General features: G+C 47.8%; 3 protein-coding genes across 3 annotated transcripts; all 3 read right to left on the bottom strand.

Moving 5' to 3' along the window:
- Nucleotides 1-23,828: 23,828 nt before the first annotated feature.
- On the bottom strand, nucleotides 23,829-75,053 carry LOC144717272 (kinesin-like protein KIF2A). The gene is made up of 21 exons (XM_078592688.1): nucleotides 74,803-75,053; nucleotides 64,990-65,087; nucleotides 63,859-64,014; nucleotides 61,383-61,437; nucleotides 57,933-58,097; nucleotides 54,980-55,095; nucleotides 54,374-54,466; nucleotides 54,019-54,073; nucleotides 52,818-52,980; nucleotides 51,278-51,368; nucleotides 50,345-50,408; nucleotides 49,502-49,593; nucleotides 47,937-48,079; nucleotides 47,161-47,365; nucleotides 44,500-44,610; nucleotides 43,663-43,730; nucleotides 42,068-42,245; nucleotides 40,664-40,756; nucleotides 29,289-29,424; nucleotides 27,853-27,896; nucleotides 23,829-26,386 (listed from the first exon to the last, which is right to left on the bottom strand). Exons 1-21 carry the CDS (start codon nucleotides 74,855-74,857, stop codon nucleotides 26,381-26,383), a joined length of 2,187 nt encoding a protein of 728 aa, XP_078448814.1. The 5' UTR covers nucleotides 74,858-75,053; the 3' UTR covers nucleotides 23,829-26,380.
- A 2,234-nt stretch (nucleotides 75,054-77,287) lies between these two features.
- On the bottom strand, nucleotides 77,288-119,595 carry LOC144734587 (uncharacterized). Its single transcript, XM_078616841.1, has 15 exons — nucleotides 119,430-119,595; nucleotides 119,268-119,338; nucleotides 110,864-111,331; nucleotides 109,451-109,510; nucleotides 108,564-108,644; nucleotides 106,687-107,422; nucleotides 93,566-94,095; nucleotides 92,456-92,551; nucleotides 90,746-91,502; nucleotides 90,443-90,521; nucleotides 86,285-86,454; nucleotides 84,892-85,042; nucleotides 81,985-82,522; nucleotides 80,304-80,387; nucleotides 77,288-79,182 (listed from the first exon to the last, which is right to left on the bottom strand). The coding sequence occupies exons 3-15, from the start codon at nucleotides 111,327-111,329 to the stop codon at nucleotides 78,470-78,472; spliced, it is 4,461 nt and encodes a 1,486-aa protein (XP_078472967.1). The 5' UTR covers nucleotides 111,330-111,331; nucleotides 119,268-119,338; nucleotides 119,430-119,595; the 3' UTR covers nucleotides 77,288-78,469.
- Nucleotides 119,596-124,236: 4,641 nt separating this feature from the next.
- LOC144717324 (uncharacterized) lies at nucleotides 124,237-132,478 on the bottom strand. Its single transcript, XM_078592807.1, has 4 exons — nucleotides 132,456-132,478; nucleotides 131,475-131,543; nucleotides 128,795-128,863; nucleotides 124,237-127,397 (listed from the first exon to the last, which is right to left on the bottom strand). The coding sequence occupies exons 2-4, from the start codon at nucleotides 131,482-131,484 to the stop codon at nucleotides 126,523-126,525; spliced, it is 954 nt and encodes a 317-aa protein (XP_078448933.1). The 5' UTR covers nucleotides 131,485-131,543; nucleotides 132,456-132,478; the 3' UTR covers nucleotides 124,237-126,522.
- Nucleotides 132,479-140,417: the final 7,939 nt, after the last annotated feature.

Genomic DNA, 140,417 nt, shown 5'->3' with positions numbered 1-140,417 from the left:
ACGCATTGATACACTTACAGCGGTTTCCATTGTCATAATCAGGGATAATTTTAGATGCGCGATGTGTTGATGATGCACCCAGGCCACACTCGCCATTCTCCCACTCGCACCGTCTGTCTCAGGAAAACAGTTTTATTGCATTCCAACACGACCTGCCCTTTCTAACTTACCCCCTTTCAGTGCTCGTGTATCTGGGTGCACCATCATATGCTACGCGGATTCTCCTGGAGGTGGTCTCGCGTCAAACTCGCCCATGTTTTACCACAGGGTCCGGGAGTCTCCATCTCACACCGAACTTTGCCAATTCTCTCTCACATGGGAAACCCATGGCTAGGTCACTCGCTAGGTTGCCGGGATGGAAACGCAGGTGGAGAGGTTCGGTTTGTGTCTTCTAGTTGACCTAAGCGCTAGTCGGGGTGCGTGCATGGGGTGAATGCATGGTGTGTGTGTGCATGGGCTGTGTGCGTGGTGTGTGCATGGGGTGTTTGTGTGGGATGAGTGCATTGTGTGTGCAGTGTGTGCGTGGGGTGTGTGTGGTGTGTGCATGGGGTGTGTGTGGGGTGTATGTGTGCGTGGGGGGTGTATGTGGTATGTGCATGGTGTGTGTATGTGTGGGGTGTATGTGTGCGTGGGGGGGGGGGGGTGTGTGTGGTATGTGCATGGTGTGTGTGTGTGGGGTGTATGTGCGTGGGGGGTGTGTGTGGGGTGTATGTGTGGTGTGTGCATGGGGGTGTATGTGTGCGTGGGGAGTGGGGGTGTGTGTGTGTTTGTAGGGTGTCTGTGTAGTGTGTGCATGGAGTGTTTGTGTGGGATGTGTGCATGGTGTGTGCAGTGTGAGTATGCGTGGGGTGTATGTGTGCGTGGTGTGTGTGGCGTGTGCGTGGGGTGCAAGCATGGTGTGTGTGTGTGGGGTTTGCTTGTTATGTGAATGGTGTGTATATGCGTGGGGTGTGTGTGTGGTGCAAGCAAGTAAAACAATCTTCATAAACGTTCCAACAAAACCATAAATGCCAAAAAACATTGCTACAAATGAAAAATATATATTTACAAAATACTGAAAAAATTGTATTTACAAAATACTGAACACGAGGCTTGTTTGCAAACTTTCATGAAAGCAAGACGTATTGCACATTTACATCTTCTGCATTAATACTGTCACTGTGACGGTCTTCCTCGAAATTCAATACACGGTGAAACTAAACTAATATATATACAGTTATTATTATATACGAGTTAAAAACATCCTTAGCTATTTCAGTAACAGTGAGTCAAGAGAAAGGAGGGGGGGTATTGGTCGGTGATGGTTGGGTGGTTAGTGTGCATGGGTGGTGGGTGCGTGATGTGTGTAAGTGGGTGGTGTGTGTGTGGTGTGTGTTGTGGGTGGGTGGGGTGGTTTGTGGGGGTGGTTTGTGTGGGTGGGCGGTGGGTGCGTGATGTGTGTAGGTGGGTGGTGTGTGGGTGGGGTGTGTGTATGCGTGGGGTGTATGTGTGTGTGGTGTGTGTGTTGGGTGTGTGGTGGGTGGGTGGCGTGTGTCTGGGTGGGTGGCGTGTGTCTGGGTGGGTGGCGTGTGTGATGTGTGTAGGTGGATGGTGTGTGCATGGCATTGGGTGTGTGTATGCGTGGGGTATATGTGTGTGTGAGGTGTGTGTGTGGTGTGTGTGTGATGTGGGTGGTGGGTGGGTGGTGTGTGGATGGGGTGGTTTGTGTGGGTGGGTGGCGTGTGTCTGGGTGGGTGGCGTGTGCATGGGTGGGTGCGTGATGTGTGTAGATGGATGGGGTGTGTGTGGGTGGGTGATGTGTGTGGGTGGGTGAGTGGGTGTTGTGTGTGTGTGGTGGGTGTGGGTGGGGTGCCTGTGGGTTAGTGGGGTGCGTGTGGGTGGGTGTGTGTGGGTTAGTGGGGTGCGTGTGGGTGGGTGTGTGTGGGTTGGTGGGGTGTGTGTGGGTGTGTGTGTGTGGATGGGGTGGTGTGTGTGGGTTTGTGTGGTGTGAGTGGGTGGTGGGGTGTGTGGTGGGTGTGGGTGGTGTGTGTGTGTGTGGTGGGTGTGGGTGGGGTGTGTGTGTGTGGGTGGGTGGGTGGGTGGGGTGTGTGGGTGGGGTGTGTGTGTGTGGGGTGTGTGCAGGTGGTGTGGTGGGAGGTTGCAGGATGGCCATGTCTTGGGGTCTGGGGTCGGGTCTCCGTCTCTTCCATTCCAGGTGTTGACATCCCCCGGTGGCGTCACCTGTTCCGGGCACAAACCCAGGGGAAGCATGGGTCATCAAGGAACAGAGCACTCAAGACACACAGCAGGTCTCCAAGTCGTGTCTCAAGATGCTGCATGACACAGTGCGACAAGGGAGTGACTCACCGACGAGGGAAGCAGCCAGCTGGATGCAGTGCAATACAAATTTAGATTTATCTTCTCCATGTAAATTTGGTGGAAAAGATGTTTTGGGGTGACGAAATGTTAACATACATTTCTTCAGGATGATCATGTATTTTTAAGTTATGTTAATTAAACAATTCCGATTGTTATGAAATAAATAGCTTACACCAAAACAGAACTCCTAGACAAAATAATCATTTTCCTTTACAATACAGATCTTTGGTCTTTTCTGAAATTGAACATGTATCTTGTCGATTGTACTTTAGCGGAAAGATTTACATGAGAACTGAGCTTTTGTTAACAAGCTGAAAATAAGAGCTGATCTATTTTTGAATGTAATCTCCAAGCGAATTGTTATGTAATATTATTTAATGCTTGCTTTTCAACATTCCAGTTTCCTGAAATCTAAATAGATTGGCATATTTGCCCACGTGACAACATCGTCTGATTGGCTGTCAGCAGAGGGAAAAGCTGAAAATTGGCAAATACCTAGACGATCTAATCCAAAAGTAATGAATTATGAATCTAAGATTGGTCGTGAAAGCTGAGATATAATATTTTATAACCTTTTAACGTGCACAGTACTCGCTCACTCCCACAACGCGAGAAACCACAGAATCACAATTGTCTAAGCTCCGAGGTCCTCGATACGTTAAGGTGTTATCGGCCAAATAATGAGTGGCTTTAAATGTTGGAGGAAACTGGGGATCCGGAAAGAAAAAAATCCACGCATGCGCGGCGAAAAACACTCAATCCCATACAGACGGAACAGGTGGAGTCCACATTTTTAAATCCTTTATATTAAGTTCACTTGCTTGCTTGCTTGCGCGCTTACGACCGTGCAAATTTTTCGGTCGTTTTTTAACCCACTTCCAGTGATCCAATCGAGCTGACATTTTGCACACAGACTCGTTGTGCGTGACAATGTATTTTAGTGAGAAAAAAAAATTCCAAAATTTTCCACTTTTTAGGAATTTTTTTATTTTTAATTACCAATTGCTTAATGGTGGCAGGCAATCATCTGACCCATAGGTGGCAGCCATCTCAAGCCAGAGGACGAGAGGACTCTAGCCGCCCGTTTCAAAGACAAATGTGGGCTGGGTTGTGGCCCATTGAACACGCATGTAATGGATTTATAGTGAAAAACTTTGTTTTTACGGGTTAATTTTGTTGTTGTACTGCCTTCTCCTGGCAAGCCAGGATACGGCGTCCACGGGAAAGGGAGTAATCCACCAACCCTTACCTCCACTGTACTGGAGTGGTGGGGTGCGCCAATGATGGGGGCCTTTATTCTTCCGCATTGCAGCAGCAATGCTTCCGGACGAATCTAAGAAATGTCCGGAGTCCCTGCCGCACTCGTGCAAATCTCCGCCCAGGCCCCCTCGATGCCTTCGTTCCGGTGTTGGTGACAGCTTCACTTGTCGCTTGATGGCTGTGCTGGTGTTCCACCAGGGCAGTGTGGGAACTGCCGTTCGTGCTGCTGTGCTGCTGTTCCAGGGCAGTGTGGAAACTGCCGTTCGATCTGCTGCGCTGGTGTTCCATGACAGTGTGGGAACTGCCGTTCGTGCTGCTGTTCTGCTGTTCCATGACAGTGTGGGAACTGCCGTTCGTGCTGCTGTGCTGGTATTCCAGGGTAGTGTGGGAACTGCCGTTCGTGCTGCTGTGCTGGTATTCCAGGGTAGTGTGGGAACTGGCGTTCGAGCTGAAAGAGAGTTGTAAGTGCCACTGTTATGCCTCTGTCTGTCTTTCATTATTCATGCTGAAACTTTCCTACTGCAATACAATTCCATTATCTATCCTACTGCTACTCCCTGCCCTGCCCCCCCCCAGCCACAACCAGGACTACCCCTGTCAGAATATATTCAGAATCAGAATATTGATTTAGACTGTGGGAATATTATGACCTATAAAGCTCCTTTTCACAGATGTCAAGTACATCACTGCCCCTACCCCTATCACTACCCCAAACGATCAAGCAGAGTGGTGGGAATTCCCCATTCCCATAGCAGGGGCCAATCTCTAAATGAAGACCAATGTTAGAATTATGTCCAGTACTGCTGGACATCATACTGGACATCCGTGAAAAAGAGCTTCAGACCTTATCGAATTCCTCCAGTATAAATACATATTCTGATTATTTTCTAGAGTCATAGGCAGAGGAGAAGTGGAAGATCTGGAGCCTAGAGTTGAACAAGAGCATGAAGTCGACAATAAAGATGGCTGGGGAAGGACGGTTCCAGACGGCAGAGGAGAAAGAGCAACCTCTCAATGAGATCTGCATGCAGAGCGAAATCATTGTTTTCTCTAAGCTCATTGGAGCAGGGAGAAACATCAAAGTCACGTCATAAGAACTTAACCGACACAAATATTCTTCAAGATGCACGTGGAGACTCACAATCGGCTCTTGGCTGACACGAAATCTTCCTCGAGATCTAACCCAGAATCATTCGTCCTTCCCTGTTCGCATTGGCTCACACGATCCACCTCCACGATCTCGTCCATTTTAATCGATGCGTCCACTGCATCCGGTTCATTGTGACTAGCGTGGCTTTCGACCTTGGTGCCATCCTCAATCCACTTGTAGCTCAAAGCCTCTTCAGGCGTGAGCCGGCGAACGGGATCCCACCTGCCAAGATATAAACGGGGAATCGTCAGGGTTCAGTTACCGTCTACATTTCTTCTAACCATGGGGTGGAGGTGTGGCACATGCAATTATTTACATTCATTGTGCTAACGAATGTAAGAAGGCACAAGGCCAGAAATATTGCCCTGTTATGACACAAAGCCACTCCCTGTCAGTAAAACATCACTCTTAGTAGTGTGTACTCTTTATGAAAGTGCTGATGGTGACAATAAAGATGGCTGGGGAAGGACGGTTCCAGACGGCAGAGGAGAAAGAGCAACTTCTCAATGAGATCTGCATGCAGAGCGATATCATTGTTTTCTCTAAGCTCATTGGAGCAGGGAGAAACATCAAAGTCACGTCATAAGAACTTAACCGACACAAATATTCTTCAAGATGACGTGGAGACTCACAATCGGCTCTTGGCTGACACGAAATCTTCCTCGAGACCTAACCCAGAATCATTCGTCCTTCCCTGTTCGCATTGGCTCACACGATCCACCTCCACGATCTCGTCCATTTTAATCGATGCGTCCACTGCATCCGGTTCATTGTGACTAGCGTGGCTTTCGACCTTGGTGCCATCCTCAATCCACTTGTAGCTCAAAGCCTCTTCAGGCGTGAGCCGGCGAACGGGATCCCACCTGCCAAGATATAAACGGGGAATCGTCAGGGTTCAGTTACCGTCTACATTTCTTCTAACCATGGGGTGGAGATGTGGCACATGCAATTATTTACATTTATTGTGCTAACGAATGTAAGAAGGCACAAGGCCAGAAATATTGCCCTGTTATGACACAAAGCCACTCCCTGTCAGTAAAACATCACTCTTAGTAGTGTGTACTCTTTATGAAAGTGCTGATGGTGAACACGAAAATAATTATCAATTAAGATAATATGTAGACAGTGCAGTTATATCTTACTCAAGGCATCCTTCGACGAAATCGATTATATCTTTGTTCATAGTCCAAAGCTTTTTCTCAAGAGAGGAGGTGCTTGGAAAGACCTTCCTGCCGTCCACCCTGTGGCACCCATTCTTGTCTGTGTTGGAGAGAAAATGAGTGAAACGAGTTCCGAGGAATAAGAACAAAGTACATTCAGGCAATGCTTGCCTGAATAATTGTGACAACAGAAGTAGCAACCTGCCCTCCCACTCACCCGTGGAAATGTGCATTCTGGTCGCAGCATCAATCATAGACGTTGGTGGGAGACCAAGAATCTGTGCACAGGTCACAGTGAAATTAATATACATGGGTTAGGTCATTGGACTGTGTGTATCGTAAACATACATGCAGTAGACTTCCTCAAATGTAAAGGTCTATAAAACTGAAACGTTTATTCCCAAGGACTGCACATCCTTTTACACCATTGCCAAATAGATTTAATTTGTATTGGGTACTTAATTAACAAATATTGCCCTTTGAAGGTGACTTCAGGAACCTTCGGGATGAACAATGAACCCAAAGAATGGAAAGGGTAAAAGTCTGTCACTCTGAGTTATTATGACCAAGGCCAAATCACATCATACGTGTCCAACTAGTGTCTGATCACATTAAAGATATGTCTATTCTCTATGTACATACTGGCAGCAGAGCAACATTTGTTCCCATGGAATGAGGCCAAAAGTATGATTGCTCCACAGATTACTTGAACCGTGTATTGCAATCCAGGGCAGTCTCCTATATCGTTGTTAGCGACTAATGGACCATCACTCAGCATTAGCAGTGTGAGCCGGCTCAACTAAAACTAAGCCATAGGCTTCGAAATCATAAATAATAAGATTATATTTTGGCATATTTCAGGTACCGTGATCATTTGGTCAATTAGATATCCTGTGGCCGTGAAAAGTGACTCCCCAGAAGCGAGCTCGGCAATTATGCAGCCCAGGGACCACATGTCCACTGCGCAGGTGAGTTGGAGACCCAGTAATATCTCTGGAGACATGTACTCGAACGTTCCGAAAAATCCGAAAACTGCACACCACACACAGAGGAATAGCACTGATTGAGCGAGATCATACACGTTATTTGCTTAGATTTTTTAGTGCACGCAGATTTTAAAAAACATGTTATAGGATGTTAACCTTTATAATTCTATACAGCAATTGAATGTGTATCTTTCTACAACTGGGTCAAAACTGGAAAAGCGTGAGTGGCACTCCAAGAGATGGTTTGAATTTTGGGTAAAGTTGTTTGCAAGCACCTATTAAGGCCTATATGACCTATTAAGGCCTCTGCGGCTGAGGATTAAACTGAGTCACTGAGATTATAGTGCACTGCAGTGCTGCTCACCATGCCACGTTTCCACACGCACACACATAAGAATAACAGTCGCCATTTGCCACTAAGTGGCGGTGACGTCACCACGGCGCCTGTGCCAGGCCAGGTGCACTTTGAGGCCACTTGAAGTGTCGAAGGTTCACCGAAAGGTCACGGGACCGAAATGAGTGGCAGATGCACCAACTATTCCCCCTGCTGTGCCAACACACATATAAGACAAAGATCCCCCGTGTAGCCTTAGCAGACTGTTGGGGCAAGTGCTGTTCACGAGCACCTATGAAGGCCGGCACGGCACACGAGGGGGTGGGGTGGCCAGCACCACGCCCGGCTGCTTTTGTCTCCCTAGTGGCGATGTTTACTACGCACCGCACTAGGTGCTAAGTTGGGTCTGAGTCGACCTAGGGGGGACCCAGGACCGGTTCAGATAATCGTCACTTGTGTCGGCCATGAGCGGGAATCGAACTCGGGGCGGCCGCGCTAACCGCTGCACTAGCACTCCCCACTCACATATTCACGAAGATTCACAAAGACACACAGAGACACACCCTCGCACGAAAACACAAGTAAAACCACTCACTTGGCTTCGTCATCTTAACACTCACGCCAAAATCAATTATCCTGATGTTGCCGGTTGCATGGTCTTTGACCATGGTGTTTTCCTAGAAAAAAAATAACAAAGGGCAATAGTGGTTAACGTTCAAATGTGTTCATGGCATGCAGCTTCTACCGTTTAGACATCCAGTTAAGACTGCATTTTACATATTCAGTTTAAAGTGGTTCTCTCCTTTACTCGTGTAAGAAATGTGTCTAACTTTGGGCCAATTGTAGCTGTTGTCATTGTGACGAATGTAAATTAGAATCTCTTCAAATAAACTGCAGTGAGCTCTAGAGCAAGAAGAGATAGACAATGTCCAAGATTGAAACGAGTGTCGATTATTTTTATAGATTTATGAAAACAATAACATTCGTGTTGTTCAATGCGGTATAAGGTGCAGTGTGTATGGTTTTAAATTTTTGAGTTACGGTAGAGGCATCTTTCGTCACAGTTGCCTCAAGGCGACACAGATCCATGAATGACGCAGTATGCTATTGTATTTACTTACCAGCTTCAGGTCGCCATAAATGATGGCCTCCTTCTTAAGTTTCGCCAGGGCTATCAACAGGGATCTTGTATAGAGCCTGATTCTTGACGGCGCAAAAATCGTGGAGTTGGTCTGGAATTGATCAAAGAGGTCGGTGCTGCAAGACAAGATACCGTCAATGGTTATTTCCCTGCCACTTCTTGGTCAATGCTTAGACTCGCTTCATGAACTCGGGGACTTGTGTTTTACAATAGTTTAGGATTTTTATCATGTAAAACCAAATTAAAATTTCTCCCAGGGGAATGATGATGAAACGTGACCTGCATATTGGGTTTGAGAAATATAATAATATCAACTTATAACATGCACAGTAATCACTCACTGTAATATAAAGAGAGAATTACTCATAGGTACGAGGAACCACAAACAGGAAATTTCGATTTAAAACTTTCGTGACTGCAGGGATTCATCTTCTTGGTTATTTCGGTAAAGTCACGTAGAAGGGAAATAATAAAATAATAAAAATAAAACATAATAAAATACAATTCACACGACGTTTCGGCCACAACCCAAGCAGCTGTCATCAGGTGAAGAACAGGGCTGTCGGAAAGATTCGGACGCTGTCTTTCCGACAGACCTGTTCTTCACCTGATGACGGCTGCTTGCGTTGTGGCCGAAACGTCGTGAGAATGTTATTTTATTACGTTTAAATTGTATTATTTTATTAATTCCCTTCTACGTGACTTTACCGAAAGAACCAAGAACACAAACAGGAAGTCAACCAAGTGATGAGCAGGCGCCAACAGATGCCTAAGCTCTGCGGTCTTGTATATATTAAGGTATTATCAACAACATTTTGAGCCTATGAGACATCTCCTTTACCAGTGGCAAAATATAGTAATAGGTTTTTATCCTTTCAACTGGTACAAAACTGACACCTTTATACAAGGCATCATGTTTGCAATAACCACAACACAAGCAGTCTGTTTGCATTTTGACTGCTTGTGTTGTGGTTATTGCAAACATGATGCCTTGTATAAAAGTGTCAGTTTTGTACCAGTTGAAAGGGTAAAAACCTATTACTATATTTCGCCACTGGTAAAGATGTCTCAAGGTGTAAATGCTTACCCCGAGCTCTCAATACTCTGATAGTTGCGCTGTTTTTGAGTCGTACGCCTTTTGGCGTCATCTGGTCCAACACCAATGGAGACTAGGCTCTAAGAAAAGCTGTCTCGGGTGTGGACCAATCAACTTCAAGGACAGTGCATATCATTATCAGAGTTGTTTCTTTTTATTTGCATTTTGACTGCTTGTGTTGTGGTTATTGCAAACATGATGCCTTGTATAAAAGTGTCAGTTTTGTACCAGTTGAAAGGGTAAAAACCTATTACAACATTTTGAGCGTTTACATGTTGGAAGGAACCGGAGCCCCCAGACAAAGCCCACACTTGCTAGGGGGACAATACTCTGTCCCATACAGGTGGAACAGGTAGAGTCGACATTTTTGTTCTACTGCCCTCTCCTGACAAGCCACGGTATCACACCTCGACGCCCACGGTAGGGAGTTTCGTTCATAGGGCTCATTATGAGAATTTGCTGTTGCATCTGGTTTCATGATGAAGGTAATGGGTGAGACAGGACATTGCGGTAGGTAGCAATGTTGTTTACAGATAACGAGAAACATTACTCTTGGTTCTTTCGATAAAGTCACGTATAAAGATAAAATAATAAATTAAATAATAGCATACGACGTTTCGATTGCAACACAAGCAATCATCATCAGGTATTATTTAATGTATTATTTTATCTTTATACGTGACTTTACCGAAAGAACCAAGAGTAATTCCTGCAGTCACGAAAGCTCCAAAATTAACGAGAAACATTGTTTACTGTATTTGTAATTATTATGAAGTGCTATGTTTTAATGTGCTGTACAATGTAAAATGGTGGTACCACTCTAATTAAAGTGGGAGAGTATCGTTGTATCATAAACAGTTACGTGCCAGGTTAAGGAGGCACCCATGTCCATTTCATCTTTTAAAAACTACCAATAAAGCCTTATAATAAAACGGCTGGGACATTCCGATGGGTGGTGACATGGCCTAATGGCAGTAGGATCCCCGCCTTTCGTCGAGGTTCATGGTTCGAAACCAGCAGCCTCCCTGATTAATGCAGCTGTAATAATACCACACACCGTGTCTGTCTCATAGCCGATGTTAAATTCGAAAATTACCCAAAAAATTACTTTAATTGCCGTTGTACAACTTAGGAATCATCGCCCCCCCCCTACTGGCAATCTAATACCCCAGGTCACTGTTGCAAATGAGACGCATCCTGGTCTAATCTTAATTTTGGAGATTTCGTGACTGCAGAAATTATTCTTTGGTTCTTTCGGTAAAGTCACGTGACTTTACCGAAAGAACCAAAGAATAATGCATCCTGGTCTCTTGAGTTCTCACCTGATCAAACAAAAAAATTCATCTGAAATTCAGCGAATGTTATCTGCACGTTTTAAAAACTTGCTTGAGATAAACACGATGTTGGCGCACATATGTGATATTTACTTACGTGATGAGCTCCATAACGAAGGCGGGATGATGTCTGAACAGAAGGTGTCCGAGAAATCTAATAATGCAGTTATTTTCTTTGTCCTTGGACTGCAACGCTTTCATGATATGCGCCTCCATTCTGCATTTCTGAATGTTTTTGCTGTGGAGGGAATGCATCGATAAGTCTCACCCCACTCTTTAAGTCTTGCATATTTTTATGCATTATCACACACATGGGATGGCTCAGTCAACAGAGCTCCAGAATCATGGCTATGAGCGCTTAATCCCGGTCAACGTCAACATCGTCCCTGCCCGGTCGACGTAATCAGCGCCAACTGGGGAAGCTGCACCAATTGGTTGGGAAGTTGTCAATGGTCGTTACTCGAAGGAGTTACCGCATCCCATCTCAGTGAGGTGAAAACTGTGCACCACTGGATTATGATCACTGTAGTTTTTGAGCTATGTTAAGCGAGTAAGGTAGAAAGTGTCCTGCTGCTCCAACCCAAACTGTGGACGATATTGTCAACCAATGTAGTCTGTGCTCCTTTAATGTGGAATTGTAAAAGTAAAAAAATCTCTCCTGAAGACCCCTTGTGGCTAGCAGACCTTGGCATTGGTATTTAGTGCCTGAACATGTTGCCATATAGAAGAATAGAATATAATGAGCAAAAGGGCAGCACTCATCCACGCTGTTGGTCAATGGTTTGATCGCCACGTTCACGTGGCAGGCACCATAAAAATTACATATTGCCTCTTCATGACAAATCAAACGTTATTTTGATGGTGTTTGATGACATTTATGAAATTATAAACTCATACAGAAACAACAGCTTCTGATGGAGATGGATACATGACCCGGCAGTAGCACGTTCGCCACTCGTTGCAGAGGTTCAAGGTTCGAATCAAGTGGCCGCTCTTATTAATACTGCGGGTGTATAACCATAATGCATGCTGTCTGCTTCGATGGATGCTAAAGATCACCTGACGTAATTTGCAAGAGTATGCCACTGTGTGCTTGTAACTGGGTACAATGTTTGCCAATATCGAAACCTACGCCACAAATTCCTCAATTTGTATTGTGCAACATAGCAATCATTGTCCCCTACTGGCAGATTAATGCTCCAAGTCACTCTTGCAAATGAGACTCATCCTGGTCTCTTCAGTTCTCACGAGGTTAAACAAAATCAACTTTTAAATGATTACTGTTTAGACTTCCTCTGAAATGTGTAAATTAACACAAATTCTTACAAGCTATGGTTCTCTTCACAAATTCAGATCTTTTTAAAATGTGGTTCATATCGTTGTTCAAACTTACGTAGAAGTGTGCACTAGCATCTTGATAGCCACTTCTTTTTTCGTCTTGTGGTCCAGGCATCGGAGTACCTGCCCAAAGGACCCCTTCCCAATTACATTCAGTACTTGGAAGCGGTACACCAAGTGTTCATCCGTGATCTGGAACAAGATTACACAAGTGTTCAGTACTCAACCAAGGCTGTCTCTGAGTGCTCAGACATTACTCAGCCTAAACACACGGCTCATTCAAGTTCTCATTTATCAGTCACTGGTTTTACATTCCCACCTCTCATGCACATGTCTGAGCTTTCTCTGATGTCTCTGCCAAATACATCTTTGCCTCACACTGGAAACCACTAAATCATTCTATGCAAAGTATGGGTTATAGAATGTCCTTTATCTGTATTTATGAAGCTTTTCTCTCAGAGCTGGATGACAAAGATAGTCACCACATCGCGCGCTTTGAGATGCACTTCTGCGGCCGTCTGGAATGCTCTTCCTTCCGATATTAGGAAGCCACTGGAGCGATGCAGTTAAATCTAGATTTAAAACCCAAGATCACAGATGCCAATTTTCAGGCCCTTTCTCCTTCAGCCCCGTTCACTTTTACATAGCCATGTTCATTCAATTCCCGGATTCCACCCACGCAGTGAGTGGCCTCACTCTGTATGCCCTGCATACTATACTCATAGGCTATGCCAACCCCACCCACTACTCAGGTAGCCCCACCTTTTGGTCATATCAAGAGTTGAGCATTAGGCCAGAACATTTTCATCGATACAAAATCCAATTTTTTTTGTAGTTGCTTTGTGGCACCAGGAGAGCCTTTCTGAAAATGTCCAAAACCAGGACGTTGAGTCGCTTAACATTTAAGTGTTCTTCACATAGAAAATCATTAGCAACTTATTAGGTATACACGTGCGTGTAAGGGATGTTGTGGTTTATAGTGGAATGCATGATTTAGTTGCAATGAGCATGGCTCATATTGGAGAGTCTTACCGGAATGTAGTGGTCGTTGATGTCATCATAGCCATGATTGCAAGGGCCATTTCGTTCCGAACGAATCTTGAAATAATAAACTTTATTGATACTCAATATTTCTCGACGTTCCTGCGCTGTCATTCTGTCTTTGAATTTGTCCAAGACTTCTGCACACACACACATGCCCAAAGACACACATGGTCATTCATGCACATATACACGTGTGCAACAAACGTAATTACATACAATCACAAATGAACCAAGCACATAATGTTACACTTAACAAAGAGACTCGATTTGGGCCTCTTGTATGTGTGCTCGTAACGGATTTGTAAAGCCATTTAGGGATTGGCTCTAGATAGATGTGGATGTGTGTTTGTTATAGAGGAGTGTGGCAGTAATTCATGTGGTGAATGATGCTGAATAAAGTGAGGTAAAACCTTGTGGTGTGCAGCTCATCCCTGCCACTGGGAAGACGACTTCATCTAATGGATTTGCCTGTTTTTGTCACACCGATGCACACAGAGAGGCACACGTGAACATGCAGGCAAGCATACAGACGTGGACATTTCTACAGAAACACAGTGGTACACCCACAAACACCCACTGAGAGACTACTTGTGGAATGGCCTACATCGCAGGGAGCTCTCAGAGGATTACCCTAGAGGGTAATTTTTGGCCTGCACCTCCGCGAGAACATGAAACGGTGCCCGTATTCCCAGAAGCTAATGGCCAATTCCATGAAACATTTGAAACTGCATTTTTCATTGATTTCTAATTTACAAAAATATGACTGAAGGGTCAATTAATGAAGGTATTTTATTAAACTGGTTCCAGGTCACGCACCTGACTGCATTCATGAAGTCCAAGTAGAGCTACGACCAATGTGTGCTGTCTAGTAAGCTTGTGTGTGTTTGTGTCCTGGTAGGTTCACTAGTACTAGAGTCCCTTACTGCGAACTCAGCTGATAAGCATTGCCTTGAATGTGTCACGAGTCTACCGTGTGTATGCGTGTCTGTACCATTAGGTCAAAGCAGCCCGTCATGGTCCTGATTACCGCACCACCATTTCGAGTGCACCACCGTACTAGTTGTAATAGATGTTTACTAACAGCACTTGCCCCAACAGTCTATAGATCTTACACGAGCTGGGGGGGTGGGTGGTGGAACTTTGTTTCTTTGCTGTCAGGTAATAAACACATTTGGTGAAGTGACCTGAAAGTCTGCACTGTGTGTCGGGCTTGTGGTCTGTGTCAATTGTATGTTAGAATGTCAGTTAAATATGTAGTCCACGACTACTACAACCGAAGAAGTGAACTTGTCTCTGCATTGTGCTTATAATAGTTTGCTGTCAAGTGAGTTGCTATCCGTACATTCGGCGAACACTTACCTTGTGCACAGGTGCAGAGTTATCAGCGAGTTGAGCCTTCTTCAAAAGATCGTTCTGTCACACAGCAAAAATATAATATTAAAACCTCAACAATCTCCTTTGACATTCTTCATTCAACCAAGTTTAGAGCAACAAGGGAGACCTGTCCAGCAGATGTGACACTCTCCTGGAACTGTCTTCAAATGGGAGTTAAAATCCACGTTTAGATATTGAGAATACAGCTCGTTCTTCCTTGAAGGGTTCCTGAAAAAATTAAGTGCCACTTTGTGGTAATCAATTAGTTGTCCGTATATTTGAATATGGGCCTCGCCATAGGAATGTGGAATTTACACCACAGGGAAATCACTACCGATGACATGAAGCTTCATAGCTTATTGAGCCCTTCCGCAACCATCAGCAACAACATCTACCTAAACCACAATCGCCATTAGCATCACTAGCACCACCACGAAAATTGTCTCTGCCATCACCACAATCACCACCAAAAAGCAACTAAACTATCACCTCTATCACAACAATTACACTCTTCACGTAACTATCACTTGCAACACTCAACACGAGCAAAGAGGAGCTTCCCTATCACCATCAACACAACCACCAAGACCATGACAAACATCATAGTACCATCCTTAACATCATTACCATCACTTACCTTGGATACATCTCTCGTCGAATAACTCGCACTCACACGATAGGATGACATTTTAAAGGCTCACACGTGGCAAAGCCAGTATCCAGGGGGCGCCGTAGCCCGAGCCGCGTGCCGTCTCCACGAAGTTAAACGCCAGACTAACGCGCCAGGCTAGTGACGTCACGGCATCCGGTTTTATTTCACCCGCGTGGAGTGTCACGTGGGCGTCTGTAACAACCCTTGGCTGGTTGTGACGTAACTCAGTGCCTGGTCCCTCCCCCCGTGGCCTCGCGGGTACCGTGGATTTAAGTAAAACATAACCCACCCACTAGACGATAACATTAAAGTACGTGCGTGTGCCTACACGTACGTTAGTATAATGTAACGTGCACAGTCACTGGCACCATCGCCAAAAGCATCTACCAACACCGCAATTTCTATTGCCATCACTAACACCATCCCGAATAGTATCACTATCATCATCACTACAAACCATTAAACCATCACATCTCTACCACCAACACCACACTCTTATTTACCATCTTCACATTACCATCGCTTGCAACACTCAACAAGAAGCAAAGAGCAGCTTCTATACCACCATCAGCACCATTACGATTACAACCACCAAGACCATGACAAACATCATAGTACCATATTCTTAGGTTTTTTTCGGTAAAGTCACGTAGGTAAAAAAAAAATTTGTACTTTTCTTAATTTATTAATTTAAATAAAAGTAAAATTATTTTATTTGTATTAATTTAAAAAAAAAATTTACCTACGTGACTTTACCGAAAAAACCTAAGAATATGAATCCTTGCAGTCACGAAAGCTTCAAATCTAGAACCATAGTACCATCTTCAACATCACTTACCTTAAATACATCTCTCGTCGAATAACTCGCACTCACGCGATAGGATGACATTTTAAAGGCTCACACGTGGCAAAGCCAGTATCCAGGGAGCGCTGTAGCCCGAGCCGCGTGCCTTCTCCACGAAGTTAAACGCCAGACTAACGCGCCAGGCTAGTGACGTCACGGCATCCGGTTTTATTTCACCCGCGTGGAGAGTCACGTGGGCGTCTGTAACAACCCTTAGTTGGTTGTGACGTCACTCAATGCCTGGTGCCGTCCGCCGTGGACTCGTGCGTCACGTGGATTTAAGTGAAACGTAACCCACCCACTATATGATGACATACCATAATGTATGTGCACCTGCAATCGTTTTCTGTGTTCAGTATAATTTAGCGTGCATGTGTGTCATATACATGATACGTTGTCTACAATACATGCTTGCATGTGTATGGGACTGTGACGTCACGCGATTTTGGACGATTTTTTACCCCCCCCCACACACGGCGTCACAAAAAGTCAAACCCCCCTCAAATATGACGTCATAAAGCTCTGCCCCCCCCCCCCTCACAAAACCATATTTCCATTTTGAAAATAAAACATGCTACAAATCGCTTTAAACTATTGTCATTGTAGTGCGTATTTAATGTGGCGCTGCACTCTGATGTTGGAGGAGAAAACATTTTATTAAAAAGTCTATTTAATTAAGTAGAACGTGTTGTCGATATTTATTTAAAGTTGCGAATTTTGATGTGACGTCACATTTCTCAACCCCCCCTTCGTCATATATCGTCACAAATGTCTGACCCCCCCCCCCCCTAGGTGCGTGACGTCATTTATGGACGGCCCCTATATTATACGTATGCGAGTCCATATTATTATAAATCATATCTTCTTGGTTCTTTCGGTAAAGGTAAATAATAAAATAATAAAAATAAAACATAATACAATAATTCTCACGACGTTTCGGCCACAACACAAGCAGCCGTCCATGTTTTATTTGTATTATTTTATTATTTCCCTTCTACGTGACTTTACCGAAAGAACCAAGAAGATGAATCCCTGCAGTCACGAAAGCTTTAAGTCGAAAAATAAATCATATCCTTATATTTCATGCCATTATAAATCTCAACGTTCATCCTTCAAAGTCCCATCACAAGGGAGAAACACTGACAAAATATATTTGTTTTAATCTTGATTTGAAGCTTTCGTGACTGCAGGAATCCATACTCTTTGATTCTTTCGGTAAAGTCACATAGGTAGAAAAATAAAATAAATCACGACGTTTCGGGCGCAACACAAGCGTCCGTCATCAGGTGGGAAAGCATGGCCTGCTGCTGATGCAAACGACTCTACGCCGTATGGACCTGCACACTCAATTCCCTGTACAAGAATACATGTAAAACGTCTGAGTTGACAGGTATGATATATGGATAAGTACACATAACAATGTACCCCTCTGCCCCCGTGATGTCTGCGTGCCGAGTGAGTATTTGTGACGGTTGTGGCACTTAGAGTGATGCCCACAAAGTTGTAACACCTCGATTAAAAGCTTTCGTGACTCCAGGGATTCATCTTCTTGGTTCTTTCGGTAAAGTCACATAGGTAGAAAAATAAAATAAATCACAACGTTTCGGGCGCAACACAAGCGTCCGTCATCAGGTGGGAAAGCATGGCCTGCTGCTGATGCAAACGACTCTACGCCGTATGGACCTGCACACTCAGTTCCCTGTACAAGAATACATGTAAAACGTCTGAGTTGACAGGTATGATATATGGATAAGTACACATAAAAATGTACCCCTCTGCCCCCGTGATGTCTGCGTGCCGAGTGAGTATTTGTGACGGTTGTGGCACTTAGAGTGATGGCCACAAAGTTGTAACACCTCGATTTAAAGCTTTCGTGACTCCAGGGATTCATCTTCTTGGTTCTTTCGGTAAAGTCACGTAGAATGGAAATAATAAAATACTAAAAATAAAACATCATAAAATACAATTCTCACGACGTTTCGGCCACAACGCAAGCAGCCGTCCTCAGGTGAAACCAGGTCTGTCGAGGCGACAGCGTCTGAATGAAACAGCACACGTGCTTGGAGCATATATGTAAGCTGGGTTGGAAGGGGGGGGGGGACGCCTTGACAAAAAAAATTGCATATCAAGAGGAATTCAGCATATTTATGGAAAATGCAGGTATGTGATTAGTACTACTTATGTCCGTGCATTATGTAGGATTAGCAGCATCCAAGGGAGGGGATATGGGAAATGCAGGTATGTGATTAGTACTACTTATGCCCGTGCATTATGCAGGATTAGCAGCATCAAAGGGAGGGGATATGGGAAATGCAGGTATGTGATCAGCGCTACTTTGCCCGTGCATTATGCAGGATTAGCAGCATCACAGGGAGGGGATAGGGGTAGCATTAATAAAGGGAAGAAGTGTTAATAGTATGTAGCTGCAGTAACTAAAACCACCACGTAAACAACTAAAGCATAAACTACATAGTATCATCATTATACCAAATATACTCTACAATAAGCTGAGCCACTAACAGTAAGTAATACATTACAATTCTACGTCGTAAAAAATATAATATGCTTCCACCTAAACTGTATTCTCTTACATCACACGAGTCTACACCGTACTATATACTGCCATAGACAAACCCAACATTAAATTATATACTGTATTGCCATCCAGACTGCCACTCTACGCCCGACCTTATGGAAGAGGTACATAGATGACACTTTTGTCATCTGGCCACATGGCTGGCCTGCTCTAGACCAATTCCTCGACCACATAAATTCCATACATCCAGCCATCAAATTCACCATGGAAGTCGAAAAAGATGGCAAGCTACCCTTTTTGGATGTCCTAATTAAAAGGAGACCTGATGGTTCAATGAGCCATTCTGTCTACAGGAAAGCCACCCATACGGATGCTTACCTAAAACCGGATTCCCACCACCATCCATCCCAGAAGAATTCCCTCATCAAGACACTATACCATAGAGCCCAATGCATATCCGACCAGGAACACATTGCCAGTGAACTCAAACACGTACGCCAAGCTCTTAAGGCTAATGGTTACTCCGACTACACAATCCGCAAAGCCATCACTCCAACCATCAAGAAGGATCCCGTTGAGGAGCCTTTCAAGACCATCACCTTACCCTACATTGCTGGGGTCACAAAAAAGATCTCCAAAATCCTGATAAAACACAAGATCCAGGTCCGATTCAACACAGTACATAAAATTCGTGATCTGGTCCCGTCTGTAAAAGATGTGGTTCCAGACATACAGTACCCTGGCGTCTACAAATTAAGTTGCCTCTGTGGTAGCAGTTACATTGGAGAAACCAAACGACATGTCTCGGACCGCATCCGTGAACATAAAGCAGACTTGAAACACGGTAGGACAAATATCTCAGCCGTGGCAGATCACTGTTACAATTCAGTGGGCTCACATGATATTGACTTCTCCAAGACAGAGGTTTTCTGCAAGCCATCTGGCTACCATGAGAGATTCGTTCATGAGGCGATCCACATATACAAACACAGAGACAATTTCAACCGAGAAGATGGATTCTGGCTTAGCAATCATTGGAAGGACGTAATAAACCATTTCGGATCTCAACTGATTGTGTTCACGTTTACGGTGACTTTCAGACCGCGTTCCACTCACTGGCATTGTATTCTCCGCAGGGAATGGATTTTTTGCTCCGCTGCATTGACATATTTTGTTTCTTCCTCTTAGTATCTTTCACACGACGGTCAACGGTACAATGTATAATAACAAATAGTATAAAAATGTATATGCTTAATACAATGTACAAAGTAATATATAGTATCGTAATTGTATAGTGAATATACAGCAGTGTGATATACATTAGGGTGGGTAGAATAGTGTAATATAGTGTAATATTGCAATGGATAAGGTATAGGGTAGTTTATAGCAATACAGTATATGATTTAATGTTGGGTTTGTCTATGGCAGTATATAGTACGGTGTAGACTCGTGTGATGTAAGAGAATAAAGTTTAGGTGGCAGCATATTATATTTTTTACGACGTAGAATTGTAATGTATTACTTACTGTTAGTGGCTCAGCTTATTGTAGAGTATATTTGGTATAATGATGATACTATGTAGTTTATGCTTTAGTTGTTTACGTGGTGGTTTTAGTTACTGCAGCTACATATTATTAACACTTCTTCCCTTTATTAATGCTACCCCTATCCCCTCCCTGTGATGCTGCTAATCCTGCATAATGCACGGGCAAAGTAGCGCTGATCACATACCTGCATTTCCCATATCCCCTCCCTTTGATGCTGCTAATCCTTCATAATGCACGGGCATTAGTACTAATCACATACCTGCATTTCCCATATCCCCTCCCTTGGATGCTGCTAATCCTGCATAATGCACGGACATAAGTGGTACCAATCACATACCTGCATTTCCCATAAATATGCTAAATTCCTCTTGATATGCAATTTTTTTTGTCAAGGCGTCCCTTCCCCCCCCCTTCCAACCCAGCTTATATATATGCTCCAAGCACGTGTGTTGTTTCATTCAGACGCTGTCGCCTCGACAGACCTGGTTTCACCTGAGGACGGCTGCTTGCGTTGTGGCCGAAACGTCGTGAGAATTATTTTATTATGTTTTATTTTTATTATTTTATTATACCAAAACAGAACTCCTAGACAAAATAATCATTTTCCTTTACAATACAGATCTTTGGTCTTTTCTGAAATTGAACATGTATCTTGTCGATTGTACTTTAGCGGAAAGATTTACATGAGAACTGAGCTTTTGTTAACAAGCTCAAAATAAGAGCTGAGCTATTTTTGAATGTAATCTCCAAGCGAATTGTTATGTAATATTATTTAATGCTTGCTTTTCAATATTCCAGTTTCCTGAAATCTAAATAAATTTGCATATTTGCCCACGTGACAACATCGTCTGATTGGCTGTCAGTAGAGGGAAAAGCTGAAAATTGGCAAATACCTAGACGATCTAATCCAAAAGTAATGAATTATGAATCTAAGATTGGTCGTGAAAGCTGAGATATAATATTTTATAACCTTTTAACGTGCACAGTACTGGCTCACTCCCACAACGCGAGAAACCACAGAATCACAATTGTCTAAGCTCCGAGGTCCTCGATACGTTAAGGTGTTATCGGCCAAATAATGAGTGGCTTTAAATGTTGGAGGAAACTGGGGATCCGGAAAGAAAAAAATCCACGCATGCGCGGCGAAAAACACTCAATCCCATACAGACGGAACAGGTGGAGTCCACATTTTAAAATCCTTTATATTAAGTTCACTTGCTTGCTTGCTTGCGCGCTTACGACCGTGCAAATCTTTCGGTCGCTTTTTAACCAACTTCCAGTGATCCAATCGAGCTGACATTTTGCACACAGACTCGTTGTGCGTGACAATGTATTTTCGTGAGAAAAAAAAAATTCAAACATTTTCCACTTTTTAGGATTTTTTTTTTATATTTAATTACCAATTGCTTCATGGTGGCAGGCAATCATCTGACCCATAGGTGGCAGCCATCTCAAGCCAGAGGACGAGAGGACTCTAGCCGCCCGTTTCAAAGACAAATGTGGGCTGGGTTGTGGCCCATTGAACACGCATGTAAAGGATTTATAGTGAAAAACTTTGTTTTTACGCGTTAATTTTGTTGTTGTACTGCCTTCTCCTGGCAAGCCAGGATACGGCGTCCACGGGAAAGGGAGTAATCCACCAACCCTTACCTCCACTGTACTGGAGTGGTGGGGTGCGCCAATGATGGGGGCCTTTATTCTTCCGCATTGCAGTAGCAATGCTTCCGGACAAATCTAAGAAATGTCCGGAGTCCCTGCCGCACTCGTGCAAATCTCCGCCCAGGCCCCCTCGATGCCTTCGTTCCGGTGTTGGCGACAGCTTCACTTGTCGGTTGATGGCTGTGCTGCTGTTCCACCAGGGCAGTGTGGGAACTGGTGTTCGTGCTGCTGTGCTGGTGTTCCATGACAGTGTGGGAACTGTCGTTCGTGCTGCTGTCCTGGTGTTCCATGACAGTTTGGGAACTGGCGTTCGATCTGCTGTTCTGCTGTTCCATGACAGTGTGGGAACTGGCGTTCGTGCTGCTGTGTTGCTGTTCCATGACAGTGTGGGAACTGGCGTTCGATCTGCTGTGCTGCTGTTCCATGGCAGTGTGGGAACTGTCGTTCGTGCTGCTGTTCTGGTGTTCCATGGCAGTGTGGGAACTGACGTTCGATTTGCTGTTCTGCTGTTCCATGGCAGTCTGGGAACTGCCGTTCGTGCTGCTGTGCTGCTGTTCCATGACAGTGTGGAAACTGCCGTTAGTGCTGAAAGAGAGTTGCAAGTGCCACTGTTATGCCTCTGTCTGCCTTTCATTATTTGTGCTGAAACTTTCCTACTGCATTACAATTCCATTATCTATCCTACTGCTACTCCCTGCCCTGCCCCCCCCAGCCACAACCAAGTCTTCCCCTGTCAGAATATATTGAGAATCAGAATATTTATTTAGACTGGAGGAATATTATGACCTATAAAGATTTTTTTCACAAATGTCAAGTATATCACTGCCCCTACCCCGATCACTACCACAAACTCTTCTTAAGGTAAGAAAAGTCAAAGCATTTTCACACTCAAAACGAGCAAGCAGGGTGGTGGGAATTCCACATTCCCATAGCAGGGGCCAATCTATAAATGAAGACCAATGTTAGAATGATGTCCAGTACTGCTGGACATCATACTAGACATCAGTGAGGACGGCTGCTTGCGTTGTGGCCGAAACGTCGTGAGAATTGTATTTTATTATGTTTTATTTTTTATTATTTCCCTTCTACGTGACTTTACCGAAAGAACCAAGAAAATGCTGCCGAAATGATGCACTTTCCTGATTTAAGGCCGTGAATACCGATGCGTAAGAAATACTTTTTTTTATATTTGATACGGAGACGGATATGCGAATGGGGGGCATATGGTGCGCTTATTTATTTTGATATTTGATATTCCCCACGACGACCCGAATGATTTTCGGTTGTACACGGGCAGGAAACTGCTCAACGTGCAAATTGTACATCTCGTGACTGCACAGCCAAAGGGCTGGAGCATTACACTCATTCATTCTGGCCACAACCCGATACCAAGATTGACTGATTAAAAAAACCTATATAATCCGTTTAATACGTAAGTTTTCACGATAAATATTATTCATAAAAGTTTTTTTTGGGGTTAGATCACGCACATATAAGTGCTGTTAACCCACCATCACCAGCACAGCCAATTAAGACGTTACATACACAAAATGTGCCAATTAGTTACTTCAAAAATTGTAACCTGACATTCACAATTTCAGTACGTTTCAATGGCGATTACAACCAGCTTCATCAGGCGATTTGCCCAAATTGTGAATAAGTCTTCCTGTTTCCAGTCTTAGTCAGGCACTTCCAAATACGGCCGTCACCGCTGTCAGCTGTGTGGTCGCGGGCTCTTGCAGCCATGTGACCTCAAGACACACAAACACCTGCACACGGGCGAGAAGCCGTATATAGCTGCAACGTGTGTGGCCCAGACCTTCAGGTCGCTTCCACTTACTTCAGATGTTGTTTTCCCCGCTTCAAATAAAAGGTGCATCGTGTTGAAAAGTTAAACATTAGACAAAGAGCCTCCATCAAGCTGCACAGGGCTCGCAAATCAGTTTGGCCACCGATGAACGACAAGTTTAACCACGTGTTATAGGCGAGCAACAAGTATGACCATTGGACACGGGTAAAGGTGGAAGTTTTAATAGTATTTTCTATAAACTCATTATGCATTTCCATGGAGCATTGTGGATAAAAGCAGCAGGATAAAGTCAATTCTGTGTTCACAAATTAAAACGCGTTTTAGTCGATCAGCCTATTGGTTATCCAGAAAAATATGATCAAGCAGCATTATGTTAAAGCAAGCAAACTGGACAAGTTTAAATATTTTGGGTCTTATCAGCAGTCAGGCTGGTTTAAACAAATGCTGCTGAATTACCGGATGTTATTGGCTACGAGCATTCCAAATAAAATATGGGACCCCGTTCAATGCAAAAAATCAAAACGATACGTAAACTCACGCGTTGCTGCGAACAATTTTTGGGTAACAGCATATTATGATCATAACTCCATTGTCTCCACATTAAAATATTCTTTATTTTATATTTTAGAAAGGCCTTACAACTGAGCTTCATGACACACAACACATACATTTTATTGGCCCCGATGTGAAAGAAAGAGGGGTTCGTGAAGGGTCAGCATTAATTAGTTCGTCCAAGGAAGGAAAAACACCACTGGTTGGTGACTGAAAGTTGGCTTCTATGAAAGAAGACAACAAGAACGTTTAATTCGGCGAGGGGGAAAAAAAGGGGCAAATGAGCATCGGTGCGGGTGGAAGCACCACAGGTAAAATCGTTGTACCAACTATTCTTGTAGAAAAAACAACAATGAATTCTATCCATTGTAACAGAGGTGGTACATAGAATTTTCTAAGCACATGCCCGCCATTGGGACTACCAGCCGAATAGACACGTTTTACAAATCCTTGAACGGTTTGGAAAGTGAAACCTCAATAGAGGATGCGCATTAGGGAACCTGCTAAATATTAATGTTCAGCACGACTAGTGCAATAAAGTCACGCCTGGTCTTAAGGTAGGTAAAACCGGCTATGTTAAACAAAAATATGGGTCTTCCATTGTGTGCCACTGCCTGTAACTGACCAAGAAAAGTTCTGGTTACTTCTGACAACTTTTCAGTGCATTTACTTAGCTCAAAATTATTTATTCGAAAAAACACAGTCATCAAATGTACTTCAGACTAAAAATACATACTGCTGCCACGGATGAAAAAAGGTGAGTCCTATGGAATAATAGTTTTTTTTAAAACATGTACACTTCTGCTGTTGCAGCAGCAGAAGATGAGATGCTAGTGACATGAGACCACTGTTAGGAGGGGCATGCCGACAAACACACAAACGGACAACGATCACAAACTATGTACAACAATGAATACCACCGCTGGGATTCCCAACGTCCTATGTAGTGTCACGTGCCTGAGCCTATGGGGAGGGGGTGGATGCAGAAGTTGCATTTCCCAGGCAATTGCAACAATGTCAGGTTTTCTCGCAGACCCAATTAGGGGTTGTTTTGAACACCTTCGGCATAAACAATAAGGTTATGCTTTTACATAAGTGATTTTTTTTATGCTGGTAAATGCATTAGTGTGCTTAAATGTGTTCCTTTGGTTTAAAACAACTGGGCGAATTCACTGGTCGTGAGAATTTGGAAACTGGCTCGGCAGAATCTGGAAGTTGATCGATGGAAGTGAGAAACGTTGAACACAAAATCAGGTTAAGATGAGAATGGCTGTGATAATCATGGTTGACCCCCTTTTGGGGAATGGCCCTTTTCCATCGCTGAGATATTGATGGGATGGACATTGAACCAAAACAGCCTTTTTTTTAGGGCAGTGTTAATGACGATTCGTGTTGAGTTGTTATTTGCACATCACTGCCAATGCAATAGTAAACATAAAAAAAGATAGAAATTAAGATGCAGAAAATGCAAGTGGATAAATGCATTTGGTCTGAATTTAAATAAAAATGCAGTCCCCGTTTTCCCTTCAGATATAACCATGTCCAAGTTGTAAATTTATAATCAGAGTCTCCTTGCACCACGAAATTAATGCAACCCGTCATTCAGAAATTCAGCTACAAGATCAACATTTAAGGCAAGTAAAACATATCACTTTGGGAGAAACATTGGTGCCAAAGTAATGCAAATCTTTGAATGAAGAAATCAGAATTCCTCACATTCACACATCCAAAATGGAAAAGACAGGTTACATAGAGAAACTATTCTTAAACTTAGAACAAAAATTGATGAGAGAAGAAATGAAATTAGTAAATGCTGCAAAAACAAGGACGAAAAACCATGCACATACGTGGACTTTCTCACACTTCCCCAAAAGCGTTTGTCTTGAGAAAATGTTGTTTTTCTCACAGAAAGCACAGGCAGGGTTATAGAAACATCATATAAACTGTTCAGGTCAGCGGGCCTTTTGACCAGGCAATTTCCCTTGGAGAGGAGACACTTCGCTCGATATACGGGCGTACATAGGCAAGAATAATGAGAGGATGGCAGTGAAGGTAGAGAAAACACCGGGGGAGATCCTGTACGGAACGGAGACAGGGCGACGAAATCAGCCCCGTGCGCAGGCGCGCGCGCGGTCGGTCGCTGCATTTGCAGAACCGGGAGAGATTACAGCAACTTGGGAAGGCCTTCGTCCAGCAGCGGACAGATCAGGGCTGAAGACACACTCACACAAAACACATACAATGCACAAATTAGTAAACATGTAGACGACTAGTTGGGGGACATGGCGTTACGCTCGCTGGCTGGGGCGGTGACCTCACGGGAAGTGGCGTCATGAGCGCCGGCCAGCGAGATGACGTCATGTCCCGTGACGCAAGCGAGGTCCGTTGCTAGGAGTAAGGGAACGAGAAGGGTGGGAGTTAGGACCAGGGGTAAGGTGGAGAAGTCTGGAGAGTGAGGCCAGCATAGGAACGAGTCGTCGGCCGAGTTTGGATGATAAACCCTTTGCCGGAGCAGAGGCGGCAGCCCGGGCAGCCAGCTGTGCTAGGGAACAGACAGGGTGGAGGGTCCGAGGGTAGGACCCAAGCCTATTCTACCCCTACCCCTGGGAAGTGGTTGTATCTTAGAGTTAAATCGGCAGAAGCCCTTAATAAAGCACCCGCGCAAGCCCTTTACTTGGAAACCTGCCTCCGAGTCGTCCAACACTTCGCAACAAATATAATACCATTGGTACATCATTTGCCAGTAAAAAATGATAATTGTTTTTTTACCCTTTAATCTGGCAACAAAACTGACACCTTTTTTACGAGGAGTCATGTTTGCATAGACCACAATACCTGCAGTCATAATGCAAACAAAAAACACAACTCTGATAATGTATGCACAGTGCATACATTATCAAACATAACTTGATTGGTCCACACCCGTGTGTGGACCAATCAACTTCAAGGACAGTGCATATCATTATCATCATCAGAGTTGTTTCTTTTTGTTTGTTAAAAGGGTAAAAACCTATTACTACTCTCCAATTCATCGCAATTGTATATATGTTGAACTTCTTTTGCATCATACGTAGCCAAGCGTGCTAAGTTGGAGGTGCCGGGGATAACCATCCGGTGCTGGGACTCAAAACCGAAACGTGAAATTAATTTACTATAGATATAGGGTGGCCGATCTGTATAACCAAGCGATTTAAGGACAGTTACATGGCAACATGTGCGATTGCGAGTGACATCAAACAAGGTCCAATGACCAACAATGGCAACTCGCACAACGAGCCATCGAAAGAATAATATGTATTCAACTACCTCGAACAACAAAGATCCCCTGTGTAGCCTTAACAGACTGTTGGGGCAAGTGCTGTTAGCACCTATAAAGGCCGGCCTCTCCTAGGCCAGGCCGGCCCAGGACCCGGTTCAGATATAATCGTCACTGGTGTTGGCCGTACGTGTGAATCGAACTCAGGCCGCCGAGTTCATAGCGAAAACGGGCTAAACTCGGGCCGGCTTCGGTGGTGGTGGTGGAGGAGTGGATGGTGTCGGTCGTCGCGTGGCGAGTGATGGATGACGCCGGTGTGGCAGTGCAGCGCTCAGCGTTTAGTGCGGAGGGAGTTGGGGGCGGTAAGGGCTGGATGAGGCTGTCCCCTCGCACAGCCGCGGGTTGCCTGCCCGTTCATCACCTTTGCGTCGGTAGGCTCCATCTCAATGAACTCTTGAAGCATCTCTGCGAAATGCACAAGAACGGTAATGGGTACACGTAGTAATAAACTTACCAACATACAGTTATCGTGTTTTAAATCTGTATTGAAAACTAATTTCTTTAGAGCTGCTTTGTGTTCAGTTTATTGGCCTTCTCCCCACACCTCCGGTGAGCATGGCTGGCTACGTACGGTGCGAAAGAAGTTCAACATACACACATGCGTACGTACGGCAAACTTCGCATCCTGCGCTTTAGGCCCAGCAATACGCAAATAGCTTTTTTATTTTATTATTGGCAAGGCTTTGTAAATTCTTACACCGGTGCACGCCTGCAAGCCAGCACTATGGAAGCAGGATTATTGCGGTCCCAACTCAAGGGTTGAAACACACAGTACGATTCCACCTTTGGGAATAGTTCCCGTAAGTAAGGGGAGCAGCAGCACTCTAGATTGATATTTACTGGAACATTTTAACATAAGAACTCACCGCGAAAAGGTTACTGTTACAATAAATTGGCAAAAAAAAAATATGGTATTAAATCTACCTTGGTTTAAAATTCGGTTTTAACTCACACTGGCAATGGTTGACAGCATTCTGCATATAATTCACAGCGTAACAATGCGATGGATGATATCTCTTATGTCATAGATGCTAGACTGTTGGAAACGTGCGATGCTATTTCACAGTGCGTTGTTGTGACAGATGCTAGACTGTGCTCGGAGCTGTGCCTTGCATAGAGTCCTGAACCCACAAATTGTTTATTTTTAATAAGAACACTACATGCAATTTATACGCCAAGGCGGCGAGATGTTAACTACCCTGCCTGGTGTACAGGAGGTCGTGGGTTCAATCCCGACCCTGATGCCTGTTGTATATTTGGAGTTTGCACGTCTCTCCCTGCGGTTGCGTGGATTTTTCTCCACGTTGTCAAGTTTTTCCACGCCCACATTTAGAAACGTGCGTTTAGAGTATTTGGCTGCAATGCATTTCCACACGATAAGCCACTTCGTTGAGCTATCATTTTATGTGGCCAGGTCGCTTCTGAAAAGACCTACGTAACTCAGTGGGCCTTACCTGGTAAAGTGAAAAGTTTAAGAGTTAAATAAAAGTATTTTTTTAATATATTCGGCCGTAAAAACATTTTCTCCAAATGTCAACTGTTGACAGTACTATGTTGCCAAATGCTCGTTCATTTGTACCGATTTTATACTTGCGCAACACATTATTACCACAAAACTATGCATTACACGTTTGAAAAGTTAAATCCTATCATAATGTCTCCGCACCTCCGATTAGCACGGTTGGCCGAGTACGGTGCGAAAGAAATTCAACATACGTGCGCATGTAAATTGTCCAACATTCGCAAGTGTCAAGAGGCACAATCAACAAACAGAAAAACCACCGTGTGCGCACGTACCCCGTAAAGCGGCATCTCTTGCAGAGCGGTCATCGATGATGCTGAAGACCTGCTTCACATAGTCTAACGTGCTGCACTCCCCCTGGCTCCAAAGCTTATTGAGCTGGTTCTCCTGCGCCAGCTGCACCAGGAGCTTCTGTCGCACGCAGCAACGGCAACGTTAGTAAGGCGCGTTGAGGTTTTGAGGGAGCATCATTTCGGGAAAGCTGCATCTCGCTACGCCGCACGAACGGGCAATGTATGCGGAACTTCTTTCGCACTTAACGTAGCCAACTGTGCGAATCGGAGGTGCGGGGGAAGGACAGCAAACCACAAAAAGCAGTTCTAAAGATCGATTTAAAGCTTTCGTGACTGCAGGGATTCATCTTCTTGGTTCTTTCGGTAAAGTCACGTAGAAGGGAAATAATAAAATAATAATAAATAAAACATGTTTCAAAACTCCTTTAGGACAGACCTGTTCTTCACCTGAGGATGGCTGCTTGCGTTGTGGCCGAAACGTCGTGAGAATTATTTTATTATGTTGTATTTTTATTATTTTATTATTTCCCTTCTACGTGACTTTACCGAAAGAACCAAGAAGACAGTTCTAAAGAATTGAGATTTCGAACTAGATTAAAAACACTCAGGTGTGTATGTTTCAAGACGTTTCTAGTCGAGAGGTATTGATACAAGCGAGAGGAAACCAGAGTGCCCGGTAAAGACCTGTACGGGCGAAGGGAGAGGCAATACTATCCCATGCAGAGGGAACGTTGATAACATGACTTCTGCTTCTGCTGACTCACTGTCAGCCAAATGCAAAGCTAACCTGATTTCTAAATTCAACCTCCTATCTAAGAAGAAACCAGAGCCACACATCGCAAAGCTGGATGTTAACAAGACCGTGATTAATCAGAGTAACATCCCAATTTCTGACACTCTAAAAACGGTACTGGCCAAAGGACTAAATTTCGCCGTCACCCCTAAATATATACCAGTAGAGGATATGATTTCCCAGATTGATGTAGCCCTCAGAGGCATAGGACACATCCATGCGGATGTAGCAAGAGCTGAAATAGCTACTATTCTTAAGAATGCTAAGAACCCCACTAGTAACATCAGCAAAAACGAACGCTCTGAACTCGCGGACCTAAAAAAGAGAGATGATATAGTCATCCTCTCGGCAGACAAGGGCAATGCCACGGTCATCATGGATAAAGATTCATACAACAACAAAATCCTGGACCTTCTTAATGATGGGAGTTACTCCAAAATTAAAAACGATCCCACTAAAAGCCTAACGACGAAAACCAACAGTATCATCACGAGTTCGACTTCCCTAATCGAACCAAGCAAACGTCCCTCTCTAAAACCATCGGCGGCAAGACCTCCCAGACTCTATGGTCTTCCCAAAATCCATAAGGAAGGCACCCCGCTACGACCCATTGTGTCGACGATAAACTCTCCTACGTACAAACTAGCCCGTTTTCTATCAGATACTCTGCTCCCTTTCACAGGCAAGACCTCTTCAGCAGTACTCAACTCAACCCAATTAGTCTCTATGGTTAAGGACATGGTACTATCTCCTGATGACATCCTCGTCAGCTTTGATGTAGTATCTTTGTTTACCAAAGTCCCAGTACCGGACACCCTAACAATAATTGAGGACTTAGTCCAACATGGATTGAATTCTGATGCACCTGCGCTGGTTAGGCATTGCCTCACCAACACCTATTTTACCTGGAATGGCACCTTCTACAAACAGAATGAGGGTAAATTTCGATTTAAAGCTTTCGTGACTGCAGGGATTCATCTTCTTGGTTCTTTCGGTAAAGTCACGTAGAAGGGAAGTAATAAAATAATTATTTTATTATTTTATTACTTCCCTTCTACGTGACTTTACCGAAAGAACCAAGAAGAAGAATGAGGGTACCCCTATGGGCTCCCCTTTGTCACCAGTTATAGCCAACATATTCATGGAAAAGTTTGAATCAGACGCCATCCAGACATCCACCCTGCGTCCTTCCCTGTGGAAGAGATATGTGGATGACACTTTCGTCATCTGGCCACATGGCCTCCCAGCATTGAACCACTTCTTGGACCACATCAATTCTAGACACCCATCCATCAGATTCACCATGGAAGTGGAGAAAGACGGTAAACTACCATTCTTGGATATTCTGTTTAAGAGGAGTCCTGACGGTTCCTTGGGACATTCTGTCTACAGAAAAGCCACCCACACAGACTCCTACTTGAAACCGGATTCCCACCACCACCCATCTCAAAAGAACTCTCTCATCAAAACGCTATACCACAGAGCACATGGCATTTCTGACAAACACCACCTGACCGGTGAATTAAGACATGTACATCGGGCCCTCAGGATGAACGGATACTCTGACCGTACTATCCGCCAAGCTGTCTCTCCCACCACACAGAAACAGCCACATGAAACTCCGACCAAAACCATCACGTTACCATACATAGCTGGCGTGACCAAAAAGATCTCCAAAATTCTAAACAAATGTAGGGGTGTTAGAGAGAGAGCCCGTTATGCATGGCAGCCTATGGTAAACAAACACAGTAGGCGGGGCTACATGTGTGCACGAGCAGGTGCCCTCTGCGACGTCCGCGCCAGACACCCTGGGGGGTCGATTCGGTCATTATGATCCCCCGGGGCCCCACCCCTCAGGGAGGGGTTGGGTATAAAAGGGGAATGTATCGAGGGGCTCGGGAGTGTTGTGTTAGCTAAGAAGAGGAGACGGAAGACGTCCTAGATAGAGCCCTGGTCTCCCCCTGGCACGCCGTCCTTATCAGGACCGCGCAGGCTCGAGCCAGTGGCGTGGTACCAGAGCCAGAGCCAGTGCTGGTCTGGACTCTGGGTACCGGGCCCGACTGACCAGTGTCGGGCCAAGATAGCCTCCCCTAGCCCATTAGAGGAGGACTCAGAGGCAGGCTAGGGTTAGCCTAGAGGTGTGTCCTCAGATAGACGGGTGAGGGGGCCGATACCCCCTCAGTGTGTATGTCACAACGTGTGGTGTTAAATAAACAAGTGTGCCTCCAACTCCGGTGTGAACGAGTCATAAGCGTTACTACATCTGGCGTCAGAAGTGAAACAAAGTACGAACATGGATACACGCCGGACGACTCGAGTCGGGGTACCAGAGGCAGAAGACACCACTGCAGTCGGAGGGCCCGAGACGGCTGAAGATGCCATCGACCAGCCGGGGCTGGGCGCATCCACGCCACAGCAGCTGGAGGAAGGGGAGCCGTCGATGGAGGGGCTGAGGGAGGCGCACGCGAAGCTGACCGAGCTGCTGTACGCCGCAGCCGCCATGCTCGACACCATCACGCAGCTGGGGGCTGCGGGACCGCCACGGGGCAACGGCAGCCGACGATCACAGCGCCTTCCCGCCATTTCCACGGAGCAACATTTTGAAACTCCCGCCATCGCCGCAGCTGCTGTTGAGGGCGTGGCCGCTCTAAGCATCGCGTCCAACGGCGGGAGTACAGTACCTGCCGCGTCACCACCAACGGGCGGAACGTCACCACGGGTGCGACCGGCGATGCCATCGCTGGTTCGTGCCGACGCTGACTTGAGTGAGGCGGACGAGGGAGTGCGTTCTTCCTCTGCAGCCGCTGCCTTACATCAGCGGCTACCTCCACTCAAGGAATTTGTGGGCGAGGATGGCGACTGGGGCGGCTTCCAGCGGCGCTTCCTCGCTCACCAGGAGATGGCACAGTGGACAGACGCCGAGGCTCTCCGCGCGCTGCCAGCACTTCTCGACAGCGACGCCCTCGCCACTCTAACATCGGCTTCGAAGGAGAGGCGCTCCACGCTGCGGAAGGCGATGCAGGTGCTGTCGGCGGTATATGGTCCACCATCGGACTGTCGCCAACTCTTTTACGATCGCCAGCGAGGGACGAAGGAGTCGCCCCTGGCGTACCGCACAAGCCTCCTGGCACTGGCGAAGGACGCCTTTCCACGAATGGATGACGAGGGTGTCGACGCCATGGTGACAGAGAAGATACTTTTGCTGGCGGACGACTTAGACATCGTCATTGTCGCACAGGACGATGCAGAGATGTGCTCCCTCCAAGCGGCCCGTCTTCTCCACGCAAACCTGTCCTCTCAACGACGGAAGGCCAGCAAGGCGGCGAGCGGGCGTGCCGTCGCTGCAGCCACCCTCCCGGCGGAAGAGGTTTGCGCCATCGACCATCAACGGCAGCATGGAGCGGGAGTACGGGAGGACCAGGCCGGTTCAAGCCGTCTACAACATCCATCGTCGTCACCAGCGCTTCCACGCTGTTACAACTGCGGCATCCGGGGCCACGTCGCCTCGGGGTGCCGCTCTCCTGGGCAGCGCAGGACGACACCTCAACGGGACGCTGGCCCTCGTCACAAGCTCCACCATCATAATCCGGCGAGTCGCGGCACCCCTCATGCTTGGCCCACGCACACGCCCGTCACACACTCAAACACCGCAGCGAAGGGGGGGCCAATATCGCGTACCATGGCACCAACACGCACCGCTCTGGGTACTCAGATTGAACCCAGCCAGTGGTCCGTGTTGGCCCATCGGGTTGTAGCCGCGTCGTCAGGGTCGTCGGCCGTTGTGGGGCACATCGATGGGGTCGAGGTGCGCATCCTGGTCGATACAGGAGCATCGGCGACCATTATTTCGGAGTTGATTTATAACATTCTCCCTGCCCAAAGCCGTCCTTTGATGCCTGTTAACGTGCCATTCTTTGCTGCTAACGGGGGTTCACTTGGCATCATCGGACAAATTCGTGCCCAAATTTGTGTCGGGGATATTAAATTGTCTGGGCCGATTTTTGTTTCCTCCTCGCTGGCGGTTCCGTGCCTGCTGGGGACGGACTTCCTGGCCAAAATGCCGATTAGGATATTAATCGACCAGGGATGCATTGAGCTCCCATCGGGCCGACGCATGGCGTTTCTGCCATCCCCCGCTACGAGCCGGACGGCGTTCGCGACGGTGCCGGCGTTCGTAGATAGAACGGTGCGCGTTCCTCCGGGGGCGCAAATGTTGATTCCCTTGAAACTTCGGCGGCCCTTCGCTAAGGGCATTGGGGCTCAAGGGGTTCTGTTGGGACCGTCTAGGGCCGGGGTCAGTGGACCTGATTTACTCCCGGCCCAGACCATAGTGAGAGGGGAAGGAGAACCCTTCATCGCGGTCCTCAATGTGGGCTCGCAGACGGTGGTGGTCCCACAGGGGACCGTGCTTGCTCACGCAACGCCGGTGCCCTGTGAGGAACCCGTCGCGAGTCATGTCGGCGCTGTCCCTGCACCGCGACCACATTCGGACAGCGATGAAGGGTGGCTCGAGGCGCTTTGTGCGGGATCGACGGACCTGTCAAATTTAGAGCGTCAACGTCTTAAGACACTACTAAGGGAATTTTCCGACGTTTTCAGTCGGGATAAATACGATTTGGGCTGCACTAATCTGCTGCGTCACCATATTGATACGGGTGACAGCGCGCCAATACGCCAGAATCCTTTTCGGTTGAGTCCCGCCGAAAAGGACCATGTCAAATCGGCTGTTGATGACATGCTAGCCGCCGACATCATTTCTCCCTCCAACAGCCCTTGGGGAGCGCCGATCGTCCTGGTTAAGAAGCAGGACGGTTCGTTGCGGTTTTGCGTTGACTTTCGGCGCCTTAACAAAATTACGGTTGCCGACGCATACCCGCTCCCACGGATGGACGAATCGCTTGACGCCTTGGCGGGAGCGCGATTCTTCTCCACATTGGACTTACTTTCGGGATTCTGGCAGCTTCCTCTGGACGATGATTCAAAGCCTAAAACTGCTTTCCGTACTCCGCACGGCCTGTTTCAATTCAACCGGTTGCCGATGGGCTTACACTCAGCGCCGGCAACTTTCCAGCGGTTGATGGAATTGGTTTTGGCTGGATTGCAATGGGAGTCGTGCCTGATTTATTTGGATGACGTTATTGTCTTTGGCAAAACTTTTGATGAACATCTCCAGAGGTTGCGGGCGGTTTTCCTAAAGATGCGGGCTGCTAATTTGAAATTTAAGCCCCAAAAATGCCATTTGTTACGCGAGTCGGTGCGTTATTTGGGGCACATCGTGGGACGCTCAGGTATTTCTACCGATCCCGCCAAAACGCAGTGTGTAAGCTCCTGGCCGACTCCCACCTCAGTGGGAGAGGTTAGGAGTTTTATTGGGTTTGCGTCGTATTATAGACGCTTCGTCGCTAATTTTGCGACTATAGCAAAACCCCTACACGCTTTAACATCAAAAGGGGTTCGGTTCTGCTGGGGTCAGGAGGAGGAAGCTGCTTTTTGCTCCCTTCGGGACGCTTTGGTAAACGCTCCTCCCCTGATTTACCCTGATTTTTCAAAACCATTCTTGCTCGACACCGATGCGAGCAACACGGGTATTGGGGGCGTGCTCTCCCAGGTGGTTGACGGCGTGGAACGTGTGGTTGCGTACGGCAGTCGGGTGTTGTCTCCAGCGGAGCAACGATATTGTGTCACCCGTAGGGAACTGTTGGCAATTGTCCATTTCATCCAACAGTATCGCCCATATCTGTACGGTCGGCATTTCACCGTCCGCACAGATCATGCGGCACTGCAGTACGCCCTGAGGGTTCAACAGCCATCGGGACAATTGTCCCGATGGTTGGAGGTCCTCCAGGATTACGATTTCCAAACCACATACCGTAAGAGCGTTCGCCACACCAACGCGGACGCTCTGTCGCGCTTGCCAACCACCTCCGAGTGTGCATGCCTCCTGGGGTCTGGACGTTGCAGACCTCCAGGGGACACATCGGTTCCTGTCTTGGCGGCCGCCAACGACGACGATACAGTAGTTACTAATTCGATCGAACAACAGGGCAAAGATTCCCTGTTGGGGTTGCCCGTCATTGACTGGGGCGCCTCCAGATGGAGGATGTGTCCCTCCTCGGGTGGCGACGTCGCGTTGGCGGTGCGGCGGGGGGAAAAAGAGGTGGTTCCGACGCATGGGAAATGTGCCAAGGCCTGCTGATGCATTGGGACGGGAAGTCGCGTCGACATCGGCTGGTGGTCCCTACTGGGTTGCGGGGCAGGGTGGTATGGGCCGCTCATGAGCGCCTCCTACACCTGGGGACCCAAAAGACTCTCGCCTTGCTGCAACTTGATTTTTATTGGCCTGGCATGACGAGGGATGTTGGGGATTTGTTGGGATCATGCCCTCGATGTGCACAACGCAAACCGCCGGCACGGGAGTCTAACCCGCCCTTGCAATCGATCAAAGTGTCCAGGATAAACGAGCTGGTCGCTCTGGACATTTTGGGACCATTCCCCGCCACCCCCAGGGGGAATAGATATTTGTTGACTGGTGTCGAGTATTTTACACGCTGGCCTATGGCCTGGCCTCTGGCCAACCAGTCGGCAGCAGCCATCGTGGAGGCCTTTGTTCAGGGTTATGTCCTGGACAAAGGTGCTCCGGAGAGGCTGCTGACCGACCAGGGCACAAATTTTTCCGGTAAACTACTCAGACATGTCTGTGATCTCCTGGGCACAAAGAAAATTCGGACCTCCCCATATCACCCACAAACTGACGGGATGGTCGAACGGTTGCATCGCACCATCACGTCCATGTTATCACAACAAGTTTCGGACTCGCAAACGGATTGGGACCTACAAATTCAGGGGGTCTTGGCGGCGTACCGGATGGCACCCCATGCAGCTACGGGGTTTTCTCCCTTTTACCTCATGTACGGCCGAGAACCAGACCCGCCTGTTCGTGCCCAGTTGCAGATCCCCGTGCCGCAGGGAAAAACTAATCTGGCTGACCACGTTAAATTTAATCTGGACAAATTGACCGAGGCACGGGATGCTGCAATGCAAAACTCTGACCTCCGTCAGAAGGCGAATGAGCGCCTCAGATTGAGTCGAGCGCACATGCTGCAGTGGAAGCCGGGGGACAAGGCATGGCTGCACTGCCCCCAGGTGCCACTGGCAACCTCCTCTAAACTGGTGCGGCCGTGGCGGGGCCCTGTGGAAGTGGTGGAGGTGTTACGACCGCAGTGCGTGCGCATCAAGTGGGGGAAGCGGCGATGGTTCGTGCACCCCTCTAGGTTAAAACCCTTCTCTGCGGTACACAATCACACTTCACACGCGCGTGGCCAAGCATGTGGGGGGTCGGCCGACTCGCTGGGTCCGTCTCCGTCGCTCTCACCTAATGCCTTGCCGGCTGTGCCACCTTCAGGTGCATCAGGAGTGACGGGCTCACGCCCAATCACCCCTCCTGCGGGTACCGAGGGTCACGCGGAGTCGGATGAATGCTCACCCCAAGACGGACAATTGCCACCTGATGGTCCGCCACACGCGGTTACCCCGTGTGAGGGGCCCGCTGCAAGGACGCGAGCTAAAATGCGCAAACTGTTGTGAGGCCGGAAAATGTGTACATAGCTGTTGTGTTCATTGGATGTTGTGTGGGTGGTGTGTTCCCCACTCCTCGGATGTACATATGTTGGCTTCACCGTGCGTTGTGTGTGCGTGGTGGGTTCCCTGCTGATTGTATATAGGCTGTTTTTTTTTTTACGGAATTCGTATTTATTCGGGGGGGGTGCGACGGGTTGTTTTCTCATCTTGCTGTTGCGTTCTTGTTCTGGTTCCTGTTATTGTTCAAAAATAGTGAGGCACACGCGCGGTCAGGGGGTGAAGGCACCCTTATTGTCAAATTTTTGTATGTTGGCAGCCGGGACGGCTGCATGCTATGCGGGGGGGAGTGATGTAGGGGTGTTAGAGAGAGAGCCCGTTATGCATGGCAGCCTATGGTAAACAAACACAGTAGGCGGGGCTACATGTGTGCACGAGCAGGTGCCCTCTGCGACGTCCGCGCCAGACACCCTGGGGGGTCGATTCGGTCATTATGATCCCCCGGGGCCCCACCCCTCAGGGAGGGGTTGGGTATAAAAGGGGAATGTATCGAGGGGCTCGGGAGTGTTGTGTTAGCTAAGAAGAGGAGACGGAAGACGTCCTAGATAGAGCCCTGGTCTCCCCCTGGCACGCCGTCCTTATCAGGACCGCGCAGGCTCGAGCCAGTGGCGTGGTACCAGAGCCAGAGCCAGTGCTGGTCTGGACTCTGGGTACCGGGCCCGACTGACCAGTGTCGGGCCAAGATAGCCTCCCCTAGCCCATTAGAGGAGGACTCAGAGGCAGGCTAGGGTTAGCCTAGAGGTGTGTCCTCAGATAGACGGGTGAGGGGGCCGATACCCCCTCAGTGTGTATGTCACAACGTGTGGTGTTAAATAAACAAGTGTGCCTCCAACTCCGGTGTGAACGAGTCATAAGCGTTACTACACAAACATAAGATCCAAGTCCGATTCAGTACAGTGCATAAAATCCGTGATCTGATTCCATCTGTGAAGGATGTCGTTCCTGACTTACAGTATCCTGGAGTCTACAAATTGAGTTGCATTTGTGGTGATTGCTACATTGGAGAAACGAAACGTCATGTTTCTGATCGTGTCCGCGAGCACAAGTCAGATCTGAAACACGGCAGAACTGATTCTTCTGCCGTGGCCGATCATTGCTACAACTCGGTGGGCTCTCATGAAATTGTCTTTTCCGAGACCAAGGTTCTCTGCAAACCTCCCGGCTACCATCAAAGGTTTGTACACGAAGCCATACAAATATACAAACACAGACATAATTTCAACCGTGATGATGGGTACAAACTTAGTAATCATTGGAAAGATGTTATCAACCACGCAAAAAAGACTTAATCACAAATTTTTTGGACCATCTTATCTGACAGGCACTATTTTACTGTACTTTACCGAGTGTTAACATCCCCAGTTATTTTAACAGTACTCTCTTCATTGTTCAGCCAGCATTGGTATAAACATGGGCATTTTCGTTCTTTTGTCTATCATGTGTATCAGACCCCCCCTCCCCCTCTCTCTCCATTGTGTTGGCGTGGGCAGTAATTGGCCGCTTGCGCACAAGCGCTTCCACGTCCGTCGCCCACCCTTTTGGCCTCGCCCCCCCCCCGCCCCCCCCTCCCTCCCGATACGTTCCATTCATTGGCTACCATAGTCTGATGAGCTCCCCCTAAGTTTGTACCCATCATCATTTTCGTTCTTTTGTCTATCATGTGTATTAGACCTCCCCTCCTCCTCTCTGCCCATTGTGTTGGCGGGTGCAGTGGCTGGCCGCTTGCGCACAATCGCTCCATTGTGTTGGCGTGTGCAGTAATTGGCCGCTTGCGCACAAGCGCTTCCACGTCCATCGCCCACCCTTTTGGCCTCGCCCCCCCCTCCCTCCCGATACGTTCCTTTCATTGGCTACCATAGTCTGATGAGCTCCCCCCTCCCTCTCCCTCCCCCCTCAACTCGCTTTTAAGGGATTACATCTTGAATCATTGCCTCACTTGATACAGCTAATCTGGCTGTGACGGTCCCACCTGATGACGGAGACTTGTGTTGCCTCCGAAACGTCGTGATTTTTGTTTTTATTTTATTTTACTTTCTACGTGACTTTACCGAAAAAACCTAAGAAGATTAGTCCACACTTTATGTACCATCTCGTGCCGGCCAGCCAGGTTATAGCAACTCAACGGACAACAGGAAGGGAGTTTTACTCTTAGGTTTTTTCGGTAAAGTCACGTAGGTAAAAATAAAAATTAGAAATAATAATAAAAATAAAATAATAAATCACGACGTTTCGGAGGCAACACAAGCTTCCTTCATCAGGTGTAAAAAGGCACAGCAAAATAACTGTAGTGGGAGTTATTTGTGATGGGGCATTAATATATAGTGTAAGAGGAGGGGGGAGGAGCCAAGGGGGACGGGTGCAGGATGGGGGGGGTAGGGGTGTGGGTGGAGCCAGCTTGGCTCCTACCCCTTCCTCTTACCCTATATATTAATGCCCCATCACAAATAACTCCCACTACAGTTACTTTGCTGTGCCTTTTTACACCTGATGAAGGAAGCTTGTGTTGCCTCCGAAACGTCGTGATTTATTATTTTATTTCTATTATTATTTCTATTATTTTTATTATTTATTTTTACCTACGTGACTTTTCCGAAAAAACCTAAGCGTATGATCTTGCAGTCACGAAAGCTTCAAATCTAGAAGGAAGGGAGTTTTGAAACACCTGTGGTGGTCTACCTTGCCTCCACAGTTCTCGACTTGAGGCGCGTGCGTGCGTAGACATGAGGCCCACTTTGGTAAACAAGCGTAACAAATAATAGATAACGTAGGGTCAGAAACGCTTTACAAAAACAAAACCATTGCTGGAGCCCACACTGAGGTGGTGCTAAATCGTTTTCGGACGACTCGAATGCGTCGAAAGCACGCAAGACATGGACCCCGCGTCACGGCAACGGGAGTGCAAGCCGGCCGCTGAAGCAGGCCAACGCACCTGCAAGTCCATCTGGTGCTGCTCAATGATCTTATTCTTGAACGGCTGGAGAAGAGACTCTTCGGAGGGCAGCTCCAGTGGCATCTCCTCCTCCTGCGCACGCACGCACGCACGACCAATGCAGCACAAGGGGGAACACACACGCTGGTAAATAAGCCCATCAGGTTCTAAGGACTGGGACAGTTGATGGCAAACAGAAGGATTGTACATGCTCGTGTGCAGCCCCTTTTGTCAATCCACTGCTGGATGGCTGCTGCAGCTCTCCTTACTATTAAAATTTCCCTCCCTTTATTACTGCTAATCCTACTTCCTCCCTTTATTACTGCTAATCCTACATAATACACAAGCATAATATGACTTTGAGACCCCCCACCCCACCACCTACACATTCCACAAGTAGTGACTAATACCATCTCTGCATTTTCCATAAATATGCTAAATTTCTCTGTTGATATGTAAATTCCTTTGTCAAGGCGCTCTCCTCCTCTAACCCAGCTTAAATATACGCTGCCAAGCTTGATGGTGTTCATTTGGTCGCTGTCTTTCCGACAGCCCTGTTCTTCACCTGAGGACGGCTGCTTGCGTTGTGGCCGAAACGTCGTGAGAATTGTATTTTATTATGTTTTATTATTTGATTATTTCCCTTCTTTGTGACTTTACCGAAAGAACCAAGAAGATGAATTCCCCACACCGTGCATGTCGTGGGGGTTATATGACCATTCACCGTGCAGGCAAGTGCCGAGTAAAGGTCGGGGAGCGCGCATGGTTGAGAGAACTGAAGTACCTCTCGCATCACTACTTCCCACTCTGATACTTCTCCCCTCGCTCTACTCCCCTCCGTACACTCTGCTACCTCTCCCCTCTCGTCTCACGCTACTTCAGCTCCACACAGTTTCTGCTCCAAGTAGCCTTGGCATTTGCCCGAAGCCCCCAGTCAACATTCGCTCAGGGGGAGGTCGCTCACTCTCCTCTGTTGCCCCCATATTCTGGGACTCCCTTCCCCCCAGCCACCCATGCTGTCAGCTCCCTGCTCACGTTCAGGCTCATGGACTTCCTTTTATTATTTTCTGCCGATGACAATTTACAAAAAATGCACAATGTTTAAATGCCTCGTTAGGTGCTGTCGCTTAGATGTTCAATTGTGTAGTAGTTTCATTGATAGGTGCCTGGTTAGTGGTTCGATTTCGTTTGTCATTTTGTTGTTTCGTTTAATTGCTTAATAATATCATGTCAATGTTTTTGTCTCTTCCTGAATGAAGAATTGTTAATGTGTATTTGTCAATGAGTGTCAATGTCATTTTCTAATCGTCAGCGAACGATTGTCAATGTCAATGTTTATCCTTCAATGTTTCGCGACTGTCACATGCCATCCTCTGCCCGGGGGATGCTCAATCAACCACTCGCCAGGATGAGAGAGGGCAGCCGTCGATGACGCGGCTGAGGGGCCTCCTTTTCCCCCGCCTCGTCCATATTGACGTCGTCCTCCGGTTCAGACTCTGCCACGGCGGTGGCGGCGGTGGTGGGCGCGAGCGGTGCCGAGTGTCGCTCCTCCCCGCCCTGCTCCACCCCCAGCTCCTTCACCCTGCGTGCGGGCAACACAGACGAGAACGAAGGGCAGACCGCCTTGACACAGCAGCCCTTCCAATACCGATGACTCATTCCACCCCTAGGATTTGTGTGGCGTGTGTATGTGTAGTGACTGGGAAGGTCACTGTGTGGTGCCGGGCCTGCGAGGTCACGGCAGGATGTCTACTGTTGTGTGTACACCCCGGAAACGGGGTGTAGCACCAGCCCTAGTGGGGGCTTGGGTGAGCGCTGGTTAAGCGCGGTGGCACCACGCACAGCGTGCGGTGGCGGGCTCCCGTTGAGAGAGAGTGAGAGTGTCAGCCAGCTGGGGCTACGATGGGGGCATGATACTCTGGCTGACCTGGGGACACGTGACCGGATCATACTGGAGGGGGGCCACCGGTGGAGGGGGCCAATGGGTGGTCACATGGTCCGGGAAGAACTTTCGAGAGCCTTCGGGCAAGGGGGCGAGAGAGATCGAGAAGGTGGGCGGGGCGAGAGGCGGAGCCAGCCCCAGCCTGGCACGGGGTTCTTACTGTTGGAGAGGCAGGAGATCCACGTCAAGCTTGAAGAAGCCTCTAGCCACGCGGTCCAGGACCCAGCTTGTGGTCGGGACCGGCATAGTGGGACCGTGTCTAGTTCCGCCCTAGCGTGGTTTAGTTGGGTGGTCACCACCCGTGGGTGTGTTGTGTTAATAGCCCTGGAGTATGTTGTGCAAATAGTTAACAAACGTGTTGCTCCCAAGACAACGTCTGCGACTCGGTTGAACTCGCTACATATGTACACACGTGTACGTGTGTACGTGTGTATGTGCATAACCTTATGGCGAGAGGTAGTGTGGTGTTTAGCGCACTACGAATGCGGAGAACCGAGTTGGAGTCCCGCTCACGGCCACCAACACCAGTGACGATTATCTCAACCGGTCCTGGGCCTCCCCTAGGTCGACTCAGCCTCAAATGAGTACCTGGTGCGATGCGTAAATATCGCCACGAGGGAGACAAAGGCGGCCGGGCACAGTGCTGGCCACCCTGCCATGCCGGTTTTCATAGGCGCTTGCTAACAGCACTTGTCCCTACCGTCTGACAGGGCTATATGGGGGATCTTTGTCTTTGTCTCCATAACCTTATGGGGGATCTTTGTGGCAGTGCAGTGCTACAAACTCGGCGACCCGAGTTCGATTCCCTCTCACGACCAATAATAGTGGCGAATATTTTAGCCAATTCTGGGCCTCCCCTAGGTCGACTCAGCCTCAAATGAGTACCTGGTGCGGCGTGTAAACGTTGCCACTAGGGAGAGAAAGGCGGCGAGGTGTGGTGCTAGCCACCCACCGCCTTCATGTGCCGGTCCCAGCCTTCAATAGGTGGTCACAAACCACACTTGCGCCCCAGCTACACCACACTCAGCACTAGAATTCACCCGGTCATTTGCCTCACCTGTCTGCGTATCGCAGCGTGTTGTTCGTGTGGTCACAGGAGCTCATCGCAGGAGAAATCATGGCGATCTGCAGCATCCACACGCGAGCACAGCGAGAGAATCGGGCAGTGAGTGTGTTTCTATGTGCACAAGGTGGTAGTATCCCGGTTAGCGCGCTGCGCTGTGAACCCAGCCACTAGAGTTCGATTCCTCGCTCACGGCCAACATTAGTGACAATTATCTAAACTGGTTCTGGGCCTCACCTAGGTCGACTCGTCCTCAAATTCGTACCTGGAGCAGTTCGGAAACATTGCCACTAGGGAGACGAAGGCAGCCAGGCGTGGTGCTGGCAATCCCATTCCCTCGTGTGCCTTGCCGGCCTTCATAGGTCCTCGCTAACAGCACTTGCTCCTACAGCAGGTACTCATTTACTAATGGTTTCTTATTTATTTACCAGGTAAGCCCGTCTGCGCTATATAGTTCTTTTGCAGAAGCAACCTGCCCACAAACACAACGAAATGGCTTATCATGTCGTGGATGGAAAAACTTGACAACCCGAAGAAAAATCCACGCAACCACAGGGAGAGACGTGCAATCTCCAAATATACAACAGGCGTCAGGGTCGGGATCGAACTCGCGACCTCCTGCATACCAGGCGAGAGAGTAAACATCTCGCCACCGCGGGGCCCGAGTCAACCTAGGGCAGGCCCAGGACCAGTTTAGATAATCGTCAACGGTGTTGGCCGTGAGCAGGAATCGTACTCGGGTCGCTGGGTTAGTTGCGTAGCGCGCTAACCATTGCACTACCGCTCCCCACATAGGCTAAAACACGCGCACGCACACACACACACATGTACCATGCAGGTGCGGGAGTTCTCCCCGATGAACGAGTCCTTCAGCACCTGGGTGAGTTTGCTGCCGCGGAATGGCGTGTGTGCCTTGTTCTGGCCCAGCGCTCGGATGCACTCCTACACATGTGCACGTCGACATGTCAACGCACGCAGCACACGCATGTACAACAAAAACAACCGCCGCCGCCATACGCCACGAAGTGGCAGTGACGTCACCACGGCGCTTGTGCCAGGCTGTGCGCACTTTTAGGGCCACGTGAAGTGTCGAACGCCTGCTGGCAGGAGGTCACGGGACAAACCCAGGTGCCATGGTTTGACCAACTGAGATGACTGGCCGATGCACCATCTGTGCCCTACGACTGTGCCAACTTGCTGCATTTTAACCGTCCGGCGCTCCGCTCGTTGTTGTGAGCGTCGCTCCTCTGCCTTCCGTTGTTGCTGGAGCGCGTCTGCCCCCAACTGCCCAGTAGCAGCGTCCTTCACGAGCCTCTTCCACAGAAGCCAATCTTGACACCGCTGCTACCAGTCATTGGCAAGTCCACTCACCTCCATATCCTCTCGTACCACATCATACCATCTCGTCGAGCCCGTGCCATACCCGTTTAGCACCCTCACGCGCACACACACACACACACACGTGCGTGTCCTCATGGAAACGAGGCACAGCCAACAGGCCCGTAGTGTCAGATAGGGGGGCATTCCAAGCCCCCCCCCCCGCCATTCTCAATATTTTGGTACAATAAAGCAATTGGCATTAGTCTTTGTTCACATGCATTGCAAGTTTGAAGAGCTTGAGCAGATCGTATAATTACTCATTCTGTTTAGAGTTTACTGTTTGTCAAAAAGTATGTTTAACATTATCCGTGTCGTACCCCTCTTACATTGTGTATGCCCGCCCCCTCCACCTCCCCTTTAAACAAGGTCATGCAGTAACAGGGTTAACAGCCATGGACAAGGACCCTTGACAATCTTTCCCGTTCATATGATAGGAGATGACAACTTACGTTGAAATTAACATGGATTCAAAGCAATAAAGATGTAATAATGTACCTGTCAATCAACGGGTCGGGTAGCCTAGAAATCATTTACAGGGATCCCCATTTATTTCCGTGGAGATTTTTGGATGCAGTTGGCAGCCCTGCACAATGTAGGGCTTCCTTAAGACAATACCACAATTGACCATACTGCACCACGCTGGCGAATTCAGGTAGGTGAATGTGCGGAGCATAAATGCGAGAGCCTAGGAGGTACAGCGCAACAATGGACTTTGCTGCGCCGTCCCCACCCCCCCCCCGATACCCATTACGTGGCCTCTCAAAAGGCCAACGACACCTATTTTATACATTTTGGTCACCCATCCCAGCATTGTCCAGGCTCAAACCGGATTGGCTTCCAACATCTGATATCAAGTGCATTCTGGGTGATTAAGCCATAGACTGAGTGTGACATTGGAGCGAAAATCGTACTCTAGCCAATGGCGCTGCTCAGAGGTCGCAAACGGGTTTTGATTCCTTACCCGTACCCGGCCGCACCAGGGTCGCAAATGGGTACCCGTACCCGTACCCAGCCGGGTACGGGTAGCCGGGTATAGGGTAGGGTACGGTTATCGGGTACCCAAAGCGCTGGGCACGGGACGGTCGTCCCGATTATCCGAACTCCTAAGGGATGGCTCTGCAATTGGTCCCCAGGTCTCTGCACCGCACTGGTGGAGAGATGGCCAAGCGGTATGGCGTTTGCTGCAGCTGTTGACAGTTCGAATCTAGCGGCCGCCCTGCTTAATACCGCAGGTGCATCAACCGTAAAAAAACACGCAGTCTGCTTCGCAGCGGACGTTAAAGATCCGGCGACGTCATGTGCACGAGCAGGCCCATTGTGGTCCACATTTGCTAAATTTGCAAACGTACCCGCAAATAACTGGGATTATACCGGGGGACCGGCGACCAAATTAAAAAGTGGCATTTTTTTTCGAATTCGTAAAGAAACCTAAATATTTCAAGAGCTTGAATTGCATGTGAATACAAGCCACTGCTGAATAAACAATATCACGAAGCAGTCCTTAAAAGAACCGCATGCCACTCCGTAGCCGCAGGTTGCCCGACCCCCTAGATTATGAATAACAATCATCAGTATGTGGGGGGGGGACTGCAAAAATAACACTTGGCAGTACTGTCCTGGAAGCAAGTCACGAGACTCAGCGAGGGTTTGCTGGGCAAAAACAAGTTATTGCAGCTACATACTATTAACATTCCTTCCCTTTATTAATGCTACCCCTATCCCCTCCCTTTGATGCTGCTAATCCTGCATAATACACGGGCATTATATGACTTTGAAACCCCCCGCCCACCTCCTACGCATTTCACAAGTAGTGACTAATCCAATATCTGCATTTCCCATAAATATGCTAAATTCCTCTTGATATGCAAATTCTTTTGTCAAGGCGGTCTTCTCCCTCCAACCCAGCTTAAATATACACTCCAAGCCTGGTGGTGTTTCATTCAGACGCTGTCTTTCCAACAGACCTGTTCTTCACCCGAGGACGGCTGCTTGCGTTGTGGCCAAAACGTCGTGAGATTTATTTAATTATGTTAAATTTGTATTCTCTTATTATTTCCCTTCTACGTGACTTTACCGAAAGAACCAAGAAGAAAAAAACAATCCAATGCAAACCTTCAGCGCCAGCAGGCTCTTGTTGATCTCGGCGCCCTCACGGCACATTTGCAGGTCGGAGTTGCCCGTGTCGGCGCCGCGCTCGCTGCCGGCGAGGTCCACGAGCGAGAACTTGCCGTGCAGAAGCTCGCCGCGCCTCAGTATCAGCTGGAAGATGGCGTGCGAGCGCGAAGACGTCGCGTTGGCCGATGTCTGGCCCGACGTCCTGTGCGCGCGTCACACGGGTTCCGCCCGCGTTAGCAAACCTAGAGGTCTGTGCTGCAAGTTGCAGGGTGGGTCCCATTCACTGAGACTCACCGGAGAAAAACGTAGCGACACGACCGCTGCACTCTTTGATAGCTGGTGCCAGACTGTGCCACACGCCCTCCCGCATGGCCTTGTGGCAGCCTCGGTAACGATTAAGTTACTTTATTTTAGTTTTGATGATGTACACGTACGTCATCAGAACTCAATCGGAAGAAAAACTTACGATGTCCACGTGCGGAACGGGAAAGGGTTAAAGCTTTCGTGACTGCAGAGATTCATATTCTTGGTTCTTTCGGTAAAGTCACGCAGAAGGGAAATAATGAAATAATATTAATATAAAACAAAACAAAAAATTATCACGACGTTTCGACTGCAACACAAGCAATCATCATCAGGTGTGAAATCCACAGCAAGAACATTTTCTCGTTTTATATTAATATCATTTTATTATTTCCCTTCTACGTGACTTTACCGAAAGAACCAAGAATATGAAAGTAGTATTATTATTATACATGTGCGTGCATGCTGACCTGCACTTGCTCCCAGTCTCAATGAGGGCGAGCACCTCTTCGCTGGAGGAGACGGGGCACTCGCTGAGCCCCACCACCTGTACCTGCTGCTTGCTATCTTCCAGCACTCGCAGGACCGCCCGCTTATTCAGCAAATCGAACACCTGCATTCCAGTCGCACGGTGACAAAAAACCCCCACCACCTCATGGCCTTGACAGACATTTTGGGGCAAGTGCTGTTATAAGCGAGCACCCTACCACCTTTGCCGGCACGGTACACGTGGTGGTGGGTGCGACATTATAATGCATTATAATTAGGTCGCACTCAGTACACACAAAGTGCTTGGCCACCAATGAACTACAGTACCTTGCCGATCTCGTCAAGGAGCATAAACAATCGCGCGAACCTCCAGTCATCCTCACAGCAGCGGTTTTTGGCGAGCCATCGAACAAAGACGGTCGCCGCATCGTGCGCTTTCAGAAGCGCTCCTGAAGCCATCTTTAATGCTCTTACTTTGGATATTATGAAGCCACTTTTAAACCTAGGATTGAAAACTCATTTCTTTAGAACTGCTTTTTGCGTTAAATTTGCTGTCCCTCCCCTGCACCTCCGATTAGCACGGTTGGCTACATATGGTGCGAAAGAAGTTCAACATAATCATGCTCGACCATCTTTGTCTTCCCAGTGGTAACGTTTACACGCCACACCAGGTATTCACTAGAGGCTGTCGACCCCTAGGGGAGACCCAGGACTGGTTCGGATAATCGTCACTGGCATTGGCCGTGAACGGGGATCGAACTCGAGTTGCCGGGTTCGTAGCGCGGCACGCTAACCGCTGCTCCCCACACACCCCAATAGTATTCGGGTAAGGAACCCAGAGCCCATGGGCTGTATACCTGGTTCACATTTATTTCATACATACTCTTAGGTTTTTTCGGGTAAAGTCACGTAGGTAAATATTTTTTTTATATATATATAATATTAGAAATAATAATAGAAATAAAATAATAAAAAACGACGTTTCGGAGGCAACACAAGTCTCTGTCATCAGGTGGGACCGTCAGAGCTAAAGTTACTGTATCAAGTGAAATTTAGCTGTGACGGCCCCACCTGATGACGGAGACTTGTGTTGCCTCCGAAACTTCGTGATTTATTATTTTATTTCTATTATTAATATATATTTTTAACCTACGTGACTTTACCGAAAAAACCTAAGAATATGAATCCTTGCAGTCACGAAAGCTTCAAATCTAGAATTATTTTATACAGCCGGCGGTTTGCGCACCGTGCTTTGAACCTGACGAACTGACTTCCCATTCCCAGCCACGGCTGACATCAGTGGCGAGTTCATTTCCGAACCGGTCCTGGGAAGCCCATTCACCAACAACACGCATTGACCAGCATGCTGAAGTTAAGTTATAAACAAACCACCCCTATGAAGGATGCGACATAGGGAGGGGGCCCTTCATTCAGAGGTTGAGAAAATACTATAAATTACAATCGCATTCCATTCACACGCACATCTGCACACACCTGCATTCCATTCATTCACACGCTCACACTCATTACACGCGCACGTCCTCACCTTCCCGCTGTAGATCTCAAAGAAGGTGGCGTACACATGCAGATTCAGATGTCTGTAGTGCTTGTTTCCCTGCAGGTCAAATACATCCCGTGCTAGGCAGGATGGGGGAGGGAGGGAGGGTGGGAAAGTCAAAGAAAAATTATAAATTCCAACTATCATCATTATTTCTATGGGACACTTATGCCAGTATCAAGATATTGAATGTTTTAATTTATAGTTTTAACTATTCTTGACCATCGGTAACCATCCCTCCCAGACGTACATTGTCCTGCCTAAAGCTCTCTTACTTTACTTGGGTGACCACCATGCACACATGGGTTATTATAAGGCTATGGGAGCTAAATGTTGTGCAGCAGACGGCAGTCAAGCAAACCAAGCGTTGCCCTGTATTTCTATGCTCTCACGTCTATGCACCCCACCTTCAACAACACGCGCCTATCAGCGGGGGAGAAGGATGTTCCAATAATGCTCGCGGCTGGCAGCCTCCTTTGATAACTGTCACTATCGCCAGCATTTTATTCGAGGATTTCAGAGTTGCTTGCTCAGCTTTCTAACGAGAGCAGACGTTTCCATGAGACACACCCAACACCAGGACTCAAGCTCAAGATCCCTCGGTGATATGAAGTGGACATTGCCATCAAACCACTCGGCCACTTCCTCCAGTAATAATGTTGACTATGCCAAAACAGAGATTTAAAATGATAGACAATTGCGCCCCCCCCCCCCACAACACCCCGCCCCCCCCGACCCCAAACTCAACATGTGGCACGGAATGTCTTGGCACATTTCCCCCCTAATCCCACAGTTACTGGGTACAGTCCAGTGTGCAGTGACATCACTCACTTGCCATGGCGTAGATACCCTTGGTGCAATCCTGCGAGCGACCGTTGAAATTTCCACCCATGGTCTGCAAATAAGAAACAAAGAAAAATATACCCCCCCACCATCATCGCCATTCTCAAAAGATCTCTCCGCCTCCGGGAATTTTTTCCCGGTCGCCCGCTTTAAACGCCGCCAAAACTACGTTTGCACACTAAGTAAAAACTCGGCGGCGCTAGGCGAACTGGAAAATAACAACTTTAAACGCTGACTTCGGACACGCATAAGCACAGAGAACGCACGAGGTGAAGCGACCTTTCTGTGCGCACTGCTCACCGCGCCGGTCACGTGACGCCAAGCACCCAATGATGGGCACGCGGACAGCACGGGGGGGTGGGGCTACAAATAATATAATGAAATAACAATCACATGCGGGGGTGTTGAGGAAGGGGGAGCTCAAGATAAATAAATCATGATTATTATATGTACTCTGGGTGATTTGGCCATAGGAGGGTGTTAAGACACAGACCGCGAAACGATAGCCTCTTGTGGAGTTGAGAATCTTCGGTTTTACTGGTAGGAACCTCCTGGTTACACCAGCCCACAGGGGATTATTGTGTCCATCCATCCGTCGTGCATCCACAAATGGGAGGGGTGGGGAGGGGCTGGGTGGGGAGGGTTGGGGGGGGGGCTGGTCACCCCGTGGTACCCTTAAACGTTTAACCTACTCACACCGGCTTGTGCCCGCCCACAGTCGGCCATATTTGCGGAATACACCACGCCACCGTTGACCCTGGCCATTGACCGAGCAACCCAACGTTCCTACCAGCTCCCTCCGCAGGAATGTGTTAGTAGTGCACTCCCGTTTCCCAGGAGGTTAACGGGCCACGACTCCGTCGCAAGAACTGCTCCACCGCCAACGACGAAGGGCGGCCGCGCGTTGGCCTAGAAACTCACGTGGGTTTTGCCGCTTCCCGTCTGTCCATAAGCGAAGCACGTGGCCATGCCCTTGTTGAAGATTGTCTGCACCAATGGGTAGGCGGTGAATCTAAACAAAGAAACAGATCCCCCGTGTAGCCTTAACAGACTGTTGGGGCAAGTTATGTCAGCGAGCACCTATAAAAGCCGACACGGCACACGCAGCGGTGGCCAGCACCACGCTCGGCCGCCTTCGATATCCCCAGGGGAGGCCCAGGACGGGTTCAGATATGTCACTGGTGTTGGCCACGAGTGGGAATCAAACTCGGGTCGCCGGGTTTGTAGCGCAGCGCGCTAACCGTTACGCTACTGTTAGCGAGCACCTAACACGCACACACACGGGGTGGCAGCAAGTAACCACACGCACAGGCGCACAAACACACATGACACATGCATGTGAGCAATTGCAAGGACACAATTATTCATCACCCACCCTCACTTGAAGCAGTGCTCTTGCCACATCTAATTTCAACAGCCATTTGCAGCCTCAGGCCAGACCAGCTGTTTTAACAACCCTATTTATCTAAAGTTGCTGGGTGTTTCAAAGGGCACATGGCCTCTATTATACAAGTAGTCCCCGACTTACGATATTTCGATCTTACGATGGCGATAGCGATATGACAAAATTGTTAAATATTTTACATTTCGCGCGGCAGGCAAACGCAGCAGCGTACGAGGTACGATACTGTAAGTTGGGACGCTGCCGGGATGTTATGGTACGCATCTCCCGCCGTGTGTGATGCCTCACTCTCACCAGCGGTCGACGGAGTTAAGTTGTCTCGGTGTTCAATGCATGTTAAAAGTTTTTATAGCGGATAGGATTGATTCCTGAAAAAAAACTTTCCATGAAATTGCGGTTCATATAGGTATGCTAAGAATTTACCTTGTTTTTTACTTTACATTTTACTGTGCAATACAGTACTGTAATTAATAAATACATACAGTATATAGTTTATACAGTACGGTACTGTAAATTGCTCTGTTTTGCTAAACTATCACCATTCTTTAAGACTCCTGGGTAGGCTAGGCCATCTTCGACTTACGATATTTTCGACTTACGATGGGGGTCGTTGTAACACATCTCCATCGTAAGTCGGGGACTACCTGTAGAACTAAAGCTGGCACCCCTGAGAGCTCCAGGGTTTAAGCCGATTAGCAAGGTTGGCTACGTACGCCGCGAAAGAAGTTCAACGTCACAGCAAGGACCAAGGTCATGGGTCGGCAAACCCGCGGCTCCGGAGTCGTATGCGGCTCTAAGGACGTGACGTTATTTCTCGAGGAGAGCAGTCTCGTATTCACACGCATTGCGGCCCTTGAAATTGTTTTTTTTACCGAATTTGACAAAAATGGTTCCTCTTGTTACTTTGGTTGCCGACCCCTGACCTAGCCACTGCTATGCACTGCTGATTGAAGGAAGAGTGTTCAGGTGAGGGAATGGCTCAATGGGGTGGTGGGTGGGGGGAGTGGGAGGGGCAGTGGTGGCAGCGACGGTTGCAGTGACCCAGCCGCGCCGTCTCACTTGTAGACGACTTCGTTGGAGGCTGACTCGTCGAAGGCGTAGTCGAAGCGGAACGTCTGGTTCTCCAGGTACTTGGTGAGGTCAACCTTGTGTTTGGGCTCGTGGACCATGAGCACCTCGTGGCTGGGCACCGTCACCACATCAATCTCCTTCTGCGCCAGCTCTGGGTCACGCGTGCGCAGACACCACCAACGGGACGGTCGTCTGATTCGCAATTGAGTTTCGGCTCGCATCGCGCAAGTAAAAATGGGTGTCGTAAGCAATCCACAGAATTGAATTAATCGTTGAGATTGTTATGAATTGCTCGACAGCACACCGGAATTTGCCCAAGCGGTAAGAGACTGGCAACGCTTGCTCACGTTACAACCAATCTAAATTGGGTGTGTTGGGTGGTGTTGGGTGGTGGAGGGTGTACGACACATTTACTTACATGATTTGGACCGATTTTTGTTTATCATATTGGTCGCAAAATGCCTAGGCATTAAATTTCAGCCATCATCATCATCATCATCATCGTAAAACCGATTCTAGAAATGTTTGTCAATAGCTCTTGCATGTGGTCTTAGCAGGGGTGGGGGATTCCTATGTATTGTTCGGTATGTGTCTGCAAATGAGTCTTGAAATGCGACACAATAAACATTCGACTAGATTGCAAACTCATTTCTTTAGCACTGCTTTGTTTAAATCGTTGTCCTTTCCCCACACCTCTGATGGCACGATTGGCTACCAATGGTGCAAAAGAAGTTCAACATGCATACAATTATTCCTGCGATAACACAGGGGCATCATCAGTCGTGAGTGCAGACAGCTAAGGTTTGTCTACAGGACGAATCGCGGAACGACATGCGTAATCCCCGTTACACTGCAAAACTGACGACATAGCCTCCCACCCACGCACCCCCCCCTCCCACCCACGCCCCCCCCCCCCTCACCCACGCCCCTCGCACCCCCACCTCACACCCACCCCTCTCACCCACGCACCCCCCCCTCCCACCCACGCACCCCCACCCTCCCACCCACGCCCCCCCCTCCCACCCACGCACCCCCCCTCACACCCACGCCCCCCACCTCCCACCCACGCCCCCCACCTCCCACCCACGCCCCCCACCTCCCACCCACGCCCCCCACCTCCCACCCACGCCCCCCACCTCCCACCCACACACCCCCCCCTCCCACCCACGCACCCCCCTCCCACGAGTACCTTTTTTGTTGAGTGGGCGCTTTCTGACACAGACGCAGATCTTTCGCTCCTCCACCTGAATAGAGCCAAGGTCCACCACAGTTTAAAGTCAGAGTGCTGAATGAACGGAACTTTTATTGTACCAGGTAAGGCCCACAGAGCTATAGAGCTTTTCTCATAAGCGACTTGCCCACAAATGATAGCCGAACGAAGCGGCTTATCGCCACGTGGAAATGTGTAGCAGCCAAATACTCTAAACGCACGTTTATAAATGGAGAGAAAAACCGGAGGACCCAGGAGAAAAATCCGCGTGACCACGGCGAGAACATGCAAACGCCAAATATACAGGCGCCAGCGGGGGGAGGCCTTCACGAACCTGGTCAGAGATGGAGAGCGGATGGAAGTCGAGGTTGGCACGGTAGTCCTGGATCATCTTCAGGAACTCCCAGTGAGGATCATTCGCTGCTCCCTGTGTTTTCAATGAACACGGCACATGCAGGACTTCACATGCAACATGAGCACGTGGCACAGGTTTGCAAGTGGCGATTGTTACTGTTTGTTCCACAACCTCTCGGATACTTGCACGTTGAACTTCCTTCACACCGTACGTAGCCAACCATGCTAATTGTAGGTGCGGCGGGGTGGGGGAAGAAAAAACTAAACACAAAAAGCAGTTCTAAACAAATGAGTTTCCAATCGAGATTATTTAAAAGGAGCGGCGTTCCAGACGGCCGCAGAAGCGGATCCGAAAGTGCACGATGCGGTGACCGTCACGTGATGGTTTATTGCTCCTTCAAGTTCAAGTTTCATTTATTAGGTATAGCCCTGTGAGCCATTCGGCTCTTGAATCGGGTGCAACCGCAACAAACAAAAAAAACAAACATGAACAAGAAAACATCTCATCCTTGAAGAGAGAATAGCAAGGTCATTGTGGTTCGTTTGTGGCAAGCGCTTTTTGTGCGATTAGTGCGACCTTACAAACCCGCAAGCGGCGATCGCGAGGGCCCTGCTGTTGATTCTGGAACGCTCGCTCGGTCCGGATCCGACTCGCCTTGTCCGTCTCCGGCATGTAAGTGGTTCGTCTGCGCCCTGCTGCTGCTACATGGTCATCAGTCAAGGTAAAGGGGGTCACGGAAGGGTCAGAGGAGTGAGTCTGTGAAAATACAACTCTTAATGCGTTTGAGATATACAACACCGGGATTAACACTCCTATCGTGTTTTTGTATAATTTCATAATAGATCGCATTAATTATAAATGTGTCGTAACCCTCCACCACCCGACACGGCCAATCGGCAAAAAAGTGTCAGGTTGACAAAAGACAAATAGTTCACTACTTTAGCCCACCGGTGTGTTGAAGAGTGAATCCACAATATTTACAATTGTTAAGTACAATGTTCCGCTGGTAATTGCATCCAGCATCATCGGGCAATTCGCCAGAATTATGGCAAATTGCCCGTCGTACTCAAAAATTGTAAATGTTGTGGATTCACTCTTCAACGTGACACTTTTTTGCTGATTGGCCGTGTCGGGTGGTGGAGGGTTACGACACATTTATAACTAACGCGATCTGACCCAAAAAAAACAACAACTTTATTATGAATGTTATTGGTCGCGAAAGCCTCCGTGTTTTGTATAATTTGTTGTAATGTTCCGACCCCGTGTCCCTACTACTGGACATCTGTGAAAAAGAGCTTTATAGCTCATCGGATTCCTCCGGTATAAATGTTCTGATTCTAACATCGGTATGCTGAAGGAGTAACTAATTGGCACGATTTGTTCACGTAGCAAACCCTTACTAATGGTCTGTGTTGGCAGGAGGTGGGTTTTACAACACATTTAAATTGACGTTATATAATCCAAAAATAAAAAAATCACGAATAAGACCGGTATCTGTACTTTATATTTCATTTGTAGTCCCTCTCGTGTCGATGCCATGCAGTAGAAATGTGTGGATGCATGCATGTTGAACTTCTTTCGCACCGTACATAGCCAATCGTGCTATTCGAAGGTGCGGGAGAAGGCCGACAAGCCAAACACAAAAAGCAGTTCTAAGGAAATTAATTTACAATCTAGATTTAAAAGTGCAAAGCTCCAGTGGCTTCCAGATGGCAACATGAAGCACATCTGAAAGTGTGCGATGCAGTGACCGTCTTTGTTCGATAGTTCGCCAAAAGCCGCTACGACGAAGACCGGAGCTCGTGATGCTTTATGCCCCTTTACGAGATCAGCAAGGTACAGTGATACCTCGGTTCACGAACGCTTCTGTTCACGAACAACTCGGTTCACGAACAGAAAAGTTCATAAAAATCTGCTCCGGTTCACGAACTCCGCTTCGGTTCACGAACAGGAGCCGCGGCCATTTTAATGCTATTTCCAGGCTGTCACATGGTCGTGACTTCCTGTAGGAAGATCGTGGAGAGAAGAAGAGACGCAGAAAAAAGTACTGCGAGTACTGTGAAGACACTTTCAGTGACTTTTTGGTGTGCTTTTTAGCACATACTGTACTGTACTACTGTACTGTACAATACTGTACTTACTGTATTGTACAGTTCACCCGTTTGAGTGCTTACTGAAGTCATCTCAAGCAAGGTTAGTGTTCTCTCTTTATACATTACTATACTGTACAGTACTAATGTGTATTGTAATTTGTTTCATATTTTTGTGCTTCAAAAACCCCAAAAAAAGGTCAGAACGGATTAACCGGATTTACATTGAACCCTATGGGAAAATGTGCCTCGGTTCACGACCAATTCGGTTCGCGACCAGAGTCAGTTCACGAATTAAGTTCGTGAACCGAGGTATCACTGTATTGTGGTTAATTTGTGGCAATCACTTTGTGTGTAATGAGTGCAACCTTATTATGTACAGGGTAGTACTCGACTTATGATGGAGATGCGTTACGACGACCCCCATCGTAAGTCGAAGATGACCTAGCCTACCCAGGAGTCTTAAAGAACGGTGATAATTTAGCAAAACAGAGCAATTTACAGTACCGTACTGTATAAACTATATACTGTATGCATTTATTAATTACAATACTGTATTGCACAGTAAAATGTAAAGTAAAAAAAAACAAGGTAAATTCTTAGCCTACCTATATGAACTGCAATTTTAATGGAAAGTTTTTTCAGGAAACAATCCTATCTGCTATTAAAACTGTTAACATGCATTGAACGTATCGTATCGTGGTAACCTTAAACTGAAATCGCTAAAGCTACGTATCATACATGCATTGAACGTATCGTAACGTATCATATTGTACTGTACTCACCAAGATTATGTCCTTCGTCTGCACACTTGAACAATGTTAGGTTGTTGATGGCAATTCTCGTATCGCTATCGCCATCTCGCAAGATCGAAATTTCGTAAGTCGGACCGTCGTAACTCGGGGACTACCTGTACTCATTCGGCGACTGGAAGCCGATGCAGCTTGGCGAACACATGACGGACGACAAACAGGGACTTCTAAGGTATCGGTGCTTTGCGCAGGAGACTGAGGCATTACAGAGTTGGCATGGGCCCTGGCGCAGCGAACGAAACTAGGCGGCCTGTCCAATTTCCCCCACCTTTATAGACCGGCCGGCGCCTGGAGCCCCCTACAGCCCCGTGAGTCTCGGGTGCAGATACACTGCCCACGCGCTCGGATAGCTACCGCCACCACCAAAGGAGTTTCTATCAAGTCACTTTGCATGTGGAAGGAAACCCGAGCGCACAGAGGAAATTCATGTACACAAGAAGACAACGCTCGTAAACAAATCCCCATAAACAGATCGGCACCCTATTAGCTGCACTTTCCCCTGCGAGCCACCCCGTGGCAGGGCAAGGCGAGCATCATGCACGTGCAATGGCATGTGTCAAGGGGGATCGCAACCAACCGCACCACGGGTTGAACGACGCGACACGACTCTACACCACACACGGCGATGAAGCGAACCTGCATTGCCCGTAGTGGTGGTGGTGGTCGTGGTGGTGGTGGCAGCGGCGGCGCCATCATGGGCAGCGGGCAACGCCGGGGCTGGGTGTTCAGGGAGGGTGCCCAGCTGTAGGGTGCTGGTGGTGGAGTCAGAATGAGCTCGTGGAACTGGAAGTCGGCTGACCACTGACACAGCGCAGACACACGTGGGCCAATGACACACACATCTACACTGTACATGGACCTGTTAATACACATCCACACACACATACGATGACAACACCCGCCGCCATTCGCCATCAAGTGGCGGTGACGTCACCACGGTGCCTATGCCAGGCCAGCTGCACTTTGAGGCTATGTGAAGTGCCGAAAACTTTATGACAGGTGGTCACGGGACAGACCCAGGTGCCATGGGTTGATTGAGATGACAAGCAGATGCACCGGCTGTGCAAACTTGCTGCATTTTAGCTCAAATAAAGTTACAAAACACACGTACAAACACTTGGCTTCATTATGCACACATCCACTCATGCAGATATTATGAGAAACAAAACGCATATACACCTATGTGAACACGCATAGGGGCTCATGACGCACACAAATCCATTAAACACGCACACAAATATAAGCATACAAGGTCCTTGACACAACACACACCCATGTTGTCATGGATATATGTGTACACAGCCATAATGCAGACACGCACGTACGTGTGGTCACAAGGCTAAACCGAACTGGCTTGTCCCAGGATAGATTCTGATACCAAGCGTCACTGCTGGGAGGGTGAGGAATTGAATTTGGTTTGCCAAAATCACAGCACAATGCAACAACAGCCACTGAACCCTCCACCTGCTCCCCAAGGCAATGCAAGAACACACACACACACACGATGGCCCAACTCTGAACGAAACGGTTAAAATACAACCAAATTTGGATAAACATGTGCGGAATCATTTTTTTTACCTTTTAGACTGACATGGCCATCTTAAGACACTCGAACTCCAGGCTGAAAAGCTAACCTCTCCAAAAGGTGCTGGGCGCGGCCGTGTCTTTCAATACAGGAACTCCTCTACTTACAAACGAGTTACGTTCCAGAGGTCTGTTTGCAAGACGATTTGTTCGCAAGTCCAAACATGGTGTACGGCCTGTACACTAAACACGGCGAATAGATTTAAAGGTTGCATAATCTCCTGTAGATGTAGATGCCACTGGTTATTCACGTTCTGCAGATGTAGATGCCACCACCGTCACCTATTGCGCGGCGGTTGAACTTACTACTTCTTGGTCCGAACAGGTAACTGGACATACGGACAGGTTCGTTCGTAGCTCTGAAAGTTCGCAAGTCGAATGTTCATAAGTAGAGGAGTCTTTGATTTAAAGCTTTCGTGATTGCAGGGATTCATATTCTTGGTTCTTTCGGTAAAGTCACGTAGAAGGGAAAGAACCAATAATATAGAGGAGTCCCTGTATGCACAGACTACCTTTACAGAAACAGCACCTGGGCTTGGGGACTCATTGTCCTGATACTGGCATCAGCACCCCCCCACCCCAAGTGGCAGTCCGTCCACCACCACAGCAGCTCTTCAATAATCTACAATGTCAGCGGCGCAGCACGATTGACATGGGTCCTGGTACAAAGAATGAAATGGGGTCTCCTGTTTCCCATTCCCCGCCCCCCCCACCTCTTTTTCCTCCAGCATTGGGCTCCCCCGACAGATGCACTGGCCTGTTTACTCACTCCACTGCTAGCGCCACTGACGTCCATGGTGCTGCTGGTGCAGCGTTCCGACACAGCATCCCGCGAGAGCCACCCAACCAACACCAATCATTTATTTTCTTAAAGAATTTTCCCTCTTGCCCGAGCTTAACAAAGGACCTCGGGGCCACTTGACGACGGGGACAACGTAAGCAGCTTGAGAGCAGCTCCAAAACCAAGCGTCCCTCAAAAAAACAAGCAGCTGGGCGAGGCTTTAGCCCCGGCCGCCTGCCCGCCATCCTCCAAAATTCAAAGCATCGTATCGGACGGAAACACAGCGAGGATGTGTCGGAGCACCGAGGTTCTCCCTGTGCCTCACCTACCACCGCCCCCCGGCCCACGGCCCTACACAGAAGGAGCGGCCAACTCAAGCGAAACACTCAGGGGGCCACTTGTGGCCTGCCCGGGCACGCTGCAACACCAGTGTCCGCACTCGCAACTTCGGCGGTGCAGCCACGAGGAGCGGTTTCACTTTCAGGAAAGGGGTGGGTGGGGATTGTGGGTCACGTTCACATTTAAAATCTAAATTTTTACATCTGTGCCTCTTAGCTTATCCGCAACTCAACCAACATTCCTGCAAATTGGATTTTCAGTTTTCGGACTCATCAAAACCACTCGGAAAAGACAACCATTCACTCCTACTCCAGCTAAATGTGTTTGTAACATCATCATTTTAACGTGTTTGTCTCTGGTGTCTAGAACGTGTGAAATTAAGCTTGAAATGCACAAGCTCAATGATATTCACATTTAAATTACAGGTTTTCCAATACCACTTTTGAACATGAATTCATCAGTAGAATCACCAATGAAAATAACCTATTCCCATTTTTTTACTTCTATGTACTCTAAGTCTAATCATCAACATCTGGATTGATGTCTTCCTCGTGCGACTGAATACCACTCCAATACCTCTGAGTAGCCTGCCCTCCCCTCCATCCTGTACGCATGTTCCACCCACCGCAACCTCCTATTCCCAATCACAACTACAAGACTTTCTTATCACGTTTCACACCGAACCTCCCAAAAGTTGCCTTTACCATGACAATCATGGGCCATGGCAATAATATTAACGTGGCAGATGCTTCTATTCCAGTTGGTCTCTTCAAGTCATCTTGGCATGTGCAGTAACATACATTACACCCCTGCCCCAAACACCTGTCTCTCAACGTTAAAGTTCACCGCTCTATCCTTCAAAAATGGGATGCGTAGTTTATAAACAAAACACACCTTGCTAACAAAATAAGATCTCAACTTCCATCGAACAGGTCCCGGTATTATATGCACACTGCTACCCAGACCCACAAAGTCTCCACTACTTGTCTCGGTAACCTGCTCTCCCGTATGCATGGACAAACGTTGAACTTCTTTTGCACCGTATGTAGCTAACCGTGCCAAATCGGAGGGACGGGGGAAGGGCAACTAAACACAAAAAAGCAGTTCTAAAGAAATTCGTTTTAAATCTAGCATTTTAAAGTGCATAGGTCCGGTGGCTTCCTAATGTCGGAAGGAAGAGCGTTCCGGATAGCCACAGAAGCGCATTTAGATGCGGTGACCGTCTTTGTTCTATGTCTCGCCAAAAGCCACCGCAAGAATGACCAGAGTTCGCGTCATGGTTTATGCTCTGTGACGAGATCAGCAAGGTATTGTGATTATTCCTGGTTGCATCGAGTATGCCGTCCCTGCTTGCCATGTCGTTCTCTGGCGCAATGTCTTACAGTCACTCCTTTGAGGCAGAGGCTCTTGCTTCAGCCCGACGACGCTGTTCCCGACCTGGGAGTGGAAGACAAGCAACACATTCCTTCAGAGTGGGCAGGTAGGAACTTGGTTGGACGGCGCATTCGTGCGATCCGTGTCACGCGGCGCAAGCTGCGTGGGGCGGCGCGTCACGTGGTGCTGAGCCCGCCCGAAGCGCTCTATGAAATACAAATCGAGGGCGTGGCTATGCACGACAGACAGACAAATAATCCTTGGTGGGCAGTGTGGAACTGTTGTTCCTACCTGTAAAAAAAATTGTTCATACATTGTGCAGTGGGCAGCTGTGTGGCAACATCTATTGCTGTACTGTGGCGTCCATGCGCCCCACGTCAATGCACCCCACCACCTTCACTAACCCAGAAAGGCGAGCGTGGTGAATTCACGTCAAAAACCACCACCGTGACCCAAAAGGCACTGGGGGAGGCAGTCATCCAGCAGTGGATAGACAAATGGGCTACATGCATTCGTGAGAGAACAGTTGCGTGCCGATGCGATGTTGCAGGACTGTGTGGGATGGTCGATGGCATGGGAGGGACTTTTTTATGATGACGATATGAAACCTTTAATAACCACTGAAAGATGACCAATTGTACTTTTAAATGTAATTAAATAAACTAATTCAGAGTATCCCTCCATCAAATGATCCCTTTGGGGCCAATAAAACTAGTACTACTTGGAATTAGTCAACAGCATCTTGTAATTGCAGTCAAAACGGAATACAGTTTTTTAAAATCCTTTATATTAAGTTCACTTGTTTGCTTGCTTGCGCGCTTACGACCGTGCAAATCTTTCGGTCGTTTTTTAACCCACTTCCCGTGATCCAATCGAGCTGACATTTTGCACACAGACTCGTTGTGCGTGACAATTTATTTTCGTGAAAAAATATTTCCAAAATGTTCCACATTACGAAAAAAAAAATTTCATATTTAATTTAAAATACCAATGTGATAAAAATGAAACTCTCACTCAAGAAAAATAGAAATGAATAATAAAATAAAACCGATGCCACGCATATAAAGGATTTATAGTAAAAAACTTTGTTTTTACGGGTTAATTTTTTTAAAGACCCTATTAATTCGAATATGTGACCAATGATAGGCCCTACAGCTCTCCGATGTATTCAGGTTGAACACCGTCTTGTTCGGCAGGACGCCTGATAATTATTTGCACCTCCGATTAGCACGGTTGACCACGTACGGTGCGAAAGAAGTTAAACATACATACACTACAGTAGATGCCCCTCGGTAATTGGCTCCACAAAACCGATCGTTAAGCGATATGGTCATTAAGCGAGTAAAGGAAATACACATTAAAGGCTTAATTCGTTCTGATAGCATCAAAAGTTACCCTTTTTCACCCAAATAGCTTACTTTAAAATATTTAAACAATGGATATTAATTAAAACATAAATATTCTAACAATACATAATCTTAAAAAATTAACCCGTAAAAACTAAGTTTTTCACTATAAATCCTTTATATGTAAGATCACCTCTTGACATGCCCCGTATATTCCCGAGGGCACTAGCGTTGACCCGTTTTACCACTTTCAAGAACCTGGCGGCTTCAATTTAACTGCTCTATAAATAGTCTCCACTGTACAACGTGGGGGCAGGGATTTCATGCCATGTGGTTAGTCAACATTTGCGTCATCATGAAACGGGCGGCTAGAGTCCTCTCGTCCTCTGGCTTGAGATGGCTGCCACCTATGGGTCAGATGATTGTCTGCCACTATTAAGCAATTGGTAATTAAATATTTTAAAAAATTACCCTAAACAGTGTAAAATTTTGGAAACAAATTTTCATGAAAATTAATTGTCACGCACAACGAGTCTGTGTGCAAAATGTCAGCTAGATTGGATCACGGGAAGTGGGTTAAAAAACGACCGAAAGATTTACACGGTCGTAAGCAAGCAAGCAAGCAAGCGAACTTAATATAAAGGATTTAAAAAGACACGTGGTTAATCAATCCAGTAATTCATATTTACTGTACCTACAACAGCCCGTCATTGACAAGAGGAATGGTCGGTCAGTGAACACATTGGGCTCTATGGAGGCCCGTCGTTACGTGATTAGTCATTAAAGAGGAGTTCTACGGTATATTCGGGGATTGAATAGAATCAAATTTCTAAAGATGCACCCCGGCCGTGGAACAAAACGTCAGACAAATGTAGAACCCCACGCTGCAACCCGAAAACACTTTGGTGAGTTACAACACAGCACGCATATGGAGAGACCTACCAGGAATGATTGCCCTTCGGGAGAAATCCGGACCCAACAATTCAGGACCACCAACAGAAAGACGTCACCTATTCACCGTTCATTTTAGGAGGCGACTTTCAAGCTACGTATTATTCCACGAAAATCAATCATGCTGCCACTTGGCAATTTCAATTCGTCATTCGTGATCTGAATTGAGAACACCGAAATTCCTTACCGAGCAGTCGGACCCACGCATGACACGTGCGTTTGCAACCGAGGGCGTCGGTCGTAACTTCACGGGAACGGAGGGTCGCGCAGGGGGAGGCATCAGGTCCGAATCCTTCACCAGCACCAGCTTGGGGTTCAGCCGGTATATATCTTGGAGAGAGAACTGCCCGCACATGGAGACGGACGGATACACGCCCACCGTTACGCACAGGCACATTTCAGCACAATCATCCACCAATGTATGTATCTAGAACTTTTTTCGCACCGTACATAGTAAACTGTTCTAATCGGAGGTGCAGGGGAGGAAAAATTAACCCGTAAAAACAAAGTTTTTCACTATAAATCCTTTATATGCGTGGCGGCTAGAGTCCTCTCGTCCTCTGGCTTGAGATGGCTGCCACCTATAGGTCAGATGATTGCCTGCCACCATTAAGCAATTGGTAATTAAATATAATAAATTTTTTCCTAAAAAGTGTAACATTTTGGAAAAAAAATTTCACGAAAATAAATTGTCATGCACAACGAGTCTGTGTGCAAAATGTCAGCTCGATTGGATCACGGAAGTGGGTTAAAAAACGACTAAAAGATTTGCACGGTCGTAAGCGCGCAAGCAAGCAAGTGAACTTAATATAAAGGATTTAAAAATAAACTAAACACCAAAAGCACACAAGGGGGAAGCCAAGGAAGAAGTTTATAAATATGGAGCGATTTGGAGACGGCGGGGGGAGGGGGGGGGATCCCCATGCAGGAGGACAATGCGAGCCAGGAAGATTGTAGGAATACGGGAACCAAGAAACGGTGAAAGGGTGGGACATAGAAAACAAGGAGATGCTGAAAATCCAGAGATTATTCAACGAGAGATATGGAGAGGATGAGACATGGAGGGGAACTTGACACGGCGGAAAAGGAGCGACAAAATTATAAAAGGACATGAACGAGATGCAGGAGCGCACAGGAGGCTGGGAGCAGAGGAGAGAAATAGACAGCAAACAAACGAAGAAAATAAATCACAAGGATTAAAAATGAAGTCTGAGACAGATAGAAGATGGGGACAGAAGGAGATCCGGGTAGAAGAAGTATAAACAGCAGGACGCAAGACCAGTACAATGTTGGAAGACAAGGCCATGCCGTTGCTCACCTCCTTGCAGCGGCCTTGATCATCCAAATCCATCCACTCCATCTTCACAATATTGTGGATCGCATCTATCCCCATCACGGTGGCCTCATGCACACGGCCTGCAACAGGAGACGGGACACGGCAACGCCGTCGAGTTCCAAATACGCGGTCCTTTCAATCAAAGCAAAGCAGTTTAACACGTAGGCTTTCGCAACCAATATTATCCAGAGGGCTTTTTATGGGCTTAGATGGCGTAAATATAAATGTGTCTTTAAACCTGCCACCACCCAACACAGCCAATTAGTAAGGTTTGCCACATAAACAAAACATGCCTATCCCGTTACTAGTACAGCATACAGGTGTGTTGGAGAGTAAAGCCACAACATTTACAACTAGAGTATGACGTTTCACCAGTAATTACAACAAAATATGATAATTGGTTTTTTACCCTTTTATCTGGCAACAAAACTGACACCTTTTTTTTTTACAAGGAGTCATGTTTGCATTGACCACAATACCTGCGGTCGGAATGCAAACAAAAAACACAACTCTGATGATGTATGCACTGTCCTTGAAATGGATTGGTCCACACGCGAGACAGCTTTTCTTAGAGCCTAGTCTCACATGGTGTTGGACCAGATGACGCCAAAAGGCGCACAACTCAAAGACAATGCACCATCCAGAGTATTCCAACCGCAGGTATTGTGGCCAATGCAAACATGACTCCTTGTAAAAAAGGTGTCAGTTTTGTTGCCAGATAAAAGGGTAAAAAACCAATTATCATATTTTGCTACTTGCAAAGGAGGTTCCAATGGTACAACTTCACCAGATGTGGAGAAATCCTCTTGTTTCGTTCTTAAATAGAGGGATAAATGTGATATCAATGCCAGCTACAGGAAGATGCACAACAAAACATATTGATTGGGTCCTTAAGACAATAGACCAAGGTAGACTCAAAAGTCTCCAATAGATTCCGCAAGAGTGGTCTGTGGGGTGGTATTTAGGTAGCAAGCTGGCAGATCAGTCTCCGATAGGGCCTCTAAACCAATACATTTGACGAACAAACCAGTCTCTGATGAAGTTTAAAGCAAATTATTTGCCGATGCTCTGTTGGCAGTGGTGCACAAGCACCCAACAAAATTCACATTCATCAACAGTCTTAAAAGTAAAAAAACATAATAGGTGATATTTCAGGCAACGAGCCTTCTTCATAGAACACAAACTCAATATGTTAACGTGCTATGAAGATGGTCCATTGCCCAAAATGTCACCTTTCCCATTTTTATATGGTGCTATTGACGAATGTGCAGAGTTTCTAGTTTATAACATTCACAAATCTGGCTCCGATGGAGTCTATAGACCAGCAGCTCTTAACCTTTACTGCAGCCTTGAACCCCATTTGGTTCTCAGTTGTAATAAAATGTATGTTAATAAACACGTAGGCTTTCGCGACCAATATTATTCATAATATAGGGTTTGGGTCAGAAAATGCTGTTGATTCTCTCTTCAGCACACCGGTGGGCTAAAGAAGTGAATTATTTTGTCCTTTGAAAAACGTGACACATTTTTTACCGTTTGGCCGTGTCGGGTGGTGGAGGGTTACGACACATTTATAAATAACGCGATCTGACCCAAAAACCTATATTATTACAGTAATCCCTCGCCACTTCGCGGTTCAAGTTTCGCGGCATCAGTGCATCGCGGATTTTTCGAACTGATTTAAAGGCCTCATTATACCTGTGCAGTAACACCATCATCATCATCATTCATCATCACATTCATCGAACTGCACAGGTCTGTCATCGTCGTCATTGTCATCGTCGTCGTTGTCATTACTGGAGTCAAGTCTCAAGATACTACTGGCATTGGTGAGTGTAGAACACCATAATACGTATCATATGAGAGAGAGAGTGAATGTATAATATTAAGGTTTTATAATTAAATAGATTTAAGTAAAATATATATATAAAGTATAAATATACATATTTTAAACATTCTGGTACCCACACACACACATATACGGAAATTCCTAGGGGGGCAATCCTACTTCACGGATTTTCACCTATCGCGAGGGGTTCCGGTCCCCATTAACCGCGATAAACGAGGGATCACTGTACATATGTTTTATGAAGCAAAGTAGTACTTACATGCCTGTGCTGAATTTGCGTTTCGATTATTTACCTTTAACAAAAATCTGGCCATGTCTCACACCCCCAAAAAGGGCATCTCACACCCCCAGGGATGTGTGGACCCCAGGTTAAGAAACCACAGCACGAGACATTAGACTCCGACGATTGTCCCGCACCTCCAATTAGCACGATTGGCTAATACACGGTGCGAAAGAAGTTCAACATACATACATAGACAGACAGACGGGTCCATGGTGAGAATTGAAATATCACATTGCGAAACTGGCAAAGCGGCAAGAGTTCCCAATGGATTCTTCGTCTTAGGATACCAAAAGCGGGACAAGATTTGGTGGGGAAATAAAAAGTCAATAGATTTCACAGCAGGTTTACTGCTGCTGTGGCAGCAACAACGTCACGAATCGGACAGTAGAGAGATTACCGGTACATTAAAAGGGAGGCCTTCAAAGATGACGTCGCATGAGCAGCCACTCTAAGGACCCCCCAAAACGAACGCAGCCATGGAGACGGCACGAGCGATGCTGCTTCGTGTCACCGCGACCGTGGCTTTGCCCGCCCCAGGTCCCTTAATGCGAAGGTTTGTATTGGGCGAAAACAACATGGACGATTTGATTTTTTTTTATCATTATTGTACATTCGTATCGCCGAGCAAGGGTGACAGAGCCGCTTCATCAGCAGCGCGGAGGGACGGACCCAAGTCCACCGTCGGAGTCATAGGTCAGGGCATACTCGTCGACAAAATGCGATGCAGTCTGTCGCTGACCACGTCCGCAGAGTGAGTTGTTGTGGTCTAAACATAAAACTAAACGATGTATTGTTTTACCAGGTAAGGCTCACCGAGCTCTTTTTCAGAAGCGACCTGGCCACATATGATAGTTAAAAAAGTGGCTGATGTTGAAATGTATAGTGGCCAAATACCCTAAAAAACGCATGTTGATTCTAAATCTGGAAGTAAAAACTAGAGGACCCGAAGAAGAAAAATCGACACGACCACGGGGAGAACATGCAAACTCTAAATACATAGGAGTCGGGGTCAGGATCGAACCCACGACCTCCAGTACACCAGGCGAGGTAGTTAACATCTCATACAACCATCATGCAGTCAATTACTCCAGAACACATTTTACAAAGTGTGGATTGAATGGGTGATATTTAATTTTACTTTCATTATCATTGTGAACTTTAATAAGTAATAATAAACTTTAATAAGTAATAATTGTAACGAGCAACAAATATTCATGGTATATATTTTTTGCAACATAAACGATACGATTCTTGCGACTCTTACACAGTGTGATATGCCGTAGTTTCACCACATTCTGGGCAATGTTGGTTATCACGGTAAATTATTATGGTATATTTTACACCTTTAGGCGAGCATTTTGTGTTGGATGAAGCAAGTATTTTATATGGTATTAAGACAAAGTTGTTATTCCAGACGAGACCAGGGTTTTCTGCGGTCAAATCCTAGCCAGGGTTAACTCCGATCAACAACAACAATGTTGGGAGCCCCACCTGGTAAGCGTTAAGTCACCACTTTACAGGGTTGCTCGGTTGAATTATCAAGTGACATTGCCCCCATCAAGGTAATGTGGCGTTTCCTCCACACCGATGCAAGAAAGTGAGCATCAGCTGCTGCGTCCATGTAAAAGGAGAGAAAGCAGTCCATGCCATAAGTGTGGGATTCCTAACACGGAGCTAGAGAACAGCACTGCACTCGAATGAGCATGGTGATAGTTTTTTTTTTCTCTGTTATCTCACTTTAAACCGGCAATTAGTCCACAGATTTGCCGGCCAAATATGTTGCTACGGCCACATTCAATATTTAAAATCGGCAACAACAATGGCCGTTAAAAAACAACTTACCCCTCCGGTCCTGATCGTGGCTCCGTTTGTCCATCGAACGCAACAATGAGGACAATGTATTTATGAACTTATTTTGCACCGTACGTAACCAAATCCACTGTGTGCAAGAGCGCTGGTGAAGACGGTCTTGGCTTGGTGCATCTGTTCTGTGGTCAATAACGGCAGAGACTGCCTCAAGTTTCCATGGGCAACCCCAGTTATGTAATTCTGCTCCCGAAGGAGATGTAGACTCAGAGGGGCTCGCACGCCAGAAGCCACGAAGTGCTTTGTGTACACCGGTGGGTGCAGTGGTTAGGAGGCACACGTGCGCCGTGAACCCACCAGACCCCAATCGATCCCAGGGAATGGCTAACATTGGTGAAAAGTGACGTCTAAACCAGTAGTACGACACGCTTGCCTCCTACCCACCCGACCTCACCAACATGCCTCGACTAGCAAGGTGACCACCTGCAAGGACTATTCGGCTGCTATACATTTCGACAATGGTAAGTCACTTCGTTGATTTATCATGCGGCCAGTTCGTGTCTGAAAAAATTAACCCGTAAAAACAAAGTTTTTCACTATAAATCCTTTATATGCGTGGCAGCGGTTTTATTTTATTATTTATTTCTGTTTTTCTTGAGTAAGAGTTTCATTTTTATCACATTGGTATTTTTAATTAAATATGAAATTTTCCTTTTTCCTAAAAAGTGGAAATATTTTGAATTCTTTTTCACTAAAATAAATTGTCACGCACAACGAGTCTGTGTGCAAAATGTCAGCTCGATTGGATCACGGGAAGTGGGTTAAAAAACGACCGAAATATTTGCACGGTCATAAGCGCGCGCAAGCAAGCTAGTAAACTTAATATAAAGGATTTAAAAATAGCTCTATGGCTCAGTGGGCCTTACCTGGTAAAAAAAAATTAGATATGGTCAAACAACACCTACAACTGACACTGGATGGGAATGTCTTCATCCAGCAGTGAATTGACTAAGGGCAGTAAGTTAGTATTGCTTTATTCATTTTAATGACGCCCATGGACAATAATGTACACAAAGGCAGAACTCCAGGACACACATTTTCCCCGTTATCTCCAAAACTAATTTCCAATTGTGTCGCCATCAATATCGTGTCATGATTAAAACAAACTATATGATAGGTGATGTTTCAGGCAATGGTCCTTCTTCATAGTACACGTATGCAGCCCCATGTTGTCAGCACAAGAGAAGTAGGTAGCTTCCTTCGTACGAGGCAACGAGACTCACTCTCTCATCACGGGTCAAAATTCCACATTCCTATGGCACATTAAACTCAACTATCATGCTACCGTTATGTGATGATTTAGCACACTCGACCACGGTGCGTATACCATCGCTCTATCAGCGCAACAGTAAATAAGTAATATAAAAAAACACTTTAATGAAATGTACTCGTAATGGAAGAACTCCATGACTCCAGGAAGTGGCCCCGAAGCTTGCCACAACGTAAGAGGCCGTGGTCAGTTACAGCCAACGTCAGTTGACTGGACAATTAGACCCAAGCTGAAACATAACATCTAAAAAAGAATGTTTTAAAATACATGGTTTTTTATGATAGAATATGGTATTGTCATCAGTATGACATAAGTATACGAAGTTTGCAGTAGATACCATATTGGGAAGTGGGTTAAAATTGAGTTACAAGATTTGAGGATAAGACAACAACAACAGAGGGAGTTAAATAAAAAAAAGTGTAATGTGTAAAAAAACACAATGGCCAGGCTTCTTAAGCTCCCCCTCCAACCAACCCCACCTGTCCACCAAGCGATAACAAATGGGTACACGCCACAGAAAGGTAATCGCTCAAGTTACTGCTAATATAAGCTTCCTCGGTTCAAGGAAAACAACATTAACTAGCATATCTCGTAAAATTCTGATACATACCCGTCAAACCCTCATCAGTGCCTACATTATTACAGACCAATTTAGACCTTATTGGTCACCCCGTGCCCTTATAAATCTCAACGTTCATCCTACAAAGTCCCATCATAAGGGAGAAAATCACAAACAAAGAAACAAAAAAATGCTTTTGCCCATATTGAAACGGCTGTACGCCGTATGGACCTGAAAACTCAATTTCCCCTGTACAAGAATAACAGAGGTAACCCGTATGGGGTGACAGCTATGATACCCATCCAAACGCATTCCTGCGGAGGGAGCTGGTAGGAACGTTGGTTTGCTCGGTCAATGGCCAGGGTCAACGGCGGCGTGGTGTATTCCGAAAATATGGCCGACTGTGAGGGCGGGCACAAGCCGGCGTGAGTAGGTTAAACGTTGAGTTTTATAAGGGCACCACGGGGTGACCAGCCCCTCCCCACCCTCCCCACCCAGCCCCTCCCCACCCAGCCCCTCCCCACCCAGCCCCTCCCCACCCTCCCCACCCAGCCTCTCCCCACGCTCCCCACCCAGCCCCTCCCCACGCTCCCCACCCAGCCCCTCCCCACCCAGCTCCTCCCCACCCAGCCCCTCCCCACCCTCCCCACCCAGCCCCTCCCATCCCCACCCAGCCCCTCCCCACCCTCCCCTCTCCACCCAGCCCCACCCCTCCAATTTTTGTATGCACGACGGACGGACACAATAATCCCCTGTGGGCTTGTGTAACCAGGTGGTTCCTACCAGTATAACAGGACCCTCCTGTCAACCCAGTTCAGACCCCCTAAGGTCGGTCATGGAATTGTTGCCTCTTCCCACACTAAATGGTTGCTTGATTCAATGCACAATTATTTGTGCCATCCGATCCAGGATCTTTGTCTTGGGTTCGCGCAGAGAACAGGTTCCAGTACATGTTCTTGGTTTTTTCGGTAAAGTCACTTCGATAGAAAATAAAAAAAATAATAGAATTTAATTAAAAATAAATTGAAAATAATACAAGCAAAAAACCTAAATAAGAAGAATAAAAGCTTTTTTTATTTGCAATAAAATTTTATTTAACTATTTTTATTGTGGCTTTTTGCTTTTATTTTCAATGTATTTTTCTTTACCGAAAGAACCAAGAATATGAATTCCTGCAGTCACGAAAGCTTTCAGTCAAAATTTAGGTTCCAGCAATTGTGCCGTGTGGTGAACGACACCGCATCTCTATAAAAGTTAAAGAGCCCAATTACGGTGTTTGTGATATGAAGAGCGCTCATTTAATAATTGTTACCACGTTAGCTCTGTAGGATGTGTTTAAAAAATAATTTTACAGACGCGTATAAATCCACCGTTAGCAGGGCAAGGGTCTCCCCCACGGCGGTACAGGTCGTGAAGGGGGCAATGACGATACGTCACCACGCTGGTGACAGTGAGGAGCATAGACGTGAGAGAATAGTACAGCACAACATTGTTTTTTTAAATCCTTTATATTAAGTACGCTTGCTTGCTTAGGACCGTGCAAATCTTTCGGTCGTTTTTTAACCCACTTCCCGTGATCCAATCGAGCTGACATTTTGCACACAGACTCGTTGTGCGTGACAATTAATGTTCGTGAAATTTTTTTTCCAAAATTTTACACTTTTTAGGACAAAAATATTATATTTAATTACCAATTGCTTAATGGTGCAATGCAATCATCTGACCCATAGGTGGCAGCCATCTCAAGCCAGAGGACGAGAGGACTCTAGCCGCCACGCATATAAATTATAAAGGATTTATAGTGAAAAACTTTGTTTTTACGGGTTATACTTTTTTACTCACTAATTAATTCTTCTGGGGGTACCAAATCATAAAAATGACCGAGGCAATTAAATATTGTATTTATGGGACAATATTTTTTCCCAGGGGTATTACTTAACTCCGTGACTGGGGTAGCAATCAATCCGAAATCAGTGCCACACTCCTCGACGTTGAAACGTCAAACATTAGCATAAAAAAAATCATTGAAGTTGATTGGTCCACACCCGAGACAGCTTTCTTTAGAGCCTAGTCTCCATTATTATAGAGCCTAGTCTCCATCATTATCCTCATCAGAGTTGTTTCTTTTTGTTTGCATTTTGACTTCTTGTGTTGAGGTTATTGCAAACATGATGCCTTGTATAAAGGTGTCAGTTTTGTACCAGTTTAAAAGGGTAAAAACCTACTACTATTTTAACAGTGCATCGTGCACAGCTCGTCGAGATGATTCGATTGCCGCATCGCTGACCATCAACACAGACTAAAAATGAATTTTTATACAACTTTGGTTCTTTCGGTAAAGTCACGTAGTTAGAAATAAACTTAAAACAATTCACGACGTTTCGATCGCAACACAAGCGGTCGTCATCAGTCACGAAAGTTTCAAACCAAGAATGAATTGACTTTAAACTTTCGTGAATGCAGGGATTAATATTTTCGATTGTTTCGGTAAAGTCACGTAGATAAATAAACATTTTTTATTCAATTTTAAAATTGAAAATAATAAAAGCAAAAAACCCACGACGTTTCGATCGCAACACAAGCGGTCTTCATCAGGCGGAGAGAAGAGGGGGGGGGGGGGCAAGCCTCAAAATGCAACTGCTTCTAAGGTTTTTAGCTTTTATCATTTTCAATTTATTTGTAATTTTTTATTAATCTTTATTTTCTAACTACGTGACTTTCCCGAAAGGACAAAGAATAACACCATTGGAACCTCCTTTGCCAGTAGCAAAATATGATAAAAAAAATTTTACCTTTTAATCTGGCAACAAAACTGACACCTTTTTTACAAGGAGTCATGTTTGCATTGCCCACAATACCTGCGGTCGGAATGCAAACAAAAAATGTAACCAAAAATAAGACAAAAAATGACTGCATCACGGACATGGTACCGCCACAATGTCCAATTTACAAATTTTCTATGAGAAAACTTGTGCATTTGTGGCTTTCGTTCACATAAAGCGCTGGTCACAAAAGCAAAGTTTGTGTGGCATAGCCATTTTCTATACTTTTTTAGGCATAATAAATTAAAGAAACACTTAGTACCCAGGAACGAAAATTGTGTTACTCTTAGGTTCTTTCGATAAAGTCACGTAGGTATAAAATAAAGTAAATTAAACCACGACGTTTCGGCCGCAACACAAACGTCCTTCATCAGGTGGGACAACCACAGCATCTTGCTGTGACTTTACCGAAAGAACCAAAGAATATTGATCCTTGCGGCCACGAAAACTTCAAATCTAGAACAACCACAGGATCTTGCTATGACTTTACCGAATGAACCATAGAGTATTGGATCCTTGCAGCCACGAAAACCTCAAATCTAGAATACAATAACCTATTCCCATTCTTTTACTTCCAAGTACTAAGTCGAATCATCAACATCTGGATTGAGGTCTTCCTCGTGCGACTGAATACCACTCCAATGCCTCTCAGTGCCATGTCAAAGTACCATCTGGAGATGTTCACTTTGACACGGAACAATACGATGTGTCCATGTGTGTCTCTGTATGGGGAACGGCAGTGAAGTTGTTAGCGCTATGAACCCGGCTTACAGAGTTCGACTCCAGCCCACGGCCAACAGCACCGGGTCCTTGGCCTCCCCCCTAGGTCGACTCGGCCTCAAATGAGTACCTGCTGCGGTGGTGTAGCAAACACCGCCACTGGGAGAGACAAAGGCGGCCGGGTGTGGTGGTGCTGGTCACCCACGCCCTCCTCGTGGTGCCACAGTGCCGGCCTTCATAGCTGCTGCTCGCTAACAGCACTTGCCCCTGCAGTCTGTTACAGGCTACACGGGGGATCTTTGTCTTTGCATGTCTCCCAACACGTTTTTTGGTTTTTCTGGAGGCGGCGCCGCTCTTTTGAAAAACCCCACTCGCAAACAACAACAATCTCCACCAACAATCCACCCACCCACCCCACCCTCTCACCGTCGCTCCTATTGATCATGAGCACCATGCCGACCTCGACTCCTTTCGTGGCCATTGCTGGGCTTCACTCTCGAACGAAAATTAAAAGAAAATCGACCAAAAAAAAGAAGGGGGCACCTAAAAATAAAACACAACAACGACGACGAAGAAGTTGGTTGAAGGGGGCGTTTGTCCGACCTCTACCAACTCCACACAAACCCACAGACAACAACCACCACCGCCGCCACCGCTGCTCAGCGTCTCTCTCTGCCGGTTCCTTTTTTAAACTTAGCGGCCTTATGGGAGGATCACTTGTGGCACCTCCCAACAAACTACTCCCCCCCCTCGTACGTCATCACGCACGCGTGCCGCGCGCGCATTGCGTCATCACGCACGCGGGCCGCGCGTGCCTGCGTCATCACGCACGCACGCGAGCCGCGCGCGTTGCGTCATCACGCACGCACGCGAATCGCGCGCGTTGCGTCATTACGCACGCACGCGGGCGCGCGCGCCTGCGTCATCACGCACGCACGCGGACGTGATGTTATGTTGTTAGTAGTACGATTATTATGGAATCAACTTTGGTCTGTTCGTTTATTCTTTAATCGTGTGTATCGTTTAATGGGATTTCATATTAAACTTTCGTCTGTTCGTGCAATGTTAAACGGTGGCTCAATATTGATTCGCGCGCATCCCCCCCCACCACCTCGTCGTGACGTCATCGCGCACGGCGGCTGCGTGATGACGTTCCGGGAACAACGGTCGCGCGCATCCCCCCCCACCCCTTCGTGACGTCATCGCGCACGGCGGCTGCGTGATGACGTTGCGGGAACAACGGTCGCGCGCATCCCCCCCACCCCTTCGTGACGTCATCGCGCACGGCGGCTGCGTGATTACGTTGCGGGAACAACGGTCGCGCGCCTCCCCCCCCCACCCCTTCGTGACGTCGTCACGCACAGCGGCTGCGTGATGACGTTGCGGGAACAACGGTCGCGCGCGCCCCACCCCCCCCACGTCGTGTGACGTCATCGCGCACGGCGGTGGCGTCATCGCGGCGCTTTGAAAGGGCTCGCGGGTGACGGTAATGTAATGTGACGTCACGCGAAAAGGTGAAAGCGTCGGATGACGTCATCGCGCGGCATTCCAGTAAGCGGGACCCAGATATGGAGATGTTTACGTGGAAAACCTTACACAATTGGCTGTGTCGGGTGGTGGCGGGTTTAACGACACATTTAAATATCTACACGATCTAACCCCCTCCCCCCCCCCCAAAAACCATTGTATTATGGATATAGATGCTGCCAACAAAACACATTCTTGCGGAGGGAGCTGGTAGGAACGTCGGGTTGCTCGGTCAATGGCCAGGGTCAACGGCGGCGTGGTGTATTCCGCAAATATGCCCGACTGTGAGGGCGGGCACAAGCCGGCGTGAGTAGGTTAAACGTTGAGTTTTATAAGGGCACCACGGGGTGACCAGCCCCTCCCCACCCAGCCCCACCCCTCCCACCCCCCACCCAGCCCCATCCAGCCCCTTCCCACCCATCCCACCCTCCCCACCCTCTCCTCTCCACCCAGCCCCACCCCTCCTACCCCCCACCCAGCCCCTCCCCTCTCCACCCAGCCCCCCCCTCCCATTTTTGGATACACGACGAACGGACGGACACAATAATCCCCTGTGGGCTGGTGTAACCAGGTGGTTCCTACCAGTATAATGTAGTGTATTGTGTAGTATATAGTGTAGTGTATAGTACTGGACAGTAGAACCGATCTTAACGACCAGCCCCTGTTAACAATTCTTCCCCTTAACGACAAAGATTCCATAGAGGCCAATGTGTAGTGTATAGTAATGTAGTGTATTGTGTAGTATATAGTAGTCGTGTATAGTACTGGACACTATAACCCCTCTTAACGACCACTCCCTGTTAACGACGAGCCTCCATAGTGCAAAATGTGTAGTGTATAGTGTAGTTTAGTGTAGTATATAGTAGTGTAGTATATATTAGTGTATATAGTAATGTATAGTGCAGTGTATAGTGTAGTATATAGTAGTGTATAGTGTAGTGTATAGTAATGCATATTGCAGTGTATAGTGGTGTATATTAGTGTAGTGTATAGTAATGCATACTGCAGTGTATAGTGTAGTGTATATTAGTGTAGTGTATAGTACTGTACAATATAACCCCTGTTAACGACTAATCGCTTACCGACTATTCCCCTGTTGTAGGTACAGTAAATATGAATTCATCAATTAACCATGTTTTAAAAAAATATCTGTTTATAATGTATCTTTATCTATTAATATATATTGTTTAAATATTATAAATTACGTTTGTTTGGATGAAAAAGGGGAACTTTCGATGCCAAGAATTAAGCCTTTAACCGTTTAACGTGTATTTCCTATATTCGCTGAACGACCAAATCTCTTAGAGACTGGTTTCGTGGAACCATTTACCGTCGTTAGCATTTATGAAACTGCATAAACAAAAGTACACACACACACACCACGCATACGTAAACAAGTATTTAATGAGGGAACGGAAGAAATTCTAAATTAAATAAACACAGATCTCCACGAGGCTACAACGTGGTGTATATCGTAAACCTCCTGAATTGTTTATGTTTTGACATCCGAACATACCAAGTAAATCAATATTCTGATTCTGAAAGTTTTGTAAAAATGGCAATCAACTAGGGGTTCTGGATAAAAATGCAATAAAAAAATTTGGCAAATTCCTGCGAAAAATGTAAAATATATAAAGCAAAACGATGAATCCTGAATTCTACATCCGTAATGCCCTGAAATATGATTATCCTTTCAATTCTATAATGTTCCAGTAGAATTTCCCTTATCCATCACCCTCTTGTATATATGTTCAACTTCTTTCGCACCGTACGTAGCCAACTGCTAATCGGAGGTTCAGGGAAAGGACAACAAACCAAACACAAACGGCAGCTCTAAAGAAATTAGTTTTCAATCTCGATGCTTTAAAAGTGCATAGCACCCAGTGGCTTCCTAATACCGGAAGAGCTTTCCAGACGGCCGCAGAAGCGCATCTGAAAGCGCGCGATGCAACGACCATCTTTGTTTGATGGTTCGCTAAAAGATATTATCTAGCCATGTAATAATTCCACCCTCTCAAACGCAACCCCAGCTATTAGATAAATTATCCCAAATCGGGGGTTTAAATCATTTCCAGAATTATGGAATTTCTTTGCCTCGTTTTTAACATCTAGATGTTTTTCTCACTCGTTTGCCGTTTTTCTTGCCGTTTTTCTCGCCGTTATAGCCTAAACGTGATGTAAGTGTACCTTTCGCGTAACACTTGCATGAATCGCAAATGATTGACTCTCACACGCAAGGTTCAACTTATGTATGAAGAGTGTAACAATAGATGCCTGATTGCCTGCCTACGACAATATATCCGCTTCCACGGGCCATTATCTAACATGAACAGTGGCACCCGTTCGACAAATCAATTTGGGGAAACAAGACAAAAATATAAAAATTTTACAAGAGGCGTTAGTTCTCCGATACGTTTTCTGGTTGTATCACTAACGTTCGGCATGACGGTCTGCCGTTGTGCTCCACGCGCCGAGAGTTTCTTTCGCAAATATCAAACGACACGCGCTGGAGGGACGACCCCCGAAAACGCAACGAGAGAGCCCCGCCGTGCAACCGCTTAAAAACCTACGCGGTAGCAAAAGAGGAGTTCTGAATCTCCCATCCGCCATCGCAGTGGAGCGGGCTCTTCGCTTCCTTAGAGCGCTGCGCACCCCCCTCCCCGGCGTGCTTCAGCAGGTGCACCTTGAGGTTGCAGAGTCGCGTGAATCCTTGGGCACACACGTCGCAGCCGAACGGCTTCTCGCCTTTGTGGCTGCGCTGGTGCCTCTTCATGTTGCTGCGCTTGGAGAAGGCGCGGCCGCACGCCTCGCACCGGTAGGGTCGTTCGCCCGTGTGCGTACGGGTGTGCCGCCGGTAGTTGGAGTACTCCGCGAACGCGCGGCTGCACACGTCGCAACGGAAGGGGCGCTCACGCACCGCCGTTGCCGCCGTCGCTGTTGCCGAGGGCGCGACGCCTGCCGCTGCCGCCGCGGTGACCGCCACCGACGGCCACGCCGCCGCCGCCGGGCTGTCGCGACGGTGGCCACTGTCGGCGGGGAGCCCTCGTCCTGGCGAGCAATCCGGTGAGCATTTCACCGGGAGGGTCGACTCGTGCCAGTCTTGTGGCTCAGCGCAGCATCGAACGGCGGCTTTCGTGTCGTCAATTACCGCGGCGGTGGCGGGGATGGTGGCGGCGGCGGTGGCGGTAGAATCCTCGGAGAGTTCTTCGATCTTAATGGCGACTTTGGGCTGCACCGCGCCGTCTTCGATGAAGAATTCGGAGTGGCCTCCCAGAGGTTCTGCACGAGAGAGGACGCTCCCTTAAGGTTTATAGGTAGCGTACGTTAGTCATAGCAGATACTACATTGCACGTCGGCTCGTCAATGTTGCCGATGCCTGTGTCTGGACACACAGCCAGGGCTACCGAGGCCCCTGGGTTTATGTCCTGGTATTCAACCAGCACCGTGTAAGTCTTGTGGCCGACTGCTTCTCCCTGTTTAAGGAGGCTATGTCCATGTCAGGCACCGAGCCTGCACCTTCTGAGTACCTAGGTTCGAGCCCTGAGGCTGGAGTCACTCGTGCGGTTGATATCTATGGCAGGGATGAACAACACAGGGAGAGGCTTGCAAATTCAACCTACGTCACTCAGGCTGTCTTGTTTGTATGTATGTATGCATCGTATGTAGTCAACCAAGCTAACCGGAGGTGCGGGGGAAGGACAACAGACTAAACACAAAAGCAGTTCTTAAGAAATTCGTTTTCAATTTATATTTAAAATTGCATAGCTCCAGTCGCTTCCTAATATCGGAAGGAAGAGCATTCCAGACGGCCGCAGAACCAGCGCATATGAAAGTGCATGATTCGGTCACCACCGTCCTTGTTCAATGGCTAGCCAAAAGACGCTGCTGCGAGGATGACTGGAGTTTGCGTGCTCCTTGATGAGATCAGCAAGATATTGTGGTTAATTTGTGGCAAGCACTTTGCGCTTAATGAGTGCGACCTCACAATGTATTTGCTCGGCAGCCAGAAGCCAATTCAGCTCGGCGAACACTGGACGGACACGATCTTGCAGTACCTGTCACGACACGTGCCAAAGGACTTTGTACACGCTGCAGCTTAGTAATGTTTTTTTTCGATTTAAAGCTTTCGTGACTGCAGGGATTCATCTTCTTGGTTCTTTCGGTAAAGTCACGTAGAAGGGAAGTAATAAAATAAAAATAAAACATAATAAAATAATTCTTATTATAATAAAATAATTCTTATTATGCTTTATTTTTATTATTTTATTATTTCCCTTCTACGTGACTTTACCGAAAGAACCAAGAAAAATGTTTTTTTTGCCAAAGTGATAGTTTTGTTCACTCAACTCTTCCCGCCCATGCCCATCGCCCACACTGACCCAGCGTCCGGCCACACTCACCTGCGGGCTCCTGGCTGTCCGGACCCTCAGCTCCTTGTACCGGGGTCCACGGTTCCTCAGCATCGGTAAATTCACCCAAGTTACCTGAAAGGCACACAGTCCGGGCACGCGTCATAAGTACAGGGGTCTGCCACACATTTAGGACTAAATTGGAAGTAGAATAACCAATAATATCCGGCTGGTATGGTTAAGAGTGCCAATCTCACGATCTAATGTTCCTCACCATCTTCAGCCATGAACTATCCATTGGTGGATTAAGTCTTCCCTACGCCATTGGGATGCTAAAAATCATCGACTGCGCACGAACTGATTTCATCGTTCCGTCTGTCCCTTGGCTGCTATTCCGTCACCAGTCATAACCGATGGCCATCACCCCTTCTGGCAACGGTCCACTGGCTTGAGCCCACTCTCTCTTCTCGCAATATTCAACAAACACGGTCGTTGATTTGCAATCGTTCCACGATCCACACGGCCCCCTCCCTTCCAAGTCTCCCTCGGCGTAATTCGAAGCGTGAAATTCTCCTTGCTCTTTCTTGCGTGCTTCTCAACTCTTGATCCATTTAATTTGTCAGCGTTTGCGCGTTTCGGGTCCGTAAGTCACAGCTGGGAGCGCGCACGGACACACAGACCGCAACCGTCTTCTTTGGGCCCGCCAGCACGCTTACCGTTCACGATCCAATTCAGTTTTCCCGAAAGAGCTCCACGCTGCTTCCGTTCGCCCGTAAATTAGAACCTTGTCTGCTGTGAACATCTACCCTAGATGTGTATGTGTGGATACACATACTGCTGTGTTTTAGAGTTATCTCTAAAACAACATGTATTTTATTTATATAAGCAAACTTGTATTGAATCTATATATATAAAAGGGAAATTTGTGAATGTTTGTGTCTGTTCGAAATGTTTAGCATACTTCCCGACATGCAACAAACTTGAAATTTGGCATGTGGGTAGTTTCCAGACTGTACACAATGCAAAAAGGAAAAAAAATGACTTTACTATTTATTTTCGGGGGGGGGGGGGGGCGCAATAATGGATATATTGTATTTTGCACGGCAAGTGCGCGGTGACGTCACATCTGTGATGTCACCCGCATGCGGCAGCGTCACGCAGTGTGCCTGCTGACGTCACGCACCCCTCCCCTCACTCCAAGACAAGAATCCAAGTCTCGGGCGAAGCCGGGTAGTAAAGCTAGTAATATATATATAAAAAAAGGCTTTGCCCTATCTGGCATGAATACAGCTATTAAGATGTTCAACCACCAAATAGATGCCTATTACACAAGAAAAAAAAGGGTCCCATAGATAAAACTAACCCTGAACTGATAATTGGTTTTTTACCCTTCTATCTGGCAACAAAACTGACACCTTTTTTTACAAGGAGTCATGTTTGCATAGACCACAATACCTGCAGTCATAATGCAAACAAAAAACATAACTCTGATAATGTGCACTGTCCTTGAAGTTGATTGGTCCACACCCGAGACAGCTTTCCTTAGAGCCTAGTCTCACATGGTGTTGGACCAGATGACGCCAAAAGGCGCCTTTTGGCGTCATCTGGTCCAACCCATGTGATTTAATCACAGGTGGCCAAATCTTGGATTCCAATGCCAAATCTCAGCAGTGCCACCGCCTCAGCTAACCCGGCCACACCTCCTCCCCTCTAAAATAAAATAAAAACTCACAGTGGCTGTTGTGCTGATCCTCTTCGGCCGGATGGTGACCCCCATCATCCGTCACAAAATCCTCCACGTATCCCACTCCTTCCACAGTTCCCAACCTCCGCACGAACAGCAGCAGCTCCCGGCTCAAGCCACTCAACAGCGCGAGCAGCACGTCCACCAGGCCTCCCCGCGTCACGTCTCCAGGAGAGGAGGAGGCGTTGCTGGCGGCAGCGGCGGCGTCGTCCCAGCGCGGCGTCCCGGCGCCGTCGTGGGGCTCGGCGCCCCGGAGGGCCTTCACCACCTGCCGCAGCACGGCGTAGAAACCGAAGGGCAGGCGGTCGCGCGCCGCGGCCAGCAGCTCGGCACGCACGAGGCCGTCCCCGACGCAGGCACGCAGGACCCCGTAGTCCCGGATGCCCAGCTCCGAGTCCATGGCCCGGGCCACCTCCGCGTTGACGCCCTGCGCCTCCAGCCACGCCGGGAAGTCCCCGCTCGGCTCCAGAGCAGGGTGAGCGGTGGCAGGAGGGACAGCGGACACCGCACACGCCATCGTTGTCGACTGGATGACAGGACCACGGGAGATTGAATTGCTTAATTTCAGGCTTCTCAGGGTTATTTCAGTTCAAGGTGAGCTGCGTTTTGAGTTCAGTTTGTCCTCCCACACCTCTGATTAGCACAATTGGATACATGCGGTGTGACAGAAGTTCAAGTTAAGGTAAACTGCAAGCGCTATAATTGCTTGCTTACACTACAGCTGGTGGAAACAAACTCAAAGATTCAACCGCAAAAACGAATAGACGTTCATTTTTTTCATTTTTAAATTATTTGTTTTGCAATTAGCCTTTTTTTTATTCACCTGTTGCTGTGTGTTCTATTTCTGCTATAGGCATCAGGGCTATGAGAGTTTAAAAAAAATGTCCCGACAACTTTCGCCAGCAACCACCTCTGTCGGTAGATAAAATATCTTGGGATGGTTGCCTCGACGTGAATTTGAAGCTTCGTTAATGAGAAGAGGAAAGAAAAAAAGAGGCTTTAAATTCACGGCGAGACAATGTGGCCACTGCACTGCAGCATAGAACAACATCTAGAACCCAAATTCCTGGAAGAGTTCACATCAGCACTTGTTGTAGAACTCCGGCATTTTTGCGCAGAAATGCGGCGAAAGCAATTCCGCCTAATTCGCGTGAGCCAGATTTACAAAGCGGAATGATGTTTTTGAGCCTCGTCAACTCCCCATGAACCTCATTAACCTCGTCAACTCCCCGTTAACCTCGTTAACCTCAACTCCCCGTTAACCCCATTAACCTCATCAACTCCCCGTTAACCTCATTAACTCCCCATGAACCCCATTAACCTCGTCAACTCCCCATGAACCTCATCAACTCCCCATGAACCTCATTAACCTCGTCAACTCCCCGTTAACCTCGTTAACCTCAACTCCCCGTTAACCCCATTAACCTCATCAACTCCCCGTTAACCTCATTAACTCCCCGTTAACCCCATTAACCTCGTCAACTCCCCGTTAACCTCATTAACTCCCCATGAACCCCATTAACCTCGTCAACTCCCCGTTAAACTCATTAACCTCGTCAACTCCCCGTTAACCTCATTAACCTCATCAACTCCCCGTTAACCTAATTAACCACATCAACTCCCCGTTAACCTCATTAACTCCCCATGAACCCCATTAACCTCGTCAACTCCCCATGAACCTCATCAACTCCCCATGAACCTCATCAACTCCCCATGAACCTCATTAACCTCGTCAACCCCCCGTTAACCACATTAACCTCGTCAACTCCCCGTTAACCTCATTAACTCCCCATGAACCCCATTAACCTCGTCAACTCCCCATGAACCTCGTCAACTCCCCATGAACCTCATCAACTCCCCATGAACCTCATTAACCTCATCAACTCCCCATGAACCTCATTAACCTCGTCAACTCTCCATTAACCCCATTAACCTCGTCAACTCTCCATTAACCCCATTAACCTCAACTCTCCATGAACCTCATCAACTCCCCATTAACTCCATTAACCTCATCAACTCCCCATGAACCTCATTAACCTCATCAACTCCCCATGAACCTCATTAACCTCGTCAACTCCCCATTAACTACATTAACCTCGTCAACTCCACGTTAACCCCATTAACCTTATCAACTCCCCATGAACCTCATCAACTCCCCGTTAACCCCATTAACCTCGTCAACTCCCCATGAACCTCATCAACTCCCCATTAACCTGATCAACTCCCCGTTAACCTCATTAACCGCGTCAACTCCCCGTTAACTTCATTAACCTCGTCAACTCCACGTTAACCCCATTAACCTCAACTCCCCATGAACCCCATTAACCTCGTCAACTCCCCATGAACCTCGTCAACTCCCCATGAACCTCATCAACTCCCCATGAACCTCATTAACCTCATCAACTCCCCATGAACCTCATTAACCTCGTCAACTCTCCATTAACCCCATTAACCTCGTCAACTCTCCATTAACCCCATTAACCTCAACTCTCCATGAACCTCATCAACTCCCCATTAACTCCATTAACCTCATCAACTCCCCATGAACCTCATTAACCTCATCAACTCCCCATGAACCTCATTAACCTCGTCAACTCCCCATTAACTACATTAACCTCGTCAACTCCACGTTAACCCCATTAACCTTATCAACTCCCCATGAACCTCATCAACTCCCCGTTAACCCCATTAACCTCGTCAACTCCCCATGAACCTCATCAACTCCCCATTAACCTGATCAACTCCCCGTTAACCTCATTAACCGCGTCAACTCCCCGTTAACTTCATTAACCTCGTCAACTCCACGTTAACCCCATTAACCTCAACTCCCCATGAACCCCATTAACCTCGTCAACTCCCCATGAACCTCATCAACTCCCCATGAACATCATCAACCTCATGAACCTCGTAAACTCCTCGTCGTCGTCCGCGTGTTGATCTCCACGCGTCGCGGACGCAGCTTCGCGTTTCCCCGGCCGCCGATTCCGCCGTGCGCGAGGCTGGGGGACCGCGGCGATTTGCGCCGTCAGCCCCCGGTGTTGTTGCACTTGGGGTGGGGGGGGAGCACGTCCATAAATGACGTCACGCACCTAAGGGGGTGGGGTCAGACATTTGTGACGATGTGTGACGAGGGGGGGGTGTTTGAGAAATGTGACGTCACATCTAAAAGCGCAACTTTGAATAAATATAGGCAACACGTTCTACTTAATTAAAAATACTTTTTAATAAATGTTTTTTCTTTGGGGGTGATGATGAGCTCCGTTCGTGATTTGAAATGTAACGCAGAGACAGCGAGGGGGGTGTGTGTGTGTCATCAATGTCAGATCTCGAATCGGAGAAGGGGTCACAATGTAATTATGGGGGCAGTTGAAACAGATTCGAGCGACCGCACCGTAATAATTCCACGATCCTTCGAAAATCCACTGCTGGATTGACAACGGTGGGTTATCTGACCATACTTCACCACGTTGGGTCAGTGGAAAATTACAAATATTAACACATTCCTGCTGTGGAGGGAGCTGGTAGGAACGTTGGGTTGCTCGGTCAATGGCCAGGGTCAACGGCGGCGTGGTGTATTCCGCAAATATGCCCGACTGTGAGGGCGGGCACAAGCCGGCGTGAGTAGGTTAAACGTTGAGTTTTATAAGGGCACCACGGGGTGACCAGCCCCTCCCCACCCAGCCCCTCCCACCCTCCCCTTTCCACCAGCCCCACCCTCCCCACCCAGCCCCCCCCCCCACCCTCCCCTTTCCACCCAGCCCCACCCTCCCCACCCAGCCCCTCCCCACCCTCCCCACAGCCACCCCCCACCCAGCCCCACCCTCCCCACCCAGCCCCTCCCTCCCCACCCAGCCCCTCCCTGCAAGACGGACGGATGGACACAATAATCCCCTGTGGGCTGGTGTAACCAGGAGGTTCCTACCAGTAAAAAAAAACCTCTCCAGCAGCTTCCCAATGTGGTCATCCAGAACAGATCGTACCACGTGTAACGGGACCGCCGATGCCCCGATCCACACCGATACGAAGCAGTCAACTGCTGCCGCTGCTGCTCCGAGCGCGGTTGCCTGGTCTGACCACCTGAATGTGAAATTGTCGTGGTTGCTCTGCCATCTCCATCGGCAGAGGGGCCGTTCCTAAATGACGTCACGTGATTTTGGACGATTTTTTTGACCGCCCCCCACCCCCTTCGTCACACGGCGTCACAAAAAGTCAGACCCCCCCCCCTCCTCAAATGACGTCACAACGCTCTGCCCCCCCCCCCCCCCCCAAAATAAAACATGCTTTTAGGTAGGGCTTCTCTCCCGTGTGCACCCGCTGGTGGGTCTTGAGCCCGGAGCTCTGCGAGAAGGCGCGGCCGCAGGCTCCGCAGCGGTACGGCTTCTCGCCAGTGTGGATGCGCATGTGCGCTTTGAGCGCGTCCGAGCGCACAAACTCGCGCCCGCACTGCCGGCACTCATACTTTTTAGGAAAAATACATTTTGAGTTTAATTCACGACGAATAAAAAGGCAGTAGGATCATAAAGGTTAACAGCCATGGAACACCCTAAGAGTGTCTCTACTGAACCTAGGGGAGAGTTTCAAGTGAAAAAACACATTTCCACCCATCTACACGTGTAGACTCATTGGGCATTTTTCGATTTAAAGGTTTCGTGACTGCAGGGATTCATATTCTTGGTTCTTTCGGTGAAGTCACGTAGAAAGGAAATAATAAAATAATACAAATTAAACAATAACATTCTCACGACGTTTCGATTGCAACACAAGCAATCATCATCAGGTGTGAAAATCACAGCTGTCGTGAGAATTTTATTGTTTTATTATTTCCCTTCTACGTGACTTTACCGAAAGAACCAAGAATATGCTTCAAATCGCTTTAAACTATTGTCATTGTAGTGCGTATTTAATGTGCCGCTGCACTCTGATGTTGTAGGAGAAAACATTTATATAAAAAAAGTATATTTAATTAAGTAGAACGTGTTGTCTATATTTATTTAAAGTTGCGCATTTTGATGTGACGTCACATTTCTCCCCCCCCCCATCACAAATGTCTGACCCCCCCCCCCAGGTGCGTGACGTCATTTATGGACGGCCCCAGAGTTGGTGACGACTTTGAAGCGTAGATTTTAATAAATATTGATCTCGGTGTAATGTATGGCTCTTCAATCTTTTCGCCAACACAACCAACATCATCACCACCACCACCACCGCCGTCGTCATATTTATTTAGTATTGCCATTTACATCTGAACAGGAGACTTCACAATGCAGGTGAATGGGTGACCACACACACATATGCACATCGCTGGGTAACAGCATGCAATCCATCAATACAGCTGTCAGTCTGAAGTCGAACCAAAACAAAACACAAGTCGACCTTCTAACAAAAGAAGCAAAACCATTGCTATTTTTACGAGTTATTTCGGTAAAGTCACGTAGAAGGGAAACAATGAAATAAAAAAAATATAAAACAATAAAAATTCTCACGACGTTTCGATTGCAACACAAGCAATCATCATCAGGTGTGAAAACCACGGCAAGAAAATTTGAAGAAAAAAAAAAGTGGCGTTTTTTCTTAGTTTAGTTTAAGAAAAAAACGCCACTTTTTTCCGAGGTTTTCACACCTTATAATGATTGCTTGTGTTGAAAAAAAAGTGGCGTTTTAAAAATTAAACTAAGAAAAAACCGCCACTATTTTTTCGTGGTTTTCACACCTGATGATTGCTTGTGTTGCAAACGAAATGTCGTGAAAATTTTTCATTGTTTTATATTTTTATTATTTTATTGTTTCCCTTCTACGTGACTTTACCGAAAGAACCAATAATATGAATCCCTGCAGTCACGAAAGCTTTAAATCAAAATGAAGATCAAGTTTAGTCGACATCGGTCGTTCATGAGTTGCACCCATGTAAACATCGCGTCTTTGCAATTCACGTCGTGTTAGACAAGCAATAGTAAACAATTTTTACTGGTAGGAACCTCCTGGTTACACCAGCCCACAGGGGATTATTGTGTCCGTCCGTCCGTCGTGCATCCAAAAATAGGAGGGGTGGGGCTGGGTGGAGAGGGGAGGGTGGGGAGGGGCTGGGTAGGGAGGGTGGGGAGGGGCTGGGTGGGGAGGGGAGGGTGGGGCTGGGTGGGGGGTGGGAGGGGTGGGGCTGGGTGGGGAGGGGCTGGTCACCCCGTGGTGCCCTTATAAAACTCAACGTTTAACCTACTCACGCCGGCTTGTGCCCGCCCTCACAGTCGGGCATATTTGCGGAATACACCACGCCGCCGTTGACCCTGGCCATTGACCGAGCAACCCAACGTTCCTACCAGCTCCTTCCGCAAGAATGTGTTATTTTTCAAAAAAGACACGTAACTTAAAAACACTGGAGGCTAAGCGGAATGTTTAACCATACCGACGACATAGCCACGTAGCCCGACCATTCTTCTGAAAACAAACGCTTCTCGTTTAGAAAGTTTTACTTCCAACATTTACATTTTAAAAAAATACGAGGATGCGAGCTGTTAAAGAGCTAGATTCATATCTTGAACGAAATGGCCTTGGCAATTTCCCCTGATTTTAGTTACGAATACATCGGTATGATGTTTTTGTCGTTGTTGCACACATAAAACGCAGCAACTGCCAAACACGTGATTCGTAATGTTACCATAACGGAGTCCATCAGCAAGGTTTGAACTCAAACGAATGCCACTGGTTGCACTATCACAGATGCCCTTGAATCTGTTCAATTTCAGTGACACTCATAAGCAAGCATTGCCTTCATAAACCAATACCACTGGGTACCTTCATGCTATAATCAACGATGAACCCATTTATGATAATTCGTTTTTTACCCTTTTATCTGGCAACAAAACTGACACCTTTTTTTTACAAGGAGTCATGTTTGCATAGACCACAATACCTGCAGTCATAATACAAAAAAAATCATTACTCTGATAATGTATGCACTGTCCTTGAAGTTGATTGGTCCACACCCGAGACAGCTTTCCTTAGAGCCTAGTTTCACATGGTGTTGGACCAGATGACGCCAAAAGGTGCAAACATGACTCCTTGTAAAAAAGGTGTCAGTTTTGTTGCCAGATAAAAGGGTCAAAAACAATTATCATATTTTTTACTGGCAAATGAGGCTCCAATGGTGTAAATGCTGAACCCATTTATGCTTGTTATAAATTAGCGGCCACTTGTCCATGGCCTAGACTACCCACCTTGTAACCGCTCAACAAAAAACACAATGTACAACGATTCCGTTGAGCAATCGGCTTAAAATTGTGACCGATTACGCGGGACGCTTTAAAAATAGTAGTCGTCTTCACATCCTGACTCCCAACAGGGACCTAAGGTCTCCCCCCCCCCCCCCCCCACTCAGTTAAATAAATACACCACCTCTGGGAAGAGTAGAAAATGACCCACGTTCACACTCGCCTCCGATCAGATCGCTTTGCGAGATGGTAAACTACCTTGCCGATCTCGTCAACGGAGCATAAACCATCACGGGAACTGCAGTCATACCCATAGCTACATCAATGCATGACTGACTGTATGTACCAGTGGAGAAATGTTATCTGCCTCGCCTGGCAAATAGGTCACGAGTTCGATCCCGGCACCGACGCCTGTATATTTGGAGTTTGCATGTTAATCCAGGGGTGGTGTGGATATTTCTCCAGATCTTCCGGGTTTCCCCTCCACATTTAGAATTAATATGCGTTAGGAGTAGCTGGCTGTGATAAATTTCCACGTGTTAAGCCACTTCGTTGAGCTATCATTTGTGGCCAAGTCGATTGTGAACAAGTATAACCCGTAAAAACAACGTTTTTCACTATAAATCCTTTATATGCGTGGCGGCTAGAGTCCTCTCGTCCTCTGGCTTGAGATGGCTGCCACCTATGGGTCAGATGATTGCATTGCACCATTAAGCAATTGGTAATTAAATATATTTTTCCCTAAACAGTGTAAAATTTTGGAAAAAAATTTTCACGAACATTAATTGTCACGCACAACGAGTCTGTGTGCAAAATGTCAGCTCGATTGGATCACGGGAAGTGGGTTAAAAAACGACCGAAAGATTTGCACGGTCCTAAGCAAGCAAGCAAACTTAATATAAAGGATTTAAAAATAGCTCAGTGGGCCTTACCTGATAAAATAAAAAAGAGTTTTGTTTAGCACGCACACACGTACAGGATGCATACATTGACACGGTTCCATTTGTACGGAGCAGCAGCCTCAAGACCTCAAGGTTGCGAGTTGAGATCCTGCGGCAAGGGTCGGCTCACCCTCATCGTCGTCACCAACGTCGTCATCATCTTCGTCGTTATCACCGTGATCATCCCTTCGGGGGTCAGTAAATCGAGCACCGGCTCGTGGGACTGCAACACTCGCGAATGGAACAAAGTCCACAGCGATTTTTGTATGAATCACATTCAATATGCGAACGTGTTCTTACTTCCGCCCCGGCCTGGAGCTTGGCCCTCAAGCCAGATACAGACTTCTTGCGAGGCCAACGTAGCACGGTTTGGTTCCAGCTCGCAGTTGGGAAAACGACCCCGTGCCGCCAGTCACCCGGCGCTGGCTCGGCTCAGATGTGTCAGTGGAAAAAGGGGGCGGCGGAGGGAGGGGGGGAGGAGAGGGAATTAGTCTCAGCGTCACACTGCACTGCCGGCAAACCCGACTCTGTAAGGTCGAATTCAGGAGCGACTCCCAATGATCACCGCGCGTAAAGAAACCCATCGGGAGACGGACCCGTCACCGCTCGTCGTGAACCGGCCTCGCGTTGGCGAGCAGGCACAACTTGCGGTGCCTGTTGCAGTGGCTCGATATGCCAAAGCTCTTGCCGCAGCCCTGGCACACATAGGGCTTCTCCCCCGTGTGCGTGCGCATGTGGTACTTGAGGCCCGAGCACTGCGCGAACACGCGCCCGCACACGCCGCAGCGGTAGGGCTTCTCTCCCGTGTGCACCCGCTGGTGGGTCTTGAGCCCTGAGCTCTGCGAGAAGGCGCGGCCGCAGGCTCCGCAGCGGTACGGCTTCTCGCCCGTGTGGATGCGCATGTGCGCTTTGAGCGCGTCCGAGCGCACAAACTCGCGCCCGCACTGCCGGCACTCGTACTGCTGCCGCCCGGGCGCCAGCGCATCGGGGCGGTTGGTGCGCGGCCGCCCTTTGCTGCTGATCGACGCCACGGCGCCGGCGGCGGCCTCCTCCACCTGCTGCTGCTGCTGTTGGTGGTGTTGGAGGTGGTGGGGATCGGCGGCAGCGGTGGCGGCAACTGCGGCCGCGATCATCTCGTCCACGCTGTGCTGCTGCTGCTGACTCTGCTGCGGCTGTTGATGCGGTTGCTGCAGCTGCTGCTGCAGCTGCTGCTGGTGCAGCTGCTGCAGCTGCAGGGCGGCCCCATAGGCGGCGCTGCGCTCCTTGGCGGCGGCGGAGGAGGCAGCATAGTACTGCCGCGCGCACTCCAGGGTACTGCCGTCCGGGAGCACGAAGCCAGACAGGGTCTCCAGGCTCTTCCCTGGTCAGCGAGGAGGAGGAGCGGAGGAGGCCGGAGGTCACCTCGGGTTAGAGGTCACCGTGTGTAACGATTCACCTCTCCACGATTCGATGGTCGCGATTTAATTTTAGACGATCGTTTTGCTTTGTTCATGTCTGGTTTGTGCAGCTCTTTGTCTTGTTTGTGCTCAGTTCTGCGAGCTCATTGATACACAATTTACCTGGGCTGGGTTTTCACCAGGGCTCTCGCCTGTGCTGAGTTCTCACCTGGGCTGGGTTCTCACTTGGGCTGGGCTCTCACCTGGGCTGGGCTCTTACCTGGGCTGGGTTCTCACCTGGGCTGTGTTTTCACCTGGGCAGGTTTTCCAACGAGGCTGGGCTCTCATCTGCGCTGGGCTGTCATCGGCGTTGGGTTCTGTATGTATGTTTAACTATTTTCACATCATACGTAGCCAACTCTGTTAATCAGAGGTTATCACCAGGACCGAGTTATCACCTGGGATCTCACCTGAGCTGGGCTCTCACCTGCGATCTCACCTGGGCAGGGCTCTCACCTGGGCAGGGCTCTCACCTGGGCTGGGCTCTTACCTGGGCTAGCACCTGGGCTGGGTTCTCACCTGGCCTCTCGCCTGGGTTCGGTTCTCACCAGGACCGAGTTCTCACCTGGGATCTCACCTGGGCTGGGCTCTCACCTGGGCTGGGCTCTCACCTGAGGTGGGTTCTCACCTGGGCTAGCACCTGGGCTGGGCTCTCACCTAGCCTAGCACCTGAGGTGGGCTCTCACCTGGCCTCTCACCTGGGCTGGGTTCTCACCTAGGCTAGCACCTGGACTGAGCTCTCACCTGGCCTCTCACCTGGGCTGGGCTCTGGGCTAGGCTCTCACTTGGGCAAGGCTCTCACCTGGGCTGGGCTCTCACCTGGGCTAGCACCTGGGCTGGGCTCTTACCTGGCCTCTCACCTGGGCTGGGCTCTCACCTGGGCTGCTGTCGCTGTGCTGCCGCCACTCGCACTCCTCCTCCTCCTCGGGGACTGGACTCTCGGCGTCGTCGTCGGAGAAGTCGCCGGCGTTGCCTGGACGATGAGAAGCGAGGGAGGGCATGAGCATCGCCCCGCTACGGGGCAGACTGGCTACCATCAAAGGTTTGTACACGAAGCCATACAAATATACAAACACAGACATAATTTCAACCGTGATGACGGTTAAAAACTGAGTAATCATTGGAAAGATGTGATTAACCATGCAAAAAAGATTTAACTACACTTATTTGGCCAATCTTATTTGATAGACAACTATTACAAGTTTACCATGTTCAGTTGTTTTGTCCTTGTCACAGGTTGAGTCACAAACCGTACCTCTCCATAACAAAGGCTCACCCTCTTAAGCCTCACCTTACCATATGAATAAAAAGTGTGCTGTACTTGGCCCTTCCCCCCTCTCCAACCATTATATAAACGGACTGGTAGCTCCTGCAATCTCTCATTTACTTGATACAGCTGTCGTGGCTGTGACGGTTCCACCTGAAGACGGAAGCTTGTGTTGCCTCCGAAACGTCGTGATTTTTATTTTATTTTACTTTTATTAATTTTAATGTTTTACCTACGTGACTTTACCGAAAAAACCTAAGAATATGAATCCTTGCAGTCACGAAAGCTTCAAATCTAGAATCAGACTATGTGAAACACGGCGCCTTCCTTCGTGATGATCTCGCACCACTGGAATGGCGTGAACAGCAAACGTCCTACATTACCATTCGTATTAAACACGGGGACATAAGAACGCAAAACCGTGATAATCGCGCGCCGTGTGCAGTTTGAACTTGATTGTGGATATGTGTGAGTGGTCCGATGCTCGGTCACGGCTAGCATCAGCGGCGAGTGATAGGGACGACTCTACGTACGGACATTCGACTTACTAACTTTCAAAGATACGAACAAACCGTTCTGAACCCCCGTGCCCCTACCGGACATCTGTAAAAAAAAAAAATGACTTTTTCGCTCATCGGATTCCTTCAGCATAAGCAAATATTTCCGATGAAGATCCGACGGGCCACCGTTGATTCCTTCACACGTCCGCTAAAACCTCACCGTGGTGCGAATCATCGTCGTCCCTCTCCGTCTGGTAGTCCTCGTCCTTCGCGAGGAACCTTCCGACAAAGGCGCCGCCACCGCTCACCGCCTCCAGCTTCTGCACGGAGAGCGCCAGCTCGCGGCTCAGGCCCGTGAGCAGCGCAAGCAGCACCTCGACGAGCCCCGCCAGCGTCACGTCGCGAAGCGTGCCGGACAGCGGAGTCCCGGCGCCGTCGTGGGGCTCGGCGCCCTGCAGGGCCTTCACCACCTGCCGCAGCACGGCGTAGAAGCCGAAGGGCAGGCGGTCGCGCGCCGTGGACAGGAGTTCGGCACGGAGGCACGCGTCCCCGACGCAGGCGCGCAGGACCCCGTAGTCCCGGATGCCCAGCTCCGAGTCCATGGCCCGGGCCACCTCCTCGTTCACGCCCTGCGCCTCCAGCCACGCCGGGAAGTCCTCCTGCTGTTGCAGCTCCATCGTGGGTTCACTCTCCATCTCGCACTGTGGGGTTCGTGAGAGTGGAAAGAAAGGTGAAGGTTTGGGGGTTTTAAAAAATCAATGATCATGCTCATAATAAACGTTGTTGGTCTTCTTGGTTCTTTCGGTAAAGTCACGTAAAAGGAGAATAATAAAATAATAAAAAATAAAACATGATAAAATAATTCTCACGACGTTTCGGCCACAACTCAAGCAGCCGTCTTCAGGTGGAGAACATGCCTTCTCGACAGACCTGTTCTCCACCTGAAGACGGCTGCTTGCGTTGTGGCCGAAACGTCGTGAGAATTATTTTATGTTTTATTATTTTATTATTCACCTTCTACGTGACTTTACCGAAAGAACCAAGAAGATGAATCTCTGCAGTCACGAAAGCTTTAAATCGAAATTAAACGTTGTTGGGTTAGATCGCGTTATTTATAAATGTGTCGTAACCCTCCAGCACCCGACACGGCCAATCGGCTGCCATTTAAGACCGGGAGCAAGAGCAGAGCCTCACCATTCTGGCGAATTGCCCAATGATGCTGGATGCAATTACCAGCGAAACGTCGTCCTCAAAAATTGGAAATGTTGTGGTTTCACTCTTCAACACACCGGTGGGCTAAAGTAGTGAACTATTTGTCTTTTGTCAACGTGACACTTTTTTTTGCCGATTGGCCGTGTCGGGTGGTGGAGGGTTACGACACATTTATAGATAACGCGATCTAACCCAAAAACGTTTATCATGAACAATATTGGTCACGAAAGCCTGCTACGTGTTAAAAAGATCATGCTGTGGTTTTGCATGCCTGCACACACAGAGTCCAACACACAACGCAAACGAGAAACGCAACACTAATTAAATTTAACACGGGCAGGCTTTCGCGACTAATATAATGATGTATAATAGATTTTGGGATCAGATCACCACGTCAGTAAAATGTGTCGTAAACCCTCCTTCACCCTACACAACCAATGAATAAAGTTGTCACTGGTGTGTTGGTAAATGTTGTACATTGCTCTTGGCACCGTTTGTTCACACAACTGCATTAATTGCACAATTGGCTACTAACAGTGCGAAATATGTTCAACATACGTACATGAGGGTTTACAAAGCACATTTTGCTTGTGCGATCGGACCCAAAAATTTAAGATGAATCGTTAATTTTGTATTTCAGTGTGGAAACGATTTTTATTTGCCAGGTAAGGTCCACTAAGCTATAGAGCTCTCTTTCAGAAGTGGCCTGGTCACAAATGATAGTTCAACGAATTGGCTTACCACGTGGAAATGTATAGCAGCTAAACACTCTAAATGTATTTTGATTCTAAATGTGGAGGAAAAAAATGGAAGACACGGAGACAAATCCACACGACCACGGGGAGAACATGCAAACTCCAAATATACAGGAGTCAGGGTCAGGATCGAACACCCACGACCTCCTGTATACCAGGCGAGGTATTTAACATCTCCTAGCCACCATGATGATGATGATGAGAGACACGCAAACTCCAAATATACAGCAGCAGGCATCGCCAGGGGTTGGGATCGAATCCACGACCTCCTGTATACCAGGCGAGGTATTTAACATCTCCTAGCCACCGTGATGATGATGATGATGAGAGACACGCAAACTCCAAATATACAGCAGCAGGCATCGTCAGGGGTTGGGATCGAATCCACGACCTCCTGTATACCAGGCGAGGTATTTAACATCTCCTAGCCACCGTGATGATGATGATGATGAGAGACACGCAAACTCCAAATATACAGCAGCAGGCATCGTCAGGGGTTGGGATCGAATCCACGACCTCCTGTATACCAGGCGAGGTATTTAACATCTCCTAGCCACCGTGGCGCACCGAGACACTTTTGGAATACCATGTTAAGATTTAGGAAAAATACATTTTGGGTTTAATTCACGACGAATAAAAAGGCAGTAGGATCATGAAGGTTAACAGCCATGGAACACCCTAAGAGTGTCTCTACTGAACCTAGGGGAGAGTTTCAAGTGAAAAAACACATTTCCACCCATCTACACGTGTAGACTCATTGGGCATTTTTCGATTTAAAGCTTTCGTGACTGCAGGGATTCATCTTCTTGGTTCTTTCGGTAAAGTCACGTAGAAGGGAAATAATAAAATAATAAAAATAAAACATTATAAAATACAATTCTCACGACGTTTCGGCCACAACGCAAGCAGCCGTCCTCAGGTGAAGAACAGGGCTGTCGGAAAGACACCGTCTGACCGACAGCCCTGTTCTTCACCTGAGGACGGCTGCTTGCGTTGTGGCAGAAACGTCGTGAGAATTGTATTTTATTATGTTTTTTTATTATTTCCCTTCTACGTGACTTTACCGAAAGAACCAAGAAGATCATTGGGCATTCACAAGGACACATGCACAGACTCCGCACACAATGCACACGCCCCATTGTTTATGATCCACTTGTTAAGGCGCAGCTATGTAAACACACAAGGCAACAGTAATCGCTGCATATATATGTGTAGTATATATAATCAGTAAATATTGTATACTGTGTGTAGAGTGTATCCATGGGGAGCGGTGGCACGGTGGTTGACGCTGCACTGCACTCCGAAGCCGGCCAAGAGCAGAACCGAGTTCGATTCCCGCTCACGGACCCCAATCAATTGACGGAGGTCGACTCAGCCATAAATGTGTTGACCCGCTGCTGTTTTGTAAACATTAGCAAGGGGTGCTTTGAGCGGGGGAGCGGTGGCGCAGTGGTTAGCGCCACGCTGCGCTACGAACCCGGCGATAGCGATGATCTGAACCGGTCTTGGGACATCTCCCTAGATCGACTCAGCCTCAAATGAGTACCACTGTTCGATGCGTAAATATCGCCACTGTGGGGGGGGAGACAAAGGCGGCCGGTGTGTGTGTGTGCGTGCCACCCTCACTAGGTGCTGCTACTCTGCTAAGAGTCACCCGACCAGCCGAGAAGTCAACAAAAGGCTGCAGGGGGAGACCTTCGCCTGCCTCGCCCGTGACCCTCACAACCCTCACCACCCTCACTTCACCACCCTCACCTCACCACCCTCACCTCACCACTCTCACCACCCTCACCTCACCACCCTCACCTCACCACCCTCACCACCCTCGCCACCCTCACCACCCTCACCTCACCACCCTCACCTCACCACCCTCACCTCACCACCTCACCACTCTCACCTCACCACTCTCACCACCTTCACCTCACCACCCTCACCTCACCACCCTCACCTCACCACCCTCACCTCACCACTCTCACCACCCTCACCTCACCACCCTCACCTCACCACTCTGGCACTCTCACCACCCTCACCTCACCACCGTCACCACCCTTCACCTCACCACCCTCACCTCACCACCATCACCACCCACACCTCCCTCACCACCCTCACCTTACCACCCTCACCACCATCACCACCCTCACCTCACCACCGTCACCACCCTCACCTCACCACCCTCACCTCACCACTCTCACCACCCTCACCTCACCACCGTCACCACCCTTCACCTCACCACCCTCACCTCACCACCCTCACCTCACCACCATCACCACCCACACCTCCCTCACCACCCTCACCTCACCACCCTTACCACCCTCACCACCCTCACCTCACCACCGTCACCACCCTCACCTCACCACCCTCACCTCACCACCCTCACCACCCTCACCTCACCACCCTCACCACCCTCACTTCACCACCCTCACCTCACCACCCTCGCCACCCTCACCACCCTCACCTCACCACCCGCACCTCACCACTCTCACCACCCTCACCTCACCACTCTCACCACCCTCACCTCACCACCCTCACCTCACCACCGTCACCTCACCACCGTCACCACCCTCACCTCACCACCCTCACCTCACCACTCTCACCACCCTCACCTCACCACCGTCACCACCCTTCACCTCACCACCCTCACCTCACCACCCTCATCTCACCACCATCACCACCCACACCTCCCTCACCACCCTCACCTCACCACCCTCACCACCCTCACCATCACCACCCTCACCTCACCACCGTCACCACCCTCACCTCACCACCCTCACCTCACCACTCTCACCACCCTCACCTCACCACCGTCACCACCCTTCACCTCACCACCCTCACCTCACCACCCTCACCTCACCACCATCACCACCCACACCTCCCTCACCACCCTCACCTCACCACCCTCACCACCCTCACCTCACCACCGTCACCACCCTCACCTCACCACCCTCACCACACCACCCTCACCTCACCTCACCACCCTCACCACCCTAACCTTACCACCCTCACCTCACCACCCTCACCACCTCACCACCCTCACCTCATCACCCTCACCACCCTCACCTCCCTCACCACCCTCACCTCACCACCCTCACCTCACCATCCCCTCACCTCCCTCACCTCCCTCACCACCCTCACCACCCTCACCATCACCACCCTCACCTCACCACCATCACCACCCTCACCTCACCACCCTCACCTCACCACCCTCACCTCACCACCCTCACCACCCTCACCTCACCACCCTCACCAACATCACCACCTCACCACCACCTCACCACCCTCAACTCACCTCCCTCACCACCCTCACCTCACCACCCTCACCACCTCACCACCCTCACCTCACCACCTCACCACCTAACCACCCTCACCTCACCTCACCACCCTCACCTCACCACCCTCACCACCTCACCACCCTCACCTCACCACCCTCACCACCCTCACCTCACCTCACCACACTCACCACACCACCCTCACCTCACCACCCTCACCACCTCACCACCCTCACCTCACCACCCTCACCTCACCACCTCACCACCCTCACCTCACCACCATCACCACCCTCACCATCACCACCCTCACCACCTCACCACCCTCACCACCCTCACCTCACCACCCTCACCTCACCACCCTCACCACACCACCCTCACCTCACCACCCTCACCATCACCACCCTCACCACCTCACCACCCTCACCACCCTCACCTCACCACCCTAACCTCACCACCCTCACCTCACCACCTCACCACCATCACCACCCTCACCTCACCACCCTCACCTCACCATCCTCACCTCACCATCCTCACCACCACCTCACCACCCTCACCTCACCACCATCACCACCCTCACCTCACCTCCATCACCACCCTCACCACCTCACCACCCTCACCACCCTCACCACCCTCACCTCACCACCCTCACCTCACCACCCTCACCACCCTCACCTCACCACCCTCACCTCACTACCTCACCACCTAACCACCCTCACCTCACCTCACCACCCTCACCACATCACCCTCACCATCCTCACCACCCTCACCATCCTCACCTCACCACCCTCACCTCACCACCCTCACCTTACCACCCTCACCTCACCACCTCACCACCTAACCACCCTCACCTCACCTCACCACCCTCACCTCACCACCCTCACCACCTCACCACCCTCACCTCACCACCCTCACCTCACCTCACCACCCTCACCACACCACCCTCACCTCACCACCCTCACCTCACCACCCTCACCATCACCACCCTCACCACCTCACCACCCTCACCACCCTCACCTCACCACCCTCACCTCACCACCTCACCACCCTCACCTCACCACCATCACCACCCTCACCATCACCACCCTCACCACCTCACCACCCTCACCACCCTCACCTCACCACCCTCACCTCACCACCCTCACCACACCACCCTCACCTCCACCACCCTCACCACCTCACCACCCTCACCACCCTCACCTCACCACCCTAACCTCACCACCCTCACCTCACCACTTCACCACCATCACCACCCTCACCTCACCACCCTCACCTCACCATCCTCACCACCACCTCACCACCCTCACCTCACCACCATCACCACCCTCACCTCACCTCCATCACCACCCTCACCACCTCACCACCCTCACCACCCTCACCTCACCACCCTCACCTCACCACCCTCACCACCCTCACCTCACCACCCTCACCTCACTACCTCACCACCTAACCACCCTCACCTCACCTCACCACCCTCACCACATCACCCTCACCATCCTCACCACCCTCACCATCCTCACCTCACCACCCTCACCACCCTCACCTCACCACCCTCACCTCACCACCCTCACCTCACCACCCTCACCTCACCACCCTCACCTCACCACCCTGCCCACCCTCACCTCACCACCTCACCACCCTCACCTCACCACCCTTACCACCCTCAACTCACCACCCTCACCTCACCACCCTCACCTCACCACCCTCACCACCTTCACCTCACCACCCTCACCACCCTCACCTCACCACCCTCACCACCATCACCACCTCCCACCACCTCACCACCCTCACCTCACCTCCCTCACCACCCTCACCTCACCACCCTCACCACCCTCAACTCACCACCCTCACCTCACCACCCTCACCTCACCACCCTCACCTCACCACCCTCACCTCACCACCCTCACCACCCTCACCTCACCACCCTCACCACCCTCACCTCACCACCCTCACCACCCTCACCTCACCACCCTCACCACCATCACCACCTCACCACCCTCACCTCACCTCCCTCACCACCCTCACCTCACCACCCTCACCTCACCACCCTCACCTCCCTCACCTCACCACCCTCACCTCACCACCCTCACCTCACCACCCTCACCTCACCACCCTCACCTCACCACCCTCACCTCACCACCCTCACCTCACCTCACCACCCTCACCTCACCACCCTCACCTCACCACCCTCACCTCACCACCCTCACCACCACCACCCTCACCTCACCACCCTGCCCACCCTCACCTCACCACCTCACCACCCTCACCTCACCACCCTTACCACCCTCAACTCACCACCCTCACCTCACCACCCTCACCACCCTCACCTCACCACCCTCACCTCACCACCCTCACCACCCTCACCTCACCACCCTCACCTCACCACCCTCACCTCACCACCCTCACCACCATCACCACCTCACCACCACCTCACCACCCTCACCTCAACTCCCTCACCACCCTCACCTCACCACCCTCAACTCACCACCCTCACCTCACCACCCTCACCTCACCACCCTCACCTCACCACCCTCACCACCCTCACCTCACCACCCTCACCACCATCACCACCTCACCACCACCTCACCACCCTCACCTCACCTCCCTCACCACCCTCACCTCACCACCCTCACCTCACCACCCTCACCTCCCTCACCTCACCACCCTCACTTCACCACCCTCACCTCACCACCCTCACCTCACCACCCTCACCACCTCACCACCCTCACCTCACCACCCTCACCTCACCACCCTCACCACCTCACCACCCTCACCACCCTCACCACCTCACCACCCTCACCTCACCACCCTCACCTCACCACCCTCACCTCACCACCCTCACCTCACCACCCTAACCTCACCACCCTCACCTCACCACCTCACCACCCTCACCTCATCACTCTCACCACCCTCACCTCACCACCCTAACCTCACCACCCTCACCTCACCACCCTCACCTCCCTCACCTCACCACCCTCACCTCACCACCCTAACCTCACCACCCTCACCTCACCACCTTCACCTCATCACTCTCACCACCCTCACCTCACCACCCTCACCACCTCACCACCCTCACCACCTCACCACCCTCACCACCTCACCACCATCACCACCTCACCACCCTCACCACCTCACCACCCTCACCACCCTCACCTCTGGGCGCCCCGCGCGTGCCGGGTGACGTCAGCGCCAAAGTTGGCGGTGCGCGCCGCGACTGCAGATTCGCCGCGCCCGGCAGCAACAGCAACAAATAAATTAATATTAAATTAATTTTATTGTTAAATCTCGACCTTTAACCGCAGGATTTCATATTATTTGGGTCTTTCGGTACAGTCACGTAGATAGCTCATAATTAATTTAAAATCATAATTTTTAACCGATCTACGCAGAACAAATCCACAACATTAACAATCTGAGTACCTTTGCCCCGTACATGTGGATTTGCTCTCCCAACACACAACCGGTGCTGCTGTACCAGTAAGGGGCCGTCCATAAATGACGTCACGCGATTTGACACTTTTTGACCCCCCCCCCCACTTCGTCACACGGCGTCACAAAAACTCAGACCCCCCCTAAAATATGACGTCACAAAGCTCTGCCCCCCCCCCAAAAAAACACAAGGGGCGTTCATTAATGACGTCACGCGATTTTTGACGATTTTTGACCCCCCCCTTCGTCACATGGCGTCATAAAAAGTCAGACCCCCCTCAAATGACGTCACAAAGCTCTGCCTCCCCCCCCCCTAAAAAAACATCCTTCAAATCGCTTTAAACTATTGTCATTGTAGTGCGTATTTAATGTGGCGCTGCACTCTGATGTTGTAGGAGAAAACATTTATTACAAAGTCTATTTAATTAAGTAGAACGTGTTGTCTATATTTATTTAAAGTTGTGCACTTTGATGTGACGTCACATTTCTCAAACCCCCCCCCTCGTCACACATCGTCACAAATGTCTGACCCCCCCCCCCCCCAGGTGCGTGACGTCATTTATGGACGGCCCCCACCGAATTGTCCACATTTTGTTTACGTGAACAAACCCCTTTAATAATTGGCTGTCGGGTTTAATGACACATTCATATAATGGATGATATTGTTCGCGAAAGCCTACGCGTTAAACTAGAATGTTGCTTATTTTTTATTTAATACTGGAGGAAATCCGATAAGCTATTAAGCTCTTTTTGTAACGTCTCAGTAAGCAGGGGCACGGGGTCAGAACGAACATAGTTTAAAATATTGTTGAAACATGAGTTTTTTTTTAGGGGTTAGGTCGTGTAAAATATTAATGTGTCATATTCTTGGTTCTTTTGGTAAAGTGACGTAGAAGGGAAATAATAAAATTATAAAAATATTAAACAATAAAATTTTCACGACGTTTCGACTGCAACACAAGCAATCATCATCAGGTGTGAAATCCACAGCAAGAACATTTTCAATTTTTTGCTTGTGTTGCAGTCGAAACGCCGTGAGAATTTTTATTGTTTTATATTTTTATTATTTTACTGTTTCCCTTCTACGTGACTTTACCGAAAAAACCAAGATTATAAGGTGTGTCACGTCAACAAAACGTGTCAATTCGTTACTGGTTCAGCGCTCTCTCACACATTTGTATTTACACGATCTAACCCCCCCCTCCCCAAAAAAACCCTTTATGTTAATTAGTCGCCAAAAGTCTACGTGTTCAACTAAATAATGGTTTATTTTACCAGGTAAGGCCCACTGAGCTACTTTAGAGCTCTTTTTATTATTATACTGGTAGGAACCACCTGGTTCCACCAGCCCACAGGGGATTATTGTGTCCGTCCGTCGTGCATCCAAAAATGGGAGGGGTGGGGCTGGGTGGAGAAGGGAGGGTGGGGAGGGGCTGGGTGGGGAGGGGCTGGGTGGGGAGGGGAGGGTAGGGAGGGGCTGGGTGGGGAGGGGCTGGTCACCCCGTGGTGCCCTAATAAAACTCAACGTTTAACCTACTCACGCCGGCTTGTGCCCGCCCTCACAGTCGGGCATATTTGCGGAATACACCACGCCGCCGTTGACCCTGGCCATTGACCGAGCAACCCAACGTTCCTACCAGCTCCCTCCGCAGGAATGTGTTAATTCTGGAGGAATCCGATAAGCTATGAAGCTCTTTTCATCACAGATGTCCTGTAGGGGTGGGTCAGAAAGTAACAAATACAAAAAAACACGAGAGGATCGCAAAGTACAAGAACAGGTAAAAACAAATCACACAAAACAAATATTTCCAGTGGCGACAATGACACTAAACACCGCTGAACGAACAAAGGTGGCTTGCGTGTTCGTGTTAACGCTCCTGGCACTATTCGCACATGACGAGAAGTTGCCCCGGGGACATCCAACCCGTGTGAGATGTTAACTGCCTCGCCTGGTATGCAGGAGGTCGCGGGTTGGATCCCAACCCTGACACCAGCCGTATATTTGGAGTTTGCATGTTCTCCCCGTGTTCGCGTGGATTATTCTCCGGGTCACCTGGTCTTTTTCCACTCCACATTTAGATATGCGCGTAATTGGCCGCTGCTATACGTTTCCACACGACGATATGCCACCATTGGAACCTCATTTGCCAGTAAAAAATATGATAATTGTTTTTTTACCCTTTTATCTGGCAACAAAACTGACACCTTTTTTTACAAGGAGTCATGTTTGCATAGACCACAATACCTGCGGTCAGAATGCAAACAAAAAACATAACTCTGATGGTGCATTGTCTTTGAGTTGTGCGCCTTTTGGCGTCATCTGGTCCAACACCATGTGAGACTAGGCTCTAAGGAAAGCTGTCTCGGGTGTGGACCAATCAACTTCAAGGACAGTGCATACATTATCAGAGTTGTTTTTTTTGTTTGCATTCCAAACCGCGGGTAATGTGGTCTATGCAAACATGACTCTTTGTAAAAAAAAGGTGTCAGTTTTGTTGCCAGATAAAAGGCTAAAAAACCAATTATCAACGATAAGCCACTTCGTTGAGCTATCATTTGTGGCGAGGTCACTTGTAAAAACGCTCAATGGGCCTTGCCTCGTCAAAAAAAAAATATAGTATCCATAATCCAGGGGTTTTTGGGTTAGATCGCATATATAAATGTGTCGTTAAACCCACCACCACCGACACAGCCAATTAGTAAGCTTTGTCACGTGAACAGAACATGCCAATTCGTTACTAGTACAGCACATGGGTGTGTTGGAGAGCAAAGCAACAACAATCTTGATTTGAAGCTTTCGTGACTGCAGGAATCCATACTCTTTGGTTCTGTCGGTAAAGTCACGTAGGTGAAGAAAAAAATAAGAAAATAAATATATAAATAAATACATTTAATCGCGACGTTTCGATTGCAACACAAGCAATCATCTTCTTGGTTCTTTCGGTAAATTCACGTAGAAGGGAAATAATCTAATAATAAAACATAATAAAATACAATTCTCACGACGTTTCGGCCACAACGCAAGCAGCCGTCTTCAGGTGAAGAAGAGGTCTGTCGTTCAGACGCTGTCTTTAATTTTTATTATTTTATTATTTCTCTTCTACGTGACTTTACCGAAAGAACCAAGATGAATCCCTGCAGTCACGAAAGCTTTAAATCGACAAGCAATCATCATCACGTGGGTAGAAAAAAAAGAAACTAAATCACGACGTTTCGAGCAGACATCGTGCTGCTCGCAGCAGACATCGCAGCTATCGAGATTTTCACCTGAAGACGAACGCTCGTGTTGCGTTGGAAACATCGTGATTTATTTTATTTTTACCTACGTGACTTTACCGAAAGAGTATAAAGCCACAACATTTACAATCTGGCCAGTACTCAGATTGTAAATGTTGTGGCTTTGCTCTCCAACGCACCGGTCGCGAAAGCCTACATGTGTTAAATAGTATAGCAGTTCATCAACCGGTGGACAACAGCAGCCGCAGCGTGCGGTGGTCACCAAACGAGAAGCATTCAGCAACATTCAAAAGGTGCCGAGGTCACCACGATAATGGACGATGGGTCTTACGAGCTTTCACAAAACCGACTTACAGCAAAAGATACGGTTTGCAAGAAAAACTTTATTTACAGGAAGCCACGAACATTTTCTCGAGATCGAACAAGGAAGGGCGCGTGTTGCACACGCCTGCAAAGGAGGGCTTCCGTGACGATTTCGATTAAGGATCAAAACAAAAAACACCAATAAATTATAAACAGAAACACACCCGAGCGCAGCTCAGCAATTTGAACAACTGGATGAAAACTGGGAAGGAGTATCAAATGCCAAGTTCTTGAGTAAATATCAAGGACAGAGTTAATGGGAGATGGATGGCCATGGTTGCCAACGTTTTTGAAAAAGGACACCGCACGCACGGAGAGAGAACAAAGCTCTCTCACCTGTTGTATGAGCAATTCACAATCTGGTCTGCTGTGCATACACAGCCCACCCATTCTGGACCTGCCGTGTGCCTAATTGGTGTGCTTTTCGATTTAAAGCTTTCGTGACTGCAGGGATTCATCTTCTTGATTCTTTCGGTAAAGTCACGTAGAAGGGAAATAATAAATTAATAAAAATAAAACATAAAATACAATTCTCACGACGTTTCGGTCACAACGCAAGCAGCCGTCTTTCCGACAGACCTGTTCTTCACCTGAGGACGGCTGCTTGCGTTGTGGCCGAAACGTCGTGAGAATTATTTTATTATTTTTTATTTTTATCATTTTATTACTTCCCTTCTACGTCACTTTACCGAAAGAACCAAGAAGATGGTGTGCTTTTGTTGTGTCGACAACTCAACGTCTCCATCGCGTTTGCTGTGCAAACAAAAGCACAAACAACCCAATGTCTAGTCAGCTGTGTGTACAGCTTGCCGCTTGCTGTCATGCATGCAAACCCCCGTGCAGCCTGGCCACTTCGTAAATCGCAGTCAGCGGAGTTCACAGCAAACTCCCCCCGCTTCCTTGTCACGATCCTTGGGAAACAACGCGCTTGCAAACACAACGCAGCCTTTCCCCAACTTCGCCTTAGTCCATCCAGCTGCACCCCCCGCCCCACGCTTGTTTCCTCACCGAAACCACGCCTAGACCTGGCTACCCCCCACCCAACGAGCCCGCCGCGCCCGCCACCCCCGGCCCCTTTCTACACGAGCGCGTTCGAGCACATGCGCCTGTGCCTGTTGAAGTGGCTCGACATGCTGAAGCTCTTGCCGCAGGCCTGGCACGCGTAGGGCCTTTCGCCCGTGTGCGTGCGCATGTGGTACTTGAGGCTTGAGTACTGCGCGAAGGCGCGTGGGCACACGTCGCACGAGTACGGCTTTTCGCCCGTGTGGATGCGCTGGTGCGTCTTGAGGCTGGAGCACTGCGAGAAGGCGCGGCCGCAGGCGCCGCAGCGGTACGGCTTCTCGCCCGTGTGCGTGCGCCGGTGCGTCTTCAGGTTGCCGTAGTGCGAGAACGTGCGGCCGCACAAGTCGCACGGGTGCGGCTTCTCGCCCGTGTGGATGCGCATGTGACCCGTCAGCTGGTCCGACTTGGCAAAGCGCCGCCCGCACTGGCGGCACTCGTGCGGCCGCCCAGGGTCGGCGTCGGCGTCCGGAGACGGGGCGCCGTTCCTGCCGCCCGGCACCGCTGGGTACGCGTGCGAGTTGGGCAGCTGCGCGGCGTGGTAGACGGGCTCCGGAAGGTTCTCGGCGCATCGACGGGTAGCCAGCCCTTGCTGGTGCTGCTGCTGCTGCTGTTGCTGCTGCTGCTGCAACAGATGCCGCTCTTGCTGCTGCGCGTTGGTGCGTATCTTGGCCGCCAGCACGAGTCGCACCTTGTCGCTCTGAAGCGAGGTGACGTCCTCGATTGCGAACATATGATCGCCGCCGACCGTCGCTTTACCTGGAGGTTGAGGAGGGGGGCCACAGAGGAGGAGCGGAGAGACGCGGCGGTTGGTCGGTCGGTTGGTTGCGGAGGCTACAGCTAACTATTGTGGATGTCTCTCCGCTCACAGAGTTAAAACCGCGACGATCTCTTGACAGTTCTGGGGAAAATTCTAATTGCAATTATAGCAACACGGTTGTTCGCCGAGATTGCAGTAACTGACTGGCATTCGGTAGAAATGACCCTGGGCCTTGCCTAAGTGGTGGGAGCTTGTCGACGGAGCGGCCTTCCCACTGCCCGAGGAGTCCCACGAAGGTCGGCCACCTAACCTCTGACCTCTGTGCAACGGCTGGGAGCTATGACCTGCAGCACACGTGTGTGCGCACACGCACACACGTCACGCGCGTGCAAACACACGCACGGAAACATGCATGGACACGTGGCGTGCGCGAACTCATCCACATGGTCACATGACGCAAAAACAAAGAATTCCACGTATAGCCTTTAAGAGACTGTTGGGGAAAGTGCTGTTAGCGAGCACCCGATGAAGGGCGGCACAGCACACGAGGGGGTGGGTGGGTAGCACCACGCCCAGCTGCCTTTGTCTCCCCAGTGCTGATAGTTTACACACTGCACCAGGTGCTCATTTAAGGCTGAATAGACCTAGGGGAGGCCTATGACCGGTTGAGATATTCATCACTGATGATCGCCGTGAGCGGGAATCGAAATCAGGTCGCCGAGTTCGTAGCACAGAGCGCTAACCACTACGCGACCACACGGACATGCAATGTATGATGAACTTCGTTCGCACCGTACATAGCTAACCATGCTAATTGGAGGTGTGATTAACGCACGAACATGTGATGTGTACAAATACACGCACGCACGGACACGTGACGTGCAAGCACACACACGCACTGGCACACGTGACGCGCAGGGCCAGCGCGACAGTCAACGGGTGACTCGGTGTGCTTCCAACCCCACATGCAACACGAGGTTGTGCTTCCCTGCTCCTCTCTCACGTCATCAGCAGCGTCTTCATCGTCGTCGGCCGCGACCTATCGAATGCCGACTGATGGCCTTCCTAAGCCGTCACACACCACCTCTCTCACGGTCCCGTGACGCCCCATTCAAAGTAGCGGAACGTTTTCGGAGATACCTGGCACGCTCTCAATTTTAATTCCCTGGTCCGAGTTGATGGTGCTGGACGTTTCCAGGGAAGGGACATCTGCGTCCTCGTCTGCGAATAGAAAATAGAAAAACGAAAACACCGATTCAGTGGCTCTCGCTCCAGTGTTGACTCCGGCACCGCGGGGTAGAGTTGGCACGAGCGAGAGACGTCATTTGTGGCTCGCATGATCTTTGGGACACTTCCATCTTTCGTACGGCTGCTGATGTAAATGCATACAGACTACAATTTCACATTCATGTGGTCAATCCAGACAACCGCATCAGGAGCATCAGCGGAGTGTATTTCCGTGATGCCTCCTCCACATTTGTGGACTGGAGCATTGCGTCGTGATACGTTGTATGGTCTGATCTCGATGAGCACAGTCGCATGCTACTGCAGAGTTTTTTTTCCATTTGTGCATCAGGTATCCGCATCTGCGCCCAGTGTCGTGCGGCGGGTGCGATTAAGGGTGGACCACGAGCAGCTTCCTGGAAGATCAAACCCCAGTGGATCTTTCGGGACACTTAGAGAAGGTCAAGTGCGGTGCTGAAAGACGGGTGTATTTTGGCAAGGTAGTGGTAACGGCGTCTGAGCGACGGTGGGACTGCTCTTCCACGAGCCCCGCTGCACGGAGCATCAATGTCCGTCGCACGGCGGTCCAACCGACAGACATCTTTAAATCCCCAGGGCAAGAACATAACAATCGATTCCTCGCACGAGCGAATCCCGTGGCCGATCGTCGCGACTTGGCAAAGAAAAAAAAATCTATCGACACGTCGAAGCACATCCGCTCTCGTCCGAGACATCTCGTCGCCCACAACGTAGCTGACGTAACTCAAACGAAGAGGTGAACAGCGGTGCGGTGCGGTACTTACAGGACTGGTTCAAGTAGTGGCCGTCCGCTCCATGATCTTGATCTTGGGACGGGTCGTTGCCTGCACAGAGAGCAGAATGCATGAGGCACAGTGGGATTCATTTAAAACACATTCGTACGCTTACGACACCATTACTGCATCAGCTGTGCGAGAATCAATAATTAAATTTCGATTTAAAGCTTTCGTGACTGCAGGGATTAATCTTCTTGGTTCTTTCGGTAAAGTAGTTGTATGGTGAATATGCAGCAGTGTGGTGTGCAGTAGGGTGGGTAGAATAATACATAGTGTAATATTACGTAAATATGCAAAAAATCCTCTTGATATGCAAATTATTTTGTCAAGGCGCTCTTCCTCCTCCCTCCCAGCTTAAATAGACGGTCCAAGCCAAGGACGTGTCATTCAGACTCTGTCTTATCGACAGACCTGTTCTCCACCTGAGGACGGCTGCTTGCGTTGTGGCCGAAACGTCGTGAGAATTATTTTATTATGTTTGATTTTTATTATTTCCATTCTACGTGACTTTACCGAAAGAACCAAGAAAATCAATAATTATTTTCGCACCTCCGATTAGCATGGTTGGCTATGCACCGAAGTTCAACATACGTACGTACATTCTTGATTCATGGAAATGCAACGCCAAATTTCATCTTCCTTGTATGTCCGATGTTGATAAATGAGCACCGACAATAAATTTACACTGAAGCGGTTGAGCCAGATAATTGCATCGAGAGGAGCAGGGGAGCGATGTGTGGCGCTGCTGTGATGATGCCTCATCCGTGTCTGTGAATCGGGCATCGAGTAGTGATACGTCTCCCCACGCTTTGGCTGAGGTTCTGTTTAACGCCACTCCGCGCTGTGTATACACGGCTAACCTATTTCTGCCCAAAATTCTGGTCCTCCGGTTTTTCTCCCCTCCGCGTTTAGAGAGGCGCAGTTCGACTATTTTTAGATAATGTTGCCTGCTGTAAATGTCCAAATTATAAGCCACTTTGTTGAGCTATCATTTGTGGCCAGGTCGCTTTTGAAAAAGCTAATAGGTTCAATGGGCCTTGTCTGGTAGGATGGGGATGGTTTTGACTTTTGGGAAAAGTTTTTTTTTGTTACCGAGCACCTATGAAGGCCGGCATGGTGTGATGTTTACACACCACACCAGGTACTCATTTGAGGCCGAGTCGACCTAGGGGAGGCCCACGACCGGTTGAGAAAATCGTCACCGGTATTGTCCGTAAGCGGGAATCGAACTCGGCTCACCGGGTTCATAGTGCGGCGCGCTAACCACTACACAACACACACACGCGCACATGTGTGTTCAAAAGAGTCGGGGAGTAACCGTGCGAGCGCGAGGGGTGTAGGCTTCATCGTTGCATGCCTAACGAAGACGATGACGCCGACGACTGCCCATGGAAGTCTCACCGGCACTCGGGTATTCTCCATTCTCCTCCCCGGGGCCGCAGTCCGCTCCGTGGACGCGTCCCAGCCTCTGCATGGACACCGACAGCTCGCGGCTCAGTCCGCCGAACAAGTTGGCGAGCACCTCGATCAACCCCTCCAGGGTCACGTCCCTCACCACGCCGGGCGACGACCCGCTGCCACCGCTGCTGCCGCCGTCGTCAAAAAGTGGCAGTTGGAACGGCTCTGCGCCCCGCAGGGCCTTCACCACCTGCCGCAGCACGGCGTAGAAGCCGAAGGGCAGGCGGTCGCGCGCCGTGGCCAGCAGCTCGGCCCGCACGAGGCCGTCCCCGACGCAGGCGCGCAGGACCCCGTAGTCCCGGATGCCCAGCTCCGAGTCCATGGCCCGGGCCACCTCCTCGTTCACGCCCTGCGCCTCCAGCCACGCCGGGAAGTCCCTGCTCGGCTCCAACACCGCGGCGCACGCCATTCCTGCGTGGTTCGAGCCGGGCGGCAATAAAAAACACACACACGGAAAAATCTGCAGGGCTGGAGGGGCGCCGCGGAAATATTGGCGACAGCTATGAGCCGGGCGAATATTCGGTTTGACTGCAGCTGAATTGTCTAGCTCGGCTACGACACGAGTGCTTCGGCGAAATAATTCAGCATTAACTGGCGAGGAGAGTTGATACAAGTTATACATTTATATGTGGCTCATTTATACAGGTAGGAACAACAGGTTCCACACTGCCCACCAGGGATTATTTGTCTGTCCGTCGTGCATAGCCACGCCCTCGATTTGTATTTCATAGAGCGCTTGGGGGCGGGCTCAGCACCACGTGACGAGCCGCCCCACGCAGCTTGCGCCGCGTGACACGGATCGCACGAATGCGCCGTCCAACCAAGTTCCTACCTGCCCACTCCGAAGGAACGTGTTTACAATGAAAAATAACGGATGACTCCCTGGGTGCGTTTCTTTCTCTAATGCCTGCGATGAGACATCGATGTAATGTCTCTAAGACCTGGGTTAAAGTCCTAGCCGTGGGTGTTCTTTCTCGCTTTCTCTCTGAAAGGTTACGTCTACGATGAAACACTGAACCAGCAATTCTGGGGGGGTGACGGGGGCATGGGTTCAAGCCGTGGTGGATCTGGGTGTTTCTTTAAGAGCTGGAGGCCACGTCAAAGATCACTCTGAGAGGTGTCCTGAAGACGAAGCCCCAAACGCTGGGTTCTATTCCGAGCGAGTAATCTCCAAGACACAAACACGGCACTTGTTCTCCCGCTCACACGCGTAATTAACGCGCCACTGCCGATCTATTCCAGCAGAACTCGAGCAATCTGCTATCACCGAGACTGCCAAAGGTGACAGTGAGGCAAATAAGAAAGGGACCCAAATCAAAATCGAGGACGGGTGGGCATGAGCTCCAGCCTCCGCAAGCCGAGGTTTTTTTTTTAAAGTGGCCGTCTGCTCTTGCTATAAATGCTGCGTCGTATTAATAGCAACACGTGTATTTTTTTCTCTTGCCACGTACCGACTACGTACGAAACTTATTTTTAGAAAACCATTCGCTCTGCCTGCTGACCCGTCTAATACTCTTGCTGACCCGCCCAAACTGACCATCTGCGAAAATGAGCTTCATAGCTCATCAGATTCCTCCCAGTCTAAATAAAGATTCTGATTCACATTGAGGTGCAGAGACCACTCCATAACTGCGGCAGAGATGTACTTTTTAACTGTCTTGATAAAGTGAATATATTTCGATTTAAAGCTTTCGTGACTGCAGGGATTCATCTTCTTGGTTCTTTCGGTAAAGTCACGTGACTTTACCGAAAGAACCAAGAAGAAGAGTGAATATATGTAATGGAATATTATTATTGGGAGAACCAGCAGTGCAGCGGTGAACGCACTGGTGCCGTGAACTCGGCAAGACCCGTGTTCGATTCCTGCTCAGGGCAAACATCAGCGGCGAGCGATATCTCCAAACCGGTCCTCGGACAATCAACAACACAAACTGACCAGCGCGGTGAAGTGTGGTCAAACACAACCCATGACCTACATGGCATGGGAAGGCCTTAGTCATCCAGCAGTGGATGATTCAAGGGCTGTGAATAACAATGTAAACATATTTTTCGATTTAAAGCTTTCGTGACTGCAGGGATTCATCTTCTTGGTTCTTTCGGGAAAGTCACGTAGAAGGGAGATACTAAAATGATAAAAATGATGCATAATAAAAAAATACAATTCTCACTCGTGTGAGAATTGGAATATTTTATTATGTTTTATTTAATAAAAAAAAAACATAATAAAAAAATACAATTCTCACTCTTGTGAGAATTGGATTATTTTATTATGGTTCATTTTTATTATTTTTACCGAAAGAACCAAGAAGATAAACTAATCACTTTTAAAATATATCCAATATAAAGTAAACTAATCTAAGCTCCGATTTAAAGCTTTCGTGACTGCAGGGATTCATCTTCTTGGTTCTTTCGGTAAAGTCACGTAGCAGGGAAGTAATTAAATAATAAAAATAAAACATAATTCTCACGACGTTTCGGCCACAACGCAAGCAGCCGTCCTCAGGTGGAAAACAGGTCTGTCGAGAAGACAGAGTCATCATTCAGACTCTACGCATTTCACAAGTAGTACAAACCTCCTATGCATTTCACAAGTAGTACTAATCGCATATCTGCATTTCCCATAAATATGCTAAATTCCTCTTGATATGCAAATTATTTTGTCAAGATGCTCTTCGCCCCTCCATCCCAGCTTAAATAGTCGCTCCAAGCCTGGAGCGTGCCATTCAGACTCTGTCTTCTCGACAGACCTGTTCTCCACCTGAAGACGGCTGCTTGCGTTGTGGCCGAAACGTCGTGAGAATTATTTTATTATGTTTTATTTGTATTATTTTATTACTTCCCTTCTACGTGACTTTACCGAAAGAACCAAGAAAATGTAAACATAATTCATATTCTTAGGTTTTTTCCATAAAGTCACGAAAAAACCTAAGAATATGAATCCTTGCAGTCACGAAAGCTTCAATGTAAACATAAAACCGTGACCACACTGGCTAAAGTTGGTCAATGCGGTCTGGAGTGTCCGATTCACAATCAAAAGGTTGCAAGTTCTAATTCCGGTCTGGGGGTCAGCTGAGCCGATCAATCATCCCAGGGGGTCTGCGTAATTGAGTAACGCTTTGCAGGATTGCCAATGGTGTTTGTCGTGTCGGGAGAACAGCCCCTTCCCATTACACTGTGTAACAAATACATGTTAATTTTCATTCATATGTTGTTTTTTTCCGACTTTACGTGAACGAAGAGACGCACATTCGTCCGTTTTCTCATTGAAAATAGGTACATTTCTAAATATTACTGTCCTGGTCACAAAAATCAAAGTTTGTGGGGAATAATAGCTATTTCCTATACTTTTTAGGCATAAGCAATTACGAAATAACACTTACTACCCAGGAACAAGAATTGTATTGAGGTTAGATTTGAAGTTTTTGTGACTGCAAGGATCCATACTCTTTGTTTTTTTCGGTAAAGTCACGTCAGCAAAAAAATTAATAAATTAAAAATGAAAAACTTAATTAATTTTCGATTTAAAGCTTTCGTGACTGCAGGGATTCATTTTCCTGGTTCTTTCGGTAAAGTCACGTAGAAGGGAAGTAATAAAATAATAAAAATAAAACAATAAAATAATTCTCACGACGTTTCGGCTACAACGCAAGCAGGTGAGGACGGCCGCTTGCGTTGTGGCCGAAACGTCGTGAGAATTATTTTATTACGTTTTATTTTTATTATTTTATTACTTCCCTTCTACGTGACTTTACCGAAAGAACCAAGAAAACTAAATTAATCTTCTTGGTTCTTTCGGTAAAGTCACATAGAAGGGAAATAATACAAATAAAACATAATAAAATAAATCACGACGTTTCGGGCGCAACACAAGCCTCCGTCTTCAGAAGAACGTCGGCGATTTAATTAAGTCGTTTTTCATTTTTCATTAATTTTATTTTTTACCTACGTGACTTTACCGAAAAAACCAACGAGACGGGTCGATGTTGATGTGCAGCACCAACTACAATTTGACACCAAGGTGGTTTCAATGAGCCGGATGGTTGTGTTAGGGGTAGCAGAGTGGTGCATTGCCGCGATGTATTTGTGAATCGGGATTTGAGTCGTTACATGTACCACGGTTCTGTGCTGGGTGACCACAGTCGCACACTGAACCGGGTTGGGGGGGGTTTAACTTTCCATTTGTGCATAATCATAGTCAGTGATGATCTACTATCTACTTCTGGATGAAAGTCTCCCGAATGTACGTATGTTGAACTTCTTTTCGCCACCGCACGTAGCCAAACGTGCTAATCGGAGGTGCTGGGAAAGGACAGCAAACTAAACACAACAAGCGGCTATGCAGAAATTCAATAATGCTGCTAATCCTGCATAATGCACGGGCATAATGACTTTAAACACCTCGCCAAACCTCCTACGCATTTCACAGTTAGTACTAATCGCATATCTGCATTTCCCATAAATATGCTAAATTCCTCTTGATATGCAAATTATTTTGTCAAGGCGCTCTACGCCCCTCCATCCCAGCGTAAATAGTCGCTCCAAGCCTGGGGCTTGTCATTCAGACTCTGTCTCCTCGACAGACCTGTTCTCCACCTGAGGACGGCTACTTGCGGTGTGGCCCAAACGTCGTGAGAATTATTTTATCATGTTTAATTTTTTTATTTTATTATTTCCATTCTACGTGAATAACCACAATACTTGCAGTCAGAATGCAAAAAAACACAATCTGATAATTTATAAATTGTCCTTGAAACTGATTGGTCCACACCAGAGACAGCTTTCCTTAGAGCCTAGTCTCATACGGTGTTCGACCAGATGGTGTCATCTGACTGCAGCAAGTATTGTGGTCAATGTAAACATGATTCCTTGCAAAAGGTTTCAGTTTTGTCGCCAAAAAAAGGGGAAAAACCCCCTATTATTATATTTTGGTACTGGCAAAGGAGGCCTCATGATGAAGAAATTCGTTTTCAATTTAGATGTAAAAGTGTGCAACTCCAGTGGCTTCCAATGAATCTGTCGCCAACCCTCACAAGGCTCTTTTATTGGTGATTTATCAATAGTTTACTATCTTCTGGGTTCTTTCGGTAAAGTCACGTAGAATGGAAATAATAAAATAATAAAAATAAAACAGAATTCTCACGACGTTTCGGCCACAACGCAAGCAGCCGTCCTCAGGTGGAGCACAGGTCTGTCGAGAAGACAGAGTCTGAATGATGACTCTGTCTACTCGACAGACCTGTTCTCCACCTGAGGACGGCTGCTTGCGTTGTGGCCAAAACGTCGTGAGAATAATTTTTATTATGTTTATTTTTATTATTTTATTATTTCCATTCTACGTGACTTTACCGAAAGAACCAAGAAGATGAATCCCTGCAGTCACGAAAGCTTTAAATCGAAAAATAGTTTACTAATTAAAATAGTTATTCATTAAACCCCAGCCCTCAAGGTTTACAGTGGTGTACAGTAGCAAGGCCTTGCAAGTAGCACGTTCAAACCACTTGTCGCAGAGGTTCACGGTTCGAATCCTCGGGCAGCCCCGGTTATCACTGCGGGAATAATAACCGTGACACCACTCCACACCGTCCGCTTCGTACACAGCCGACGTTAACTTTCCCCCTCGAGGTCATTCGCAAGAGTACGGCCATTGGAACCTCATTTGCCAGAAGAAAAAATATGATAATTGTTTTATTACCAATTTATCTGGCAACAAAACTGACACTTTTTTTTACAAGGAGTCATGTTTGCATAGACCACAATACCTGCAGTCATAATGCAAAAAAAAACACAACTCTGATAATGTATGCACTGTCCTTGAAGTTAATTGGTCCACACCCAAGACAGCTTTCAAATCTGGTCCAACACCATGTGAGACTAGGCTCTAAGGAAAGCTGTCTCGGGTGTGGACCAATCAACTTCAAGGATAGTGCACATTATCAGTTATTTTTTTGTTTGCATTATGACTGCAGGTATTGTGGTCTATGTAAACATGACTCCTTGTAAAAAAGGTGTCAGTTTTGTTGCCAGATAGAAGGGTAAAAAAACAATTATCATATTTTTTACTGGCAAATGAGGTTCCAATCAAACAATTTGTTTTTATTTTACCAGGTAAAGGCCCCACTGAGCTATGGAGATCGTTTTTCAGAAGCGACTTGGCTATCACAAATGATAGCTCAACCAAGTGGCTTATCAGCATCACGTGGAAATGTATAGCGGCCAAATATTTTAAACGCATCAATAAGAGGTTTTATTTGGGGGTTAGATCGCGTAAATGTGTGTTGTTAAACCCGCCACAGCCAATCAGTAAGGTTTGTCACGGAAACAAAACACGCAGATTCGTTACTAGTACAGAACACCGCTGTGTTGGAGAGTAAACCCACAACATTGACAATTCGAGTACGACGTTTTGCCAGCAATTGCAAGTAGCATCATCAGGCGACAGCCAGATAAACGTATGATGATGATTCTCAATGTAGAGGGGGGGGGAGAGACCGGAGGACCCGGAGAAAATATCCACGCAACCACGGGGAGAGAGAAAGAGGGAGACACGCAAACTCCAAATATACAGCAGGCGTCAGTGTCGGGATCGAACCCACGACCTCCTGTACACCAGGCAAGGTAGTTAACATCTCCTAGCCACCGTGATGATGAGAGAGAGACACCGCAAACTCCAAATATACAGCAGGCGTCAGTGTCGGGATCGAACCCACGACCTCCTGTACACCAGGCAAGGTAGTTAACATCTCCTAGCCACCGTGATGATGATGAGAGAGAGACACCGCAAACTACAAATATACAGCAGGCGTCAGGGTCGGGATCGAACCCACAACCTCCTGTGCACCCGGCGAGGTAGTTAACATCTCCTAGCCACCGTGATGATGATGAGAGAGAGACACCGCAAACTCCAAATATACAGCAGGCGTCAGTGTCGGGATCGAACCCACGACCTCCTGTACACCAGGCAAGGTAGTTAACATCTCCTAGCCACCGTGATGATGATGAGAGAGAGACACCACAAACTCCAAATATACAGTAGGCGTCAGTGTCGGGATCGAAACCACGACCTCCTGTGCACCCGGCGAGGTTGTTAACATCTCCTAGCCACCGTGGCGCCCCATAGCAATCATCGCCCCCTTCCGTCAGATTAATGGCTAGGATCACCCTTGCAAACGAGACTCCTATCCTGGCCTCTTGACTTCTCGGCTGGTGTTAAACAAATGTAACTTGAAACTTAGGGGCCGTCCATAAATGACGTCACACGATTTTGGACGCTTTTTGACCCCCCCCCCCTTCGTCACACGGCGTCACAAAAAGTCAGACCCCCCTCTCAAATATGACGTTACAAAAAAAACCATGCTTCCAATCGCTTTAAACTATTGTCATTGTAGTGCGTATTTAATGTGGCGCTGCACTCTGATGTTGCAGGAGAAAACATTTATTACAAAGTCTATTTAATTAAGTAGAACGTGTTGGCTATATTTATTTAAAGTTGCGCATTTTGATGTGACGTCACATTTCTCAACCCCCCATCGTCACACATCGTCACAAATGTCTGACCCCCCCCCGCCTAGGTGCGTGACGTCATTTATGGCCGGCCCCTTATCTTGAGTGAGTGACGGAGTAGTTTAGTGAGTTGACCAGGAGTTTTGAGCGAGTAGTGTTTAATTAGATAGTCATTAGTTTAGATGAGCGAGTGTGTGTGGGGAGCAGTTTAGCGAGTGATTGGGGGGGTTATTGATCACGAGCGAGTGATTGGGGGAGGTTATTGATCACGAGTGAGTGATTGGGTGGTTATTAATCACGAGCGAGTGATGGGGGGGGGGGGGGTTATTGATCACAAGCGAGTGATTGGGGAGGTTATCGATCACGAGTGAGTGATTGGGGGGTTATTGATCACGAGCGAGTGATTGGGGGGTTATTAATCACGAGCGAGTGATTGGGGGGTTATTGATCACGAGCGAGTGATTGGGGGGGTTATTGATCACGAGCGAGTGATTGGGGGGTTATTGATTACAAGCGAGTGATTGGGGGGTTATTGATTACGAGCGAGTGATTGGGGGGGTTATTGATTACGAGCGAGTGATTGGGGGGGTTATTGATCACGAGTGAGTGATTGGGAGGGTTATTGACCACGAGCGAGTGATTGGGGGGGTTATTGATTACGAGCGAGTGATTGGGGGGGTTTATTGATCACGAGCGAGTGATTGGGGGGGTTATTGATCACGAGCGAGTGATTGGGAGGGTTATTGACCACGAGCGAGTGATTGGGAGGGTTATTGACTACGAGCGAGTGATTGGGGGACTAAGTCCACCCAATTATTTAGGAGTTTTGAGCGATGGCGTTACTCACCGAACTACAATCCGGAGTTTCCAACGGAGCGAGTTGTCGACGATTCGATCCGGTATCTCGCCGTGGATTTTCTAACAAAACAAACAACACAAAAAAGCGATGTTCAACGACTTCGGCTAAGAATAAATAAAAAAAACCTCCTATCTGCAACCGCCCGCTCACCAAAAAGACACAACTTTCTGCCACCGCAGCGCTGAGAGAATTGTGGTAGTTGAGGTTTAAAAACACACGAACACGCCGCCAATGCCGCCGCTGCTGCTGTTGCTGTTTCAACGGCGGCGACCACCACCATCAACGCCTCTGCTAGCCGCAGATTCGCCGCGGTGCCTCGCGCTGGGTGAGGTGTGGTGGGGGGGGTGGTGGTGAGGGACCGCGGCGAATTTGCTTCCGACGCCAAGAGCAAACGATGTAAAATTTCGATGAAAAGCTTTTGTGGCTGTAGGGATTCATATTCTTGGTTCTTTCGGTAAAGGTCACGTAGAAGGGAAATAATAAAATAAGAAGAATTATACAAATAATAGAAATATTATTTTTTGAAATAAAAAATAATCAAAAATAATAAAAATATGTTTGATTGTTTTTTAAGAAAAAATAATAAAAGTAATATAAATATTTTTTCTTTTATTTTAAATGTATTATTTCCCTTCTACGTGACTTTACCGAAAGAAACAAAATAGCAAAGATGTACAGTGGTTCGATCTTGATTTGAAGCTTTCGTGACTGCAGGAATCCATACTCTTTGGCTCTTTCGGTAAAGTCACGTGGGGTAGAAAAATAAAATAAAATCACGACGATCATCTGATGATGATTGCTTGTGTTTGCAATCGAAACGTCGTGATTTATTTTAATTTTATTTTAAACCTACGTGACTTCACCGAAAGAACCAGAGTAACGATTGTCAATCGGAGAAAGAAGGGGGGCATAAATAAATAAGTGATCTTATAGTCAGGTGTGTGGGGGGGGGGGGCACTGGCTGTGTGAATAGTCATATCTGTCACCCCCCCTCACCCCTTAGGGGCCGTCCATAAATGACGTCACGCGATTTTGGACGATTTTTGACCCCCCCCCCCTCTTCGTCACACGGCGTCACAAAAAGTCAGACCCCCCCCTCAAATATGACGTCACAAAGCTCTGCCCCCCCCCCCCCCAAAAATATAAAACATGCTTCAAATCGCTTTCAACTATTGTCATTGTAGTGCGTATTTAATGTGTTGCAGGAGAAAACATTTATTAAAAAGTCTATTTAATTAAGTAGAACGTGTTGTCCATATTTATTTAAAGTTGCGCATTTTGATGTGACGTCACATTTCTCAAACCCCCCCCCCCTTCGTCACACATCGTCACAAATGTCTGACCCCCCCCACCCCTAGGTGCGTGACGTCATTTATGGACGGCCCCTTATCGGTGCCCTACCTTCCCTGCACAACAATACGGCTAAACCGTATGGGTTGACAGGTATGGTTTAGTGTGGCGTATAGTGTAGTATATAGTAGTGTAGTGTATAGTAATGGAGTGTATAATAGTGTAGTGTAGAATGTACTAGCGTAGTTTATAGTAATGTAGTGTATAATAGTGTAGTGTATAGTGTAGTGTATAGTAGCGTATAATGTAGTATATAGTAGTGTAGTGTATAGTAATGGAGTGTATAATAGTGTAGTGTAGAGTGTACTAGCGTAGTTTATAGTAATGTAGTGTATAATAGTGTAGTGTATAGTGTAGTGTATAGTAGCGTATAGTGTAGTATATAGTAGTGTAGTGTATAGTAATGGAGTGTATAATAGTGTATTAGTGTAGTGTATAGTAATGTAGCGTATAAGAACCAGAACCATCTCGAAGGCCCTGGAGAATGACCTCATCCTCCAGCCCACTTCCGGGGGCCTGGGGTCCCAACCGTTGGTCCCGATGCCCCCCCCCCTTCCCCCAGGGATTGCCTCGGGCTATCTGCCCATCATTACTCTTGAGCAGGGCTGGCTTCCCTTCAGCTCTCTACCCGGCCTGAGCGAGTACTGCCGGCTACGAGTAGTGGAAATCGTGGCCAACGCTGCCACCACACTAGTAACAAACCTTGCTAATTGGCTGTGTCGGGTGGTGGCGGGTTTAACGACACATTCATATTTACGCGATCTAAGCCCCAAAAAAAACCTCTATTATGGATAATATTTGTCGCGAAAGCCTACTACTACGTGTTAAACTTTTTTTTCTATAAAAAAAAAGTACTGTAACAATGTAACGCTATGGGAACCTCATTTGCCGGTAAAAATATGATGATTGTTTTTTTTTACCCTTCTATCTGGCAACAAAACTGACACCTTTTTACAAGGAGTCATGTTTGCATAGACCGCAATACCTGCAGTCATAATGCAAACAAAGGACATAACTCTGATAATGTATGCACTGTCCTTGAAGTTGATTGGTCCACACCCGAGACAGCTTTCCTTAGAGCCTAGTCTCACATGGTGTTGTAACGCTACATCTAATTATAATTATTATTACTATGCCTGCTTACCCAGAAATGCCTTCCTGAGCTTCATGACTATTTCAGGAGGGGTACCTACCAAGTTTTCACAGTAAAGGGGGGGGGGCGATGATAGCATTCTTTACAATATAAATAACGATTCTGATTCGTTCATGTACGAGGGTTGCTGAGAAAGTAATTAATGGCCCGCTGGCGAGGCATAATACAAGCTCTCGTTTATCGACGGCGGTAAGGACCATCCAGGGGTACGTATGTTGAACTTCTTTCGCACCGTACGTAGCCAACCGTGATCATCGAAGGCGCATGGGGGAAGGGTAACGTGTAGATTTTAAAGCGCGTAGCTCCAGTAACTTCCTAATATGGGAAGGAAGAGCATTCCAGACGGCCACAGAAGCAGCGCATCTAAAAGCGCGTGTTGCGGTGACCACCAAGACCGGTTCAGATATTGCTCACCGCTGATGTTAGCCGTGTCCTAGGAATCGAACTCGCGTTTGCCGGGGTTCATGAAACGGCGCATGCATGTGCGTACGTATGTTGAACTTCTTTCGCACCGTACGTAGCCAACCGTGATCATCGAAGGCGAGTGGGGGAAGGGTAACGTGTAGATTTTAAAGCGCGTAGCTCCAGTAACTTCCTAATGTGGGAAGGAAGAGCGTTCCAGACGGCCACAGAAGCAGCGCATCTAAAAGCGCGTGTTGCGGTGACCACCAAGACCGGTTCAGATATTGCTCACCGCTGATGTTAGCCGTGTCCTAGGAATCGAACTCGCGTTTGCCGGGGTTCATGAAACGGCGCATGCATGTGCGTACGTATGTTGAACTTCTTTCGCACCGTACGTAGCCAACCGTGATCATCGAAGGCGTGCGGGGGAAGGGTAACGTGCAGATTTTAAAGTGTGTAACTCCAGTGGCTTCCTAATGTGGGAAGGAAGAGCGTTCCAGACGGCCGCAGAAGCGCATCTGAAAGTTTCGATGGGCAGCCAAAAGCCGCTGATGCTGCGCAGGATGGCCGGAGTTCGCGTGATGGTGTATGCTCCTTGACGTGCTGTGCTAGTGACGGATTGGCATGTTCTGTTTACATGACAATGGCTGTCGGGTGGTGGCGGGTTTAACGACACATTTATATATTTACGCGTATTATCAAACATATGTATTCTTTTGATTTAAAGCTTTCGTGACTGCAGGGATTCATATTCTTGGTTCTTTCGGTAAAGTCACGTAGAAGGGAAATAATACAATTATAAAAATATCAAACAATTGTTTTTTTAATTGTTTTATATTTTTATTATTTTATTATTTCCCTTCTACGTGCCTTTACCGAAAGAAACAAGAATATATGTATTCTTGCCAAACGCGCTTTGTTCAACTCCAATGAAACACACAGTACATACAAACCGTTCTGAGTGAATAGCCGATGATTCGCTACCAATCAGCACCAAGGATTCAAGACAAGTTCGATTCCCAGGCCAGGGCTAACGTTGGTGGCGAGCGCTATCTGAACTCCACGCGACCACGAGGAGAGAGAGAGGGGCCGTCCATAAATGACGTCACGCGATTTTGGTCCATTTTTGACCCCCCCCCCCCGCTCGTCACACGGCGTCACAAAAAGTCAGACCCCCCCCCCCCTCAAATATTACGTCACAAAGCTCTGCCCCCCCCCCCCCCAAAAAAAAATAAACCATGCTTCAAATCGCTTTCAACTATTGTCATTGTAGTGCGTATTTAATGTGGCGCTGCACTCTGATGTTGTAGGAGAAAACATTTATTAAAAAGTATTTGATGTGACGTCACATTTCTCAAACCCCCCCCCCTCGTCACACATCGTCACAAATGTCTGACCCCACCCCCCCTAGGTGCGTGACGTCATTTATGGACGGCCCCTAAGGCGCTTCCTTTATTTACTTTTTTTTATCTGTAAGTGCCGTAAATACAGACTTGCAGTACGACAGCTGGGGGGCAGGGGGGTGGGGGGCACGGAGGGATGTCCCTCTTACAACTGGGCACCCATATTTCGATTCTTTTTAAGCAGTAAAAAAAATGCCAAAAAAACAAAATAACTTTGTTTAAGCATTTAGCTTGGTTTTATAGTACTTTTTTACTCTTTTATCTGGCAACAAAACTGACACCTTTTTACAAGGAGTCATGTTTGCATTGACCACAATACCTGCAGTCGGAATGCAAACAAAAAACACAACTCTGATAATGATATGCACTGTCCTTGAAATTGATTGGTCCACACCCGAGACAGCTTTCTTTAGAGCCTAGTCTCTTTTTTTTTGCATTCCGACTGCAGGTATTGTGGTCAATGCAAACATGACTCCTTGTAAAAAAAGGTGTCAGTTTTGTTGCCAGATAAAAGGGTAAAAAAACAATGATCATATTTTGCTACTGGCAAATAAGGTTCCAATGGTTTATAGTACTTGTAAACGGTTGTGTTTTTTATTGAACCATAACCCAGTACAAAGCACGAGCAATGGGAGAAACGGGGTGGGTGGGGGGGGTACAGATATTCCACAGACTTTATTTTAATTTGTAACAAAAAATATAAACGAATATCAATAACCGCATATTTCTAGGCAGGGCACTGCCCGACCTTTTTTCCGACAAGAGTCGTTCTTTTCCCGCACCTCGGCCGTGAAACGTTTCCGATGCGCATACGTGCGTGCATGGGCATGGTGAACTCCTTTCGCACCGTACGTAGCCCAGAGGTCGCAAACGGGTTTTGATTCCTTACCCGTACCCGGCCGCACCAGGGTCGCAAACGGGTACCCGTACCCGGCCGTACCCGTACCCGGCCGGGTACGGGTAGGGTATGGGTATCGGGTACCTGATTGCGACCTCTGGGATGAAGCCACGTTGCAGGCGCGGGTGGGTTGATTCTAGGAACTTGAATTGTGAGAAGAGACAAGACGTTGGGAAATGAGTGACAAACGGTTACTCACCAGTGACTCACGGCCTACCCGTACCCGGCCGCACCAGGGTCGCAAACGGGTACCCGTACTCGGCCGGGTACGGGTAGCCGGGTATCGGGTAAGGTACGGGTATCGGGTACCCGGTTGCGACCTCTGACGTAGCCGACCGTGCTCATAGGAGGTGCGGAGGAAGGACAACAAGCAAAGACACAGCAGCAACAATAAGCAGCAGCAGTGCCTGAGGGTTAACCAGGCCAACACGGCAGCCGTGTCCATTGGTCACAACTCCTCCTCGCTGCCTCACCCCCTTCTCCCTTTGTCACTCACCTCCCCAAGGTGCGGATGCTGGGAAGCGATCTTTGAAACAGTGTTAAGTGGGAAAAAAAACAATTTACAAATAACAGCGATACTATTGGTCCGATTACAGACTTCGTCAATCCCATGCTTATTTGGAACATCCCCGCTGCGCTACGGAAAAGAATACCCCAAAAAATAACGAAACTCGTATAATAATTTTTTACTTATTTTAGCATCTTGTAACCCATCGGGTGTTTGCCTTGCTGCGCTCTGAAGCCTGCGACATAACCCTCTTCCCGTTCGGAGACGTCTGCAAGTTGCAGGCTGTGGGGGGGGGGTCCCGTTCACCGCCGAACCTCGGAACGCGTGAGCGGGTAGGCGTTCATTTTATTCAGAGAGGCGTAGTAGCGCCGTTGTTTTTAAAGACGTCGTACTCACCGCAGAGAACCGTAGCCACACGACCGACACACTCCACGATGGCTGGCGCAAAAATGTGCCACGCGCCCTCCCGCATGGCCTTGTGGGAGCCTCGGTACGAGTAAAGTTATTTTATTTCAGTTTTTCTTTCGGATCCGTTCCGATGACGTGCACGTACGCGCGTGCTTCAGGAGAAAATACGTCATCGGAAACGGAATCGGAAGAAAGGTTCAAGACAGTACGATTCCACGGCTGAAGAACAGGGCTGTCGGAAAGACAGCGTCTGAAGGACAGACCTGTTCTTCACCTGAGGACGGCTGCTTGCGTTGTGGCCGAAACGTCGTGAGAATTTTATTTTATCACGTTTTATTTTTATTATTTTATTATTTCTCTTCTACGTGACTTTACCGAAAGAACCAAGAAGATGAATCCCTGCAGTCACGAAAGCTTTAAATCGACAAGCAATCATCATCAGGTGTGAAAATCACAGCTATAATTTTTTTTACTATAGTTAAAGTTTTATTAATTACATTTTTGAATTTTTTATCCTTTATTTTATTCAATAATTTTTTATTTTATTTAAATTTCTTTACCTACGTGACTTTACCAAAAAAAAACAAAAGTATAAGAATCCTTTATTGGGCCGTCCGGGCCAGCATGGAAGAATCGAACCAAAACGCCTTGTAGAGCGGCTCCCTTGAGCTCCCTCCAGTGCAAGATGACCTTCCGCCAGCAGTGTCTTGAGTGAGCAATTACAGCGGTTGCACCGTTCACTTTCACCTTGCTTAAACAAAAAAAATTAACCCCTAAAAACAAAGTTTTTCACTATAAATCCTTTATATGCGTGGCAGCTAGAGTCCTCTCGTCCTCTGGCTTGAGATGGCTGCCACCTATGGGTCAGATGATTGCATTGCACCTTTAAGCAATTGGTAATTAAATATAATATTTTTGTCCTAAAAAGTGTAAAATTTTGGATTTTTTTTTTCTCACGAACATTAATTGTCACGCACAACGAGTCTATGGGGAAAATGTCAGCTCGATTGGATCACGGGAAGTGGGTTAAAAAACGACCAAAAGATTTGCACGGTCCTAAGCAAGCAAGCAAGCGAACTTAATATAAAGGATTTAAAAACAACGACGACGACGACGAGCGATCACGGCGAGGCGTTGCCACCGCCGGCGACGGCCGCGTCGGCCAGGTGCGTGCGCTGGTGCGTCTTCATGTTGGAGCACTGCGAGAAGGCGCGGCCGCACACCTCACAGCGGTAGGGCTTCTCTCCCGTGTGCGTGCGCATGTGGTACTTGAGGCCCGAGAAGAGCGTGAACGAGCGGCCGCACACGTCGCAGCGGTGCGGACGCTCCCCCGTGTGCGTGCGTCGGTGCACCTTGAGGTTGCCGTACTGCGCGAAGGCTCGGCCGCACACCTCGCAGCCGTAGGGCCGCTCGCCCGTGTGCACGCGCCGGTGGTACTCGAGGCCCGAGCGCTGAGCGAAGGCGCGCCCGCACACGTCGCAACGGTACAGCTTCTCGCCCGTGTGCGTGCGCGCGTGCGTCTTCAGCTTCGAGCGCTGCGAGAACGAGCGGCCGCACGCGTCGCAGCCGTACGGCTTCTCGCCCGTGTGCGTGCGCTCGTGACGCTTGAGGTACGCCGGCTTCTCGAAGCGCCGCTCGCAGAACGAGCAATTGTGCGGCCGCGAACGCTCCGGGCGGTGGTTCCCGCCGACGTCCGGGAGGGCGGTGGTGGCGAAGGTGTCGGCGATGGAATAGTCTGCCGGGTCGTTCCGTTGCTCCAGAACGATGTGCGTGTCGAACGTGGCGGTGGCGGCCACGGCAGCGTCATCGTCACGAATCTCCTCCTCCCCCGCTTCCTCCTCCCACTCCGCCCTTTCGTCCTCAAACTGCTGCTGCGGCTGCGAAGGTGCGACCGCGTCAGCCGTGAGTGCGGCGCACTCGCCGCCCGCAGTCTGCCGGCAGGCCGATCGAACGAATGCGATCGTCGGGAAGTGACTGATCACCGCGCTTGTCGTCCCTAGAAGAGATCGGATGCCGAGTCGTCATCGGGCTCTCCCACGATCTGACGGCACGAGTGCAGAGCGATCGCAACGCGATCCGAAATTCCACGAAAGATCTAAACGCGACTGCAACTCACGTGGCGTTGTTTATGTTGTATTTTTTTGCATGCCATGCCGGGCTTTCATCGATGCTACTCGCTAACACCACTTGCCCCTACAGTCTGTTAAAGCTACGGTCGCAACGCGCCCCGTACAGCTTGGACGCCCGCGCGCCTTCCAATCGGTTCAAATTCGTTGTTCATAATCAACGTTTTTGGGTTTAGATCGCGTTATTTATAAATGTGTCGTAACCCTCCACCACCCGACACGGCCAATCAGCAAAAAAAAGTGTCACGTTGACAAAAGACAAATAGTTCACTGCTTTAGCCCACCGGTGTGTTGAAGCGTGAAACCACAACATTTACAAGCCTACGTGTTAAAGCCAAATTCGTTGCTAAAATATACCAGCGTTCAACTCTCGAATGGCATAACTTTCGAGAAGTGATTGTCGATTCCGAAAATTATTGTCTAGAAATCGGTAACGGATAAACAGCCCTAATCACAAGTGCTCTGTATGATGAGTCAGAGCTCTTGAATCGTTGATCACGAAAGTCACGTCTTGGAGTAGCGTATCACAATCCCTCCATCGTCACCAAAATAACATCATTCAACGGATAACGCTGCTCATTACGATACGGCGCGGGCCTACATGATATTGCCAAGAGCCGTAAGTGTGATCAACTTAGCGGTGAGAAAAAGGTTGCACATAGCAGAAGATTTCAGGATGCGGGCAGTGATGAGAATGAAACTGGGAACTATTTGGACACATATGTAGGATGGACAGCAGGCAAATGAAAAGTGTGTCGCTCGGGAAAAATGGGAAAAGAACCAGACAGAGAATTGCTTGACGACAACATCATAAGATACTAATAGGGTTTTTCCCCCTTTTTTCTGGCAACAAAACTGACACTTTTTGCAAGGAATCATGTTTACATTAACCACAATACTTGCAGTCAAATGCAAAAAAAAAAATACTGCAAGTATTGTGGTTAATGTAAACATGATTCCTTGCAAAAGGTGTCAGTTTTGTTGCCAGAAAAAAGGGGAAAAACCCTATTAGAATATTTTGGTACTGGCAAAAGAGGTCCCATGATGAAACATCATAAGAGATTCGTGCCAGAGAGATGTGGCCACTACTTGATCGTATTGACACTGCAAGACAGAGGAAAGTGGAAACAAATGAGGAAACGTGCAGTGGACGCCTACGGGCTATCTGCCACATGGATCGTGATGCAGATGATGATGATTCAAGTGTGGCAGGAAAACCACCAAGGGTAGGTGGAACAGCCGGTCCAGGGCTCGCAAAACGCCTTACCCTGAGCGAGATCCACCGCCTCCGTTTTGATCTCTGGCCACATCGGGATCGGTACCTCGCTCGTTTCACCTGGCCAAAAGGAAGAGGCGAGCCACAAATTAATTACGTGACTCCAGAATTACTTGCAGTGCGGTGGTTACACACGCCTGCGATCCGGCAGTATTGGAGGCACAGCGAGGGTTTGATGGGTCCATATTCTTAGGTTTTTTCGGTAAAGTCACGTCGGTAAAAAATTTAAATTAATAAAAGTAAAGTAAAAATAAAATTAAAATAAAAATCACGACGTTTCGGAGGCAACACAAACTTCCGTCTTCAGGTGGAACCGTCACAGCACGATAGCTGTATCCTGACCTGCTTTTGTGCTTTTACCATCTACATGGCAGAGGCTCGGTCTCATTTGCAGCATTTTGTTATGTAGGCTAGCCGTAGTCTCAAGCCGCACCTCACCATAATAATAAAAAGTGGGCCGTTCCCGGCCCATCCCCCCCCCCTCAACCATTTTATATACGGAGTGGTATCTCTTGTAATCTCTCATTTACTTGATACAGCTATCGTGCTGTGACGGTTCCACCTGAAGACAGAAGCTTGTGTTGCCTCGGAAACGTCGTGATTTTTATTTTATTTTTATTTTACTTTTATTAATTTACATTTTTTACCTACGTGACTTTACCGAAAAAACCTAAGAATATGAATCCTTGCAGTCACGAAAGCTTCAAATCTAGAAGTTTGATGGGTCGCGGAAAAGTTGCGAAAATTCCCTTCCCCGTGGGCGTGGAGGTACCATGCCCTGGCAGAAAAAATGTGGACTCCACCCGTTCCGTCTGTTTGGCGTAGAATTAAGTGGAAAGTATGTTAAATACTTTGCCAGGTCTACAGGTCGTGAGTTCGATCCTGACCCCTGATGCCTGTATATTTGGCGTTGGCATGTTCTCTCCGTGGTCACGTGGGATTTTTCTCCGGGTTACCCGCGGTTTCCCTCCGCATTTGGAATCAACGTCACGCGTTTAGAGCATCTGGCTGCAATAAATTTCCACGCGATGATAAGCCACTTCGTTGAGCTATCATTTATCACCAGGTCGCTTCTGAAAAAGAGCTATACAGCTCAGTGTTGGGCCTTACCTGGTCAAATAAAAATAGTTTCCACACTGAAATACAAATGAACGATTCGTATTGAATTTTTGGGTCAAATCGCATAAGTAAAATGTGCGTGAATGTACGTACGTATGTTGAACTTCTTTCGCACCGCACGTAGCCAACTGTGCAATTAATGCAGGTGTGTGAACAAACGGTGCCAAGAGCACTTAAATGTTTTTTAAAGTGGCTTATCACGTGGAAATTTGAAGCAGAAAAGCAATCTAAACGAGAAAGATGCATAAATTTCGATTTAAAGCTTTCGTGACTGCAGGGATTCATCTTCTTGGTTCTTTCGGTAAAGTCACGTAGAAGGGAAATAGAGGACAGCCGCTTGCGTTGTGGCCGAAAGTCGTGAGAATTGTATTTTATTGTTATATTTTTATTATTTGATTATTTCCCTTCTACGTGACTTTACCGAAAGAACCAAGAAGAATAAAGATGCATGTTTCATCAGGGTTGCAGACTGCACTTAACACCGATGGGGCCTGATGCGGCCTAACATTCTTAATTATTATTAATCGTAAAATTCCGAGAAGGAAATTATCATCAGGCCCCATGATGCTAAGTGCAGTGTCTAATCTGTATGCAGTCTATCTCTCTGGCACCTCTACGTAGGCCCGTTGCCTGAAACGTCGCCAATTTATGTATTTTTAAATCCTTTATATTAAGTTCGCTTGCTTGCTTAGGACCGTGCAAATCTTTCGGTCGTTTTTTAACCCACTTCCCGTGATCCAATCGAGCTGACATTTTGCACACAGACTCGTTGTGCGTGACAATTAATGTTCGTGAAAAAAAAATTCAAAAATTTTACACTTTTTGGACAAAAATATTATATTTAATTACCAATTGCTTAATGGTGCAATGCAATCATCTGACCCATAGGTGGCAGCCATCTCAAGCCAGAGGACGAGAGGACTCTAGCCGCCACACATATAAAGGATTTATAGTGAAAAACTTTGTTTTTACGGGTTATACTTTTTATTTTAAGGCCGCGCAGTGTTATTGACGAAAGTGTTTGCGTTTTGTTTGCTAATCGACTCGTGTGCAGGTTGACAAAGGGGCCGTTCATAAATGACGTCACGCGATTTTGGACGATTTTTTATCCCCCCCCCCCCCTTCGTCACACGGCGTCACAAAAAGTCAGACCCCCCTCAAATATGATGTTACAAAGCTCTGCCCCCCCCCCCCAAAATAAAACATGCTTCAAATCGCTTTAAACTATTATCATTGTAGTGCGTATTTAATGTGCCGCTGCACTCTGATGTTATAGGAGAAAACATTTATTAAAAAAGTATATTTAATTAAGTAAAACGTGTTGTCTATATTTATTTAAAGTTGCGCATTTTGACGTGACGTCACATTTCTCAAACCACCCCCCCCCCACCCCCTTCGTCACAAATCGTCACAAATATCTGACCACCCCCCACCCCCCCTAGGTGCGTGACGTCATTTATGGACGGCCCCAAAGATTTCGCAGGACGGTGCGTGCCAACTATCCACTGCACCAAACTGCACCACCCATTGCATGAGCTTGAAATCGCCTTACCTTGGCTCATGGAACACGTCTCTCTTTTCAGTTCATTCCACGCCACAGAATGGGCCTCTCCACACTGATCTGGGAAAATACAACCGCGGCTCAGTCAAGAAATATTCGCAATCGCCAGAGACACTATTAGCGGAAGAATTACTCACCCTCATCATCCCTCCCCCCACCAACCCAACATCCGCACACCCCCACCTCGCACTGCTCCCACCGATGGTGTGACAAATTGCCGTGATTCATGGTTGCAATTCAATTCACGAGCCAAATCGGTTTTGTTTGACAATGTGGTGAATGGTAGTAGCCTCTGGCAACGTGCTGCACGGGTGCCGTGAACCTATTAGGGCGCCGTGGTGCTGAGATGTTAACTCCCTCGCCTGGTGTACAGGAGGTCGTGGGTTCGATCCCCAACCCTGAGGTCTGCATATTTGGAGTTTGCGTGTCTCTCTCTCTCTCTCTCCCCGTGGTCCCGTGGATTTATCTCCGGGTCCTCCGGTTTTTTTACCTCCACATTTACAATCAGCGTGCTGTAAACGTCTACGTGATAAGCCACTTCGTTGAGCTATCATTTGTGGCCAGAATGCTTCTGAAAATTAAGCTAATAGCTCAGAGAGCTTTTCCCGGTACGATAAAAAATAATCGTTCAGTTTTATTTGTACATGTTCTAAAGTTATTTGTTTACCTTTCCTATACTTTGCACTCTCATCATGTTTTTGTATTGTTTGTTGTTGTAAAGTTCTGACCACGTGCCCCCTACCCAAACCTCTAGTAAAAAAGAGCTTTACAGCTCACCAAATTTCGATTTAAAGCTTTCGTGACTGCAGGGATTCATCTTCTTGGTTCTTTCGGTAAAGTCATTACGTGACTTTACCGAAAGAACCAAGAAGAAGCTCACCAAATTCCTGCAGCAATAAATAAAAGATTCTGATGATCAACGATCGATCAATTTCCCCCCGAAGCGACGCTCGCTGCGGCCTCGTCGTTCACCTGGACGCTCGCCGCCGCCCTCCGCGCCCTCCCCGGCTGCCGCGAGGCCGCGTGCGCCCTCTCCGCCCCCCGGCACTCGAGGTCCCGGCGAGGGCTCCGATGTCCATCGCGTCGAGCCGGCCCACGCACGCCGAGAACTCGCGGCTCAGCCCCGCGAGCAGCGCCAGCAGCGCCTCCACCAGGCTCACCAGGGTCGCGTCCTTCACCGCGGCGGCGGCACCGGCGGACGACGCGCGGGGCTCGTCCGGGAGCAGCAGCGCCGCCACGAACCGCCGCAGCACGGCGTAGAAGCCGAAGGGCAGGCGGTCGCGCGCCGCGGACAGCAGCTCGGCACGCACGAGGCCGTCCCCGACGCAGGCGCGCAGGACCCCGTAGTCCCGGATGCCCAGCTCCGAGTCCATGGCCCGGGCCACCTCCTCGTTCACGCCCTGAGCCTCCAGCCACGCCGGGAAGTCACCGCTCGGCTCCGGGAGGGGGGGTGCAGGGAGCGCGAGGGAAGGGGCGGCGGGGCCAAGCAGGCACGCCATCCTAGCGGGAGATACAGAAAGGTTTTCTCACTTGGGTGGAGGTGGTTACCGTGCGGCTGCGTCGGTAACGCAATCCGGCAAAATATTTTTTTTTAAACACGCTTTAATGAAATGTACCGTGCTAGTAATGGCAGAACTCCACGACTCCAGGAAATGGCCCCGAAGCTTGCCATAACGTAAGGGTGCCATGGCCAATTACAGCCAACGTCAGTTGAGCGTAGACAATTAGACCCAAGCCGAAACATAACATCGAAAAAATATTGTTTTAAAATATATATTTTGTAGATTTAATGATAGAATATAGTATTGTCATCAGTATGACATAAGTATACCAAGTTTGCAGTCGATACCACATTGGGAAGTGGGTAAAAGTTGAGTTACAAGATTTGAGGATACGACAACAACAGACAGAGTGAGTTAAATAAAAGCGTGTAAAAAAATAATTTTGCGCGTTAGATTGCCCAAAATACAAAGGTTGTTGTCAACCCACCACCACCCGACAAAGCCAAGTTCAAGCCCTGTTAGCGAGCAGCACCTATGAAGGCCGGCACGGCGCATGAGGTGGGATGGGTGACCAACACCACGCCTTTGTCTCCCGAGTGATGTTTACACAAGGCAACGGGGACTAATTTGAGGCTGAGTCGACCTAGGGGAGGCCCCCAGAGCGGGAATCGAACTCGGGTCGCCGGGTCCTGCAGTGCGCCCACCACCTTAAAACGAAACTATGTTTTTTTTTCTCTTCAGTCACGAAAGCTTTAAATCGAAATTTATGTTTTTTTTTATTTAAAGCTTTCGTAACTGCAGGGATTCATCTTCTTGGTTATTTCGGTAAAGTCACGTAGAAGGAAAAATAATAATTATCACGACGAAACGTCGTGAAAATTGTATTTTATAATGTTTTATTTTTATTATTTTATTATTTCCCTTCTACGTGACTTTACCGAAAGAACCAAGAAGATATGTTTTATTTTTATTTTACCAGATAAGGCCCACTGAGTTATACAACTCTCTTTCACAAGCAACTTGGCCACAAATTATGTGGACATTTACAGCAGTAACCAAATGCGCTCTAAACGCGTGGATGTTGATTCTAAACGTGGAGGGGAAAACCGGAGGACCCGGAGAAAAATCCACGCCACCACGTGGAGAGAGAGAGAGACACGCAAACTCCAAATATACAGCAGGCATCAGGGTCGGAAACGAACCCACGACCTCCTGTATAGCAGGCGATGAATTTAACATCAACTAGTCACCGTGATGATGATGAGAGAGGGACACGCAAACTCCAAATATACAGCAGGTGTCATCCCTCTGCCCCATATCTTCATCTCATCATCATCATCTCTCAGTCTCCCTGACTCCCCACGTCTCTCTCAACCCCCCCCCCCCAATATCTCTCTCATCACCTCTCCCCATCTCCCATCCCTCTGCCCCATCTCTCCATCTCATCATCATCATCTCTCTCTCAGTCTCCCTGACTCCCCACGTCTCTCTCACCCCCCCCCCCCCCCCAATATCTCTCTCATCACCTCTCCCCATCTCCCATCCCTCTGCCCCATCTCTCCATCTCATCATCATCATCTCTCTCTCCGTCTCCCTGACTCCCCACGTCTCTCTCAACCCCCCCCCCAATATCTCTCTCATCACCTCCCCCCATCTCCCATCCCTCTGCCCCATCTCTCCATCTCATCATCATCATCATCTCTCTCAATCCCTCCCCCCCAATATCTCTCTTATCACTTCTCCCCATCCCATCCCTCTGCCCCATCTCTCCCTCTATCTGTCACACACACACACAAAGTCTCTTACGGCACAACAGCTGCAGCAGCAGCAGAGTTCACGGCACTCCGACGCCTCCTGCCCCAGCGCACCGCCTCAACGACTGGCACTCAATTAACGCGGCGTCGTCATCACCATCATCATCATCTTCGGCATCATCATTAGCAGCAGCAGCGGCAGCGGCGGCATCACCATCATCATCATCTTCTGCATCATCAGCGGCCGCAACGGTTGAAGTCGACGTTAATACCCGGAGGCCATATTGGGTGAGGTTCGTCACAGAATCTCTTGACGGTGATCGCGATCGGAATCTTCAGTATTTAGAATCACAGTCTCGCTTTAGGCACGGAGGAGGAATCCGACGAGCGATGAAGCTCTTTGCCGCCCGTCACACGCAAGGACGCCGTCTGTCACACGAGATTGAATGATCAGAATCGTATGTATTTATGCGGGAGAAATCCGATGAGTTATGAAGCTCTTTGCCGCCCGTCACACCAGAGGCGTAGCGAGGGGGGGGCAGGGGGGTACATATGTCCCCGGGCGCCAAGGTAAAGGGGCGCCAAAATGAGGCTTATAACGTTACATTATAACTTATTGCGGCGGGCGCGGCAGCCTGAAACTAGCGCACAAGTCTACACCTCAACCTAAAAATTTATATATCTCGCCACACACAGCCTACATGTCATGTAATTACATTTTAGTACGCGTGCCTATTAAGAACTTACATGGAAGAACGTCCCAAACAACAGACAGGCGCAGTCTTTCAGCCTTAGTCAACAACGAATATGTGACAAAAATTACAGAGCATTGTTTGTCAACTGTGACAACCACAGCTTAAACTTAGCAGGAGTACACTCAGCTAAACAGGATCCACTTATCACATTTATTGGAACAGTCGAAAGTATATATTTGTTTTTCTCTCGTTCAACAATTCGTTGGGAAGAGTTAAAAATGCTGTGCCCATCACAGTAAAGTGGGAGTCTGAAACACGCTGGAGTGCACGATCAGAAGCTGTTAAAGCTATCTATGAAGGACTGGATGAACTAGTAGGGCTGCTAGACAAATTATCGGAGGACGTAACTATGACGCCTGAAACCAGAAGTGATGCAGAACAGTTACAGGCATGCGTATTAAATTTTAACTTAATAGTTTTATTACATTTCTGGAATGTCATTCTTGGAAAAATTGATCGTGTTCAGAAGCAATTACAGGATCCTACTATGAATTTCAAGGAAGCAGCAACTGATTTTGAATCTTTGGAGCATGAATTTGTCAAGCTTCGTGATGATTTGAGCCAAGTTGCTGTAGACAACGCCAAAACAAGATACACAGCATGGGGGATCGATGTGGACAGAAGAATTAGGCGACGTCGGAAGATGCCAGGAGAACTGGCAAGAGATGCAGGACTTTCAGCAGAAGAAGAAATTGTGCGCGTTATGAAGAGTGTATTTGATCGACTTCAACAGAAGATGTCAACACGGTTTTTACGACTAAAAGACCTGAACACAAAATTAAGATTTCTGCTGGACGTCAAAACTCTTCTAACTGACACAGATGTCGATGCAATTCGTCGAAATTGCACAGATTTTGGAAATTTCTATGACACCGACATCAATGGCCACGAACTTTTCAAAGAAATTGTAGATTGCAAAATGCTGCTCAGTAACCGGAATGAAGTTCTACCAGAAACTCCTTTGGATCTTCTTGGTTTTATTGTGTTTTATGGAGACGATATATTTCCGAATTTGCGAATTTCACTGCAAATTTTATTAACAATAGCAGTTTCAATTGCAAGCTGTGAGCGGTCGTTCAGCAAATTGAAACTTATTTTGTCGTATTTGCGGCTTCAATGGGACAAGATCGTCTCAGCGATCTTGCTCTTCTTAGCGTTGAAAGAGAAACATTGGAAAAAACAGATTTTGATTACGTGATTGACCAGTTTGCGACAGTGAAATCAAGAAAAATGTATCTTTTGTTGACTGTCAACCAGTCTACGACAGTGACTGAGTGAGCCGTGTAATATAATTTCTATAAATTTGCTTCTTTAAATACAATATTTCATTAAAATTAAAATTGTTATTCCTTATTCGATGTAATAGGAAAATGTGATTAAACGGGGGGGGGGGGGGGCGCCAATTGTATGGTTCGTCCCCGGGCGCAAAATATCCTAGCTACGCCTCTGCGTCACACGCAAGGACGCCGTCTGTCACACGAGTTTGAATGATCAGAATCATATTTATTTATGCGGGAGAAATCCGATGAGCGATGAAGCTCTTTGCCGCCCGTCACACGCAAGGACGCCGTCTGTCACACGAGTTTGAATGATCAGAATCGTATTTATTTATGCGGGAGAAATCCGATGAGCGATGAAGCTCTTTGCCGCCTGTCACACGCAAGGACGCCGTCTGTCACACGAGTTTGAATGATCAGAATCGTATTTATTTATTCGGGAGAAATCCGATGAGCGATGAAGCTCTTTGCCGCCCATCACACACAAGGACGCCGTCTGTCACACGAGTTTGAATGATCAGAATCATATTTATTTATGCGGGAGAAATCCGATGAGCGATGAAGCTCTTTGCCGCCTGTCACACGCAAGGACGCCGTCTGTCACACGAGTTTCAATGATCAGAATCATATTTATTTATTTATCCGGAAGAAATCCGATGAACTATCAAGCTCTTTCTAGATTTGAAGCTTTCGTGACTGCAAGGAGTCATACTCTGAGTTTTTTCGGTAAAGTCACGCAGGTAAAAAAAATGAAATTAAAATGAATAAAATAAAATAATCTGACAGGCACTATTTTACTTTACCGAGTGTTAAGATCCCCAGCGTTTAACAGTATTTTTCTTTTTCGTATTTGATTGTCAGCCAACACTGGTAAAAACAACATGGGCATTTTCGTTCTCTTGTATCACATGCACCAACAGGTGCTTGTGCACAAACAGGTCCACGTACACGTACACCTCGTGCTCTAAATTTCTATTTAAAGCTTTCGTGACTGCAGGGATTCATCTTCTTGGTTCTTTCGGTAAAGTCACGTAGAAGGGAAGTAATAAAATAATAAAAATAAAACATCATAAAATACTTCTCACGACGTCTGAAGACGCTGTCTCCCCGAACAGACCTGGTTTTCACCTGAGGACGGCTGCTTGCGTTGTGGCCGAAACGTCGTGAGAATTATTTTATTATGTTTTATTTTTATTATTTTATTACTTCCCTTCTACGTGACTTTACCGAAAGAACCAAGAAGATGAACCTCGTGCTCTCTTTTAGCCCCCCCCCCTTCCAATACGTTATCATGTGCACCAAACAGGGGCTTGCGCACAAACAGGTCCACGTCTACGTCTACTTACACCTCGTGCTCTCTTTTAGCCCCGCCCCCCCTCCAAATACGTTCCATTCATTGGCTACCACATTCTGAAAAGCTCCCCCCCCCTCTCTCCAACCTCTTAACTTGTATTTAAGAGCTTGCATCTTGGAATCCCTGCCTCACTTGATGCAGCAAATCTGGCTGTGACGGTCCCACCTGATGACGGAGACTTGTGTTGCCTCCGAAACGTCGTGATTTTTATTATTTTATTTTATTATTTTTAATTTCATTTTTTTACCTACATGGTGACTTTACCGAAAAAACTAAGAGTATCAAGCTCTTTATCACAGATGTCCACGAGCGATATCGTCTGTCACACGAGTTTCAATAATCAGAATCATATTTATTTATGCGGAAGAAATGCGATGAGCTATACAATTTCTTTTTTCACAGATGTCCTATAATAATTATTATTATTAAATAACATAGACTAGGTTTTTTTTGACCGGGTAAGGTGCACTGAGTCTATACATAGCTTTCGATTTAAAGCTTTTGTGACTGCAGGGATTCATCTTCTTGGTTCTTTCGGTAAAGTCACGTAGAATGGAAACAATAAAACAAATAAAATAAAACATAATAAAATAATTCTCACGACGTTTCGGCCACGACGCAAGCGTCAGACGCTATCTCCCCGACAGACCTGGTCTTCACCTGATGACGGCTGCTTGCGTTGTGGCCGAAACGTCGTGAGAATTATTTTATTATGTTTTATTTTATTATTTTTATTGTTTCCATTCTACGTGACTTTACCGAAAGAACCAAGAAGAGAACAATTATAGCTCCACAAGGTGGCTTAACACCATGTGGAAATATATAGAAATAGCCACTTACAGGGGTCCTTCTACTCACACACGAGTTCGGTTTCAATGGTCTGTTTGTAAGTCCAACTTTACTGCTGTCGATTCAAAACACGTTGTACGGCATGTACACTAACCTGCAGGTGTAGGTGCCACTGGTTCTTCATGTTCTGCAGATGTAGATGTCACTGGTTCTTCACGTTCTGCAGATGTAGATGCCACTGGCTCTTCATGTTCTGCAGGTGTAGATGCCACCAGTTCTTCACGTTATGTAGATGTAGATGCCACTGGTTCTTCAAGTTCTGCAGATGTAGATGCCACTGGTGTCTTCACGTTCTGCAGATGTAGATGCCACTGGTTCTTCACGTTCTGCAGATGTAGATGCCACTGGTTCTTCACGTTCTGAAGATGTTGATACCACTGGTTCTTCATGTTCTGAAGATGTAGATGCTAATTCCCTTTGGTGCTCATGTTTCCTCTCTACCCCCCTTGACAAAAAAAACTAATCCATAGATGTCTGCACAGTTGCTGTCTTCTGCTCTTCACGAATCAACTTGCAACAAGCAATAGCATCGTGAACAGCTGCAAACTGGACGTACGGACAGGTTTGTTCGTATCTCTAAAAGTTCATAAGTCGAATGTTCGTAAGTAGAGGAGTTCCCGCAGCTCTTAAACGCGTGGCGTTGATTTTAAATGTGGAGGGGAAATAAAATAAGCATAACCCGTGAAAACAAAGTTTTTCACTATAAATCCTTTATATGCGTGGCGGCTAGAGTCCTCTCGTCCTCTGGCTTGAGATGGCTGCCACCTATGGGTCAGATGATTGCATTGCACCATTAAGCAATTGGTAATTAAATATAATATTTTTGTCCTAAAAAGTGTAAAATTTTGGAATTTTTTTTTCACGAACATTAATTGTCACGCACAACGAGTCTGTGTGGAAAATGTCAGCTCGATTGGATCACGGGAAGTGGGTTAAAAAACGACCGAAAGATTTGCACGGTCCTAAGCAAGCAAGCAAACTTAATATAAAGGATTTAAAAACCCGACGGACCCGGAAGAAAAAAATCCACGCGACCACGGCGAGCGCGATTGAGAGACACCACTAAACATACACAGTTTGACGCGTAGTGAGGCTTTAGCGACCAATAATATTCACGATAAATGTTTTGTCTTGGGTTCGGTCACGTAGAAATAAAACGGCGCCTATCTTATCTAAATATATCGATTTTTAGTTTTCCCTGCTCAAGACCGAGCAGCGGATTCGCTGCCATTGTTCAAGGCAACGTAGATTTGAAGCTTTTGTGACTGCAGGAATCCATACTCGCTGATTCTTTCGGTAAAGTCACGTAGGCAGAAAATAAAAATAAGTCAAAACGTTGTCATTTCTTTTTTTTATACCTATGTAATGCGAGCGTATGTGGGGTTTCGCCGCCCCAGCCCTAAGCCAATCAGGCGCCACGAAGTATCGGGGGCAAGGTCCGGG

This window comes from Lampetra planeri, chromosome 3, assembly GCF_965212315.1.
Source record: "Lampetra planeri chromosome 3, kcLamPlan1.2.h2, whole genome shotgun sequence".
In the NCBI taxonomy this organism is placed as follows: domain Eukaryota; kingdom Metazoa; phylum Chordata; class Hyperoartia; order Petromyzontiformes; family Petromyzontidae; genus Lampetra; species Lampetra planeri.
This window is presented reverse-complemented; position numbering and strand designations above follow the sequence as displayed.

Bases quoted from the DNA above. Each gene is read 5' to 3' on its own strand.
- LOC144717272 (XM_078592688.1), bottom strand. From the start codon at position 74,857: ATGGCCACGAAAGGAGTCGAGGTCGGCATGGTGCTCATGATCAATAGG. The intron at 50,409-51,277 runs GTGAGTTTCTAG...TCTTATTTGCAG, and splicing joins CGGGAAGCGGCAAAACCCAC to ACCATGGGTGGAAATTTCAA. The intron at 27,897-29,288 runs GTACGTGCGCAC...TGCATTTCGCAG, and splicing joins AAGAGATGCCGCTTTACGGG to AGATGCTTCAAGAGTTCATT.
- LOC144717324 (XM_078592807.1), bottom strand. The intron at 127,398-128,794 runs GTAAGGCGTTTT...GATCTCTTCTAG, and splicing joins GGCGGTGGATCTCGCTCAGG to GGACGACAAGCGCGGTGATC.
- LOC144734587 (XM_078616841.1), bottom strand. From the start codon at position 111,329: ATGGCGTGCGCCGCGGTGTTGGAGCCGAGCAGGGACTTCCCGGCGTGG. The intron at 82,523-84,891 runs GTTGATGATGTT...CCTGTCATCCAG, and splicing joins GAGTTTACGAGGTTCATGAG to TCGACAACGATGGCGTGTGC. The intron at 80,388-81,984 runs GTGAGTTTTTAT...TGTGCCTTTCAG, and splicing joins GGATCAGCACAACAGCCACT to GTAACTTGGGTGAATTTACC.